The sequence below is a fragment of the Acinonyx jubatus genome, chromosome B4, assembly GCF_027475565.1.
Source record: "Acinonyx jubatus isolate Ajub_Pintada_27869175 chromosome B4, VMU_Ajub_asm_v1.0, whole genome shotgun sequence".
In the NCBI taxonomy this organism is placed as follows: domain Eukaryota; kingdom Metazoa; phylum Chordata; class Mammalia; order Carnivora; family Felidae; genus Acinonyx; species Acinonyx jubatus.
Window position 1 is genome coordinate 54,942,543 of NC_069387.1, and position 144,179 is coordinate 55,086,721.

A 144,179-nucleotide genomic window follows, 5' to 3' on the forward strand; every position below is an offset into this window, starting at 1 on the left:
TGCTCCTGATGTACATAGAATTAAGATGAAATGATTAGCACTTGTGAACATTTAGTTAATTCCATTTAAATAACAATGACTGCTAAACCCACTTTATCAAATACTATGAAAAATGTGATTTCAGTATTATTTTAAAATTTATCTGCTCTCTCCACTGATTTTAAATATTACCTTTATTGCATACTAATTATCCATGTATACTTGGTTTTCTTTCTCCCTCTCTTTCTTTCTCTTTTGATTCCTGTGTCAGCCTCACAATTTATGGCTTTATGAAATGGTTCAACATTTGGTAAGGTGCATCCCCATTTCATTAATGATTCTTTTTTAAACGATGTTTTATTTTATTTTATTTTTTAAAGTAATCTCTCTCCCCAGGTGCCTGGGTGGCTCGGTCAGTTAAGAGTCGGACTTCTGCTCAGGTCATGATCTCCTGGTTCATGAGTTCAAGCCCCACGTTGCACTCTGTGCTGACAGCTCAGAGCCTGAAGCCTGCTTTGGATTCTGTGTCTCCCTCTCTCTCTCTCTCTCTGCCCTTCCCCCACACCCACTCTGTCTCTCTCTCTTTCAAAAATAAATAAACATTAAAAAAAACTCTATTTAAATGTAATCTCTCTGCCCAATATGGGGGGCTCAAAATGACAACTCCAAGATCAAGAGTCACATGCTCTACCAACTGAGCCAGTCAGAAGCCCCATTCCTATACAAATTTTTCTTTAAAGTTAATTTATTTTGAGAGAGAGAGAGAGAGAGAGACAGAGAGAGAGAGAGAGAGAATGTGAGTGGGGCAGGGGCAGAGAGAGAGGGAAAGAGAATCCCAAGCAAGCTCCGCACTGTCAGGGGCTCAAACTCACGAACTATAAGATCATCACCTGAGCCACAATCAAGAGCCAGACACTTCACTGACTGAACCACCCAGGCATCCCTGTACCGGATTTTTTATTAACTTTTTCCCCTTACATATTTCAGATGGTTAAATTAAAATTTCTATGTTCAATTCAATCCATATTTGTAATTTACACTATGCAAGACACTGCCTTGAGACCAAGGAATATGTAAAGAGGAAAAGAATTCTTGTTCTCAAGGAGTTCTCTATTGTATGAAATAACTGAGTAATACTCTGATTCTAGGAATATGAAAAAGAGGCAAGCTAGAACCAGCATGAATAGACATGTTTTATAGAGTTAAAAATTAGCTCTTATAACTGAGCATGCATATAAGTAGCACAGTAGCACAGCCTTTCTTAGATGTTTAATGTGGCTGTTGTGGTAGTTTTACAGGCAGCCAGACCCCTAGGCTATCTTAAAGTTGTGAAGTGCATGACAGGTGCTGCCTCATTTTTATGTAGCATCTCTTAAAATCTAAATATTTAGAGACTCTTCCTTTTTCTTTTTTTCTTTTGGTGGGGAAACAGAAGAGCAGAATATTCATGTCCTTTACATTTTTAAAGTTTATTTATTTGTTTTTTTATTTATTTTATTATTTATTATTATAAGTTTGCTTATTTATTTGTTTGTTTGTTTGTTTATTTATTTATGTAAGTAATCTCTACAACCCAATTCAGGACTCAAACTCATGACCCCGAGATCAAGAGTCACATGCTCTTCTGACTGAACTAGCCAGGCGTTCCCAGAGTGCATTCAAAAAATTTTTTATGGGGGCGCCTGGGTGGCTCAGTCGGTTGAGCATCCGACTTTGGCTCAGATCATGATCTTGCAGTCTGTGGGTTTGAGCCCTGTGTCGGGCTCTGTGCTGACAGCTCAGAGCCTGGGGCTTGCTTCAGATTCTGTGTCTCCCTCTCTCTCTGCCCCTTCCCTGCTCATGATCTGTCTGTCTCTCTCAAAAAATAAATAAAAACTTAAAAAAAAATTTTTATGTTTATTTTTATTTTTTGAGAGACAGAGAGAGAGAGAGAAGGTTGGGAAGGGACAGAGAGAGAGGGAGAGAGAAATCCCAAGCAGGCTCCACACTGTCAGTGCAGAGCCTGAGGCTGGGCTTGAACCCACAAACTGTGAGATCATGACCTGAACTCAGACCAAGAGTTGGACACTTAATCAACTGAGCCACCCAGGAGCCCCAGAGTTATTCATTTTATTTTATTTTATTTTTTTAAACGTTTATTTATTTTTGAGACAGAGAGAGACAGAGCATGAACGGGGGAGGGTCAGAGAGAGAGAGGGAGACACAATCGGAAACAGGCTCCAGGCTCTGAGATGTCAGCACAGAGCCCGACGCAGGGCTTGAACTCACGAACCGCAAGATCATGAGCTGAGCCGAAGTCGGATGCTTAACCGACTGAGCCACCCAGGCGGCCCCAGAGTTATTTATTTTAAACATGTTTTCAATTTGGTGGTCAATCTAGCTATTAGACATGACCACATAACCTTGTTACACATAATATTTTCTTCTGTAAATTCTTTACAATATTACTCTGGTAACTAAAGTTAACTCCACTGTAATTAAAAAATTTATGACCAAAGCCTCTGGATTTACATTCAGTGATCCTTTCATTTCCTCATATATAATGCTCATTATGTAACAAGTTATAAACGTTTTACTAGTCTTTTATGTGTAGCACAATCTGTATGACTTAAATCTACAATGTGGGTGGCATATGGCAGAATTTGTTAGGTGTTCTAACAGATGTATAAAAGGGAGAAGTAAATTTGGACTGGGAAAATCCAAATAGGCTTTATAGAGATAGAAAATGTTTCCCTTTTTCCCTTCTATGGTTCTTTGGCTGGTCTAAATTAAATTGATATAAAACAGATTAACAGGAGAAAAACAAACAAAATTGTGTATAAGGGAGCCCCATAAAGATTGGAAGACTCAAGGAACATCCAGGTAATTGAGGCTTATGCAACATCCTGAGCTAAGGAAATGGGTAGTGGTTTGGGGATACAAAAAGGAGGAAGACCTTTCGTTGGAAGTCACAGAGGATGTTTGGAAAACAAAGCTTACCCTGCTATGCAGATAAGTTTCTTAGGGAAAAAGGTACCTCTGGAATGGCTCTCTTTCTTGTACAGGTCCCCTTTCCAATGTAAATTTAGGCAATTGAGGGGGAGGTAAAGAGCTTTCCTGAATCTGCTGGGTTTTGATCGTCTTTAGCTCAAAATAATCCTCATGCCAAAGTGACATATTTTGAAATGGTAAATTCTGCTCCCCTTCAGCTCCATGAACATGATTGCTGTACAGTTAAACTCTGAAGGATGAGTGGGGTTTCAAGAAGCAAAGATAGGAGGCAGGTACTGGTGACCCCAATGTCCCAAATACAGAAAAGGGACTAAAATACGATGGACATTTTATATTGATGTTATATCTTCATAACTATCTTCTATCTTCTAGACATGTTGCAAAGTGCTGAGCAGATTTAATGATACCCTACAGCTAAGACTTTGTTCCAAAGCCAGAGATAATTTATGGGTTGGCCTGTGGCCTAGGAAGTAATCAGTAGGGCAGCTCAACATAATCAGAGTACTCTAGGGGGATGAGCAAATACAACCTTTGACTGAAGGCTATTCTTATGTGAGACTGGCAGACTATCAGGAGCTAACTAGGTGGGCTTAAGCATTTATTTATTGGGTACCTTTTAAGTTCTAGGCACTATTCCAGGCGGTGTGGCAATAGACAAGATAGACTATGGCTTTGCTCTCCTGGAGTTAACACTGTAGTACAAAACATAGATTCTAAGAGTAAATACGTTGATTTTAAAGTAACTTACATAGGTAATAACTGATACTTAAAAAAATAAAACAGCTTGTGTAGGAAGCAGTGGAAAGGCCACCCTAGGAGCAATTTTTGGGTAAGACCTGAACGATAGAGACATACATGGAGAGAAACCAGTAGGCAGAAATCACAAGGAAGCAAAAACAGATAATTAGGAACACAATAGAGATAAAAACAGGTGGAGAGAGAAAAGACAGAGAAGCCAATTGTTTTCAATTAACCAGAGGTGCTGTTGGATTCCCAGAGCAACTGCTACAGCTTGATTTCTGACTTCTAGTGCCATTATTGTCTCCTGAATATATGCATAAATACATGCATATTTTCCACCTGTCATCCTTATTCTGTTGTAGGATATTCCTATCTATCATCTATCTATCTATCTATCTATCTATCTATCTATCTATCTATCTATCTATCATCTATCTACCTACTTATACCTACCTATCTACTCATCTATCTTCATCCAGTCATTTTCCTAATGAGAGACAGGCTGTTGACACTTAGCTATCATGAACAAGACTGCAGTATATATTCTTGCACACTTTCTCATGTATATGTGGGGGATTTTTGTGTATACCTGGAATTGAAATTTGTGGGTGGTAATGAATACTTATCTTCAGCTTTATTAAATAGTGTAATATTGCACTCCAAAGTTTTTTTTTTTCCAAATAAATTTACCTTCCCATCAATAATATCCAATTGGCGTTACAGGAATTCAATTGTTTTTCAATTTAGTGGATATAAAATGGTATCTCATTGTTGCTTTAATTTGCATTGCCTTGATTATTTTCATAAGCCTAATGGCTATTCAGATTTCATCTCTGAGAATTGATATTCTTTGCCTATTTTTCTGAGCAGTTTGGCTTTCTTATTAGTGGTATTCTGAACAGTAGTTCCCTTTTGATCATATACATATGCAGTTATATTATAAAAAACTTATCAGTCCTTTTCTTTCATTGTGTAGCTGGGGCACAGGGTGCAGGGGCACAGGGGTGCAAGAGTACCTGGCTCCAGGGGTCCCAATTTGGGACCAGTCCAGATCTGGCCACTTGTCCTGACAAAATCCAAAGGCAGAGAAATGAGTGGTGGTGAAATAAGAAAGGAATTTAGTTCAGTGAGGCCAACACTAGGAAGACTGAAGACTAGTGTCTCAAAGATTGTCTCCAAAGTGCCAGACTACTTCTGGATTTATATAAGGCAAATGGGGGACAAAGACCCATGGGTACATGCAGGTGGGCAATAAAGATCAGGTCATCAATTGTCACGAGTGAAGTATTGCTGGCTCAGAGCAGTCCTTATTGCTTGATGGGGTAGTTTTGGTTCCCATCAGGGGATGCTTTGCCCCCATGGTCTTTTGCCTAAGTTAAGAGACAAATTGGAAAGAAGAACTTAATCAGTGAGAATGTTTGAGGTCAAAATGGAGGTATTTGAAGTCCTCTTAAAATTTTGAGTGCTGTACGAGTCTTGCTTAGGACATCCTTCCTTCACTTATAATTGTAGAGATCTGATCCCACATTTTCTTATACATTTTTTATTCATTCATTTACATTTTTTGCATAACTACTATAGTAAGGCAGGATGCTGATTACTAAAGATATAAATATAATTAAAGTCCATAGTTTACATTTATGTTCATTTTTTTGTGCTGTACAGTTCTATGGGTTTGACAACCCATAATGTCATGTTTCTAGCATTACAGTATCATACAGAATAGTTTCACTGCTTTAAAAATCTCCTGTGCCCCATCTATTTATCCCTACTTCCCTCTATCTAAACACCTGGTAACCACTATTCTGTTTACTGTCTCTACTGTTTTGCCTTTTCTAGAATGTCATATAGTTGAAATCATACAGTATATAGCCTTTTCAGATTGGTTGCCTTCACTTAATACTATGCATTTAAGATTTTTTCATTTGTTTTTCATTTTTTCACGGATTGATCGCACATTTCATTTTATTGCTGTATAAAATTCCATTATGTAGATATAACACATTTTCGTTGTTGTTTTTGTTTTTTAAATCTAAACTGTTGAAGGATATCTTGGTAGCTTCCAAGTTTTGGCAGTTATGAATAAAGGTGCTATAAACATTTGAGTACAGGTTTTTGTGTGGCTGTAAGTTTTGAATTCATTTGGATAATCAAAGAGCATGATTTCTGGATAGCATGGTAAGACTAATGTTTAGCTTTATGAGAATCTGCTAGACTGTCTTCCAAAGTGACTATACCATTTTGTATCCCACTAGTGATGAATGAGAGTTCCTGTTTCCCAACATCTTCACCAAAGTTTGGTGTAGTCAACAGTTTGGATTTTAGCCATTCTAATAGGTGTGTAGTGGTATCATTGTTGTTTTAAGTTTCAGTTCCCTAATGACACATGGTGTGAACATGTTTTTGTGATTATTTGCTATCTGTATGTGTTCTTGGTGAGATTCTGATCCTGTGCCCATTAAAAATTTTTTTTCCTTTATTGTTTTAAGAGTTCTTTTGTATATTTTGGATACAAGTCTTTTATCAGATATGTGTGTGTCTTGCAAATATTTTCTCCTAGTCATGTGGTTTGGCTTTGCATTCTCTTAACTGTGTTTTTCCCAGAGCAGAAGTTTTTAATTTTACTGAAGTCTGACTCACCAATTTTTCTTTCATGGATTGTGCTTTTGGTGTTGTATCTAAAAAGTCATTGCCAAACCCAAGGTCACCTAGATTTTCTCCTATGTTTTCACTTAAGAATTTCATAGTTTTGTTTTACATTTAGGTCAATAACCCATTTTGAGTTAATTTTGTGAAAGAGATAAAGTCTGTGTCTAGATTCATGTTTTCTTATATGTGGATGTCCAGTCGTTCCAGCACCATTTATTGAAAAAAATAGCCTTTCTCCATTGAATTGCCTTATGTTCCTTTTTCAACAGTTAACTACATTCATGTGAATCTATTTCTGCACTATCTATTGTGTTCCATTGATTTGTCAATTCTTTACTAATACTTCACTGTCTTGATCACTGTAGCTTTATAGTAAGTGTTGAAGTTGGGTAGTGTCTGTCTTTGTTGTTGTTCTTCAGTATTTAATTGGTTATTCTGAGTCCTTTTCCTCTCCGTATAAACTTTAGAATCAGTTTGTCAAAAGCCACAAAAATAACTTGTTGGGATTTGCATTGGAACTGCACTGTATAGATCAAGTTGATAAGAACTGACATTTCTTATATATTTTTAGGGTTTTGGTTTTAATATTAAGGTTTTTAATCTCCCAGAATTAATTTTTATACATAATGAGGAGAGATCAAAAATTTTCCCCATATGAATGGCAATTGTTCCAGTACCATTTATTAACTAGCCCATCCTTTTTTCACTAATTAAAAAAAAAAAAATTAATGTTTTTATTTACTTTTGAGAAGAGAGAGACAGAGCATGAGCAGGGGAGGGGTAGAGAGAGAGACACAGAATCCGAAGCAGGATCCAGGCTTTGAGTGATTAGCACAGAGCCTGATGTGGGGCTCGAACTCACAAGCTGTGAGATCATGACCTGAGCTGAAGTCAGACACTCAATCGACTGAGCCACCCAGGCACCCCTTTTTTCACTAATTTTTAAAGCCACCTTTGTCACATTCAAAGTTATCATATATGTTTAGGTCTTTTTCTGGAATCAGTATTAGGTTCTACTGGTCTATTTGCCCATTCCTAAACTGTTATATAATAAATCCTACTAGGAGGGGTTCTCTCAACTTATTCTGCAGCCCTCCCTTCCCCACAAAAAAATTATAGCTGCTTTTCTTGGACAAAGTTTGGCATACATTTTAACATCATTTAAACAAGTTCTGTGAAAAACCCTGTTGAGATTTTAATTATAATTGCATTATATTGATTAGTTCAGTCAAAACAAAGATCTTTATAAGTATCTTTTCTTTTTTATGAAAAGATTTCTCCATTGATATAATTTCATCCATAAAGGACTTGCACATCTTTTGTTAATTTTATTCTTAGGTACATAATATTTTTTTTTTCTTGTGAAAGGATGCTTTTTTAAAATTGCAAACTTATGGGGCCCCTGGGTGGCTCAGTCAGTTAAGCGTTGGACTTTGGCTCAGGTCATGATCTCAGGGCTTGTGGGTTTGAGCCCTGCATGCGTCTCCCTGCTGACAGCTCAGAGCCTGGAGCCTGCTTCAGATTCTGTATCTCCCTCTTTCTCTTTGTCCCTCCTCTGCTCACGTCTCTTTCTCTCTCTCTCAAAAATAAGTAAACATTAAAAAAAATTACAAACTTGTGCAGTTCTCAAAATTTTTTTTCTTTGGATTTTATTTTTAAGTAATTTCTACACTCAATGTAGTGAAGAAATTACATTTCTTCACAACCTTCAAACTCACAACCCTGAGATCAAGAGTTGCATGCTCCACCAACTGAGCCAGCCAGGTGCCCCTCAAAATGATTTTTTTATAATTTGCTAGTAAATTATTTTACAATTCAAAGTATAGTTTAAAACATTTTAAAATTTCATCTATATAGTATATATTATATGTACTATATATGCTATATCAGTATAAAATAATACAAATTATACAAAAATAAAAGAGATACTATCTAAAATGTGAAAGTATTGTTACAGCAAATACTTGGCGTCCAGGAAGACACAAGCAACAAGCACTAGGGGAATCAGAAAACTGTTTATTTCACACTGGTGCTGGCCCAGTGGAGTCACCTCCAAAGGCTGAGCATCTGGCTCAGGTTTTACTGATCTTTTATACATATGTGTTTTAGTATTAGTATATTATTTCTCCCCAATTTGGAACGTATAATCTATTGTTTATTGTAGTACATGATTTAAAAAAATATCTGGAAAATGTGGATTCAACTCCCTTGCTGTATTATAATACTGTATTTTCTTTTTTCAGTTTATTTTTATTTTTAAAATTTTAAAAATTTTATTTTTGAGAGAGACAGAGACGTGAGTGAGGAAGGGGCAGAGAGAGAGGGAAGGAGAGAGAATCCCAAGCAGGTTCCATGCAGCCAGCACAGAACCTGATGCAGGGCTCCAACTCATCAACTCATAAAACCATGAGATCATGTTGAGGCGAAATCAAGAGTCAGATGCCTAACCAACTGAGCCACCCAGGCGCCCCTCTTGTTTTTATTAAATTCAAGTTAGTTAACATATAGCATAGTGTTTCAGGAGCAGAACCCATTGATTCATCACTTCTATATAACACCCAGTGCTATTTTCTTTTTCTTCTTTTTATGAATTTACCCTTATTGACAGTGAGCTATTTATTTTGTGATTTACAAAGCTAAATAGGTTCGTTCGTTCTGAACAATCATTGTAAACTCATGTTAAGGAGGTAAACATTTGAATGTTAATTAAGCTGAATCCAGTTACTGATTTACCACTAATAAACATATTCACCATGTACTAAATGTTTCAGGGAAGACATAGATTAACAGATCATCTCAGATCATTTTTCTCAATCATAATGAAGATTTGGAGGTCCCAATAAATTGTGGATTATACAGTTTCCAATATTATCTTAACAGAGGAAATAGCTGCTATAAAACTTGAAGCTAAAAGTTTTAAGGTAGTTATTGTAAGGTCCATGCAGGAATACCCTGAAACAGGCGTGGAGCCACTGTAAGTGCTGAGTCTCAAAACCATTTTTCTTCCCTTCCCTTTCATCTTCATCCTAGACTATAACCTGTTTTTCCTGGCTCTGAATAATTCTCAGTATGGTTAAACATCTGGCATCAAAAATAAATCTTTAAGTGTTGTCGTCTTTACACAAATAAATTTGTCCCAAATACCATGACTTCTGTATACTGTTTGCCCACCCAACTGTGTGGTCGCCAGTATAGAGCGGCTTCGAGTTCAAGGCGAGCCAGTTAATCTCCCATGCCCATATTCCGGCCAAATTCAAAGGCTGATCTGGGGGTTACTTCAGGGCACGTTCCTCGCTTCCGAGAAAAACTCAGTCATAACTCAAATTCAGACCCCAAACGCCCCCGATCATGTGATCTAAAGCTTCACAGCCTTTCGAGTCTTCGCAGAGCTCAGGCTCATTCCGGAAGAGGAGCCTGCGTTTTCAGATTAAAAGCAAGCGGGACGAGCTTCAGACGACCTAGGAACCGAGCTAGCTGCAGTCGCCCATTGTGCTTGGGGCTAGAAAGTCGTCTTCAGCCAACTGACGCAGGCGGAGGCCCCGCCCTGCGCGTGACGCTAGCGTCAGGCCAGTCCCGGCATGCTTCGCGGTCGCCGGCGGTGGAGTGCAGACGAGCGGAATTTTTCCTGTGAACATCTCCGGCTCAGTTCAGCTGCTGTTCAGACCTGGGTCGGTGAGCGTGTCGTGTCCAGACGTTTTCCTACCGCTCGCCCGTCAGTCTGAGCGCCCCTAGCCCTCCCGCGAGGGCGCCCCGGGACGGAAGGATCCACCAGCCTGTCGGCGCCCGCCGTTCTCGTGGTCGCCGTCGCCGTCGTCGTGGTGGTAGTCTCTGCCGTCGCCTGGGCCATGGCCAATTACATCCACGTTCCGCCCGGCTCCCCGGAGGTGCCCAAGTTGGACGTCACGGTTCAGGATCAGGAGGAGCAGCGTTGCCGGGAGGGGGCCCTCAGCCTCCTGCAACACCTGCGGCCGCATTGGGACCCTCAAGAGGTGACCCTGCAGGTAACGCCCACATCTCAATACGGGGTCTCTCACAGCCCAGACTCGGCCCCGGGGGGTTCTCACAATCCGTTTAGTTCTCTGTCGACCCGAGGGAACCAACGGGAACGTCTTTTTCCTCAGTCCTCTGGGAAGTGACCCTGTGTTTCCTCCATCAAACCTAGGAAGGTCACTCCCCCTTCCTTCACAATTGCTTAGCGAGGTTGTCCTTAGGGCAGATTTTCTTTCTGGAAGCAGCTACGTAAGTGACGCACCCATTCACACCGGGAAAATCCCTGTTGATAGTTGCCCCTCCTCCCACTCCCCTGGCCTTTCTAACTGCAAAAGGAACCTTTTCCATTCCCCTTGCTAGGGGGTCCTCTTCAGTCGTCTCTAGTTACCTTCTCTCCTTACTCGGATAATGCTTTAATTAATTCATCTGGTCTTTTCCTTCCCCTTCCCACCCCTACCCCCGCCCGTACCCCCACCCCCTTCCCCCCGCCCGTACCCCCACCCCCTTCCCCCCGCCCGTACCCCCACCCCCTTCCCCCCGCCCGTACCCCCACCCCCTTCCCCCCGCCCGTACCCCCACCCCTTCCCCCTACCCCCTTCCCCTTCCCCCACCCCCTTCCCCCTTCCCCCACCCCCTTCCCCCTTCCCCTTCCCCCACCCCCTTCCCCTTTCCCCTTCCCCCACCCCCTTCCCCTCCCTCCCCCCACTTTGCCTGCCACCCCTCCTGGCGGGAACTCCCCTGGAGGTCTCACCCTGCATTATCGTCTCGAACCTTCGGAATGGCGAGAGTATTCGATTTCAAAGTAATAACCATGGTCAGGCATTACTCGATTGAGTTTTTAGGTAGCTCTACACATATTTTATTTGAATCGGTGTTTCTGAATTTTTTTATTCGTCTTAGTAAAACTAGCAATGTCTGATGTTAGGTCGATCAGTGTGTCATATTGATAGACAAAAATTGGGAGAAAAATCTTTAGAGATCTAGGCGTTTTCTAATAACTTATTTCTAATAAGGTATGATTTAGTATACGTGACATTTTGAATATTAATTTAACTTTTAGAGTTTCGAGATCTGTGACAACGAACCTCCATTTTCCTTGCATACACACATGAAAGTCAATAATTTTGAAGGCTGAGGTGTTTGGAATTTGTTTCAGATCTGTTTAAGAGGTAGCCAAATCATCTGGTTTGTTTTGTTGACTAATTTATTCATTAGTGTTATTGACTTCACAGTATTTCAGATTCTTTGCTAAAGTAGTCACCTATACAAAGATGAATAAAACATGAACAGTGCTCTAGGGCCCCGGAACAGTTCCTGACACTTGGGCTTTTAGGAGTGTTAGTTTCAGTTCTTGTTGACTAGAAGAGTTTTGAGCAGATTAAAAGGACTCATGTGTTTTAGGAAAAAAAATTGTTCGGAATTTTGAAATTTTAAGGGAGCGTTAGCCAGCTAAACAGGACGTAGTGACTCCAAAATGATTTTCATGTGTAATTAAAAAAAATTAGTATGCTATATTTCCTTTAATTAAAAAAGTTAAATTAGTTCAGACTTCCAAAATTGAACCTTCCAATTGAAACTCAGAACTCCTTATTTTATTAACTTATTTGTAGTTTATTACAGAAAATTTTTATATTTATTAAAATGATTTATACTCTGAAAGTCAATTATAAACTAAGCATACTAATTAAAGACACTGCTGCTTCCTGGGAAACTTTGGTGCTGGCAAACTATGCTACTTTTTAAGTAGAGAGTTTAAAGTTTTAAGCTTGAGACTTGTGTTTCCGTTGGTGTATTTGTCTGTAGAACAGTAAAAATAGCTATCCTGTGGTACCAGTGTTCCAGATTGTGAATTAGGTGATCTATATATTTTATCACTTAATCCTACAAACAACACTATTAGGTACTTTTTTTTTCTTTTTTTTTAGGTGGAATTAGTGAGATAAAGCCAGGGTATAGGTAAAAAAGGGACAAAATGGGAACTTTTTGGTTATTGGAAAGTACTTGGGATTGACTCTTGCCTTTTATCTACATAGCAACTTTTGACTTTAAGACCTTTGCACTCATAATCCAAATTTCTAATATACTTGTCAGTGAAGATAAATACTACCAGGGGTGCCTGGGTAGCTCAGTCGGTTAAGTGAACCACTTCGGCTCAGGTCATGATCTCTTGGTTTGTGAGTTTGAGCCCCGCATTGGGCTCTGTGCTGACAGCTCGTAGCCTGGAGCCTGCTTCAGATTCTGTGTCTCCCTCTCTCTCTTCTCCTCCCCTGTTCATACTCTGTTTCTGTCTCTCAAAACTGAATAAATGTTAAAAAAATTAAAAAAAAAAGGTAAATAGTACCACTTACTTTGCTGTAAGGATGATTATTAGAAATAAAATCATTCCATGAGCAAACAACTCTTTTGATTAGAAAGTCTGACTTGGTGGTTATTTATTGGTGGTTTCTGAACCTGGGAAAATCTGACTCCCAAATTCCGTCATTCTAAACTCTTCTTTACTTTTTTAAAATTTTTTTTAAGATTTTATTTTAAAGTAATTTCTACACCCATTGTGGGGCGAACTCAGAACCCTGAGATCAAGAGTGTCATGCTCTACCAACTGAGCTAGCTAGATGCCCCTCTAAACTCTTCTTTATGATGCTTTAGGATTTCTTTAGTAAATCTCAATGGGAATATTTCTTTTGAGATTTGCTTTTATTTCCTTTGAAGTATAAAGATAATCATTCACATTTCAGAAGGGAAGTATGTATCATATGGTCAACAGATTAATACTAGTATGTAGCCCATTTTTTTCTAAAATTTTTATGTAATGAAAATATGCTTTAAACATACCTTACAGGCTAAGTCTACTAACACTTACTTTACTTGATGATTACTCATGTCAGCTGAACTGTTCAGAATATATTGGAAAATCCAGAAGCCAGCAAAAAAGACTTTGATGCAGTCAAAATGATATAGGGCCCAGTCTTTGCTCAGAACTTAAGAGACACATGGAATGCTGTATCTCATTTTAGATGGGATTTTAACAAGTTTTTGGTTTTCCTATTCATACAAAATTGAAAGAACAAAGTATAAAAGGGGTGGTGAGCTTTTTGGAGTGTACTGTACTGCCCTAGAGTAGATAGAGTACATTTGAAACAATAATACCAGGCAGTGCTTTTTATTTCATAATATTTTACTGAAATTCCTAGTCAGATGGGGAAGATAAATAAAGTCATAATGTAGTGTTTTTAGAATGAACATTCATATTAATATGCGAAGATTACAGAAGAACATTTAAAAAGCATACGGTTTTTTCCCTTTTGTACAAGTTTTTCCAGTTATTGGATGCATAGTTTTGAAATCCCCCCTTTTTTTTAAGCATACATAGACTGTCTTGGAAACCAGTGCTGTGTTTGGTTTGTAGCTACATAGCAGTTTCCATATCCCCTTTCTTCTCTTTATCTAGCCATGTTGGAAATGGTTACTAAAATAGTCTATTAAAAATCTATAAGCCTTCTTATTTTAATATCAGTATTTGATATTTAATCTTTTAAATGAAGAATCAAAACATATATATATAGAGAGAGAGAGAGTTCTAGTAAGCTGTGTCTTTACTGTTCTAACTTAATTCTCCCCCACCCCTTTTTTTAAGGTATAGTTGACACACAATGTTACGTTAGTTTCAGGTATTTCTTTTTTTTTTTTTTTTTTAAGTTTATTTATTTTGAGAATGTACCCCCAAGAGCTTGCATGTGCAAGCAGGGGAGGGGCAGAGAGAGAATCCCAAGCAGGCCCTACACTATCAGCACAAGAGTCCCATAGTAGGCTGGAACGGAAGTGTGAGATCATGACCCAAGCCGAAATTACGAGTTCAGCGAAATTAAGAGTTCAGCGCTCAACCGACTGAGCCACCTGGGCTTTTTATTTTTTTATTTTTTATTGTATGCATTTATTTTGAGAGGAGAGATAGTTTGTATTGAGAGCAAGTGTGAGCCAGGATGGGGTAGAGAAAGAATCCCAAGCAGGCTCTGTGCTGCCAATGCAGAGCCTGACGACCCATGGCTCAAACCCACGAGTCTTGAGATCATGACCTGATCTAAAATCGAGAGTCAGATGTCTAACCAACTAAGCCACCCAGGTGCTCTCTTTTCTGTTTTTAGAAAGATGAGTTTTTTCCTTACTTTGAGAAGTTTCTGAAAAGTCTTAGGTAGATTCAAGTAATGTATTAAGTATGCCAGGAGGATATGATATTTATAGGAACTTTAAGTCGTGTAGATAAATAATAAGGGTTCACAGTTTTTTCAACATAAGTTTTTTTTAATAAAAAATTTTTTTTTTACATTTATCTTATTTTTGAGAGGCAGAGAGAGTCAGAGCACAAGTGGGGGAGGGGCAGAGATAGGAGACACAGAATCCGAAGCAGGCTCCAGGCTCTGAGCTGTCAGCACAGATCCCGATATGAGGCTCGAACTCACAAACCGTGAGATCAGGACCTGAGGCGAAGTTGGACGCTCAACCGACTGAGCCACCCAGGCGCCCCTCGACGTAACTTAAAAAAAAATTTTTTTTAAACTTTTTTTGACAGAAAGAGTGTATGTGCATGTGGGTTGAGGGAGAGGGGCAGAGAAAGAGGGAGAGAGAGAATTCCAAGCGAGCTCCCCACTGTCAGTGCAGAACATGATCCCCTGAATCCACCGAAGGTGAGGTCATGACCTGAGCCAAAATCAAGAGTCCAAGCTTAACCAACTGGGCCACCCATGTGCCCCTCAGCATAACTTTTAATATAAATGGTTGGGTCCAATTTTCCATTTTCTATTCCCCCTCTTTCTGTTTTCAGTGTTTTATAATAAAGTATTTGATGGGTGGTAGGCCCTAAGACTGTTGACTGTGGCTAAGAGAGATGTATGATGTTTGATAGGCTCCTATCAAAGATGTGTAATTTTAAAAAAATTTTGTTTTAATGTTTATTTTTGAGAGAGATACAGAGTGTGAATGGGGGAGGGGCAGAGAGAGGGAGACACAGAATGTGAAGCAGGTTCTAGGCTCTGAGGTTTCAGTACAGAGCCCGACGCAGAGCTCCATCCCATGACCCGTGAGATTATGACCTGAGCCAAAGTTGGATGCCTACCTGACTGAGCCGCCCAGGAGCCCTTAATTTTTTTTTTTTTTTTTTTTTAAAGTAATCTCCACCCAACGTGGGGCTTGAACTCATGACTCTGAGAGCAAGAGACCCTGAGCCAGCTAGGCTTTCCAAAGATGAATGTTTGATAGGCTCCCATGTCTTTTATTAAGATGGGACTAAAAAGTCAGAAGCCTAATACGCTAGTTCATTTTCAGGTATTAACAGCTGTCTGATTTGGACTAAACAAGTAACTTGACCTGTTTTGGGGGGCTTCAGCATAATGTGGTAGAAAGAGGATGGTTTTTGAATCCTGATACTAGCTATTTGTAACCTTTGGCAAGTTTTTAAATCTCTGAAACAGGATTTTTATCTACCTTGGAAAGCAGCAGACTGGTAGAAAATAGAATTTACCACTTAATACTACTTTATCGATTTTGTAATAATCAGGGCAGGCTAAACATTCGCTATATTAAGACCATGCATGTGTCCCCAGACTTAGCTCTTTCCCTAGGTCTGGTTTTATCAATGCTGGTGATAAACCAACTCTGACTTACATGATGCATCTGTGGAAAATATCTGTGACTCTAGGTATCTGATCATCCTTGAGAAATGACAGCAAAGCTAGTGTAACAACTTTTGAAGATAACCATTGCCAATGTGATGATTACCAGTTGCCATTAAACAAATTGTAAAACTGTTATGTCTTATTTTCTAGAAAAAAAAATACTACTTTATTACTAATAGTAATTTTACTACTAGCACCAGTTTTTACTACTTTACTACTAATAGAATATCCTAAGAAATGAAATGCATAAAGTTCTGCATGGTATATTTTAGTACTACGTGCTTCCAACTTTTCCCCTCCCATCTCCCCCAGCACCCTCCCCCATTTGTAAGTGGAATAATTCATCTGAATTGTAAGCTCCTAAAATTCAGTAATTCTTTTTTTTTTTTAATTTTTTAAAAATGTTTTTATTCATTTTTGAGACAGAGAGAGAGCATGAACGGGGGAGGGTCAGAGAGAGAGGGAGACACAGAATCTGAAACAGGCTGCATCCAGACTCTGAGCGGTCAGCCTGATGCGGGGCATGAACCCATGGACCATGAGATCATGACCTGAGCTGAAGTCGGACACCTAACCGACTGAGACACCCAGGTGCCCCTGAAATTCAGTAATTCTGACATATATTTTTTGTAACAGGCACGATGCTATTTTATAACCTTTTTTTTTCAATATTTTTCAAGTTTGTTTATTGTGAGAGAGAGAGGGGGAGGGGGAGAGAGAGAATCCCAAGCAGGCTCCTCACTGTCAGCACAGAGCCCAATGTGGGGTTCAAACTCATGTATTGTATGATCATGACTGGAGCTGAAATCAAGGGTCAGACGTTTAACTGATTCAGCCCCCCCCCCCCCCCCCCAGCATGATATTAACTTTAAGCAGCATCCTTTTGTACAACTAACTGTAACAAAAGGTAGGCATGGGAAAATGTAGAAGGGAACACTTCCTAGAGGAGGGGATACCTGAACTGAGCTTTGAAGAAAATATATGGTCAGATGGAATGGGGAAGCATCTCTGGGCAATGAAAAAAACTACTTTCACAAAGCTAGACTATAAGGGGGAAAGAACAAAGCTAGACTGAATATTTTGGGCCAAATGGAGTGTGAACAAGAAAAGTAGGACTGATTTTTGAGAAAGGGAATTGTTAGATATGAAGGTTTTGTGCTTCATTAAGGAGGTGATATTTTATTATCTAGGACATAATGGAAGCCATTGAATGTTTTTAAGGAGATGAGTTATAGCATGTATTTTTTAAAAGCAGTAGCAGGCTATATTGAAGGCAACTGTAGTTGAATGAGATGTTTTGAATTGGGGAATAAGTGATCCACTTAGGACATTGGTTTTGAAACTAGTGGTTACCCCACATGAATAGAATGCTAAGTCAGCAGAGTGGGTTGAAACTACTACAGTTTAAAAAGATGAGTTAAAATAGGATGCAATAGGATAGATCAGAGAGTCTTGCAAATAATAAGGTGAAGCTTCTTTCGTATGAAAGTATGGTACTGAATTAGATGATAAATATATTTTTGTCTGAGTATCACATTAAAAAATGTTGGAGAAAAACTTAACCTAGGAGGACTGTTAGTTCAGACAAGAGTTGCTGCTACTCAAATAAGGACAGTGGCCTTGGAGATGAAAATAAAGGGCAGATTGGGCATTTCGGAAAATAAATACGAAGGAGTTAATTGCTTGTTTGCAGGTGAGGGAACAGAGAAGCTTAAGGATTTTTTTTTTTGGGGGGGTGACAAAGATAGGGAGGTAATAGAAGACCTATACTTAAGGAATCAGAGGCTAGATATCTCACTTGAGAAATATTTTGTTTTCTGAGGAGTTATTTTGCTCTTTGATATAATAGATGGGCTGTAAATAAATTTTTATCCTTTTAAAAATCGTGAGATATAATAAACATACAGAAAAATCTATGAAACGTAAATTTTTTTGTAGAACAAATACTGTGTAACCCAAACCATGGTAAAGAAAATATCAGCAACCCAGAATATCTCCATTTTACTTCCTGGTCCTAATCTCTCCCTCCCTCTAGTGGTAGTCACAATAACAGGTTTTTTTTTTTTTTTTTTTTTTTTTTTTTTTTTTTAATGTTTATTTTTGAGAGAGAGAGACAGAGCATGAGTGGAGGACAGGTAGAAAGAGAGGGAGACACAGAATCTGAAGCAGGCTCAGGCTCTGAGCTGTCAGCACAGCGCTAGAGGCAGGGCTTGAACTCATAAACCACAAGATCATGACCTAAGCTGAAGTCAAGATGCTTAACCAACTGAGCCACCCAGGCGCTCCACAATAGCAGTTTCGTTTCATTTCGTTTTTTTTTTTTTTCTTTTCTTTTCTTTTCTTTTCTTTTCTTTTCTTTTCTTTTCTTTTCTTTTCTTTTCTTTTCTTTTCTTTTCTTTTCTGTTTTTCTTTAGTAATTTTTTGCAAATCAACTCTGGAAAACAGTGTGGAGGTTCCTCAAAAAATTAAAAATAGATCTACCCTATGACCCAGCAATAGCACTGCTAGGAATTTACCCAAGGGATACAGGAGTGCTGATGCATAGGGGCACTTGTACCCCAATGTTTATAGCAGCACTCTCAACAATAGGCAAATTATGGAAAGAGCCTAAATGTCCATCAACTGACGAATGGATAAAGAAATTGTGGTTTATATACACAATGGAGTACTACATGGCAATGAGAAAGAATGAAACATGGCCCTTTGTAGCAATATGGATGGAACTGGAGAGTGTGATTCTAAGTGAAATAAGCCATACAGAGAAAGACAGATACCATATGTTTTCATTCTTATGTGGATCCTGAGAAACTTAACAGAAACCCATGGGGGAGGGGAAGGAAAAAAAAAAAAAAAGAGGTTAGAGTGGGAGAGAACCAAAGCATAAGAGACTCTTAAAAACTGAGAACAAACTGAGGGTTGATGGAGGGTGGGAGGGAGGGGAGGGTGGGTGATGGGTATTGAAGAGGGCACCTTTTGGGATGAGCACTGGGTGTTGTATGGAAACCAATTTGACAATAAATTTTATATATTGAAACAAATTTTTTTTGCAAGTCAGTACTATGAGAAAATAATATACTGAGTGTATGAATTTCCTTTTATAAGGGACATGAATGTGAAATAATTTAGTTTTACTACAAAGATATATCACAGTATTGAAAGTTTGAATAGGGAGAAAAACCATTTCTGATCCATATTTTATGAAAAAAAATCAGTTGTTTTTTCATTACCTTCTTTTGCATAGTTAGGATCATACCAAGTATATAATTTTGTAGTCCTTTTTTTTATGCGGCCTTTCACTTTCCCATGTTTGTATGATATTGACTATAATTTTTGATAGCCATAAACATAATATTTGGTTATGTTGGAACATCATGTTCCTGAATTATTAAAATGAAGTTTAAAAATTTTTGAAGAGCTGTGCCTGGGTGGCTCAGTCAGTTAAGTGACTGACTTCAGCTCAGGTCATGATCTCACGGTTCCTGAGTTCGAGCCCCAGTCGGGATTGCTGCTTGTCAGTGCAGAACCTGCCTCAGATTCTCTCTCTCCCTCTCTCTCTGCCCCTCCCCTGTGCTTTCTCTCTCTCTCTCTCTCTCTCTCTCTCTCTCTCTCTCTGTCAATAAAAACCAAACAAACCAACAAAAATTGTGAGGAGTATAAACTAGAAAATTAGAAAGGTTCATATACTGTCTAAACGTGTTGGTTTTGTTTAAAAAAATACAAATAATATATGCTCTTAATAAAATATTTAAAAAATATACAAGACTATGTAAAATGAAAAGTAAAAAGTGTAACTCCCTCAACTTCCAACTTCCATTCATTCTCCCCACAGTAATTTTGTGAGCAGTGTTTTTGAACTTCTAAAAAATCAGATTATGGGTTTATCCGGGCACATATTACCTATATTAATAAATATTAGTAAGTATAACTATATCCCTTTTGTAATGCAACAGAGTTATTCTGCATCTTGGATTTTAAAATAATATATCTTAGGCATCCTCCTGTGTCAGTATATGTAATCTACCTCATATTTTTTAACCTTTTTTAAAAAATTTTTTAAAAATAATCTCTACACCCAACATGGGACTTGAGCTCATGACCCTGAGATCAAGAGTTGCATGGTCCATCCACTGAGCCAGCCAGGCACCCCCTGCCTCATATTTTTTAAACAACATTGAATCATTTCTATTTTTTGCACGTTAAAGTAGTTTTGCATGAACTGCTCCTATACATATGTTTTGGATAACTTTTCTAAGTATATCCATGGAATAAGTTCTTACTAGTGGAATTAAAAAGTTAAAAACTGTGTGCCAGTTACGGGTATAGTATGTGGGCTTTATTTCAAAGAATTGGCTCATGTACTTGTAGAGGCTGGTAAGTCTGAAATATAGGGCAGGATAGTAGGCTAGAAACTTAGGTAGGAGTTGATACTGTCATCTTAAGGTAGAATTTCTTCAGGAAAACTTAAAACTTGTTTTATTTTTATATATCTTAAACTGATTGGATGAAGCCCACCCTCATAACTGATTGTACAGGTTAAGTGTAGCTACCGTACCTTCACAGCTGCATCTAAATTAGTGTTTGAATAAGTGGGTATTACAGCCAATCCTAGTTGACTCATTAAACTGTCATGCTGTTTCTCACTTTCGTATTACCAAATTGTCACAAAAGTTGCATTAATTTATACTTCTCAATACAGTGGTGGAGAACACGATTTTCCTTATACCTTGTCCAATCCCTGATACTGAATTTAAAAATTTTTGCCAGCGGGGTACATGAAAATGGTATTATTATTTTACTTCTAACTTTATTATTTTGGAAGACGATGGAATCCAAGGGTTTCTTCCACAAAACAATTAACTGATATGTATTAATTTCCACCTTTCTAGGCTTTTTAGTTGGTTTAGCAACCATTAGCTTAATAATTGAAACTTGCCTTTACTATTTTATTGGCATGAGAGTTTATTCATTTAAATTCAGTAGTTAACTGGTCATTCTAGACCATAAATATGTGTCAAAACAGGTTCCCTGTTTGGCGTATTAAATCATTAGGACTGAAGGAGTTTCATAGTTGATGTGTAGAATTTAATATTTTTACCATCTCAGGGTTTGTAGTTGCAGGACAGTGTCAAATATTGAAAGAAGTATTGAATTATGATTTGAGGGTCTAAAGAAGACCTTCAAGTTTATTAATACCACTGTAGCTTTTAAGTGTCAATAAAGCCATAATCTTGGGGCAGCTGAGTGGCTAAGGCGGTTAAATGTTCAACTCTTGATTTCGACTCAGGTCATGATCTCACTAGGTGTGGAGCTTGCTTATGATTGTCTCTCCTTTCCCCTCTGCTTCTTCCCTGCTTGCACACTTGTGCTCTCACTCTTTCTGTCTTTCAAAAAAAAACCCCAAAAAAACCAAAAAAAAAGCCTCACAACTTCCATTGTGTTGGGGCAAATAGATTTGCCATCTGTCTTATCTTTCCACTTCCTAGTGAACCATTCTAATTTTCTTGGTATTATTCCTAAGACCCATAAAGGGAAGCTTTAGACAGCAAGTCTGATACAGCATCCTGAATGGTTTCTTGCATTGGTAACAGTAAAGTTACGTGGGGGACCCATATAGAAGGAGCCATCTTTTTTTTTTATTAAATTTACTTATTTTAATAATAAATAAATAGGGGAGGGGCAGGGAGAGAAGGGGAGAGAATCCCAAGCAGGCTCCACACCAACATCGCGAGCGCAACACGGGGCTTGAACCCATGAACCATGAGATCATGACCTGAGCCAAAACAAAGAGTTGGACGCTTAACCAGTTGACCTACCCAGGTGCCCCATAAAAGAAGCCATCTTTATCATACAGTATTCATAGTGACCTGGGGGTGAGACATACTGAATATCTTGGTCACTGGAAAGCAAATCTAGTATTGTCTGTATATATAGCATATCAGCCCTTCATCTGGATTATTCCACTTTGCATGCAAAGGAGGGACAGGACACTTCCCCTTCTCAGGATAAACAAACTTTCTAGCCACTTTCATTCATTGTACCAGGCTGGCACTCTTGTTTGGGTTAGTCACTGCCATTCAGGACTGTCACTGAGCTATGGATCCTGCATTAGCTCAAACATGGTATGGTCTTCATAGACTGCTCCTAACTTAACCATTCTTATGAGCCATGTTAATAAAGGTTCTTCAGGGAACCAGCTATATTGACCCCACTAAATAAGACAACTTTTACGCTATCTCCCCTGGTTTCAGTAGTTTCCTGACTTTGTCTCTTCATTACCTGAATCATTTTGGTAAACAGCTGTAAATCTGCTCAGTATGATTTTTCTGTTTTGTGATGGTTTTGAAGTGAGCAGTTTGATGTTGGATTGGATCAGTTGGAATCTGGCTCTATTTAACATCACAGCCCACCCTAAAACGGTCTTTAGCTTTCTGTTCTAGGTAGTATGCTAACAATAGCCAGGGAATTGTGCCTTTAGCCAGTTTCTTATTATTTTGCATTTTATTGTAGATTCAGTGATGAAACTCCTCTCAGGTTGGATCTATCTGCTAGGTTTCATTTACTTTTACCTCCTGTAACAGATGGCAGCACGCCTGCTGTTTGATACTGTGGGTGATTTGGCAAACCTGGCATCAAGGATTTAGCCTCTAACGCCTTTTATTTTCTCCCCCCAAAATGCTTTAGCAATATTACACTGAGTCTAGGATGATGCTAGCAAATTTGATATCCTTGGAACAGATTAATAGTCATAATACCAGCTTTTAACCTGTTCTTCCATTGTGTGATTTTGGATAAGTAAGGGAATTTAACTCAGCCATAATTTTCTCATTCTACAAACTGAGCATTTCTGAGGTATTTTACAATCAGTCTATACATAAACAAACATTTATTGAATATGTCTTTGTTGTAGGCCATTGTTTCTCAATCCTTTTAATAAGTATTCTCGAAACAAAAATTAAAATGAAATTAATTAAAAAGCTTTGTTGATTTCTATCTAACAGAAATTATATACCAAAGAATAGGATTTTGTCAGATAGTATTGAGCTTTGGTAAGCCACAAACCATTGTAATAGCTTTTTCTTGCTTCTTTGGTGATACCTGTTTTGAGAATGCATGTAATAGACTAAGAAATTTTATTTCATTTCATATATATGTATCCTTTGACTTCTGATGTGGTTATGTCCTGATAAACCCATTGTAAGTCAAAAATCCCCCAAATCGGAAATGCATTTAACACATGTAACCTACTGCATATCATAGCTTAGCTTAGCCTATCTTAAATGTGCCCGGAACACTGACATTTGCCTACAGTTGGGTAAAATCATCTAACAGAAAGACTATTTTATAATAAGTATTGAATATTGTATGTAATTTATTGAATACTGTACTGAAAGTGAAAAACAGAATGGTTGTTTGGGTACAGAATGGTTGGAAGTGCATTGGTTGTTTATTGTCATGATCATGTGGTTGACTGAGAGCTGCAGCTGCTGTTAACTATCATCATGAGAGGATCAAACTGCATATCGCCAGCCCAGAATTCATATTCAAAGTATGGTTTCTTCCAAATGTGTATTGCTTTTATACCTTTGTAAAATTGGAAAATCGTTGAAGGTAATGAGAAGATTAACGTGAAAATACATTCCTCCCGCTCTGAATATTGTGTTAACTCTTTTTAATAAAAGTCTATTTATTGTTGATAAGTGATACACATAATAAAAAGCACACAATTCATCGAGTGTAGAACCTGATGAATTTTCCTACAAAATGACCATACCTGTGTAATAAGTATCCAGGTCAGGAAACGGATTTGGGGAAACAGTACCCCTGAATCTTCTTATGTTCCCCTGTAGTCATTATTCATCATCTCTCTCCCCAGCCAAAGATTACTCCTATCCTGATTTCTTACATCATAATTTTGTTTATGAATTTTTTAAATGGAATCATGTGGACTATTTCTGTTTTTTTTGTTTTTGGGGCTGGATTTTGTTCAAATTTTGAGAAATTTATTCGTGTATATATAGTTCTTACAATAACTTATTCCATTGTGAGAATGCACTTCAGTTTCTTTATTTCCTACTGTTGATGGACATTTGGGATGTTTTCAGTATTTGACTATTAAAAATTATGCTGTTACAAACATAATTATGTATATTTTGGGTGAACATAAATGACCCTTTCTGTTAGGTGAATAGTTAGACTTGCTAGGTCATCTGGCTTAAGTATTTTCAGCCTCACTACATATTTTCAGTTTTCCAAAGTGGTTGTGCCCAGTTATACCCATAATGGCAGTATATGATAGTTTCAGTGTGTTTCATTTTTACCAACAGCTGGTATTATTTGTCTTTATTTTTATCATTCTTGTGGGCATTAGGGATACCTTATGGGTGTAATTTGCATTCTGCTGGTGGCTAAGGGCATCTTTTTTTGTGTGTGTTGGATATTTGGATGTCTTCTGTTTTGACGTACTTGTTCAAATCTTTTGCTGATTTTTCAGTTTTTCCTTTGTGAGGATGTTGTTTATATGTTGTAGAGTTGAGTCCTTTTTTTTTTTTTTTAACGTTTATTTATTTTTGAGACAGAGAGAGCATGAACGAGGGAGGGTCAGAGAGAGAGGGAGACACAGAATCTGAAGCAGGCTCCAGGCTCTGAGCTGTCAGCACAGAGCCCGACGCGGGGCTCGAACTCACAGACTGTGATATCATGACCTGAGCCGAAGTCGGCTGCTTAACCAACTGAGCCACCCAGGCACCCCGAGTTGAGTCCTTTTCAAATAAATAAATATTACAATTATTGTCTGCCAAAATGTAGCTTGCACTTTCACTCTTAGTAGTATATTTGATAATCTTAAAACCAGTATTTGAATTTTTTTTCCTTATAGGTTGCTTGTTTTATGTCTTGAGATCTCTTCCTGTGTCAACCTCATGAAGATGTTCATTCTTCTGTGTTTTGTACAAGCTTTACTGTTTTGATATTTTATATCGATCTAGAATTGTGTATGATGTTAGGTAGAAGGGATCATGATTAATTTTTTTCCATGTGGCTATCAGTTGACTCCTTATTGTTTATTGAAAAGGCCATCTTTTCCCCATTATAGTGTCATCATTGTCATAAATGAGGTTGCATTGTATGTGGGCCAGGTTATGTTGTTCTGTCCCTTTGGTCTGTTTTATCTGTTGCGCTGGTACTGTACTATCTTGATTACTCACTCTCAGGCTTTACTATGGTTGTTGGAAGCTGATATAATTACTGTAGTCCATGATACAGGGTTTTAACTTTGTTCTTTAAAATTTTCTTGACTATTCTTGACTTTTTAAATTGCCATATAAATTGTAGACTCAACTTTTCAATTTTCACAAAAGAAACTGGATGAGAGTTTGATACTTTGTGGACTCCATAGATTTTTGAGAAGTAAAATCATTAACAATATTGAGTCTCAAAATCCATAAACAAGGCATATCCCATTTATTTAGTCCTTTAATTTTTCTCCACATTTTTGCTTTTTGTTTTTAAACTTTAAAAAAAATGTTTACTTTTTTGAGAGAGAGAGAGCACGAGTGGGGCAAGGGCAGTGAGATAAGGAGAGAATCCTGAGCAGGCTCTGCACTGGTGGTGCAGAGCCTAATGTGGTGCTTGAACCCACAGACTGAAATCATGACCTGAGCCAAAGTCAAGAGTCAGATGTTCAACCAACTGAGCCACTCAGGCACCCCAAACTTTCTTTTTTTAAAGTTAACTCTGCCCCTAATGTGGGGTTTGTACTGATGACCCTAAGATGAAAAGTTGCATGTTCTATGGACTAAGCCAGCCAAGCATCCTAGGAAGTTTCATTTTATTCTTAGTTGCACATGTGTTTATCATACATGAGTGTTGATTTTATGGTATACTTTTTTTTTGCTTCTCATGATGATTGCATGATTTTCCTCCATTTTTCTGTTGAGCTGAATTACATTGATTTTTTAAAAAAAATTTTAATGTTGAAAACCTTTGCTTTTTAGAGTAAGCCCCATTTGGTTGTGACGTGTTCTCCTTTTTAAATATTAGTTATTGATATGTTTTTTAAAGTATTTATTTAAGTAATCTCTACACCCCATGTGGGGCTCAGACTCATGACCCCCAAGATCAAGGGTTGTATACTGTACCAACTGAGCCAGTCCAGTGACCCTAGTTACTAATATTTTGATTGGAATTTTTGCAACTATGTTCATGAGAGTGGTCTTTATAATATTCTTGTAATGTCCTTGGCATGTTTTGATATCTTATTGATAGTTTGTTTTCTTTTTTTTTTTTCCTTGATAGTTTTGCTTGGAAGTGATCAACCTTATCTTTAAATATAACAATTTTTGATGGTTGAATTTTTGTGTTTTATTGATAATTTTGCCCTTTTATTCTCTTTCTAATATATATATATTTGAAGAATTACTTATCTAGCTTCTTGAGCTGGAAGCTTAGATCATTAATTTTCTGCCTTTTTAATTTTTAATATTTTTATTTACATGACCCTGCAAGCATCCACAAGTTTTGAAATGTTTTTGTTATCATTCAGTTCAGAATGTTTTTCGCTGAGCTAGTACTATCCTAAATATTTGACAAACAGTGCAAGATATAGTTCCTGAGAAAAGGAGCTCCATGAGATTTGTATTAGTTTTGTCCTTCCTCCATTGAGGTGAAAATTTACATTTCTAGTATATATCTAGTATATGTATCTAGTATATACCTAGTATATTTTACTGTATGTTTCAGAAGGTTCAGCACCTTCTGAGTTTCCTGTAGGTTTATATATGAGGTGGGAACCATCCAAGGGCAAAAACCATTATCCATACATCTTTATTTAAAAAAATTTTTTTTATTACTTTATTTTTGAGAGACAGTGAGACAGCACGAGGGGGGGAGGGGCAGAGAGAGAAGGAGACGCAGAATCTGAAGGAGGCTCCAGGCTCTGACCAAGCATTCAGCACAGAGCCCCACGTGGGGTTGGAACCCACGAACCTTGAGATCGTGACCTGAGCTGAAGTCAGACACTTAACGGACTGAGCTACCTAGGTGCCCCTATCCATACATTTTTAAAGCCAGTGTTCTCCATTAAGAACACACTTTTAGCTAAACAAGTTGGGTTTAAGAGAGAACTTATACCACTAGGTAGGAATAGTAGGGATCTCAGTAAGTGGATGTTACAAAGGACTTAATTTGGGTCTGCTGATTTGGGAAAGTGTTCAAGTAAGCTAGGCTTTCCTCTGGATTTGGTGTTGTCAGGAAGTGGGGGCAAGTCTATGACTGGGGATATATTAATCTTATCTAAAGGACTGGAGGAATGAAGCAGGGCCAAAGCTGTGACTGAAAATGAAGAGCAGTCATTCATACGAGCCAAAATAGGGGGATATTTAGTCATTTTTGTGGTTTGAAAAAATTTTATGATTTTGTCTACATTCAGACATGATTACAGAATGGCTTTGTTTTTGTCTTGAACCATTGTGGTCAGAGTGGCCTCATCTGATGTTGGTGTTCTGTGAAATTATTTATGTTCAATAGAACCTCAAGGCTTTACTGTGTGTGCCAGGTCAGTTCCTAGTTGTTGGGCTTCTTTTCTGTTAGTAATTTAATTTTTCAAATGTAAACTAGGCTCATTGCAGGAAAATGAAAGTGAGAAAACATACATAAACCAAAAGGAAAAAGTTTAGAGAAACAAAACAAAAAACAAGATTTAACCTGTCTGCCTAATATTTTCTTGAATATCTTTGCAGACATTTCTATCCTTATTTATACCTACAATATTTTTATAGATGTGAAGTGATAGTATTCATGTATTTATTTTTTTACAAGAATTTATGGTTTATTATTTCGTTGGAAGTATGTAGTTACTGCACAGTAGAGGATGCTGGGGTTAGTTTCTCAGTCTTTGTTACAGTAAGTTGAAATATTTTATCGTACATCTGAAGTTACAGAATAATGTATATGAATTGATATGACCTTGTAGTAGACAGTATGCTTTTCAACACAGATTTTAATAAAATGATTTGCATTTAGTGTAAGTGCATATGCTTCTTGTCAATTCTACATACAATTTTGTGAAATCTAGGTGGAAAGCAATACTTGTATGTCTCTGCATACCTGAAAAAGTATTTAAAATAAGCCTCTTTACTTAACTCATGTAATTTACCTGCATTATGTGAATAAGGATAATAGTCAAGTCTTGTATATAATAAAAAAAAATATATATAAACTAGTTGGGGTGACTGGGTGGTTCAGTCAGTTGAGCATCCAACTTCAGCTCAGGTCATGATCTTGTGGTCTGTGAGTTCAAGCCCCAAGTTGGGTTCTGTGCTGATAGCCTGGAGCCTGCTTTGGATTCTGTGTCTCCTTTTTTCTCTGCCCCTACCCTGCTCATGCTCGCTCTCTCTCAAAAATAAGTAAACATAAAAAAAAACTAAAACAAAAAAACCCCCAAACCTAGTTAGCTGTGTATTATATTAATTTTAGTAAACAGTTCCAGATTTTCACCTGAAGATATAAGCCTTTTCAGATGTCGTTTATCATTACAGTAATCTTATTGAAATAGAAACGTTTACATTTTTTCCTCAGGCATTAACTAAATATGTGTACATTTAAAACTTATCCTTTGGCTCTTTTTCCTGTTTTTTTTTTTTTTTTTTGACAGTTTTCTTGGAAAAAAATGTCCTTAACTCTTGCTTACACTTTGACTTTTATCTCTTGTCCCTTTAATCCACCTGAGAGCCTCCAAAAGCTTTGAGCAAATAGAAAAATTAGTTTTAGTATGAAATAAGAGGAAAATAAAAATTGCAGTTTTTGAATAGATTTGAACTAACACTGCTAATCATCTGTTTGCCTTTTAAGTGTACCATTTGTGCTCAGATACAAGAAAGAACTTGACATACTTGACATAAGCTCTTGAAAAGTCCCAAAAGTCCCTTTTAGAAAATATTGTGGAAGTTTCTACTTAACCTCTCATTTCCTCTCATTAAGGTTGTACTTCTCTTTTTAGCCACAGTATTTAAGTTTAAAAAGTTATAACCTAAATGCTTACAACAACTTCTAATGCATGTTGTGTTAAGTAACCTTTTAAAATTGGCATTTAAAATTCATTTTTTATAAGTTGGAGATTTACCATAATTTGTAACGTATGGTAGATTTACATTTGTATATTTAAACTTGTGAACATTATTATTATTTAAACATTTTTGTATCTTAGGGAGAGAGCTCGAGTGAGCAGGGGAGAGGGGCAGAGAGAGAGCAAATCTTAAGTAGGCTCTGTACTAAGCGTGGACATGAGGTTTGATCTCACGACTGAGATTATGACCTGAGCTGAAACCAAGAGTTGGATGCTTAACCGACTGAGCCATCCAGGCACCCCCTAAACTTGTGAATATTATTAAAGACCTTTATACGTTAAATGCCATGCTGAAAGAGGGCAGTGTCTCTGTTTTCAGAGAGTTTCCGGACTATTAGACATAGGAGATTGTGTGTGTCTACACACATTTATAGTGATTGCAGTACAAGGTATACTTTGAGATACAATAGCATCAAAACATTGTATAGAAGTACTAGAGATTGAATAATTAATGCTTTTGGATCAAGAGAAAAGACATAATGCTATGGGAATTAAGGGCAACATATTAAGCGGTAGCATTCCTTTTTATTTAAATCTAGAATTAAAATTATAGACCTGTTTGGCAAAATTGTATTTAGAAGTTTTTTTTTTATGTTAAAAAGTAGATGTTTCAGTTATTTTCAAGTTATCTGCTATTTCATTTGTTAATGAAGTGTATAATTGGTTTTTCACTCATTTTTTCTTCTTTTTTTTTTTTCCTTTGGCAGCTTTTCACAGATGGAATCACAAATAAACTTATTGGCTGTTACGTGAGTAATACAATGGAGGATGTAGTCCTGGTGCGAATTTATGGCAATAAGACTGAGCTGTTAGTTGATCGAGATGAGGAAGTGAAGAGTTTCCGAGTGTTGCAGGCTCATGGCTGTGCACCACAACTCTACTGTACCTTCAATAATGGACTGTGCTATGAATTTATACAGGGAGAAGCATTGGATCCAAAGCATGTCTGCAACCCTGCCATTTTCAGGTATATTTACTTTCTCTAAATTTTTCTTTCTGATGAATAAGAGTATTAAGTGCACTAAGGAATTACATGTATATTTTAAATGTTTATTTATTTTGAGAGAGAGAGAGAGAGAGAGAGAGAGAGAGAGACACACAGAGGGAGAGAGAGAACCCCAAGCAGGGTCCGTGCTCGACGTGGAGCCCAATGTGGGGCTCGATTCCATGAACCATGAGATCATGACCTGAGCTGAAATCAAGAGTCAGATGCTTAACCAACTGAGCCACCCAGGTGCCCCAGGAAATATTTTTTAAATATTTAAAAGGCAATTGCCTTTTCTTTGAGCAATTATTTGGTTAATTTAGAAACTTCTTTAGTTTGGACTCTGTCTTTGCTGAAGAAGAAAAAAAACCCTTTCTGTCTGCCATCTCGTTATTGACTCTTTGCAAAAGAAAGGACTCTAACGTGTGGTTTTGGATTAGCCTGCTACTGAGTGTCAAGGCTTCCCCTTAATTTTTTAAAGTAGTGTGTGGATTAAAGCATCACACATTTCTTATTACTAACTTTTGTAACTCAGTTGGTCATATTTTCAGAGATTTTGCTTACTAAGATGCTTTTAATTCTGTTAACGTTATACTACTTTTTAATTCATTGTATTATGTTTTCTATAACGATAACGTCTTGCATATGCTTGATCATTTTTCTAAAATTGCTGTCTTTTAGAGTTCTCTTTTAAAAACTAGCAAATGAGCTTGATTTGAAAACTGCAAATTCATTCATAGTTTAAACCAGAAGTTCTCAGACATTTTGGTCTCAAGATCCCTTAACAGCTCTTAAAGGTTATTGAGGACCCAAAGAGGTTTTGTGAGTTACATCTATCAATATTTACCATGTTAGAAATTAAAACAACTTTTTTAAAATTCAGGAATCTCACTTGCACATTGTTAGCTATCAGTGTGATAACATTATCACACCACTTCATGTAGCTTCTTGAAAACTATACTGTATACTCACGAGAGAGTGAAAAAGGTAAATAATATCTTATCAAAGTAGTTTTAACTGTATAAACTTGAAAGGGTTTTGAGGTTCCAGGGATCCTGGGTCATATTTTAAGAGTTGCTATGTTAACACAGTGATGAAAATGGAATGGACCAGTATTTATGTATTTTATAACTTTCAAATAATATTTAAAAATATTTTGGTATAGAAATCTATTCAAACCCCAGTTTTTAACAAGATAGAGTCTCCTCCCTTACATGAGTATAATGTTTAGTATGTATTTTTTTAGGTTTTAAGTAATCTCTGCATTCAACTTGGTGCTCCAACCTACAGCCTTGAAATCAAGAGTCATACACTCCTCTGACTAAGCCATCCAGGCTCCCCTGTTTAGAATTTATTGAAGGATCCCAATTAATAGATAATGTCTTTTTTCATTTGTGTTACATTTTTTGTTGTGTTTAGGTTTGTGCATGCGTGTGTATGAAATTTATTTATAAACCCTTAAGCTTGTTCAGTGTCTGAAGTATATCAATATAACAGGATTAAAGGTGATTAGATGCATAAATTAGGCCAAAGGAAAAGCTGGAGTTAGATTCAGATACAAAAAGTATATTCCATAATGTTCTCTTCTCCATAGAGAAGGGCCATCGTACTAGTAACTAAAGCAAGGAGGAAAATAATGAGTCCTTGTACAAGAGATTTAAGAAGAAAGTTGCTTAAAGCTAATACAACTTTAACTGGTATAGCAGTCTTCTTTTTTTTTTTTTAATATTTTTTTTTATTTTTGAGAGAGAGAGAGCATGAGCAGGGAAGGGGTAAAGAGAGAGGGGGACAGAGGGTCTGAAGAAGACTCTACTGACAGCGGTGAGCACGATGCAGGGCTTGAACCCATGGACTCACAAACCGTGAGATCATGACCTGAACCAAATTGGATGCTGAACCAACTGAGCCACCCAGGCACCCCACTGGTGTAGCATTCTTTTTTTTTTTTTTTAATGTTTTAATTTATTTCTGAGAGAGAGAGACAGGCAGAGTGCAAGTGGGGGAGGGGCAGAGAGCGAGGGAGACAGAATCTGAAGCAGGCTTCAGTCTCTGAGATGCACAGAGCCCGACATTGGGGTCACACTCAAGAACTGTGAGATCATGACCTGAGCCAAAGTTGGACACTTAACCAATTGAGCCACCCAGGCGCCCCTGGTGTTGCCGTCTTAACTGCCTTAATGTTGATATTCCTAAACTATCTTTAACACACTGAATTTAAACTTTTCGTTGAACTATTGGCAGTGGGTACTATCTGTTGGTCAATAGTACATATTCAGAAGATTTCTCACTTCTCTTTATTCTATAATCTCATGATGGAAAGTAGATGCTCAGGACAGTTTTTTTCCTCTTTGAGTGATCGTGGAAAGTTACAGAATCAAAAGTCATGTGAAATTCTTTTTTTCTTTTTTAATATTTATATTTGAGAGAGAGGGAGACACAGAATCTGAAGCAGGTCCAGGCTCCAAGCTGTCAACACAGAACTTGATGCGGGGATTGAAACCATGAACTGGGAGATTATGTCCTGAGCTGAAGTCGGATGCTTACTGACTGAGCCACCCACGTGCCCCAAAAGCCATGTGAAATTCTATATATGGCATTATACCTCTGCCACTATGAATATACAGTGGAATAAGACTGCTTCAGCTTTATGAGCTATGTGAAATTGGGCATAGTACTTAAACATTTTGTGCCTCAGTTTTCCTACCTAAAAAATGCGAATAATAATAGTACCTATTTCTAGGGGGTTGTTGTAAGGATTAAAGTTGTAGTGTATGTAAAAAGTCCAGAACAATGCCTGGCATGTATTAAACACTATGTAATATGTTAGCTTTTATAATTACAATTTTTTTCCTCAAGACTTTTCACATTTTAACTTATGGAGAGCTTTTAAGAACTTAGACATTAATTGAAGTATTAAATACTAATCAATTGACTTTATTATGCTTTTAGAAACATTTTCTGAATTTTAAATTTCATAGACTTTTTTTTTTTTGCTCTTGTGTACTATTATAACATTATATATTGTTCCTTAAGGTGTGAGGTGTATGCAAACAGCATTTAGATGTAGCATAGCAAGTAATCATTGCCGCTAACCACCACCCCCCCCCCCCCTTGTTTGTGATAGACAATACTAACCAGTCTTGGAACTCTTTCCTCATGAACATGGGAGATTTCAGAATCTTTCTCAACTAAGCGATTTTAGGTACTTAATACTCATGAGTAGTCCCTTGTTTTAGTTTTTATTTTAGCTTTCTTGAAGAGACCATTTTACATTAAAAAGTTAAGATTTTATTTTACTTTATATTTTTAAAGTTTATTTATTTTGGAGGGGAAAGAGAGAGAGAGAGGGGGAGGGAGGATGAGCAGAGGAGGGGCAGAGATTGCTGGAGAGAGAATCCCAAACAGGTTCTGCACTCTCAGTGCAGAGCTCCAAGTGGGTCTTGAACTCGTGAATTGTGAGATTATGACATGAGCTGAAACCAAGAGTTGGATTCTTAACCAACTGAGCCATCCAGCCGTCCCTGAAGATTTTATTTTTAACTAATATTTTTAAAAAAGATAGAGTAATGGGTAATAGAGTAACAGGTATGTTATAATTTTTATTAATTGGAGAAATGATCTATTAAAGTGATGATGGTGGCTGATATTGATACAACACTTAATATGAACTGGACACTGTTCTGAACACCTTATGTATATGCATTTTCTTAAATATATTTTTTAATTAAGTAAACTGTATGCATGATGGGGGGCTTGAACTCATGACCCCAAGGTCAGGAGTTGCACACTCCACTGACTGAACCTGCCAGGCACCCCAAAACACCTTAAGTGTATTAATAAAGTCAACTCACAATAATCCTAGGGAATAGATAATATTAAAATCCATTTTAATAGATGAGAAAAGTAAGATTTTAAGTAATTAGTCATGTGCCTAGTACAAGTACATCCCAGAAGATAATGAGTAACTTAATCTTTTTACTTACTCACTGAGAAAAGAACATAAAATGTAAAGGAAAATAGTAAGGCCTTTATTACTCCACCTATTACAAGTAAAGTGAAAAAGATTCAAGAAGAAAATAAATGCAGCTTCCCCCATTTATTGATTTGTGATTATTCTCTATAATTAAATCATTGCTGTTAAGCTTATTATAGAATTTCTGTTTTAAAGGGAAAGCTTTTCATAATTGTATGTAATCTTAAGTAGAAAGATGGAAAATTACAGTTTTTGATCAAGAATACTGAATTTTTGTTAAGGCTCATTTTGGTATTTGATACCATGTCATAAAAATGTTTGCATTAAATCAACTACATGACATTCTGAAAAAGACCAAACAATGGAGACACTAAAAAAATCAGTGGTTGCTAAGGGTTAGTAGGGAAGAAGGAATGAATAGGTGAAACAGAATTTTTAGGGCAGTGAAAATGTCTGCATGATACTTTAATGGTGGATACCTGTCATAAATTTGCTCAAAGCCATAGAAAGTACAACACCAAGTGTGTACCCATATGTAAACTATGGACTTTGGGTGATAACAATATGCCAGCATGCGTTCTTCAGTTGTAACAAATGTACCACTTTGGTAGAGGATGTTGATACTGAAGGAGGTGATGTTTCTGTCAGTGTAGGGGGCATTTGGGAAATGTCTGAACTTTCCTCTCAGATTTGCTGTGAACCTAAAACTGCTCTAAAAAAAAAAAGTCTATATAGAAGCCTTTTCCTGTACTTTCAGTTAGATCTACTTAGAATATGTATGATACTAATGCAGGTATATATACCTTTCATTAAAAAAAGAACCCATGCTGTTAGAGACCAAAGAGCGCGCGCTCTCTCTCTCTCTCTCTCTCTCTCTCTCTCTCTGTCTCTGTCTCTGTCTCTGTCTCTATTTTTTAAATGTCTATTTTTAAGAGAGAGAGAGCACGCACTTGTGGGGGAGGTGCAGAGTGGGAGACACACAATCCAAAGCAGGCTCCAGGCTCTGAGCTGTCATCACAGAGCCTGACCTGGGACTTCAACTCATGAACTGTGAGATCATGACCTGAGCTGAAGTCAGATGTTTAACCAACTGAGCCACCCAGGTGCCCCAACAATATATTTAATTAAGTTCTATGACGCTTAGCTTGCAGTGAATGATATATTGAATTGACCTATAGTTTTTTCTTAAATGTTCATTTATTTATTGAGAAGAGAGCCCATGTGCACACCCATGTGTGCAGGGGATGGGCAGATGGAAAGAGAGAATCCCAAGCAGGCTCCATGCTCAGCGCAGAGCCTGACACAGGGCTTGATTTCACAACCATGAGATCATGACATGAGCCAAAATCAAGAGTGGGACACTCAGCCTGAGCCACCCAGGCACCCCCAATTGACTCATATTTTTGAAAAAAAGAATGGAGGTTGAAAAAGAAGGCAAAGAAGATGACAGGTAAGGATATGGCTAGTTGACACTATAAGTAGTAACACTAGCTATTTACCTTTTTTCCTATTAAATTTATTTCAAGTTACAGTGTAATTCTCTTATGGTATATATAAGTGTTCAGGTTTTTTTAATTTCTTTCTCCTTTAAACTGTTTATTTATTTTGAGAGGGAGCGTGCATGTGAGTGAGTGCAAGCAGGGGAAAGGCAGTGGGGAAAGAATCCCAAGTAAGCTCTGTGCTGTCAGTGCAGAGCCCAGCATTGGTCTTGATCTTATCATGAGCTGAGTTGAAATCAAGAGTTGGACTCTTAACCAACTGAGCTACCCAGGTACCCCCAGAAGGTTTTGTTAATTACTGTAAAACACAGAAAATATAAAAAGAAGAGCTAATTGAAAGAAGGTCATAGCTGAATTATAAATGATTTTAAAAGGGAATATGGTTTTTACTGGTTTCAAATATGTACAGTGGAATACTTTTTAAAAAAAATCGAGTAAGCAATTGAATAAATAATTCTGGAGCCCCAAGAAGAGGTTAGGGGTGTAAATTTGGGATGATTGATGTGCTTGCATTTAGCTTTTCTCCTTTAGAAAATGAATTTCATATATTTATGGTAAAAGGATTTGATTTATTAAATAAGGACTTATTACTAATTTCGGGTTAGGTGTCACATTTTGAGCTGTTGTTATTAGGTAAGCTTGATATGCAGCTAACAGTCTGGACTGATTGATTAATCAGAGCTTCAGTAAGTGCTGATTGAGCCTTAGATCAAAGTCCAAGGTGCTGTCTTGGCTTTGGCTCCTTCAGGCATAGCTACTTGCCACTTGTGTATATTATGATTGTAATAGAGTATTTACTTTGAATATAAAAATTTGATACATATTTATGTTTAGTCTAGAGAAGGAAAAAGAATTCAGACAATCCCTTTTCTCCTAGTAATTTGCAGTGTGACGGACAATAATCTTGGAAAAAAGAAAGCTAAATAGTATACACAGAAAACAGAAAAGGTTTTCAAAAAAAAAGTACAGATAATTTACTGTGTATACTTGGGTAAATTCGGCAGTGTTTCACTGAGATCTCATTTAAACTGAACCTTACAGGAAAAGGCAGAGCAGGGAAGAGGCTGTGAGAGAATGGTATGATAAAGACAAGTTGTACCAAGTTAATGCTTAACTAGTAATTCAGCTTATGGAAGTTTACCATGACATGTTTTATTTGAACTTTTCTGTAGCAAACAAGTATTGGAGAGACCTTCAGAAAATTTTTTAAAATTCACAGATGTTTGGGAATTTTCTCATCAGGTGTTTCTCTAATACTTTACTTGCCTCTTGCTAGGAATCCTGGCTATAGTTTAATTTAAAACCACTTGGGGGAGATTGGGTGATAGTTGGTTAAGCTCTAACTCCTGATTTTGGCTCAGGTCACGTCAAGGTTCATGAGTTCAAGCCCCTCATTGGGCTCTGCACTGACAATGTGGAGCCTGCTTGGGATTCTCTCCCTCTCCCTCTCTCTGCCCCTCCCCTGCTCATTCTCTCTCTCTGAAAATAAAAACTTGAAAAAAAATGTAAAAAAACCCACCCAGCAACAGACATCATGGGAAAAATGCAGTTTAAAATCAATTATTGCACATTTATCAAAATGCATAAGTAAAAAACACTTCCAATGTTGTATGTATTGTAGCGGAACTGGTACATTGTACATTGTGGGTTATACGTGATATTGGTAATGTTCTCTTGGAAATCAGTAGGGCAATATATAATCATAAAATAAAGTTATATAGTATGTTTCTATCATGACAACTCTTACAGTCAGGTATAACCAAGGCATATAAACACAAATGTACTATTATTGAAATCATAATTTTGGATATTGTCTAAAGTAATGCAGAATGGCTGATGCAGGCCTAAGAGGAAAAAATTCACTTAATAGATGAACTTTGCTACAATCACACAATAATTTGCTTATGTGAAAACCCAAAGGGAGTATGTAAAAATGAAACAAGCTCTATTGGAGTGGTAAGATTAGAGATTACTTTTCAATTAAAAAAATTCCTGTTACTGTTATAATACTCTTAATTTTTTGAAAGCTTACAAGAGTGGGAGCAATTAGTATTATTGAATATTTAAGAAGTTCTCCGAAGCCTTGAAATTTTCAAATGTTTTGTTTTACTGAGTGTGGGGTTTTAAAGTAGCATTTGCCTTGATATTAGTGCAGGGAAGCCTTACTTAACTGAGACCAGGTAGAAGAAGGACCAATCTATGACAGTGAAAATCAGAAATCTTGAGGTAATTTTTGATTACTTTGTTATATATACAAATAAAAATTCATGGTTTAGGGGTGCCTGGGTGGCCCAGTTAAGCACCCAACTCGATTTTGTCTCAGGTTCGTGGATTCAGGCACATTGGTGCTCTAGGCTGACAATGTGGAGCCTGCTTGGGATTCTCTCTCCCTCTCTCTTTCTACCCCTCCCCTGCCTGTATGCACATATGCTCTCTCAAAAAAAAAAAAAAACCAAAAAAAAAAAAACCCCAAACATCATGGTTTATTAAGTAAGTAGTGCAGAATTACATTATTGAAGAGATTTTTTTGTAGTTTTTTGTCTGTTGTATGTAAAATTTACTAAGAGAAAATAACTGAATTGCTCTAATCAAGTCTTGTTAAGAACTGTATAACCATTTAATTTATTTAATTAAAAAAATTTTTTTTGTTGGAGGTGCTGGCCAGTAAAAAGGCATATAACATTTGCCCTCTATTATTTTTAAAGTATACTGTTTTAAGTAGTATTAAGTACATTCCCATTGTTTTGCATCCAGCCTCCACAGTTATTTTCATCTTATAATACTAAAATTTTATATGCATTAAACAGCAACTTTCCAATTCTCCCCTACCCCCAGCCTTGGCAGCCATCATTCTACTTTCTATCTGTATGAATTTGACTGCCTTAGATACCTCATGTAAGTCGAATCACACTTTTGTCTTGTTGATTGGCTTATTGCACTTAGTAGGGTGTCTTCAAGGTTCACCTGTCTTGTAGTATGTGTCAGAATTTCCTTCCTTTTTAAGTCAAATACTCCATTTTATGTATGTATTGCATTTTGTTTATCCTCTCATCCATGGATGGACATTTGGGTTGCTTCTACCTTTTTTTTTCTTTCTCCCCCCAATAATTTTGTTTTTCTTATTAGGAATCTGACACTCAGAAATGAAATGATTTGCTTATTTAAGTTCAGACCGAAAGTAACAATGGCAGAGTCAGAATGAAAATCCAACTAATTCAATGTAGTGTTCTGGTGGGGGGGTGTCTATAGTGAGAAAGGCTTGGCTTTTGCATCATGCAATCTTCCAAATCCTGGCTCAGCCCGTTACCCACCTTTCTGTCAGAAAATTTGAAGGCACTCAAAATTAGTAGGTGCTTTCTCTTCTAGTAGCTCTTGATGTTTAACAAATTCCCTTAAATTCTAAGAGGCCCTTGGGTAACATTTTATTCAGTTTTGAAGTATTTACTGTAGAATTGTCATTTCAGTCACTCTCAGCTGACTAATTGATAATTGGATAACTTCTGAGACTACATCTTGTATTTTGTAAATCAGGGTTTCGTACAGACTTTGGGGTAAAACTATGAAAAATGACACTACTATTCACTTATTTTAAAAAACCACAGCAAATAAAATTTGTCTGTGTTAAATACGTGTTCTACTATGTGATCCTTCTCCTGAATCACTGGTCTCATTTGTTCAGTAAACATTTCTAGAACGTAAGGTTTGGTTGACATAGATTGCCCTTTGAGTTTATGTAACATGGATTGTACCTTTCTTCAAGCCTTTTGGTCCTGGCTTTCCTCTTTAAAGTTTTAAAATCAGCTCTTAATGGGCTTAAGTTGTATGTGTCACATATACACGTGCATGTGTAGGTATATATGTATGTATGTGTATGTGTATATATACAAAACTTTTCTTTGTTTTGGTTTTGTTATCTGACTTTTTCATTAAGTTTCTTGGTGCTTAAAGTACCATATATGCATTTGGGCCTACCTTTATATGTATGTATGTGTATGTGTGTGTGTATGTGTGTGTGTATATATATATATGTGTGTGTGTGTGTGTGTGTGTGAGATTGGCTAAAACTAGATTTTTTGTGTGTGTATATTCATATAGACATGAATACATATATATGTGTATATATATATGTATATATATATATATACATATATATATGGTCTGGGGGAAGGTCAGTCAAGCAATACTTATTTAATTTATGTAAAGCAATGTTTGCTGATTTGAGAGATATGAACCAAGGCGCACATATTTTGTGTAATGTATTAGGTAATCTAATTTGTGTAATATTTTGGTAATATATTAGGACTCTTGATAATTGGAAAATTCAAACTGACTTAAAGAAGGAGGGATTTATTGGTGCATATAGCTGAGGATACTGAGTTCAAGCATGGGTGGATCCGGGGACTGTTAACATTGTCATTAGAGCAGTATCACGTTTCTCTTTTATTCTGTGTTAGCTTTATAGTCTTACAAATTTTCTTAAGAGTGGCAGTAATAGGGGTACCTGGCTGGCTTGGTCATTGGAGCATGTGACTCTTGATCTTTGGGTTGTATGGTTGGGCTCCACGTTGGGTATAGAGATTATTTAAAAATAAAACCTTAAAAAAAAAGATGGCAATTATTATTATTAGCAATTACAGGCCTATCTAATCAGTTTAGCAGTGGTGGGAGGAGGGCAGAGAGCAGGGGAGTTCTTCTTTTTCTAATAGTTTCAACCAGTCAGAAGCATCAACGAAAATTCCCTTTGGCTTAGTTTGAATAATATGCTCAGAACCAATCATCATGGAACAAATATGGAAGAATGGAATGCTCTGGGCAATTCTGTGTCATATTCTAACTCCTAAAATTAGTGCTACAGATGTGATACAGGGTTAGAATTGAGGTCAGCTCTATATGAACCACATGAACTAAAAGTGAAGGGAATGGAGATTTCTTCAAAAGAAAATCAGAACTCTTTTATTACTAGAAACTAGGTACATAAGAATATTCACCATACTATAAAAATATAATAAAACTGTGTATTTAATCACAGTACTACAGTGCTAGAGTATTGTGTGCTTTAGTGCAGCAGTTTTCAAACACTTTTGCATATCAGAGTCCTCTGAGAAACTTAAATATCTTGATGCCCTGGCTGTACTACAATTAAATCAGAATTTTTAAGGGTAATACCTTGGCGTTTATTTATTTATGTATGTAGATGTGTATGTGTGTATGTTTCTGAAGTTTGATTTCAGTATAGAGCCAGGCTGCGGAATTGGAGCATTATATCAGTGTTTCTCAAACTCTACAGTGTATTGCGATCACCTGGAGATCTTGTTTAAAATGAGAGTGCAGGGTCCCACCCTCAGAGATTGTGATTCAGTAGATCTGAGGTGGGGCATCAGACATTCTTGATGGCGCTATGTCATAGCTCCTAAAACTTGTACTTTGAAGAGCATTACATTAGATTGTGAGCATCTTCAAAATTAGCCAGTTTTAAGTTCTTACTATTAAGTCATTACTTACTATTAAGTCATTTTTCCCACCTGCTAGTCTTTATAGGCTGTTTGGTAACTTAACTTGTTTTGCATGCTTATTCTTATGTTAGCGTTTGCTGTTCTAGGTTCTACAGATAAAAAGATAGCATGGATACATGTATACATAGCTTCAAATTATTTTGTTGAATTGAGAAGATTGATTCTGACATCAAAAGACCTTTTTTTTTTAGTTTATTTAAACAGCGCAATTTAAATGTATTGCTGATTAATGTCTAATATGAGCCTTGAAATCATTTATAATTTTTTGTTGTTCTGCTGGTCCTAACCATTGTTTATGGAATCAGAATAGACCACTTACTTCTAGACACTCAACCCCTTTTGGATATAACATTTATTCACTGTATCAATTGTAGGTGTTTTTTTCCTACTGATGCTTTAATCATTTGTTTGCCTCTCCTTCTGAGAGTTGCCTTGACAAATTAATTTTGACTCTTACATAAGATTAAAATGAAATCCTGTTCTAAAATAAATGCATACTAGTTATTTTAGTTTACCCACGAGTAGACATAAAACCCATGATACTTAACATTTTCTTTTTACGCTGTTTTGTCTTAAAACAGACTCATAGCACGTCAGCTTGCTAAAATCCATGCTATCCATGCACACAATGGCTGGATTCCCAAATCCAATCTATGGCTAAAGATGGGAAAATATTTCTCTCTCATTCCTACAGGATTTGCAGATGAAGACCTTAATAAAAGGTAAAATTACTTTTACATTTGAAATTGTTTTACCTTGTTTTGCTATACATAATAGGGTTTTAGAGGTAGCTTACAAGGTTTCTGTGTATAAAATCTGGCTTGGTTGCTCTCTTAGTATTTGATTAAATCAGCATTGCTTCATCTGACTCTCAAGATGGCACTACAGGAGTGTAACTGCCTTTCTCGCCCAGCCAACTCAAGAACAAAAAAGACAATCTACACAATCCTGGGAAGTGGGTAGTAGGTAGATGGTAGAGATGACCAGTCAAGAAACAAATATAGAAACATTTATTTGGAAGAAGGATAGAGTAATGATTGCTCTGAAGGGGTACTTTTTGCATAGAATGAGTTGGCCATGGAGCCCTTTTTTAAAGAATTCTTTTTGTTAAAAGCTGTTTTAAATAGGCGGAGAAATTTACATTTACTACTACAGTGTAGTAATACTGGAGTGTGAAAAAGTTTGCATTGTCTTAGTTTACTGAGAATTTAAGCCCCAGGTAATAAGGTTGAAAATTCAATTATTTGAGTCTTTTGAGAGGGGTAGGAGGTGGGGGGGGGGGGGGGCGGGTAGGGAGAGGCAGAGAGAATCCCAAGCAGGCTCCACGCCTCAGTGCAGAGCCTGATGTGGGGTTTGATCTCACAACTATGAGATCATGATCTGAGCTGATATCAAGAGTTGGACGCTTAACTGACTGGGCCACCCAGGTGCCCCTCAATTACTGGAGTCTTACTTGGCTTTTGTAAAACTGACTCCCTAGGTTCAAAAAGTAAGGCACTTCATTATATTTTATATAAAAACACTTATAAATTAGTATTTGGAATCTAAGTTATATGAACACATTTTTATACAGTGTGATTAATACTAGTATAAAAATTAGGAATTTTATTTTCCCCTTTATATCTATTCAGGAATTTTTCATTTTAAGGACAGTAGAGGCAGGCAGGACCTGTAGAGCTTTCCTTCTTTCTGTTTACTTTTTATAATTCATTAGAGAAAAATGACTATTGTTCTGTTGAGTTGGATTATTTCACACATTAGTTTGATTCACTCAGTGTATGTGTTTTTATTTGCAGGTAGTTTGTCAGACTTTGATAGGGACAGTATACCCTTTTACTTGGGTTAGGCAAACATCTGTAAATGTGTCCAGTATGCTAGATATTCAGGAAGTGACAGCAGAAACCCCCACAAAATCCTCTTTTGAAATAACTATTTTATTAAAAAATTTGGGGGAATGTCACTTAAAAATAACGAAGTAGATGGCAATGGTGAATGTAAGATTTTCTTGACTTTATAAGATAATGCAGAGTTCAGAGGCAGCATAGTATTGTGTGGATTAAGAGCACAAGATTCTGGAGTCCAGATTGCCTAGGGTGAAGCCTTAATTCTGCCATTTAACAGTTCTGCTGTGTAACTTTGGCCAGAACTGTTGCAGTTCTGTTACCTGGAACTGTTACCTGTTCCTCGTCTGTAAAATGGAAATAATAAGAGTAGTATATTTACCTTTTAAGGTTTTTATGGGGATTGAGATAGTATATGCAAAATACATAGATATTGTATACATAGATAATACACAACTAAAACATTAAAAACAAAGTATGAGAAGTATGTTTCATATTTTTTTGGTTCCTTTTTGTTTGTATATGATTGTAATTATCACGTTCAGTCCTTTGAGTTTTAGTTATTTCTGTTCAACACTATAGATTTTACATAGTTTCTTGAACAGTTACACCGTCTTCAAAAGAGCATGCATGTAAGGATTACTTCTGGAATCTGTGTAGAGAAGAATGGCAGTAGTGGGAAAATGCAGGAATCGCTTGAATAGATAGATTCATTAAAATTAAATTAATTGATAGAGAGTCTATTATAAAATGGAAAAGTAAGAGTAGTTTGAGAGACTGTAAAGGAAGAATGAAGAAAACTTGGCTTAAAGTGTTAAGGAAAGAGAAAGTGTAAACTAACAGCAATTTTGTAAGCCAGATGGTACCCTGGAAGAGTTAGTGGTAGCATTCTATTTTTGTTTTGTTTTATTTTTATCAAGTGAATATAAATATAGCATAATGGTACAGAAGAGTGAGTGTAGGATTCAAAAGCCATAATCTGTAGTCCTGCTTGCCACCCTAGCTACCCTACTTCCTAGTTTCACTACTCAGACCATTTCTATAATAGATAATGGGAGTATTCTACGATATGATTATCACAGATAATACCTGATGATTATCATATAATTTATTTGGTTTATCAATAGTAGATCATGTCTGTTGACTTTGATAGGTAAAGTTAGCATTCACCCTTCTAAACTTGAAATAGATGTTTTAGTTCTTCAATAAACTGTCTTTATAACTTTAAATAATGTACTTAAACCTCTTTTTATTGAACTCTTTGTGTCTTAGAGATAAATGTAAAACATTTAGAATTAGAGCTTAGTAAATGTTAGCTATTAAGTATATGTATATATGTCATGTATTCCTTTCCTCCCCCAATTTTATAGTAATTGATTTTTTTACTTTTCTCCTTTCCTTTTTATTTAGGTGTTTTTTTTTTTTTTTAATTAAAGATTTTCCTTTATTCCAACTTTTAGAATAATTGGCTTATTTTAACTCAGGAATCTGTGGTATTGAATGGAAAGAATTTATTAAAAATAGATTTTAATCTTTAATTAAACTTGAAAAAGTCATTAATGTAAACAGGATGTAATTTCTTTTTTGTTTTTAAACTTAAAGGTTTTTAAGTGATATCCCAAGCTCTCAGATTCTTCAGGAAGAAATGACTTGGATGAAGGAGATTCTTTCCAACCTGGGGTCACCTGTTGTGCTTTGCCATAATGACCTATTGTGTAAGAATATAATCTACAATGAGAAACAAGGTAGGTATCTGACTTTAGCAGTAAGTAAAGTTGATTTCTTTGATGTTCTTAATGGTCCTTTGATCTTTGTATCAGTAAATAAATTTAATTCAGATGTTAGGATTAAAAACATTCATGAAGTCTTTATTTTCTTTTAGGTTAAAAAGTCATGGTAACTCTGCTAAATTAGGAATATATTCTTTATATAGTTGTATAAAATACGTTTCTTAGAAAGCTTGTGGTTCTTGTTAAGAATTAAATGAAAAATGATAAAATGATTTTGTTTATAAATTTAACTGTAAAACCTATTTGGTAATTTATGGTTTGAAAATGTACCTGCTTGTAATGGGAGTTATTGAAAAGGCAACTGACATTGCACTGCTTTTAATAAATACATAATTTTCTCAGTGTTGGGGAGGACAGCAGTATTAGAAACAAATTTGTCTCCAGGTTCTCTATTACCTCTTTATTCTGATTTATTAGATATTTTGATGATAAGGAGAGAGCTACATATGGAGGGAATGTTATTTGTACTTGCTGAAATTTGTACCTACTCAACTAATAATCATGAAGCTTTGGTAAATAGTTTTAACATTTTTGAGGTATAGACAGTGATACTTTTTGGTGAAATGTTTTTCTGTGATTGTTTATATCTTGTTGTATTCAAATTCTCTGTTTCCATATTTAAGAAACTCTTGGTTGTATTATATTATTGGATAAAGTGGTTTGAGGTTTGGTTGCTAAAGCATAGATTTCCCTTTAGTAATAAGTTGAAATTAAAAAATATAATTTTGGCTGAAGGTTTAGTATTAATCCAGAAAGTCTGAAACTCGGACCCTTGCATTTTAAAGGAAATCAGTTTTGAGAGTAGTCATTATAGTTGGAAGATTATTTTAAGTCAAAAGTGTTTTTGTGAAGATGCTAAAGTCAAAGAATTCTGATTAAATGGTCATAATTCTATTAAATTGCTATTTATGACCATTCTTATTAGATTGTAAGTCGAGACTGTTCTAATGGAAAGGTTATTAATATTTGTAACTGCCTTTAGCTTGAAGAAAGTCAACCAAAGAGCACTGTCAAGGATGGTAGACTGAAGCACATTATTTTCAAAAACGTGTCTGAGTATCTGTTATATTTTATATTTTTATCTGGATTAGAGATTCTATTTTTAAATGCAGTGAGCTAACATCTTTAGTTTGAATGTCTTGAAGTTTTGGTGTAGAAATATTTTTTAAAAAAACTTAAGGTATACCCTAAAACATGAAGTACTTGACAGTGTCCTTCATTATATATTGTCCATTTATTACATATAATTGTCATTTGTCATGTATATACTGCATTATTACTAGTAACCAAATCTCAATGCCATTTGTGAGACATGAGTACTAGTTTTACATTAAACGATGTGTTAGCTTTTTAGTTCAGTGCAAGACCAAATAACACATTTTATAATGGAATTTCAAGTGAGGGACTTCATCTTACTTTTGAAGTGGACACTCAGCTTTATTTTTAACTGCAAGTTAATCAAAGAGAATCTGTTATTTCCTTTGGAATATAGTTTTAACTTTTCATATTTTTATTTTATAAGTTTCTTTTGCATATTCATTTCACAGAACAATCTTGTTTATGAAACTAAAATACAAGGGACCAAAAAAATCAGATTACTTTGTCTTAGGCATTAAAAAAATGCATTTTTACTTTTTTATTTAATCAGTTGCCTATCTAAACTATTGATCAGTGATATGAAAAGTTCTCATTTTTCAAACAAAATCTTTATGCTTCAGTTTGACTCCTATGTTGTCATTTGTTTATTTTACCAAGAGTTACCTAATTTTTCTTCCCTACACAGAAAGAATGAATTTCACAGTTCAACAAATGTAATTATTTTGATCTATTTTTCCTCTCTTCAGAAAGTCTATTGTGTACCATTTGTTTTTTCTTGTCTTTGTGGTTATATTTTGTGTGTTAGTTATGGATATGTTCTGTTATTTTTCCTTACCAGTGGTTTTAACAGTGTCTGTTAGGAAGGCAAGTTTGGACTTTATGGCATCCTTTAAAAAAAAAAAAAGTCAATTGCTATGTGATTAGTTGATACATAGTATTAAGCAAATAGGGTTGGAATGTTGTTCAGTAGAATGTGAAGGTCATGAAAGTGTGGCATGAGGTTTGTTCTTTGTATTCTTATCTGTTTCAAATTAGGAGCTAATGGTTTTGAAGTAATATAACTGTATGACATATTTACCTTTAGTTATACGGAGGAGATACCTACCATGCCTCGTGCTTAAAAAATTGTAAAATTCTATACATTTAGTAAATGTAATTAGCAAACAATTAAACTAGCATTAATTTTTACAGCCGCAGTCTTAAGGAGGATAATTAAAATTAGAAATAGGGACGGCAAAAGTTCTTTATCTTAACTAGTTCCCTTGTTATGGTATCTAAAAGCCCAAGTGTGAAGTCTTTTGAGATTAAAATAATTTCTACATAGAATAAGTGATTAAGCTGCATATCCTATCATAGGTGTGTTTAATTTGTTACCACTTTTTAAGTCATTCATGTGATTTGAGCTCAGGACTTAAGTGTTTTGTACCCACTTATGAGATATAAGTATGTAAACATAATAAGATGAAAGCCAAGGGACTGGCTTTGACATCATCAAGCTTAGTATCTCTAGTATGTTTCAGACCTTTAATTTCTCAGAAGTGCAGATTTTAGTTATTAAACTTCATGAATTGATACTGGATCATCTTGAAGTTTCCACATGTATTTGTTCACCATAATACTTTAGATTTTGTATATTGTCACTGGATTAAACATTTCTAAGTAATTTTTTTTTAAGTTAATTTATTTTGAGAGAGAGAGGGAAGAAGGAGCAGAGAGAGAGAATCTCAAGCAAGCTCTGCGCTGTCAGTACAGAGCCCGATTAGGGCTTGGAACTCATGAACTGTGAGATAATGACCTCAGCGCAAATCAAGAGTTGGACACTTAACCCGATGAGCCACCCAGGCGCCCCTAAGTAACTCTTAAAAGTAGATGTGTTAAAGCTTAGTTACAACTAAGAGAAGTTGAAAGGGTATAGATGTTGGAACTGCTCAGTCACATACAGAAGTAGGTGGTATTAGACACATTGTTTTATCTCTCTCTATCTTTTAAAATTTTATTGTTAAGTAATTTTTGTGTCCAAAATGGGGCTCTAATTTACAATCCCGAGATCTAGAATTGCATGCTGTACTGACTTAGCTAGCCAGGTGTCCCCATTTTATCTCTTTATGAACTGTTTATATTTGAACTTAACTATCTGCACCAGAATCACCCAGGGTACTTGGGAAAAATGGATGTTTCTGAGTCTCATCTAAGACTAATTGAACAAGAATTTCTGTAGTTGGGCTTAAGAATCTGCATGTTAAATGGGTTTCCAGGCAGTGTTATACTTCTGATAGCCTAGAAATTTAATTTGCCTTATTCCTAACTTATTTCTAACATCTACTTCATATGTTTCCTGGAAACATTTTAGATATGCATACAAGTGTATAGCATTGGAGTAGGTACCTAGCAGCTCCCAGCTATTGCTGTTATAATAGGGGTTGGCAAACTTTTTCTGTAAGGTGTAGATAGCACATTTCAGGCTTTGTGTACCAGATAGTCTCCTTTGCAGTGTAGCTCTAACAGAGCCATAGATAATACATCAATAAATGTGTGTGACTGTGTTCCAGTAAAACTATTTACAAAACCAGACAGTGGGTTGCATTTGGCCTGAGCATATGTAGTTTGCCAACCCCTTTATTATGTTTGTAGGATGCATTTTACAAAATGTATTTGATTCTGAAAAAGAGTGGTTACTGTAAGCTAGTGGTTGTGTCTTGTAAATAGGGTAATTATGGCTCATAGATGTGAGATGACAATTCACTTTGTCTTTAGGTGCAGCTTACAGATTTTGTCTTAACTGTAACTTGAGTAAAGTTTAAAAATGTATATATGTATGTGTGTATGTATACATAAGTACATATTTATACACACACAGGATGATGAGCACCCTGCAGTTCATAGGCTTTTTGTACCTGTGAATGTTAACAGGAGATAGTAGGCATCACAGGAAGAAACACTGCCTCTACCTGTTCTCACCATGTCAGTTGACAGGACTCAGGAACATGGGAGAAGAGTGAGCTTCCTTTCTGAAGTTGATGGTAACTATCAAGATTTTTGAAATGTTAGGCAGTGCCAGGAATTAGGTGGTTGGTAAACAGCGGCCCATTCCTTGCCTTCAGTGAAATGACATCTTAAAAAGGTAAGGAAAGAATACTTAATGATGATAAAATTTATTACATGATAAGAAAACCCAATAGCAGTGGTTCTTGTTCCAGAACTAAGACTTACCAGTTGTATTTTATATTAATCATTAATTAAAAAAAATTTATATGAAGTAGAACAAGTTGTAATATTGCTTATTGACTAACCAACTTTAATTCTAATATTTTAATTTCAGCTAACTCTTTAACTGCTATTTTAGAAGTAATTGCTAAAGCTTTTCAGTATGTTTTCTCATGTCTGATGCTCTGTTTATTGGTGGCTGTTTCATTTATTCTCCCCCATTTCTTCATAAAAGCTCATATAAAGATCTAATATAGAACTTTAAATTTCAGTGATGGCAATCATTGATTATTTCTCTGTGAAATACAGGAAGCTGATTTACAGCTGTTTAAAGAAATACAAATGAATGGAAGAAAAAGGAATCTTTTCCTGGGAATTATGGTGTAAACCAGGTTTTTCTTTAGAGTTTTACACAATGTAAAGAGAAAATGGATGAGGCACCATTCTCAGTCACTTGATTGACTCTAAATCTTACCCAGTGTATTATTATTTGTGAAAGATACTGTGGTTTGGTTGTTTCATTGGTATTTTAATGACATAGAGTTTTGTTGTTGTTGGTTTTATTTTAAAATTTAAGTAAATACAAATTTATTTTTGTATTTGGTAACCTGTATTTTCCAGGGTGGAGTTTTTAATGAAAGATAGTGTTAACCTTGTTTTAACTTGTATTCTGGATTACTGTTTAGCATAAAATATCCTTAAATCAGTAAAAAGCTTAAATGCACTGTAAAAGCCTGAACTATTAAGGAAGAGCTGCCTAAAATAATTACTAGATAAGTGTGTTTTTCTTTACTCATACATTCATTCCCACTGTATCTTCAATCATATACTTGGATAAGAATGTCAGAAATGCCATGCTTCGTTCGTTCTTAGTGTTTCATGCTTATTGCTTCTCCCCCATCTCCCATTTAAACGTATGTTAATCGTTGTGTCTCAGCATTCTCTGCCAAACCTTTGTTTATAAGCATTTGAATACTTACTGTGTGCTAGAGATTGCTCTGTGGATTGCGTGATGAAAGATGAAGGGACCTATTGTCCTTCCAGGAAGCCATATGCCATGTAGTGGAGGAGTCAGATCATGAAACAGATATTTACATTCAGAATGATGAGCGCCATGGTGAAGGTGTACACAGGTACTACTGGACGCCAGAGTGAGGGATGAAGGGAAAGTTTCTCAGAGCAGAATATTCCCTTTTTCTGTAAAAGAGAAGAAGCATTTTGCTAACAGTAGGAAATCATGGTTATTTTTCTCTTTGTTCTCTTTCTGCCTTACCTAACACTGAAGAGCAAGTAGAGTGAGTTGAAAAGATTTTCAGGTTCTCATATTGGTTATTTTGCTTTTCATTTTTATACCTTTCCCCTTAGCAAAATAAAGGTATCCAAACAAATGTAGCATGTGAATTATATAGCCTTAGTTAATGAACTAAATTTTTTGATTTCAAAGGACTTTAAAATTTGGCTGTTTTCAGCCATACTGAGATTTGAACAGTTAAACCCAGTAATGTATGGATTTTATTACTCTCAAGCCATACAAAAAATAAAGTCATAAAAAGAAACATAGTTTTTGAAAATCCAGGTTATAATTTTATTCATTAATCTTATGTTTTACCCATTATGTGCAGTGTGCCTTATTATATAAAGATCAATGATACATGGTCTTAGGCCTTAAAGCAGTGCTGCTTTATTTTTTTAGAGGTCAGGGATCCCTTTTAGAATCTGGAAGATTGAGATTGCCTTCAGAAAATGAACATACACATAAGATTTTATAAAAACTTTGAGGGAGTAGTCTCTTTTTTTTCCCTACCCTTGAAACTCCAATTACAAATTCGTGTCTTAAAGAATTAACAAGATAGTCATGCCCTGTGAACTATTAATTATTAATAGTGATGTGGATGTATCTCTAAATAATTGGTGATTTTAGAAATCAGAAATTTATATAAGAAAAAAGTTCAGTATATTTTCTGTTGTTAGGAAAGCATTTCCTAGTAATTTGATTTTTCTGGCACCCAAAATAAGTGAAGTAGGCCTTTTTAATTTTATTTTGTTGCAGAATATTAAATTTAAGGTTGAGTTCCACTTTGTTTGCAATAGTTTGAAAAAAGAATAGTTAATGCAGAGTTTTAAAAAAAATTTTTTTTCCTTTTAAGCTTTGTGTGTTGTAAAATGTGAGTTTGCCAAATTTTCTTCATCTGCTACAGATTAGGTATGCCATTGTTGCTGCCATGTGGCGGCGCACCCCGTGCTTCTTAAACGCACTGACTGGAGGTTTATCGCATCACTTGTTCACATGCACGGAGCCTGGTAACAGCCTCATCTGTATCTTGTTAGCTTCATTTTCTTATTTTTTAAATTTCATTATTTATAAACTCAACATTGCATTTAAAAATAAAGGCTAGTTTTAATGAATTAATGCTACTACAAACAGTCATTGCTAAAATTTTCATACTGAAACAGATTTTAACTTTTGTTAAAATGATCTATGTCTTATTTAAATTGTATTTGTAAGCAGGGATTTTTACCTGCCATTTTAACTATATTTGCCAAATTCTAAATATAATTTTGAAAATTGAAATTGAAGCTTTTGTTTATGTTGCAAAAGTAAGCTTCAGGACTGGGCTGTGTATTTTTATTGGCATGTAAGAGTTAATATGAGCTCTACAAGAATTTGTGTCTAAAGAGTTAAAGCAATCAACAGCTGCAATTAAAAAAATATGTATAAAACGGTTTGGTTGGCTCAGTTGTGCGACTTGTCGAATCTTCTTGAATCCTGATTTCTTAAAGGCTGGGTGGATAGGTATATCCAAAATCATTGGGTTTAGTCTCTTCATCTATTGACAGTTTTACTTAGAGAATTCATCTTAATCTTTTTAAACTATCGGGTTTTTTTCTCCTAAAAGTAATGTTTAATGTAAAGAATTTAAAATACAAGGGAAAAAGGTCACTTGTCTATCACCTGTAATGAAACCAGTTGAAACATACTGTTTTGGTTAATTTCCATTCATCTTTTTTCTCCTGTGCATTATGTTCTTTCCCTGTCTCTAGGCATAGTTTAATAATTTGAATCACTGTGTTTACTATTTTGTATCTTTTTTTCATGTAGCATTTCATGTAATTCTCCTGGTCATCAAATAATTTTTGAAAATTAAAATTTTTTTTCATGGCTGCAGAGTATTTTATTGTGATGGTGGAAGTCACCCTCTTATTACCAGTGTTACCCAGAACAAACTTTAAAACATGTTCTCCCTCCCCATTCTGCAATTTAGTAGTGATTTGATTAACTTTAAGACTTTCTGTGGGATAGTTTTTTGAATTCAAGATTATAATACTTGTGGTGGTTCAAAGCAGTGATTCATTGTAGTCACCAACCTTATATTCTAGAACCTTATATTTATTTCATCAGTATGCATATAGATTTTAATTAACTGGGCTTTGATATTCTGATGATGCTCACTTAATTTACTCTAGACCTAACTAGTACTTATACAAGTTTAGGATTAATATATTAAATGCTGCGACATTAGACATTTTTTTTTGCTTTTATGTAAAATATGCCATTTGCCATGATATTTTTGTGTCATGTAATTCTTTTTCTGAGTTTGAATATGATCAACATATACCCCTAAATTAAACATACATATCCATATCAAGATAGTATCATTCAAAGCTCTTTTATTTGGGAAATTCCAGAGTGTGTGGACCAGGAGTTTGTTTTGTTACTTCAGTTTGATGTTTAAAAGACAGTGTAACTAAGGCATATGCTATGCATTTTCTCAATATAAGCCTCTTAGAAACTATTCTTACAACCATCTCTGTGCGTGTATCCATTTTAACTGTATGGCTCCTTAAGCCTTTGAGTTTGTGATGCCTGGTGTCGACAGTGACCCATTTTGATTTTTTTTTTTTTAAATTTCTTTAGCTCTTTCTCTCTTTCAAAAACTTTTTGTCGTCTCTCTTTTAAAAAGACCTGTATCTTTGAAACAAACCCTCTATTATACTTAGTACTCAAAAATGAAAGTTCCTGAGCAGGAGTATTTCCCCTGGACAGACAGACTTTGCCTTTTATCTTGGGAGAAATGTAATGAAATACACATACATATTTAGCATTAATTTAGAATAGGAATTTAGCTTATATAAAAATCTCTGAAATTAAAAAAAGTTCACACGCAACTATTCCTTTGTTCTTTTTAAAAGATAAAACAACCAACTTAATGCTGCTCAGGTATTCTATTGTAAATTTTAGTTATGTAGCATTCCTAGAAACTATGAGTTTATAGCAACTAATTTCTTAAATTAGGAATATCGTTAAATTGACCAAATATTATCAGGGTTCACTGCAGGGTTCACAGAATTCAAGTCTATTAAAGTTTATATTTGATTTGTATATGTAAAGTGGCTTGTCCGTTCACTTTTGGAGTATCATGATTTGTTAAAATTGCACAGGTTATTAACAATTTCCAAAGATAGTATTTATTTTTTAATTAAATTTGAGTTTTTAAGTATCCGATGCCCCCTTGTGGTGAAAGACATATTTTGCTTTTGTTTGAATTTGGAGAATTATACTTTGACTTTCCTTTAATAAAGTGGACATTAATGTTCACAAGCTGTTGACGATATGTAATTTGAATTTTGTAAAGCTCATTGCCATAAAATTCACAGCCTTACCCTGTATTGTCTCACAAGTGCATGTAACCAAGCACATACAATGAGACAAAATTTTGGAAGCTATTTAATTACAAATAGCATAGGGATTTTCTGATCTTGTATATGATTTCTTATGTCTTTTTTTTTGTGTCTCACATAGGTGATGTACAGTTCATTGATTATGAATATTCTGGATACAACTACCTGGCATATGATATCGGAAATCATTTCAATGAATTTGCAGGTAAAATCCAGGGCTTAACTAATGGAGCAACATGTATAACTTTGCAGTGATACTTAAAAAAGTTTTTTTTTTTTTAAATGTTTATTTATTTATTTTGAGGGGGCAGAGAGAAAAGAGGGGGAGAGAGAATCCCAAGCAGACTTCATGCTCAGTGTGGAGCCCAGTGTGTGGGGCTAGATCTCAAGACTGTGAGATCATGACCTGAGTTGAAATCAAGAGTCAGAGGCTTAACTGAAATGATACTTTTAGAGTTGTTTTTGTTTGTTATCTTTAGGGAAATTCACCTGGGAGTAGGAACAACATTTTTTAACCCTTTACTGACTTTTTTCTTTATTACTAGAAGAAAGAGGAGATGACTCTTTCCTAATCCTTTAAGGAAAATAATAAATAATCATTGTGGTTAACATTAAGACCTGACATAATGCAGAGTGTTTCATAAATCTCATTTTTTCCCTCCACAACAATATAACTTAGGTTATATTCCAGTTTACACATGGAGAAAGTAACTCACCAAAGGTCACAGTAAAATACAGAGAACTTAGATTTGCATTTTTTTTTCTAATCCTTTAAAAGCGTTTGTTGTTTCCATTTTGTACTTAAGCTTTGGAATGTTGGACAACTAAGAAGCTAAATAATTTGTTTTTTATTTTGTCTTTGGCTATGAATAATGGAAAGCCTTGTCATTTTACCCCTGAAAATTAATCTTTTATCACTGTCAAGTATAAAAGTTTTAGGTTTTTTAATGTTAAAAGGAATTAATTTAAAAATACATTTTATGACTATATTTAGAAACATGAAATGCTCTAAAACTAAAGATTAGAAAATTCTCTTGGATGATTTATAGTAGGAACTTTTCATTGCTGAATTTGTATTTGTTACCATTCATGCATTCTTATATTTACATATACTTAGCAAACTGGGAAGAAGTTGGAGAGGGTTTTAATTTATGTGTTTTCAGTTATTTCCCTACACCAGACCTTTCATATACATCCTATATCCCCACACATGTGCTATACATATTAAAAGGGAAAGCAGCTGTGCATATAATGAGATATCACCGTATCCATCTTAGTATAATGGGTCATCACTGCTGTAGATATAAAAGAGGAAGCTCTGGTGATCCTAATATGATTTTGTGTAGGAAAAAATTGAGCTGAAGTTTGCAAGTTAGGTAGAATTTGAGATGTGCAGATAGAAGAGAAAGGAAAGCGCTGCAGGAAGGAGGAATAAAACTTCAAGGTGAGTGTACATGTTGGTAGGATATAAAACTCATGGAGGAGCATATAGGACTTACAAGACCAGAGAAGTGAAGTTTGGACCAACTCATGAAGAACACTGAGGGGTAGACAAAATAGTATAAACTTTATTTTCTAGGTTACTATTTTTCTTTTTTTATTAAAAAAAATTTTTTTTAATGTTTATTTATTTTTGAGAGAGAGCACAAGCAGGGGAGGGGCTGAGATAGAGGGAGACACAGAATCCGAAGCAGGCTCCAGGCTCTGAACCATCAGCACAGAGCTTGATGTGGGGTTTGAACTCACAAACCACGAGGTCATAACCTGAGCTGAAGTTGGAGGCTTAACTGACTGAGCCATCCAGGTGCCCCTAGGTTACTCTTTTTCAAATAGCACATCTTAAAACCAGATTTGGTGGGTGATTATTTTAAAACAAGCAGCAGAAAAGAAAAGACATAGAAGGTATCCGAGTTGGAAGGAGTAGTTAGGGTAAATATTGTTTTGTGGAACTTAGTACCAGGAGAATGTATAAAGTTTCAATGTAAAATGTATTTCTTACCCTGTGAGTAATGGTAAAAAATGTTTTTAGAGCTGGAGTTCTAGGAAATGCTCTAAATATTAGTGTGCTTAAGAATCTCCTGAGGTGCTTGTTAGAATGAAGATTTGGGGCTTCTGATATGGGTGGTTCAAGCTTCACACTTTGAGGAGAAATTGAAGCAATGAGAATTGATTATGATAATGAAACAGGTCATACATTAGGATTCAAGTTTCAGCACGTTAGATTTTTGGGTTTATTTTAATAAATGCTATTAACATCTAGTTATTTTAGGATTACTTTAGGAATTATTCAAGTATATACGAGATAACGTGTTTTTAAAAGTTTTAGTGTTCCTTTTTTCCATTTCAGGTGTGAGTGATGTAGACTATAGTCTCTATCCAGACAGACAACTACAGGGCCAGTGGCTGCGTTCTTACCTTGAAGCTTACAAAGAGTATAAAGGCTTTGGGACTGAAGTCACTGAGAAGGAGGTTGAAATACTCTTCATTCAGGTCAATCAGTTTGCATTGGTAAGTTTAACTATTAACAATGAAAGATTCTTAATATAATTTAAACAGCTTTTAAAAAAAAATGTTTTTTCATTTTCAAAAGAGAGGGAGCAGGGGAAGAGGGACAGAGAGGTAGCAGAGGATCTGAAGTGGGCTCTGCACTGACAGCAGTGAGCCCGATGTGGGGCTCGAACTGACAGAACCGTCAGATGACCTGAACTGAAGTGGGATGCTCAACCGACTGAACCACCCACATGCCCCTAAAAAGCTTTTTAATTTTCATCATCTTTTGTGTATTTTTGTTCAAAATTAGGACAAAACATGATTTTTTTTACAACTCCCATATTAAGGAGCTTTTGAGGACAGAGATTTTGTTTTATTCATTATTTTATTCTTAACCTCTAAAATAACAGTGCCTTACCCACATGGTAAGTGCTCAGTAATTACATGATGAATGGATTCTAGCTAGAGTTAGGATTAATTGTGAAGCAGTTTTTTTATATTCTATCTATTCTCTTTATGTTACAAAAAACATATAATCAAGGAAAGATTTATGGGAAACGAGGCTTTCCACAGTACATTTAAATTTTTTTTTAATGTTTGTTTATTTTTGAGAGACAGACGAATGAGGAAGGGGAAGAGAGAGAGGACACAGAATCCAAAGCAGGCTCCAGGTTCTGAGCTGTTAGCACAGTGCCTGACACTGGGCTTGAACTCATGAACAGTGAGATCATGACTTGAGCTGAAGTCGGACGCTTAACCGACTGAGCCATCCAGGTGTCCCTCCACAGTACATTTAATCATCACATCTTACTGTTAAGATGATAAAAGTAGATTGGAAGGAATAGAATTATGTTTTCATAACTTACCTAGTATTTTGTCTTGGTCTTCTTTTGATAAGCAGTTAGTTATTTCCAGCTTCTTTGATGTGTTAATGCTTTATTATTATTTTTAAGACCCACTTTTCTGTACTCTTGAGTGCATTTATTTTTTAAAAAAGAGTTCAATTATCTTTTGAGAGTGGTGTGATGAATTAGAATGAGCTTTCAGCTAAGGTGTTACACAATTAAATTGAATACTAGGTTGAAGTTATTTTAGCTGTTTCTTCTTAGTTTTAATACAATTTGGTACAATTCACATGGGGAATATTTGCTATGTTGTCTTTACAAATAAACCCTGTTGATGGCTCATGGGTGTACTTTTTCCATTGTTTTAAGAGCAGCATTTTCCCAGAGCCATTCAGAATACATCTGAAATAAGAGGGTGTGCTGAAACTTGACTCATCTTCTGTTCTGATATCTATTTTCAGCGAACTGTTGGCTTAATTAATGGCCTGCTCTCCAGCTGGTCCTAGGATGCCTGCTGTTCCCATTTATTTTATTTAAGCATGATCTTAAAGTAGAGAATGTAGGGTTTTCTTTCTCATGACGTTACTTAATAAACTTCAAAATTTACCTACATAGTTCTGTTTAGCCACTGTCTATATTAATATGAGGAATATTATTGTCGCTATAATTTATATTTTTTCATGCACCTATTTACGTAAATTATTCCTAAGGCATTGAGTTCATTAATTTCCACAGAAAGTCCACATAGCTTATTGATTAGTCAAACAAAAACACTTTTACTATTAGCTACCTTGGGTTCTTTTGTAAACTTTTGATGATAAAAATTTAACAGCTTTGGATACTGCGGTTATATATATATCATGGTATTGAAAAATAACTACTTCTGGTTTGATTATCAAGTTGTTTATAATACCCATTAATAAGATACCTAGTACTTACTACTCTAGGTCATGTAGATTGGAGGATTAAAAGAAGAATACAACAGTGCATTGCTTCAAAGTACTTACAATTTGGAAGGGCAAATAATATGTACAAAATACTTTTTAGATAACATTTAACATGCATCCCTGTTTAAAATTCATAGCAAATTAGAATTGGAGGGAAACTTACTTAACCTGATTAAACAAACAACCTGATTTTATTTTATTTTTTAAAGTTTATTTATTTATTTTGAGAGAGAGCGAGCACAAACGAGAAAAGGCAGGGGGGCGGGGGAGAGAATCCCAGACAGGCTTTGCACAGTCAGTATGGAGCCCGATGCCGGTCTCAAACTCAAGAACTGTGAGATCATAACCTGAGCCGACTTCAGATACTTAATGAACTGAGCCACCCAGGCACCACAATTTAACCTGAATAAGAAGAAAAAAGAATATATGAAATGTACAGCAAACATTCATGAAATGTCATGATCAGTAGAAGGTCTTACAGAAAAAGAATAAAGGATGGTTGATGAGGGACACCTGTGTGGTTCAGTTGGTTAAGCGTCTGACTCTTGATTTCAGCTCAGGTCATGATCAATCTCATGGTTTAAGCCACACATCGGGCTCTGTGCTGTTAGCACAGGTTGGGATTTTCTCTTTCCCTCTCTCTCTCTGCCCCTACCCTGCTCATGTGCATGTGCTCTCTCTCAAAATAAAAACTTCAAGAAAAAACAGAAGGATGGTTAATGAGACATAAAACTTCGATACCTTTTTAATAGTATTCCTTATTTAGCATGTCCTTAATTTACATAATCTTTAGTTTTCATATACATTACAGTTTATTCTCTGAGAGTCTGTTACCAATTTCCGATTTTTCCTCATTAAGAAACCATTGAGAACCAGGTATGAAGCCAATTTTGGTTTGAATTTCTCTTTTTATTTAAATTGTGCTGCGGTCCTCTTTTATGTGCTGTTCTTGACAACTCTCTCCAGAGGTGGGTTACTTTCTTGCATCAGGACCTCTCTTGCTATCTTTAGAATAGAAAGAATGTAGCAGAATTTAGATGAATGCTCACATTTGGCTTCACAGCCCCTCTTACTTGAGATTATTAATTTTCCTGAGATTTGATGTATATGCCTTTCTTGTCATTTTTTAAAGAATCATTTTATTATTTTCTTTTTTAATATTTATTTACTTAGCATGTATGCACATGCAGGGAAGGGGTAGAGAATCCCAAGCAGGCTCCCTGATGTCAGTGCAGAGCCTGATATGGGGGCTCAATCCCATGAACCATTAGTTCATTACCTGATCTGAAATCAAGAGTCGGACACTTAACTGATTGAGCCACCCAGGTGTCCCTGTATGCCTTTCATTTTCAAGATTTTTTTTTGCAATTTTTTTTCTTTTTTTAAGCTAGCCCAGTTTACATAATTCTTTTACCAACTCTTAATTTCACCCCACAGTAATTAAGTAAACGTCTGTCGCAATCTCAAGTGTTGGAATGAATAAATAATTGGGAAGGTAGGGGGAAACAAAAGCAAACCCTCTGTCTTTTTTCTTTATTATCTTTCATGCACTCCTCAGGCCACTGCAATCTGTCTTCTCCCCTCACTATTCTAAAAATAAAAAATAATTCATGGCAGGGTTACCAATAATGACATAATTACTAAATACAGTTTGAACTTTCAGTGTTTATCTTATTTGTTCTGCCAAAATCATTTGACAGTATTTACCATTGATTTTTAGAATTTTTTCTTTATTAATTTTTGTGATAACCATTCTTCCTTGGTTCTCTTTTGTATTTTCCTACTCAGTCTCTTTCCCTGGCTCCTCCTTTTCTTCCTCTTCTCCCAGTCCTCTTACAATACTGGTGTTTCCTATTGTCCTGATTTTGGGTTCTCCCAGCTCCTTTCGCTTTAAATATTTCCATTGGATGATTTAATCCCATTACTTTTTTTTTTTTTTAATGTTTATTTTTGAGAGAGACCGAGCACGACCAGTGGAGGGGCAAAGAGAGAGGGAGACACAGAATCCGAAGCAGGCTCCAGGCTCTGAGCTGTCAGCACAGAGCCCAGCTTGGGGCTCGAACTCATGGACCGGGAGATCATGACCTGAGCCTAAGTCAGACTCTTAACCGATTGAGCCACCCAGGTGCCCCTAGTCCTGTGACTTTATTGTACTTCCTATTATATTAATGATCCCAAGTTGATTTTTTTTTTCCTTTGTTGATCTCAAGATCAGTATTTGCCACCATCCAGGATACCATTAGTAATTGACCACAGTATGTCCAAATTTGAATTTTATTTCATGCATCCTGTCCTCTGTTCCATTATTTATTCTTTGTTCTGTCTTGATTTAATTAAATATCATCCATGTAGTTGCTGTATTCTGAAATCAGGAAAAAAGTAATTTTCTTTTATGTCATGTGTTCCTCTTCTTTATTATCAATTTTTTCTGTTTCCAAGTTCTGTTACTCTTAGTTCCTAAAATTCTCTCAATTCCAGCCATATCTCCTTAATTATGTGACATTTGATTAAGCTGTTAATTTGTCACCTATGTCAACTTCTACTGGTCTCTTTGCCTCCAAGTTTCTCCTGTCTATATTTCATCCTGTACATTTAAAAAGTTAATCTTTTTAATAACTAGATCTAATTCATGAATATAAGTATGTCTCTTCCATTTTTATGGTTCCCTGTGACCTACAGGGTGAATCCAAATGATAGCAGTCTGTAAATTCTGTCTTCTTCCCCACCTCCACTTCTGCTTTAGCAGAGTCATCTTGTTTTCTGTACATTCCATGTTTGAAGCCTATATGCTTTTGTATAAGTTATTTCTTCCTCCCTAGAGTGCCCTTTTCCCTGCATCCTCTGGCAAATTCTTTTTGTTCCTTATAGACGTGTCTTATATACTGTTTCCTCCTCTGAGAACCTTCCTTCCTTGATCACTTGTCATGAAGACAGCGTATACATACATTATAAAGCTGATTTGATAAGTGGAGAAAAGAGGTTTGAGTAAGATTAGGATATAGATGTTTTTTAATGAATGGCTGGTTAAATATTTACTGCTGAGGGCGTGAGTAGACTTGTAAATATTAAAAGACTTCATATGTTGCTGATTGTTTATTGTAATTAACTAATACTGAGATGGTAAACAAAAGTAGGCATTTGTATTATAAAATCAAATAGAGTATACATATGGGTTTTTTAATTGTTAGACACATTGTTTGCAGACTTTGGATTATTTCTAAGAAAATGTTAGTTGTAGGAAACCAGTTTTTAGGTTTTTTCAGAAACCAGTTTGAGGATTCATTTTAGTTACTTGTTTGTCTTATAAAGCCTTGAATTGTTCTTTGCCACAGAGATGGGTACCTGTTCTCAGTAATATGAATTCACACTAGATGCACTTCTGGCTTTGTGGAGGGAGACTTTATTAATTATAAGGGGAAGAGATTATAAGGAATTAAACAATTATAGTAAACACAAGGAAGGAGAGAAGTATAGAGAAGAACAAAGAAGGGTTAGTACACCAAGTCAGGTACTTATAACATCCAACCTTCTTGCTAGGGAAGCCCCGTGGTGAATAGCCCAGTTGGAGTCCTGATAGAGGGTTGTGGGCAGAGCATCCTCCCCTCAGGTGGGACTTCAAACAAGCTCTTCCCGCCAGGGCAATATATATTACCCTTGTGTGACTTATGGTTAGTCATTAAGTTTGCCTCAGTGCAGTCCCGAGCTATACTGTTTTTCTCTGTTTCTCTTATCGTATCTCACAATCTTAGGAGCCTGGGCTTCTGCATATTCCTCATCCATCCCCCCATCCTGGTCTGGCTCAAGGAGGAAGGTGAGGCTTGTTAATCCTTCTTGTTGTCAGGAACAGAAGCGTCAGCTCTGATCCTGAGGCCAGATGCAGAATAAGCCAACTGAGCCCCCCCCGCCCCGATTGTGTTTGTGCGGCTGTCAGAAATGCATGACAGGTCATACAAACAACTTCTATACAGAACAATAGCCTAGAAGTTAAAATGCCCTTTAATAGACTTACATATCTACAACTTCCAAATTTGAAAGAAATAATAAGAGTATAAGTAAATCACATAGAATATTACATTATTTTATTAGGACTTAAGTATTTTCTTTGATATTTTGGGGAAATGATGAATGGGCTGTTTTCCTGCATTTCCGTTTCATCCATTTAAGAGTCTAATGTATATAAATTTTTCATTTTTCATCCTATAAAAGGTGTTGCCTGTCAAAAAGAGGGATTTTTGTGAAGTTTGTGTGTAGTGCATCTCTAATGTAGAACTGTTTAGTTATTTTATACTAGTATATGAATGAACGTTGCTTGAAATGGCGGGAAGAGCTGGTTTGATGTTATTTTTAGGTGTAGAATTTCCTGATTGCAGTCTTTTCTACTCACAGAACTGGCCTGATCAGAGATTACAGATGATTTTTATATCACTTTAAATATGGTTAGGTGATTTAAACTAGTGGTTCTCAAACTTTTTCATCTCAGGATTTTCTTTTTACACTTCCAAGATTTTTTTTTTTTAATGTTTTTTATTTCATTTTTGAGAGAGCATGCGTGCGTAAGTGCAAGCAGGGGAGGAGCAGGGAGAGAGGGAGACTGAGAATCCAAAGCAGGCTTCAGGCTCCGAACTGTCACCACAGAGCCTGATGCAGGGCTTAAACTCACAAACCACGAAATCATGAAGTCAGACACTTAACCAACTTGAGCCATCCAGGACACCCCCCCCCGCTCCCCAATTTTTTTTTTTTAAAGAGCATGCAAGCAGAGTAGGGGCAGAGGGGCAGGGAGAGGGGGAAGACAGAGAATCCCAAGCAGACTCTGTGCTGTCAAGCACAGAGCCTGATGCAGGGATTGAACTCACAAACAATGAGGTCATGACCTAAGCTGAAATCAAGAGTCAGAACTTAACTGACTGAGCCACCCAGGCGCCCCAATATTTTTTTTTGAATGTTTATTTATTTTGAGAGAGTGCAAATAGGGGAGGGGCAGAGAGAGAGAGGGAGAAAGAGAATCCCAAGCAGGCTTCATGCTCAGCCCACAGCCAGACATGGGGCTTGATCTCATGACCCTGAGATCATGACCTGAACCCAAATCAAGAGTTGGACACTCAACCAACTGAGCCACCCAGACATCCCTCAAGATTTTTTTGAAGACATCTATGAGCTTTTGTTTATTTCAGTTAATTATCAGTATTTGTCATACTGAAAATTAAAACAAATTCAAAATATTTATTAAGTAAAAAATAATAAACTTGTTAATATAAACATCATTTTGAATGGAAAATAACTATTTTTCCAAAACAAAAAAACAATTTAGTGAGAAGAATGGCATTATTTCACACTTTTGCAAATCCTTGTAATGTCTGGCTTAATAAAAGTTAGATTCTTTTTTTTTTCTAATTTTTTTTTAATGTTTTATTTTTTTTTGAGACCGAGAGAGACAGAGCATGAGCAGGAGTGGGGCAGAGAGAGAGGGAGACACAATCTGAAGCAGGCTCCAGGCTCCAAGCTGTCAGCACAGAGCCTGACACGGGGCCGATGGCGGGGCTCAAACTCACAAACCACGAGATCATGACCTGAGCCAAAGTCGGATGCTTAACCAGCTGAGACACCCACGCGCCCCAAAAGTTAGATTCTTATATCTACTTCTGCATTTCATCTGTTGCAATATATTGGCTTGGTTAAAGTATACAAAGAAAGTTCTGTGTCACACACGTATTGGAAGAAATGAGTACATTGCCTTTTCAGATAATTGTGGATTTTCTCTTTGATACATCACCAGAACTCAACAGGTGGTTATTTCTTAAAGGTTAGTTGCAATGTGCAGTCAGAAAACATCAATTAATTTTTCGTATTCTATTATATTATAATCCATTGATTTACTTTGCACTTTGAATGGCTCTTTTGGCAGTGCATGATTTTGTAATTTTAACACCATTCAGTATTATTTGGGAAATATTGATTCATTGAGTTGTATAGATCTTACAGATGTTAATACATCTCATTATATGATATAAAAATATCACATTTGCTGATATCACAATCAGTGTCATCAGAAAAGTTTTAAATACTGTATTGAGAAGCTGGTAGGCTCACAGAATCAAATACAAATTTTCCAAAGTTCTAATTTTAGGTTGAATACTTGAAGACTATCATTGACAACAAATACTGTCAATTATTTTCATTGAAATGACAAGTGCTCTTTTTTATATCTGAGAAATATCTGCCAAATGCCCAAGTCTAATAAGTGGTTCGAATGTCAGTTGTTCTTTCAAGTAAACATGATGTTCCATTAAAAATGTGCAAGTTCAGCTCACAACTCAGTCATAAATGTTTTTCCTTGAAACAACCTTCCTCTTTTGGGTGTATAGCAGACTGCTTTATGTGTACTTTCCTACACCATCTCACAGAATATTAGAACGTGTACTCAAGGGTAGACATTTAATAAAATTAATAATTTCAATGGCTTCGTAAAGGACATTCTTCACACAGACAAGACTTGTCTTTTACTGTGTGTAGTGGTGATGTGAGTGTGTGTGTTTGGTGACACTGCCTTGACATATTGTAAGGTACTAGTAGCTTTACCCACCATTGCTTTTAAACCATCATTGCAGATGTTAACATATTCAAGAAGGCAAGTAGCATATTAATAGTATTATAAGAAATATATATTTTTTAAATCCAATGTTTTATTAAAACAAAAATAGAACCAAAGTTAAAATATACTTGATCCTTTTTTTTTTTTTAATAGCAAGAGAGTAAGGGCTTTAATACTGCTATCATCTGTATTTGAAGACACAGCACTGAAACAAAACCAAATAATTTTTTCCCTTACTGAAAAATTCAACACTCATGTAAGAAAGTTAAAGAAAAATACACCGTTGGGGTGCCTGGGTGGCTTAGTCAGTTAAGCATCCGACTTTGGCTCAGGTCATGGTCTCATGGTTCGTGAGTTCAAGCCCCATGTTGGGCTCTGTTCTGACAGCTCAGAGTTTGGAGCTTGCTTTAATTTTTTTAGTATTTATTTTTATTTAATTTTTTACATTTTATTTTTTTTAATTTACATCCAAATTAGATATCCTATAGTGCAACAGTGATTTAATGCCTCTTACCCATTTAGCCCAACCCCCCTCCCACAACCCCTCCAGTAACCCTCTGTTTGTTCTCCATATTTAAAACAAAAATTTTTTTTACATTATTTATTTTTGAGAGACAGAGTGAGACAAAGTGAGAGTGGGGGAGGGGCAGAGAGAGGGGGAGACACAGGATCGGAAGCAGGCTCCAGGCTCTGAGCTGTCAGCACAGAATTCGACGTGGGGCTCGAACCCACAGACTGTGAGATCATGACCTGAGCCGAAGTTCGACGCTCAACCAACTGAGCCACCCAGGCGCCCTCCATATTTAAGAGTATTTTATGTTTTATCCCCTCCCCCCCCATTTTTATATTTTTTTTGTTTCCCTTCCCTTTTGTTCATCTGTGTCTTAAAGGCCTCATATGAGTGAAGTCATATTTGTCTTTTTCTGACTAATTTCGCTTGGCATAATACCCTCTAGTTCCATCCACATAGTTGCAAATGGCAAGATTTCAGTCTTTTTTTTTTTTTTTTTTAACGTTTTATTTATTTTTGAGACAGGGAGAGACAGAGCATGAACGAGGGAGGGTCAGAGAGAGAGGGAGACACAGAATCTGAAGCAGGCTCCAGGCTCTGAGCTGTCAGCACAGAGCCCGGCGCGGGGCTTGAACTCACGGACCGCGAGATCGTGACCTGAGCCGAAGTCGGCTGCTTAACCGACTAAGCCACCCAGGTGCCCCAAGATTTCATTCTTTTTGATTGCCGAGTAATACTCCTTGTGTGTGTGTGTGTGTGTGTGTGTGTGTGTGTGTGTGTGTATACGTATATATACATGTATATACATATAGTATATGTACATACATATGTACATATGTACATATGTATGTATATATACATATAGTATATGTATATATACATATATACATATAGTGTATATATATATATATATGTGTATGTATGTATACACACCATTTCTTTATCCACTCATCCAATGATGGACATTTAGGCTTTTTCCATACTTTGGCTATTGTTGATAGTGCTGCTACAAACATTGGGGTGCATGTACCCCTTCGAAACAGCATACCTGTATCCCTTGGATAAATACCTAGTAGTGCAATTGCTGGGTCCTAGGGTAGTTCTATTTTTAAGTTTTTGGGGAACCTCCACACTGTTTTCCAGAGTGGCTGCACCAGCTTGCGTTGCTACCAGCAATGCAGAAGAGATCCTCTTTCTCAGCATCCTTGTCAACATCTGTTGTTGCCTGAGTTGTTAATGTTAGCCATTCTGACAGGTGTAAGATGGTATCTCATCATGGTTTTGGTATGTATTTCCCTGATGATGAGTGATGTGGAGCATTTTTTAATGTGTCAGTTGGCCATCTGGATGTCTTCTTTGGAGAAGTGTCTATTCGTGTTTTTTGCCCATTTCTTCACTGGATTATTTGTTTTTTGGGTGTTGAGTTTGATAAGTTCTTCATAGATTTTTGGATACTAACCCTTTTTCTGGTATGTCATTTGCAAACATCTTCTGTCATTCTGTTGGTTGCCTTTTAGTTTGGCTGATTGTTTCCTTCGCTGTTCAGAAGCTTTACATTTTGTTGAGGTCCCAATAGTTCATTCTTGCTTTTGTTTCCCTTGCTTCTGGAGATGTGTTGAGTAAGAAGTTGCTGCAGCCAGGGTCAAAGAGGTTTTTGCCCGCTTTATCCTTGAGGATTTTGATGGCTTCCTGTCTTACATTTAGGTCTTTCATCCATTTTGGGTTTATTTTTGTGTATGGTGTAGGAAAGTGGTTCAGGTTCATTCTTCTGCGTGTTTCTGTCTAGTTTTCCCAGCACCACTTGCCGAAGAGACTGTATTTCATTGGATATTGTTTCTTGCTTTGCCAAAGATTAGTTGGCCATATGTCTGTGGGTCCATTTCTGGGTTCTCTATTCTCCTATATTGATCTGAGTGTCTGTTTTTGTGCCATATAGGAAATAGTTTTGAGTCTCAGACACCTCCCCTGGGTTGACAACCACTGTTTTAGACTTTAAAAAGAAGGAAGCACATCTCATCTCATAATTCATTTCTCAATATGTGGGACTTCCTCAGGTAGAAAGAGGACCATTTTTGTTATGTTATTTTTATATTATTTTTTATTTTATTTTATAATATTTTATTTTATTTTTTAATGTTTATTTTTGATAGAGAGTGTGCGTGCACACACGCACAAGAGCACAAGTTGGGGAGGGGCAGAGAGCAGGGAGACACAGAATCTGAAGCAGGCTCTATGCTCTGAGCTGTCAGTCAGCACAGAGCCAGATGTAGGGCTCTAACCCACAAACTGTGAGCTCATGACCTGAGCTGAAGTCAGATGCTTAACCCACTGAGCCAACTAGGCACCTCAGAAAACCATTTTTGAAAGTTTTTATATTTTTATCATTCTAATTTTATATAATTATAGTAATTAGCATTTTATTGAATGTTTGTTATATACCAGATATATATACTCGGCTCCGATGTGTGTTTTTTCTACATCACTAAGTAGTTCTCCAATTCTCAGCAGTGTCCTGCAATTCCATAGGTGTTAGATCCCATAGGTTAAGGGTTAAGTCTCACGACACTTCACTCCACTGTTCCCTCTTTCAGGTGCCAGTTGCAAGTCTCATTTGTTACCTGTGATTCTTACCCACTGGCTATAAATCGGAGGTTTCCAAAATTCCCACTTTGGGTGCGGTTAATTTGCGAGAGTGGCACTTAGAACTCAGAGAAGCATTTACATATGTTTACCAGTTTGTTATAAAGGATACAGAAGAACAGTCAGATGAAGAGGTACATAGGGCAAGGTCTAGAAGGGTCCTGAGCATAGGAACTTCTGTTCTCGAGGAGGATAGTGTATACCACCCTCCAGCGTGTGGATATATATTCTGGTTCACCAGGCCTGGAAGCTCTCTGAACCCTCTCCTTTTGGGTTATATGGAGCCTTCATTACATAGGCAAGATTGATTAAAACATTGGGCATTGAAAACTGAACTCCGGTCTCTCTCCCCTTTCCCCTCCCTGGAAGTTGTGAGATGCCCACCCCTCTAATCATCTCATTGGTTTCCCTGGCAACCAATTCTCATCTAGAGGTGCTTTCCAAAACTCAGGTGTGGTTGAAAGGGACTTGTTTTGAATAACAAGATACTCCTTTTACGTTTATTGTTCTGGAACTATTTCAGGAACTTATAATAAAAGACCAAATATTATAACAAAAAGATGTTCCCATTGCTGTTATGCTTAGAAAATTCCAAGGATTTGGGGAACTGTGAGCCAGAGACAGTGGATAAAAACCAAATATTTATTTCTCATTATAAATCATATCACACCTGCATTTTACAGGTGAGGAGACAAAGGTACAGAGAGGTTAATTGCTCAAAGTCATATAGGTAATAATGTTTGCAATTTGACTCCAGAGCTCAGCTTTTCTTAAATTTTGTTTAACCATTAGACTTCATGTGCATGTGACTTTAGCTGTTTACTCTTTACTACAATATTTATTCTTTTCTATATCTGTATTTGATGGGAAGTTATATATCCTGCTAGTGATTTTTTGAGGAAGTTAAAAGCAAAGTGTGATAATATTTTTTAAATGGATATTATTACAACAACATACTTTAAAGAGATCTTTAGAGGTTAAAAGTTTCATAGATACCTGTGTGTGTGTGTGTGTGTGTGTGTGTATGAAGTAAGGGAGATGATTCTTTTTCAGAAATACCAAATAAAAGCTGTGCTGTCTAGTTAATAGTAGGTTTACAACCTATTGGACATATATATGAAACCCCTCTCCCCCCATAATGAGTGCCAAACCCTTGGACACTTCACTTCCCCATTCTTCCCCTTCTCCGTTTCGCAGGCTTATTTTTACAGGTTTTGTAGTGAGCATGAACCAAAGAACAACAGAGGGACTGAAAGTCTGTGCATCACCTCAGGAAATGTACATTATTCCAATTAGACTACTTTTTGCCTTAGATGGGCATAGGTGATGGGGTAAGGCTATAATCACTGTAGTACTCAGCCAGTGAGGATCCAGAGGAGGAACTTGCACACTAGGAGATAAATTGTCTGCTGTGACTGCTCCGAGTGTGCTTGTCTGTCAGACACCTGCTCTTGCAAGACTGTTGATTAAAGTCTTGCTTCACTGTGCTCTGAGTCTCCGTGTCCCTCCTTTGATTGGGTCAGTGAGATTATTTCCCACGATATATATAATTCCCTTCCTTCCTTCAAGGCCCCCGAGTAGGGGGTAGAGGGGCAGAGGGAAAGAATCTTTTTTTATTAAATGTTCATTTTTGAGAGATAAAGAGTGTGAGCACAAGCAGGGGAGGGGTAGAGAGAAAGGGAGACAGAGGATCTGAAGTAGGCTCTGTGCTGACAACAGAGAGCCCAATGCAGGGCTTGAACCATGAGATGATGACCTGAGCCAAAGTCAGACACTTAACCAACTGAGCCATGCAGGCAACTGCCAGAATGAATCTTAAGCAGGTTCCACACTCAGTGTGGATCCCATGACCCTAGGATCATGACCTGAGCCTAAATCAAGAATTGGACACTCAACATACTGAACCACCTACACACTAGATGCCCCCTCCATTAATCTTTAAAACAATCCTGTGTGGAATACAGAATGGCTAATAGTTTCTTATCTTTTAAGTGATAATTCTGACACTAAAAATTTGTGACTTACTGAAGGTTGTTGCAAAAAGAGTTAGTGACAGAACCTGGACTTGAAACCCCCCAATTCACAATTCAAATTAAGAATCCTTCCTCATTCATTGTGTTGCTTTACCTACCCAATTGGTTTGTTTGATTATTTTAATACCAAGATCACAGCTGTTGAGGAATTTTTTTTTCTGAGACACCTTTTGTTGTTACTATAAGGAATTTATTTGAAATAAAACCCTTCAAGACTTTTTTTCTAGCTATATTTTTAGTTAGACTATTTCTTGGGAAGTGAGGTTTTATTAGCTAATATTCGAATCTTAAGATATTTTCTTGTTTAACTGGAAATAGATTGTAAAGCACACACATAGCAGTTATTTTATAGCTCGTACAGTCATCTGTTTTTCTCTTGAAGTCTTAAGACCCATTTTTGTCTGGCGTAGGTAAAATCATGTTACAGTATGTCATGGTTGGTTATAGAAAATTGTTGGGCCAATAAAAATTGTTTTGAGATGTTTGGCATGTCTAGAACATTTTTCATATTTAAATATATTTTTCATTTTTGAGATTTGGATTTTCCCTTTTGTTTATATTTTTATGTCAAAAAGCCAAAGTCCTTTGATAATCCTGTATTTTATAGGAAAAGCCTGTTGGCAGTTTTAATCATTAAAAATAATTAACCAACATCTATTAGTACTGATGCTGAACTCAGTCTCCACAAAGCAGTTACAGGAATTGGGCTTTATTTTCTTAAGAGGTTATAAACATATTATAATGTCTTTTGGTGTGGACATAGATAGTCATCCAGATAACTGTATGCTCAGTATTTGCTGTTTTTTAGACAGAGCATCAAGATTGTATTCAGCATGGAGTTGAAGAAAAAGAACATTATTTGACAGTTGTTTTATTAAGAAATGTATTACCATAATTCTTGATTTTTCTTTCCTCCTTTTTAGGCTTCTCATTTCTTTTGGGGATTGTGGGCTTTGATTCAAGCCAAATACTCCACTATTGACTTTGATTTCCTTGGGTAAGTTTAATTATACTCTGTGTATTACATTTGTCTCTACTTTTTTTGTTTGTTTTTTTTTGGTGTACGTGTAGAACTCATGGGGTACACTGTAGTTATTATTATTTTCAGTCAAATCTTCTAAAGGTTTCATACATTTAATGGTTTGCAAGGAAATCTGGTATACCAATCTGTTAAATACTCTATTAGAAAAGTGTCCAGTAGGTGGTGCAGTAAACCAAAAATATGTCCTTTGAAAATCTTAAAACTTAAAAAAAAAATCAGCTTAGAAAGGTGAATGGAAAATGAAGGAAGGATTAAGATTTTCACCTTTGATTAATTGTTGTTATTCATTTCTCACTAGGTATGCAATTGTTCGTTTTAACCAATACTTTAAAATGAAGCCTGAAGTTACCGCATTAAAAGTGCCTGAGTAAAGAAGAGATTTGATTATTCTCAAGTAGCTGAACAATGCTTGTGAAATCTTTTCTTAAGAAATTTTGAAGAGCCAATATTTGTTAAAATTCTGTTGTTTAATTTGGTTATCTTGCTTTACAAATTATGCCTCTAAACCAATCTATTTTTTAAATAGACTGAACGATGTCAAGAAGTACACCTACTGCTATCAGTGTGTGGTGGATTAGAAGTTTGTTAAATCTGCAAAAAGGTATAAAGATGTCAGTTTAATCCTTTCTTTGATAATTTAATCTCTGTTTATGTGAATTATTTATTATAAACTTAACATAATTCTGTGACTGCTTTCATCTGTTGGTTGAGTGTAAGCAATGAAAATGTTCCAGAGAAACTTTTTTTTTAAGTTTTACTTTAATATTAATTTTAGTAAACATTCTAAGTGTTCAGTGTAACTTTTTTATCTCGATACACTGTAAGAAATGAATCATTCAGTCTTGAAATGCCAGATACTGGTATAGATAACTTAGGGTGTTCATAGAAAAATTTCTGTGTATGAGGGTAAACTGCATTTACTGTCTATGCTTAGTGGTACATCTTTTTGAATTGAATATTGGATAGTGTTTTTGGGGGGGGGGTGGAATCTATCTTTAAATTCTCCTTTCCTTACATAGTCTGGCAGTATAAATATTAACCATATAATCCTGGAATAGATACGATTTTGTATTACCAAAATCTGCATTAAGTAATGTTTTCACATACTAAATATGGTCATTTAAGTTGCTAGTTTATTTTTAAAACTTGGTTGTATCATTGTTTTTTACCAAAAATTTTGTTTTACTTAATGAAATATTCTGTGTTTTTTGTCTGTTTAGCTAGTAGAACAAATGCTAATTTTTGAAACAAAGATAGAGTGGTTATCATACTTGGGAACAAGAAAATATCATTTAGATATTCTTTTTTACCTTTGCATATTCATTCCTTACAATTTCATTTCATGTTTTAGTGTTGCTCCATGTCTTTAGAATGACATGATTACATGATATATGCAGGTTCAGAGAACTAAATTGAAGCAGTGAAAAGAAAGAAATAAGGAACATTTAGGACTTTGATCTACTACACTTAGAATCTGATACAACAAATGTGAATTAAGCAGATATACTTGTGGTAGGAGGGCATCTTGTTTTAGTTTCTCTTGATTTTGTTTGTGTATTTTTTTAATTTTGTTTGGGAATGAGAGGGTGGTAATTATTATATGGAAGGAAGTTAGATCTTTGTGATAAGTAGGCTTCAAGTTTTGAAGACTGCCCCTGTGTGGGGATGAGCAGTCATGGTTAACTTAGAAAATTAGTCTGACAAGCTTTGCACTTTGGTCACATAAGTGCCCATGTACAAAGTTGGCTTAATGAATCTGCATATTCAGAATATGCAACTACAAATATATCCTCTAAGAAATCTTCTGGGGAGTTTGATGTATTATTCCAAATGACTTATATTCTCAGATAAGTGCTTTAAAATACTTGGATTATCTCAAGATGTTTAAAGCTAATAAAGTAAGTAGAAACACTTAAGGCCATTTTAAATGGTAAATTCTAGTTACATAAATAGAATCTTAAAATCTGCTTGTGTCTGTAACAGTGTTAGACTAAGATTTGTTTTCTACCTCCCCAGTGTTATAAATGTTCACTTCTGTTTTTTTAAACCATATTAGTAAAGGATCAATAGAATTTTACCTAACTGACTAAATGAATGGAACCAATTAAACAGTAGCTTTTTACATAATGTTAGAGTGAACTTGAAAAATTGTTTTTGGTGGAATTTTTATTTGTGGTTGGAACATTTTCTTAGGACAATGAATAATATGTAATACCCTTGATTTTTTGCTTTCTGACTTCTTAAAGTGAGAACTGTGTGTATGAGAGGAGACAAGATCAGTTTTCTACTTTATTCCATATTCTTCAAACTATTTTGAATAGGGATTCACTGAGCCTTTTCTGGTAGACTGTGCATAGCTGCTAGCTGTGGTACTCTTCGAGAGATTCATATTAGAAGTGAATGTAAAGGGGAATAAAGGCTCTCACTTTAGCCCTAGGAGTATGCAGTGGGAGTTGGAAACAAAATAAGATATTTAAGATATTTTCCCCACTCTATGGCTAATTTTTGGGAGTTGTGATGCTCCCACTTCCTTTGTGATGCTCCAAAACCTTCCCAGGTTTTTGGTATCATGCTGCAGCCTAATAATAGGGTTCAAAATTGCTTCCCTTTTTATTGACCATTTAAGGGAACCTAAAGGAAAAATTTCCTCTAAAATTTGTCCTGTGGCTTGCTGAGATGTCTGTTGCCTTTTTATGTTAAGCTAAGGAACTTGAATGCCTTACCTAATAACTCAGCTGGTAGTAAGTTCATTTTGTAAATATGAAAATGGTTGTTAGAGAAGTGGCATTCATGTGTACTCATTGTTAGTCAATAGACCATAGTGGCCTGGATGCTTTAACAAGCAAAATTCCACATTTTTTCCTTTTGTTCCTTACATACTTGTATGATCTTACCTGACCAGTAATATTTGATTTTTTTTCCCTCCTGACCCCATGCTACCACTTGATTTTCCAGAAATCAAAGAGATGTGGTAGTAAATCATACTGTTCACATGGTCGTTTGAGATCAACATGAGCACAAAAACTCAACTAGGTCTGCCTGGAATGTATATAAAACAGTGTAAATAAACATTTGTAAATTAGTGTGAATTGTATCTTGCATATGAGATTGTGTATTGTTTTGCATTCTCTTCCCTTTTGTAGTTTTATTTTTTTTTAGGGGGGGGGGTAAGGAAATGATTCAGCTCTTTGGTTTTAGACTCAAAATAGCCAAAAGTTCTGGCTGCACAGTGGGATAGCAAGAGGAACTGGAAATAGGGTTTATCAGGTTTTGTCAATGTCATTACTTATTTATTTAGCCTCTCAGTGCCTAATACGACTTTTCTTCATTCTTTAGCTGGCCATTAGTTTTTGTGAGGTTAGATTGCTATAAGCAGTAAATTAATACACTCTAGAGCTCCTTTCTTTGAGTCATGATTCTAAGCTAAAGCAAATTAAAAATATAATGTGATGATTGCAGACTGAAGTATTACCCTTTCCTGTTTTCAAGGTTGTTAGCTTTTTTTCTACCAAAAAACCCCCAAACAAACCTTGACATTTTACGTATCTGTGTGAATCTAAATCCCGTATGTATGAGATCTTGATAAATAATAGCTCTTAGCTCAACTTAAACATATCTCAGTTGGCTTCTATAAGTATAAAGTTGTTCATTACGGGATTGTAAAAGAAAAGACCTAAGTAATGAGTAATCTTTTAATGACATAGTGCTATTTTCATTTTTGCTGGACTGAAAATATTTACTTCAACTTCATAAAGGAAGTTAAAGGAAAAAAGTTCCCCCAAGCACTCTCAGTGAAAAGTTAAAAAGTTCCACTTTCAATATATAGGTTTTTCTTTTTTATATTACACAAAGCTTTCTGTACCATTTTTAAATTCCTTCATAGTACATATGAAAATACTATCAGTTTGATATTCTGCTTCAAATTGCTTTTAATAAGCATTTTATATGCATTCCAAAGTGATACAGACTTAAACTTCTAATATTAATCAGTCATTCAGTTGATATAGACAGAGTTACCAGTGCTTTATGCTAGGACGAGAGTTCTGTTATTGGGAGCAATTTGCACTAATTTCCTCAAAAAGCAAATGTGAGTAATATGCACAAAGGAAATGAATTATAAGTATGTGGTAAAACAGCCCTTTCCTTATTTCAGAATTGATATGCTCTGATTTTGCTTCCTTAGTTCATTTGATTTTAGAATGTCCTTTGATTGGAAACTAACATATTAAGGTAATCTGTTTTGCTTCTTTTCCTTTTTTTTTTTTTTTTTTTTTTTTTTTTTTTTTTTTTACAGACATTAGTTATTGAACCACCTTTTTTTCCCAGTTATATATATCACGTGTGTGATTATAGTGTTATGTCTTGGGTTAGAGGTCTTTGGACAGAAAAGCATATCAGTTATTTTAAATGATTTTTCCCCTATCTTTGAAGCTTAGTCTGTAAATGTGTTCTTGTAAAACAAAATGCTTGGATTTGCATTACTTGAATACTTGAAAACTGAAATTAATAAGGTATCTTACATAATGAATTAGATATTTCCAATTTTTACATTAACAACTTTCATTTTTGGATAATTTGAAATGGACAGAGGATTCAATTATTTGAATGGATAAAAATGACAGTGTTTATAGAAAAATTCCCTTTTGTGTTTCAGTCATCCCAAATTCAACTTCTTAGGTTTCTGTCCTAAGATCTGCTTTTTTTTTTTTTTTCTCCTGTACTTAATGCACTTACTATGCTATAGATAATATCAGATAGCAGGTTAAAATAAAATCTTTGTTCATTATGAATCATTCACCTTTTCTGGTTATGAAAAATTGCTCTGTAAAGTACTCCTAATCCCTAAATATAGGCATATTTTTGTTTACATCTTACCCATTAATGGTATAAATACCATTAATTATTGTAACAAAACACAAGATGTTTATAAAAATTGAAAACATTACATATTGTATTTGAACTAGTTAGTGAAGGGTAAGAAAACGCTGCTGATTTGAATTGTTTTCATTAAATTTCAAAACTCTTAATAAAGGAATGTTCAGAGATAGGTTGAGACCCATTGATCTCCATGTAAACCAGCGTCCATGACCTGGAGAAAACCCCAGAAACACAGTGGAGGAGGCAAGAATATTTACTTGCCATGGTTGTGGTGTGCTGCTACTTTTTAGGTAGTGACACACTGAGATCTTATTGTCCAATAATCTGAAGAAGTTTCCTGTTAGTTATGTGTACTAAGTACTAAGTAACTCAGTTGGTAGAATCTGCTAAGAGGAAAGTTAAACTGTACTGTATTTAGGAACCTTTTTACAGCTGGGTGAAGTTTCCATGATATGAAGTATTTGAATTTTAAAATATACTGCTATCATAAGAAATAAGACATGGCATTATTCCATGTTCTTAAGTGATAATTTCCTTATTGAGTTTCAGAAGAAAAAACAAAATGAGTAATTGTCACTGCGTTAGCTGTATGTTGAATTGGGAAATTGTGGCATAAACCTTAAATTTGTGTTTATCAAATGTGAACCATAGTAGTATAATGCTGCTTTGTATATACTGTAAGTGCTACAGATAGTCTCAGCACTGAAAATGTATTGATACCTCTCAGATGAATGCAAATTTTGATGTAGGTGTTTTGATATGCCTCAGAAAGTATCTGAGTGAGTGAGAACTTGTCAATCTGTTTGATAATGGAGATACTTCCTGTTTTTGGTTGCATATTTTCATGTTTAAAATTTAATTTTTACATTTTTACTACTGTTAATTTAAGCGTAAAATTTATTCTGTGGATAAAAATGGGGTTGCCAGTGAAGACAATAAAAAAACAGCCTCATTCATGTAACTGCTTACGTAAAAAATACATTTTTGCTGTATGTTCATAAACTTAATGAAGGTGTTTGTATTTCTGTTTGAATATAAGTGATGTTTAGGCTTTATTTCTGCTTAGTAAGGCCTTTTACCATTGATTAAATGAAGGAATGTATCTTTTTGAAGAGATTTATATTCTGTAAATAAAAATTGGTTGTAACAATAAAGTTGGGTTCTAACTGCAGTGTACCATAAATCTTGTTGTTCTTTCAACTTATTTTGGTGGATTTTCTTTTTTGGGGGGTTAGAAAGTTGTTGTATAACTATATATTTGAAGTGATTCTTTAAATTTCTAATTCTCTGGTTTGTAGTATTAAAAAGGTTCTTTAAGGGGCGCCTGGGTGGCGCAGTCGGTTAAGCGTCCGACTTCAGCCAGGTCACGATCTCGCGGTCCGTGAGTTCGAGCCCTGCGTCAGGCTCTGGGCTGATGGCTCAGAGCCTGGAGCCTGTTTCCGATTCTGTGTCTCCCTCTCTGTCTGCCCCTCCCCCGTTCATGCTCTGTCTCTCTCTGTCCAAAAAATAAATAAACGTTGGAAAAAAAAATTAAAAAAAAAAAAATAGGTTCTTTAAAAAAATTTTTTTTAATGTTTATTTTTCAGAGAGGGAGACTGCTGGGTAGGGGCAGAGAGAGAGGAAGACACAGAATCTGAAGCAGGCTCTATGCTCTGAGCTATCACCACAGAGACTGACCTAGGGCTCAAACTCTCAAACCACCAGATCATGACCTGAGCTGAAGTCAGATGCTTAACTGAGTGAGCCACCTAGGCGCCCCAGTGTTAAAAAGTTTTTTTTAATGTTTGTTTATTTTTGAGAGAGTCAGAACACGAGCAGGGGAGGGGCACAGAGAGAGGGAGACACAGAATCCAAAGCAGGCTCTAGGCTCTGAGCTGTCAGTACAGAGCCTGACCTGGGGCTCGAACCCATGGACTGCAAGATCATGACCTGAGCTGAAGATGTATGCTTAACTGAGCCTGGAACCACCCAGGGGCCCCTAAAAAGTTTTGAAAGAAGTTTGCTTTCGGAAATTTGGTTGAGATGAGAGTGTGGGATATTATGTAACTCAATGAACAGATTCTATTTACTTAGTTTAAAATTTAATTATTCTAACCACTGTGATTTGTATCTTCACTCTGATGAGGGCTGGAAACAGATAAACTGTCTGGATAACTTAGCATCTTACAGTAGAGGCAGTGAATATCCATCCATTCAACCATTGTTTATTAAGCTTTAATTATCAGGTAATGTGATAGTGGAGATACAAAGATATCTCTACCATCAGATAATCATGAAGATCGGTTCTCTATAGCAAAAATAGCTGTGTGTCAGTGTGTGTCTTATAAAATGTTTTCCAATTTGGGTTTATCTAATGGGTTATCTTTTGGGTTTTTCTAATGATTAGAATGAGGTTATCACCAGCCAAAATACTACAAAAGTGATGTATCCTTATTAGAGTATCACATCAACTCATTGTTGATGTTGTATTTTGATCATCTGAGGAACTCATTGTTGATGTTGGTGTTGATTTTGAATGTTCTGTATCTTCACTGTGTAGTATTTATTATTCCCCTTGTGGGGAAATAATCTATGGAGAGAAACACTAAAAAGATTATGTAAGTATTTTGCTTGTCAAACCTCTCATTTCCATAACACTTGATAATTGTCTAAACCAATCTTTATTATCATGGCTGCAAAATAGTCATTTTTAGTTCTGCTGTGTGGTACACATATATCAACATTTTATTGCAAGGAATCATCCGTGTGTATAACTGTGTGTGTGTGTATGTATCATCTAGCATTCATGTGACTGTATTTTAAGTACAGACTCTTAGGTTGCTATTTTTAAAAAAATTTTTTTTAACGTTTATTCATTTTTTGAGAGAGACAGAGCATGAACAGGAGAGGGGCAAGTAGAAAGGGAGACACAGAATCCAAAGAAGGCTCCAGATTCTGAGCTGTCAGTACAGAGCCCAATGTGGGCCTTGAACTCACGAACTGTGAGATCATGAACCGACTGAGTCACCCAGGCACCCCCTTAGGGTTTTTTTTTTTTTTTCCTTAGTGGATTATAATCTGTTACTGTACTTTCTTACATTGATGTTAAAATGAGATTTTGCTTAGGGGAGCCCAATTAGTTCTGGCTTATTTTGGTGTACCAAAACATTTTTTTGAGCACTTCCTTTATAGTAAAATAAGATGTTCTAGACTAATTTTGGAACCTTTGAGAGTCTTGGAATCAGCCATTTTTGTTGTTTTTTAGGGAGAATGGTACTTAGAAACTTAAATCTGAGAACTAGGTATGCTCATTAATTCTAGGTTATGACATTCTTGGCCTTTTTTAGCTGGCAGAGCAAGGAAACACACACACACACACACACACACATAAATATATATTTTAGAAATTGTGAGTGCATACTGACACTTCCAATTTTTGTCAAAGGTTTTATTTATTTTGAGAGAGAGAGAGTGCAAGTTGGGGAGGGGCAGAGAGAATCCCAGACTCCTCACTGTCAGCCCAGAGCCCAATGTGGGGCTTAAACTCAGAAACCACGAGATCATGTCCTGAGCCGAAGTCGGACTCTTAACCAACTGAGCCATCCAGGTGTCCCTGACACTTCCAATTTTTAATTTACCTTCACAGTTTTCCCTTGCCTCTACTATTTTATATTTGTTTCTCCCTTTTCCTTACTGTGATAATATAGGTATTTTTGTTAGGAATACCATAGAATTAATGTGCCCTTTTCATCGTATTACACGAGGTATAAAATGTTGATATATGTATTACTAGTGAGTTTAACCTTGGTCATTTCATTAAAGTTGTGGCTGCCAAGTTTCTCCCCATTTTCTACTTACAATTACTAAGTATCTAGTGGGAGGAGATACTTTGAAACTATGTGTTTTTTGTGCTATTTTAGCATCCATTAGCAGTTTTCGCCTGCAGCAGTTATTGTGATGTTTGCCTAATGTTGATTTTCTCTTTCTCTTTCCTTCTTTCTCTCTTTCAGTTTTAATTCTAAAATTGGAGTTTTACTCTAAGGGAGAGCTATAGTTTCCTTAAGTTTACTTATTTATTTAACTATATCTCAACAGAAGGATCTTTAATTCTATAGGCTGTAATCCATTACAATCATTTTGTTGTTCAGTTTGTTCATTTGGTGATTGAGAGCTCCGTTAAGTTGGTTGCTACATCCTTTCAGTATGCTCCTATTACTCCTTGAGCACTTCTGTTCTGGCAACATAAGGCTTTCCAGGTGAGGCTTGGACTTTCCCTACCCCAGCCCTCAATTCAGTAATTCCCTCAAGGAGCCCTGACTTTTTTTTTTTTTTTTTTAAATAGAGAATGAGATTTAGAAACTAAGCTCTGGGTGCCAGGTGTGCTCATTGTTACTGGAGAGTGTTACTGCTTCTATATTCTTTCCGTTGACAGAATCAGGAAATTTTATATGGAGATATATATATATGTCATATATGTATATATTTCTAAAATAACATCTGTATTTCCTTATCCATTTGTTCTTATGACTTTAAATTTATTTTTTTTAATTTACATCCAAATTAGCATATAGTGCAAAAATGATTTCAGGAGTAGATTCCTTAATGCCCCTTACCTGTTTAGCCCATCCCCCGCTCCCACAACCCCTCCAGTAATCCTCTGTTCTCTATATTTAAGAGTCTCTTATGTTTTGTCCCCTCCCTGTTTTTATATTATTTTTGCTTCCCTTCCCTTATGTTCATCTGTTTTTTATCTTAGGTCCTCATATGAGTGAGGTCATATGATATTTGTCTTTCTCTGACTAATTTTACTTAGCATAATGCCCTCTAGTTCCATCCACGTAGTTGCAAAAGGCAAGATTTCATTCTTTTTGATTGCTGAGTTATACTCCATTTCATATATATATATATATGTATATATATATGTATATGTATATATATGTATATGTATATATGTATATGTATATATGTATATGTGTATATATATATGTATGTGTGTGTATATATATATATATATATATATATATATATACACACACACATACATATATATATACACACACCACATCTTCTTTATCCATTTATCCATCATGGACATTTGGGCTCTTACCATACTTTGGCTATTGTAGGTAGGGCTGCTATAAACTGGGATGCATGTGTCCCTTCAAAACAGCATACCTGTATCCCTTGGATAAATACCATTTTTAATTTTTTGAGGAACCTCTATAGTGTTTAACAGAGTGGCTGCACCAGTTTGCATTCCCAACAGCAGTGCAAAAGAGATCCTCTTTCTCTGCATCCTCGCCAATATCTGTTGTTGCCTGAGTTGTTAATGTTAGCCATTCTGACAGGTGTGAGGTGGTATTAATTTTTATTTCCCTGATGATGAATGATATTAAGCATTTTTTCATGTGTCTTTTAGCCATCTGGATGTCTTCTTTGGAGGAGTGTCTATTCATGTTTTCTGCCATTTCTTCTTCACTGGATTATTTGTTTTTTTGGGTGTTGAGTTTGATAAATTCTTTATAGATTTTGGATACTAACACTTAATCTGATTTTCCATTTGCAAGTACCTTCTCCCATTCCGTCGGTTGCCTTTAGTTTTGCTGATTGTTTCCTTCACTGTGCAGAAGCTTTTTATTTTGATGAGGTCCCAGTAGTTCATTTTTGCTTTTATTTCCCTTGCCTCCAGAGACGTGTTGAGTAAGAAGTTGCTGTGGCCAAGGTTAAAGAGGTTTTTGCCAGCTTTCTCCTTGAGGATTTTGATGGCTTCCTGTCTTATATTGAGGTCTTTCATCCATTTTGAGTTTATTTTTGTGTATGGTGTAAGAAAGTGGTCCAGGTTCATTCTTCTGCATGTCTCTGTCCAGTTTTCCCAGCACCACTTGCTGAAGAGACTGTCTTTTTTCCATTGGATATTCTTTCCTGCTTTGTCAAAGATTAGTTGGCCATACATTTGTGGGTCCATTTCTGGGTTCTTTATTCTGTTCCATTGATCTGAGTGCCTGTTTTTGTGCCAGTACCATACTGTCTTGATGACTATAGCTTTGTAGCAGAGCTTAAAGTCTGGGATTGTGATGCTTCCTGCTTTGGTTTTCTTTTTCAAGATTACTTTGGCTTTTCGGCGTATTTTCTGATTCCATACAAATTTTAGGATTGTTTGTTCTAGTTCTGTGAAGAATGCTGGTGTTATTTGGTAGGGATTGCATTGAATATGTAGATTGCTTTGGGTAGTATCGACATTTTAACAATATTTGTTCTTCCTATCCAGGAGCATGGAATGTTTTTCAATTTTTTTGTGTCTTCTTCAAGGGCTTTCATCAGCTTTCTGTAGTTTTCAGTGTATAGATTTTTTACCTCTCTGGTTATGTTTCTCCTAGGTATTTTATGGGTTTTGGTGCAATTGTAAATGGGATCGATTCCTTGATTTCTCTTTCTGTTGCTTCATTATTGGTGTATAGGAATGCAACCGATTTCTGTGCATTGATTTTATATCCTGCAACTTTGCTGAATTCATGGATCAGTTCTAGCAGGAGTTTTTTTGTGGAATCTTTTGGGTTTTCCATATAGAGTATCATGTCATCTGCAAAGAGTGAACGAACATTTTACCTCCTGGCTGATTTTGATGCCTCTTATGTCTTTGTGTTGTCTGATTGCAGAGGCTAAGATTTCCAATACTGTGTTGAATAACAGTGGCGAGAGTGGACATCCCTGTCTTGTTCCTGACCTTAGGGGGGAAGCTCTCAGTTTTTCCCCATTAAGGATGATATTAGCCTTCGGTCTTTCATATATGGCTTTTATGATCTTGAGGTATGATCCTTCTATCCTCACTTTCTTGAGGGTTTATATCAAGAAAGGATGCTGTATTTTGTCAAACGCTTTCTCTGTGTCTATTAGGAAGATCATGTAGTTCTTGTCCTTTCTTTTCTTGATGTGATGAATCACATCAGTTATTTTGCAGATATTGAACCAACCCTGCATCCCAGGTATAAATCCTGCTTGATCGTGGTGAATAATGTATTGTTGGATCCGGTTGTCTAATATCTTGTTGAGGAATTTTGCACCCATGTTCATCAGGGAAATTGGACTACAGTTCTCCTTTTTAGTGGGGTCTTTGTCTGGTTTTGGAATCAAGGTAATGCTGACTTCATAGAAAGAGTTTGGAAGTTTCCCTTCCATTTGTATTTTTTTGGAACAGCTTCAAGAGAAGGGGTGTTAACTCTTCCTTAAATGTTTGGTAGAATTCCCCTGGAAAGCCATCTGGCCCTGGACTCTTCTTTTTTGGGGAGATTTTTGATTACTAATTCAATTTCTTTACTGGTTATGGTTCTGTTCAAATTTTCTCTTTTTTCCTGTTTCAGTTTTGATAGTTTATATGTTTCTAGGAAGTTGTGCATTTCTTCCGGACTGCCCATTTTATTGGCATATAATTGTTGGTAATACTCTCGTGTTGTTTTTATTTCTGCTGTGATGGTTGTGATCTCTCCTGTTTCATTCTTGATTTTATTTTTTTGATAAAAACTGGCTAGGGGTTTATCAATTCCCTTAATTCTTTTAAAGAACCAGCTTCTGGTTCATTGATCTGTTCTACCTTTTTTGTTTGTTTTGATATTATTGATTTCTGTTCTAATCTTTATTATTTCCTGTCTTTTGCTGGTTTTGGTTTTTATTTGCTGTTCTTTTTCCAGCTCTTTAAGGTGTAAAGTTAGGTTATGTATCTGAGACCTTTCTTCCTTCTTTAGGAAGGCCTGGATTGCTATATACTTCCCTCTTATGCCTGCCTTTGCTGCATCCCAGAGGGTTTGGGCTGTGGTGTTACCATTTTCATTGGCTTCCAGGTACTTTTTAATTTCCTCTTAAACTTCTTGGTTAGCCCATTCATTCTTTAGTAGGATGTTCTTTAGTCTCCAAGTATTTCTTATCTTTCCAAATTTTTTCTTGTAGTTGATTTCGAATTTCACATTATTGTCTGAAAATACGCACGGTATGATCTCGGTCTTTTTGTACTTGCTGAGGGCTGATTTGTGTCTCAGTATGTGATCTATTTTGGAAAATGTTCCATGTGCATTGAAGAATGTGTATTCCACTGCTTTAGGATGAAATGTTCTGGATATAGACCCCTTAATTATGATATAATGCCCTTCTTTATACCGTTAGTATTTTAATGTCTATAGATTGTCTGATGTAAGTATGGCTACTCCAGCTTTCTTTTGTTGACCAGTAGCATGAGAAGTGGTTCTCTATCCACTTACTTTCAATCTGAAGGTGTCTTTAGGTCTAAAGTGGGTCTCTTGTAAACAGAATATAGATGAATCTTGTTTTCTTATACATTCTGTTACCCTATGTCTTTTGATTGGAGCAGTTAGTCCATTGACGTTTAGGGTGAGTACTGAAAAATACATATTTATTGCCATTATGTTTCTTGTAGAGTTGGAGTTTCTGGTAGTATTCTCTGGTCTTTCTAATCTATTGCTGTTGGTCTTTTTTTTTTTTTTTTTTTTTTTCGTTTTTTCTCCCTTCAGAGATTTCCCCTTAAAATTTCTTTCAGGGATGGTTTAGTGGTCACAAACTCCTTTAATTTTTGTTTGTCAGGGAAATTTTTAATCTCTTCTTCTATTTTGAATGACAGCCTTGCTGGATAAAGAATTCTCGGCTGCATATTTTTCTGATTCCACACACTGAATATATCCTGCCACTCCTCTCTGGCCTGCCAAGTTTCTGTGGATAGGTCTGCTGCAAACCTGATCCATCTTCCCTTGTAGGTTAGGGACTTTTTATCCCTTGCTGCTTTCATGATTCTCTCCTTGCCTGAGTATTTTGTGAATTTGACTATGATAGGCCTTGTTGATGGTCAGTTTTTGTTGAATCTAATGGGAGACCTCTGTGCTTCCTAGATTTTGATGTCTGTGTCTTTCCCCAGGTTGGGAGAGTTTTCCGCTATGATTTGCTCACATAACCCTTCTACCCCTTTTTCTGTCTTTTCATCTTCTGGGACTCATGTGATTCTGATGTTCCTTTTTAATGAGTCACTCACTGATTTCTCTAATTCCTAAATCGTGCTTTTGCCTTTGTCCCCCTTTCTTTTTCTGCTTCATCATTCTCCGTAAGTTTGTCTTTATTCTGTGCCTCATCCATCCTTGGTGCCGTGGCATCCATTCATGATTGCACCTCAGTTATAGCATTTTTTATTTCATCCTGACTAGCTTTTACTTCTTTTATCTCTGCAAAGAGGGATTCTAATCTATTTTCGACCCCTGCTAGTATTCTTACTATCATGATTCTGAATTCTGGTTTAGACATCTTGCTTGTATCTGTATTCAGTCCCTGGCTATTGTTTCTTCCTGCTCTTTCTTTTGGGGTGAATTCCTTCATTTTGTCATTTTGAAGGAAGAAAAGGAATTAAGGGAAAAAAATTAAAATTAAAAAATTAAAAACAGCACACACACACAAAAGAATCAAATAAATGATGCTAGATCCTAGGTGTGTTTTGGTCTGGTTTTTGAAAGGAGCTTGATAGATTAGAGGAAAAAAGAGGAAAAAAAAAGAAAGATGTTTGAAAATTTGAAAAAATGGATACAATGAAATAGAATAAAGTGAAATGATGGTAGTAAAATAAAATTTGAAAAATTTACAAATAAGTAAAAAATCTAGTAGAAAAAATTAATATTTTTAATAAAAATTGAAAATATTTTTCCTCTTTCTGTACTCAAGAAAAATGAAAAAGAAAAAAGAAAATTGAACAGATGGACCAGTGAACAGACTGAAATATGATTGAAATTACATTGTTTTTCCCTAGAAGTCAAACTATGAAGCATTTATAGTCCATAAACTAAGCAGGCGGAGAGACTTGTGTTCCTGAAGAGCAAAAGTTGTCCAGTTGGGCGGGGCTTAGTGTAACGGCTCCGTTCTCCACTAGATGGTGCTCCCTAGCTTACCAAGGTGGATTGTTGTGGCGCTTGTAGGTGTGTTCACGAACATGCGCGGGGGCTGTGAAGATGGCGTCCCCGAGCTCTAGTGTGTAGTGTCGGAACTCTCTTCTCCTGGGTCAGCAATCGCGCACCCGGCCTTTGTCTCTGGCCTCCTTCCATTTCCTGCTTGTATACTGTTGGTGACCAAGCCGTCAGGTTGCCAGGCGGCACCTCCCTTCTGAATTTTAACTCAGATGCGGCTGTGTTTCCAAACCCCTCATTTCTGAAGGACTGTGGCTTTGACCTGCTCAGACCTTCTGGGGGAGGGTCTCTCACCGAGCAATGTGCTGGCCGCACCCAGGAACATTTGCTTGACCGAGCTGCTGCCGATGCCCAGAGACTGCGGCTGGGTGCCAGCCCACCCCAGAAAATGTTCCCGCGGTCGCGTAGCAGCAGCGTTTCAGGGATTATGGGAAATCACAAACACATCTGGCACCAGGCTTCACGCTTAATGATCTTGTTCCAGCACCAGCGAGTGTGGTTGTTATCCGGGGTCTGCTGGCACCTTTGCCTGTAGGGGGCCACACAGCCTCTACCAGATGTCCTTCCAGCAGGGGAACCACCTGTCCCTGAGTGGCCCGAGGACCCCTGACTTCACTCTGTACCTGCGGATTCGCCCTTCTCACCAGAGCACCGCCAGGTATTGAACTGCAGAGTTTCAGACTCTGCACTCCCTGTTTATAGAGTCTTAATGGAATTCACACCCTCTCCTTTCTCCTTTCTCCTTTTTTAGTTCACTTTCTCTCCAGCTGCTTTTGGTGGGGGGTGGGGGGGGGGCTTTTCCTGTATCTCCCCCCACTCCCCGCCCAGCCCTGTCTCCATCCTCTCTCCGCAAGCAAATACAGCTCTCTGCCCTCTGTGGCTTCTCTCTCCCCAAGTTCACCACTCCACGCTGTGTACCTGCTGAATTCTGTGGTTCAGGTTGTGTCTATTGTTGTTAATCCTCAAATCAGTTTTCCAGGTGTGCAGGATGTTTTAGTGTTGATCTGGCTGTATTTCATGGATGCAAGACACAAAAAAACTTCCATGCTGTTCTGCCATCTTGGCTCCTCCCCCATGACTTTATTTTAAAATCCTTTAAGACTTAGGAAAAGTTACAATAATAGTTCAGTGCACTGCTATATATCTTTTTCAAAGTCCCTCAATATTTCACTTCCTTTTCTTTATCATTTTCTCTTTTATATTATTTTTTTGTGAATTGTTTGAGAGCAGTTCGTGCTCATAAATATCATTTACCCCTCAATACTTGTATGTCCTAAGAACACTGCCTTCTCACCTCCATTTTTTTGTGTGTGTGTATGTAGTGTTATTTTTTTTCTGGTTTCAAGAGTTTTTCATTTTAGTTGGTTTTCAGCAATTTGATTATGATGTATATAAATGTGCATCCTTTGTATTAACCTGCTTCAGTTTTGACTTTTTTGAATCTGTAAATTTATCTTTTACCAAATTTGAGGTAAGTTTCTGCCATTTCTTTACATACATATTCTGCCTCATTCTCTTTTTGCTGTGAGTCTCCAAAGACTGTATGATACTGTTTGACACATCACTGATTTTCTATTCATTTTTTCCCCAATATCTATTTTCTTTTTTTTTTGGATTGGAATATTTGTACTGGTCAGTCTTCATATTTCATGGACATTTTCCCCCATCTCATTTCCAGTGACTTTTTTTTCATTTTGGATATTATTTTCAGTTCTGGAATCTCCATTTGATTATTTGTTGATAAGGTTTCTTTTGAGTATGGTTTATATTTTCTTTGTATGTCTAGTAGTTTTGATTTGTATACCAGACATTATGATTGATATGTTATAGTGACTCTTGATTCTGTTACGATCATCTGAAAAGTATTGATTTTGTTTGTTTTAGTAGGCAGTATAACTTGGTTGTACTCAAACCTCAAACTCTGGTACCTCTTTGGTAAGCGGCAGCTAAAATTTTCAATTCTTTTCGCTTTAGCTTGGCTGCTTGGAGTATTTTCCCCCCCCCTCCCCCCCGCCCCACACATGCATAGATCAGAGGTCTGTCAGACATTTGGGCAAAGTGGATATACACAGATTTTAAGGCCATTTCTCTCTGGTTCTTCTTGGAATTCCTTTTCATACTTTCCAGCTGCTGAGGTTGCATTGAATTCTGTCTTTTCATTCTTCAAGTAAAAGTGCAGGTTTTCTCAGTTTTAGCAACACCACAAACCTCTGACTCATGGCTTGTCCTCAGGCATAGTGTTAGTAAAAATTTTTTTGGTGTCATTCCCTTTTTCTAAGTGTAAATTCTGTTCTAGGTTTTTTGGTTTTTTGGTTTTTTTTTTGTTTTTTTTGCTACAAGTTGCTATTTGCTAGCACTTTTAGGTAGTTTTATATAGTATATCCCAAGTTTATGGTTATTCTTGGGAATCCTGGTCCAGTAGGAGTCATTCCTCCATCATTCAGTGTGCAACTTTAAAAAAAAAAATTATTCTTGAGAGAGAGAGAGCATATGCAAGGGAGGGGCAGAGAGAGATGGAGACAGAGGATCCCAAGCAGGCTCTGCACTGACAGTAGAGAGGCCAACGTGGGGCTCGAGCTGACAAACGAGGAGATCATGACCTGAGCCAAAGTTGGATGCTAAACTGACTGAGCCACCTGGGCACCCCTCAATGGAGAACTTTTTATCTTCGTTTTTTTGGTTGGGAATATAATTGATCCTTTAAATTGGTATGGGTGTGAAATGTTCTAAAATTTTCTCTATATACTATCTTCAACCGAATACTGTATATTCTAACTTGCAGTGTTTTAGTTACTATTTTTCAGGAATTTTGTAATTTGTTCCTTTGCACCCAAGAGTTTAATAAAAAGTTATTTCATTTCTAGGTGGAAGGACATTTTTAATATCTGGTTTTGTTCTTAATCTCTTGATTTATTCCAGGTGTTTGTAATATTTCTACTTTATGGAAATTATTGATGTTTTGACTTAACATATGATCCACTTTTGGGAATGTTCCATGCAGTCTTGGGAAGAAGGAATATTCTCTATTGTCAGGGTGTGGTGTTACACATACAGACACACACAGTCTATCCTCAATATTCATGGATTCCATATTTACATATTTGCTTATTTTATGAAATTTATTTGTAGCCCCAAGTCATTTCTTGGGGCTCTTTTGTGGTCGTTTGCAGATATGCACATATGCAGAGTGGTGAAAAATTTGAGTGCCTGATATATACATTCCCAGCTGAGGTGGAACAAGCTGACACTGCCTTCTTATTTGACTGTCATAAACCGTTGACATAAACAAGTGTCCCTTTCACCATATATTTAATGCCACATATCTTACTTTTTGTGCTTTTTGTTGGCATCTTCAGTGTTTAAAATGCCCCTCACACATAGTGCTGAAGACTTGCTTGGCTTACTGTCGCTTCCCTTCAGCTTCAGATCGTCTCACCTCCCCGTCCCTCTCCACCTCCCGCTGCCTTATACTTTGAGTAGAGCAACACCTGTCTATTTGCTTATGGTTCTGGCACACATTGCCAATCTTGTTCACATATCTGTGTTTTTTTCATGCTTCTCATCCTCTTGACCAGGTTAATGTTTACCTTGCCAAAACTTTTAAAAACAATTCGAACTCCTTTGGAAGTGTCCCTTCCAGAAAGCCATCTCTCTGTTTGGCTAATTGTCCATTCTGGTCCTCTGGTCCTCTTCCTCCACCTCACTGAGTGCCCAAGAACACCGCTTATCAGTGAACTTACCTCATCATATTACTGTTTATGAGTTTGCCTCCCTGAGTAGATTTTATGTTCCTTAACAACATGAGCTTTCTTTATTACATGGTGCTAGGTACATAATAGGACCTCACTTAGTTCATTAAATGAATGAATCAAAGTAATAGGAAGTATTTCCAATCAAGCAAAAAATCAGTAAAGACAGTATTTGATCTTGGAGAGAGAGAAACCCTGGAAAGGACGATTTAGAATAACTTTTCCTGAGTTTATAGGATACACGAAAAGCTACTTCATTGGGGAAGCTGTACTTAACTACTTTGGAAGTTAGAGATTCATTTTTTTTACCATGTACTTCTGCGTGATTTGGTTTTAATTTATTTACTTGAGCCAAAACTTACCGAAGTATGTAGATATTTTGTTAACTCTCACTGATTGTCTAGGGGAGACCAGAATACAATGTTCTTAGAGTCTAGCATGCCAGCAGCTTTTCAAGCCCCACCCAAAGTATATTTTTTTAAATGGAGTGGTTCAATCAGTTGAGTGTCCGACTCTTGGTTTTGTCTCAGGTCATGATTTCATGGTTCGTAGGTTCAAGCCCCACATTGGGCTCTGCATTGACAGTGTAAAGCCTGCTTGGGATTCTCTCTCTCTCTGCTCCTCTCCTACTTGGGCTCTCTCTCACTCTCAAAAACAAATAAAAAATATATATGTCTATAACACTGAAACAAGCAAGATTTTTTTCTTTACATGAGTTTCAGTCAAAATCTGTAATTGTTATTGTCATAATATTGTGTAAATGTCAATAAAACCCAAGGTAAGCATCACCAACTTGTACTTGAACTTTATTATTTAAAGTGGCCATCATTAATAATTCATTATGCAAGCAACAGTTTACTTTTTTCTAAAGATTTGGCAGCTGCATTGGATTATGTCCTCTGTTCCTTAGCCAGGATATCACAAAAGAGGAATATGTGTAAAGCTATTTTTTGACATATTTTTTTTTTACTGTATTATTTTAATTAATTAATTGCAATGCAAGATCATGAACCAAATGTCCTACTTTGTACTGCAATTTCTCTAGTTGGTTTTCTCAACTATTTATATTGTGAATCTGAATAGTTGAAAATTTATTTCGTCTCTTACAAAGACGTATTAGTAATTGGTTGATAAAGGATTGCCATTTTAGTCTTCTCACCACATTTTAAGAGTCTAACTCAAACTGTTCTCTTTTTTCCCAGTTTTGTAACACTTGGAAAGAATTTAAAATTTTATTGTGCTTCTTGCAGTTTTTTTTTTTTTTTTCACATGGAAGCAGAAGGCTGTGTAGGTGCCTTGTAAAAGGCTGTCTTAGTGACATCCCTAACAAGAACCCAAAGCAATCCTGCTAAAAAAGATTTTGAGTTCCAGCTTTGAAATATTCTAAAAAGAAAAATAAACAAGAAAGAAAATGTAACCACTTGACCACATTTCCCATTGCTAGTGAGTTTCCTTCCTCAGTTTGAGGAGCAGTTTTTTGTTGTTGTTGTTGTTGTTGTTTTTTGTTTGTTTTTTCCTTTCCTCTTATGTTAGCTGATATTGTGTTGACAACATCAGCTTAAATTATCTTTTGCAATAAAAAAATGAAAGCTAAGGGGGTTTGCTAATAGACACTATAATAGTTGAATGGAATTTAGTTTCTGCTTTTCTTTTTCCTTGTCAACTCAGAGTATCTCTTTGGGGACATCCGGAAACTAGAGTTAAGTGTTGGGTAATGGAAAGACCCTGGTCAGGTGGCAGGAACTCCCAACAAGGATGATGGGTTTTATGGGCTTCATTTTCTCATTACAATAACCAAAATACCTTTGAAAAGATGTCACATAAAAATTGGGACTCTTTCATATAACTTTGTCACTTTGGCATATCATTTTTCTTCCTTTGTTGCATTCCCTGCTTAAAATCCCTGTTCTTTCAGAAGGTACATGAGCTGATGATCCCACTGTATCAGAACACTGGCTACCACAGGAAGGCATCTTGTCTTTGGAGAGCTGTCTTTGAGCTTTACTTTTTCAAGTCTTTGATCTATGAAATATTATGTAGGTTCTTTTTGAATGGGGCCATTTCCACCTACTTTTTGGATTATTCTGAACTGAATGTTTGTGTTGCCTTCAAATTCATGTGCTGTAGTCTGCTAACCCCCAGTGTGGCTATATTTAGAGATGGAGTTTATCTAAGGAAGTAATTAAGAGTAAATGAACTAACTCATAAGGGTGGAATAGGATTAGTGTCCTTATAAGAGGAGACTAGAGAGCTTGCTCCCTCCCTCTCCAAGTACACGCTCACTGAGGAAAGGCCACGTGAGCACATAGCCTTTACAATCCAGGAAGAGAGTTCTTAGAAACCAAATCAAATGGCACCTTGATTAGGGACTTCAGCCTATAGACAGAAAGTAAATGTCTGCTGATTAAGTCACAACATCTACGATATTTTGTTACGGCAGCCTGAACCAATTAATACAGATCATAGGAACATGGCTTGTCTTAGAACTTTTCTGTTGTAAGTACGTAAGGGAAGGGGTGTGAGTGAGTGAGTGTGTGTGTATATGTGTATGTTGGAGGTGGGGTTTAAGGGATGAGAATATATAAATATTAGCTGTTTTACAGGGTACGTAGTTTCTTGCCTTAAGTGAGAATAGCCTTTCTCCTGAGGGTACCATTTAGTCACAGTCCCCAAAGCAAAGGCTGTGCATTCTTTCATTAACCCTGTGTCCAGGGCTCAGCATGGAGGATGTTTTCTTAGGCCCTCACTGCTATTTCTCTCCAACAAACACTAGCCCTATGTGAAATTCATGAAACATGGCTAGATCATACTCAACTTGTCCTTACTATTCTTTCTTACTCTTCTGGTTATACCTCCTTACTCATGAAGAGCTTCAGTATCTGAGTCACAGTCCTCTCTTTTTCTTACTGCTGGCATCACCACAGAAAACCTAACTGTACCTGTGAATATCCCTTCCAGTAACTCAAGCTGAAAGTTCTTTGGTGTCTTCAAACTTCTGTATTCTTCATTTCCGTTTCATATGAACAGCCTAACTTCATGGATATAGTCCATGCCTAATTCATCATCTGAAATGTGCCGCAGAAATGTAAAACCTTTATTATACCTATTTTTGTCTACATTTTCCTGTTTATCCAGATTTCATTTTTTCTTTTTCCTTTCCTTTCCTTTCCTTTCCTTTCCTTTCCTTTCCTTTCCTTTCCTTTCCTTTCCTTTCCTTTCCTTTCCTTTCCTTTCCTTTCCTTTCCTTTCCTTTCCTTTCCTTTCCTTTCCTTTCCTTTCCTTTCCTTTCCTTTCCTTTCCTTTCCTTTCCTTTCCTTTCCTTTCCTTTCCTTTCCTTTCCTTTCCTTTCCTTTCCTTTCCTTTCCCTTACCTTTCCTTTCCTTTCCCCTTTCCTTTCCCTTACCTTTCCTTTCCTTTCCCCTTACCTTTCCTTTCCTTTCCTTTCCTTTCCCCTTACCTTTCCTTTCCTTTCCCCTTTCCTTTCCCTTACCTTTCCTTTCCTTTCCCCTTACCTTTCCTTTCCTTTCCCCTTACCTTTCCTTTCCTTTCCCCTTACCTTTCCTTTCCTTTCCCCTTACCTTTCCTTTCCTTTCCCCTTACCTTTTCATTTAGCCCATTAAAACTTCCAGAACTTGGACCTCTTCCTTTTCTGTGCAGACATCCTTCTTCTGGTCTATCAGTTACCCTAGACTAGATACTGGTATGTCACCTCAGAACCTCCTGCCAAGCATCCTCAACTATTGACCACCTCTGTTTTTCTCCCACCAATGTCCAGCCAATTTTTAGGCTTGGCTGTGTCCAACCATGTGCCTCATCCACTCCTCTGGGTAACGCAGTTCTGCTAGTTGATGCCTCTACAGTTAGTTCCAAAATCTCTAATGTAGCATGGACCTTTAAGAGGGCTGAGTTTATTGTACTCATCTGCTAAATCTGTGTTATCACTATTGGTCCTAACAAAGCCCTTCTAGTTAGTTTGCTGTTTAATTTTTTGATTCCTTTTTTTCAGGTATGTCCTCTATGCCTATTTCCCTACTTCTCATAAATAACCATTTTATTATATACCTTTTTATTTGAATGTACTTTGACAGTATGTGTATAGTTTTAAATTCACACAACTGATGTTCTTGATTTCATTCTTGTTCTCACTTTTTCACCAAGTACTACATTGTAAAGATGAATTTGTGTAGCTGTGTGAATATGCATCTCTAAGGTACTGTGTCCATCAGCTACATAATACTTCATGGTGCTCCTCCAACACACTATGCTCATCCTTTCTCTCAGTGATGGACACCCAGGTTGCTTCCAACTCTGCCACCACCAACAGCGATACAATAATGAACTTCCTTATTACGTATCTACTAGTGGACACGAGTAACAATTTCCTGGGGTTATATCCAAGGAGAAGAATTGCTGGGTTGTAGAGTATGCACATATTTATTCTGATCAAGAAGTGCCAGGTAGCTCTTTGGACTGTTCTAATGTTCCTTTTATCAGTGAATAACATTTCTATTGCATCTATATCGTTCTATCATCTATCTCAAAAGAATATATATTCTTGTCAGATATTAAACCTGCTACTATAGATTACCTAGCTTTATTTTGTTCATATTTGCCTGGTATACCTTTTTCCCTTATTTATGTTCAACCTTTCTGTGTCTTTTTGCTCTGAATGGCTCTTAAAAGCAACAATTTGTGTATCACCAAATTCATTCTGAGGGTCTTTTTTAATTGGTGAGTTAAAACATTTACTTTTAGTGCAATTATTAAAACTTCGTTCTCAGTATCTCATATTATGTTTTATTGTACTTTCTGTTTTGTTTTACTCCCTACTTTCTCTTGTATATATAAATTTACGATGACTGGGTTAAAGGTGATACATTCTATTTATTTTTTTATTTTTTTAAAAGCTTATTTATTTACTTTGAAAGAGAGAGAGAGAGAGAGAGAGAGAGGAGGGGAGGGGTAGAGAGAAGGAAAGAGAATCCCAAACAGGCTCCTCACTGCCAGCACAGAGCCAGATACAGGGCTTGAACCCACAAACCGTGAGGTCACAACCTGAGCCGAAATCTGGAGCTGGACACTTAACATAAATAGCCACCCAGGCGCCCCTATGCATTCTATTTTTATTCTTAAGATGGTTAACCTTAATTTATAAACACATTCATATATATTTACCCTAACAAGGTAAGTATTTGAACTTATCAATATTTGTATATTTATGGAAGATTTGGAAATGTGGTGCTCAGATCTCTAAGAAAAAACTTTGTATGGAGTGTGATTAGCTGATAGCCTCCAGCTGTTAGCTCCTTCAGGCTCTGCCTCATTCAAACTGACATCACATTCCTTTTAGGGCAGCCCCCAGTCAGTGGTACAAAGACCTAATGATTTCTTCCCAGTGTGGAACTCTTCCAGTGGGGAGTCTTTGCCCTGGAGCTCCCCATTGATCTGGCAGAGACTGTCAGGCATGCCTCATCATCTGGAATTTTCCCCTGACAAATCCTGCTTCGCCCTCTTTCACAGGTGCTATTCCCTAATAATTAGTCTTTTACATGTCAAACTTTTGTCTTGGCATTTGTTTCCAAGAAAACCGAGTCTGTAGCAATTGGTGATGAGTGGTCCAAGAAAGCAGTAGTAAGATAGGAGTTTGGAGCTGGTTCACTCACTATCCTAGTAGGTGGTACACAGACAGGCCCTGGCACTAAGTGGCAAACTACCTGATTAAACTTTTATTGATGATGAAATAGGGTACTGTGCTGGTAGATGGAAATGCATTGGCCAGTGTGATCATTCAGGAGTTTGAAATAATAGGAAGAATGATAAATCTGAAGATAATAGAATTGGATTATTGTTAGTAAATTACATCGACACCCTGCAGTTGGATAATGAAAAGCTAGATCACTTAACAGAGGAATTACAAGTCAAGTAATAGAGCTCGTCTCTTTGGTAGCTTACAATGAGTTGACTGATTTGCGGGCATTCTCTTGGGGTGTACAGTTTAACATCCGAGTCAGAGCTCCAGAGGGTGATGCAGACTTGCTGCTAGGGTGGTTCCTAGAAGTAGGCAAAAAGCAGAGGGTGAGATTGAAATGTCTGAATTGCCAGGATAGATAGACATTAGAAAAAGGTACTAAAGGGGCAGGAAAGTGTATACATGCTGAAACTGGATGTATGAGGCCACAAGACTCAACGGAGGATTATGTTTCACAGGGAGGTTTGGAGGATACACCCTTCACAAAGGACATCTGTAATGGGCAGCTGAAAGGGTTACCAGCATCACCAAAAAGATCAGTAATGGCCTTTCTCTGGAAGCCAGGGTTGATAGTAGGAGAAGCTATCACAGAACTTTTCTCAGTGATAGCAAGGATAATGGTGCTCCTTAATGTATAGGCCAGACGGTGATGGTTAATGAGGTGGTCATGATTACCGAGGCAAACAACAAGCATGAGGTAGCGGCCAAGGGAGCCTGATGAGTTGAGAGTTAACAGAGATTATTAAATGTGAGCAAGCAGAGCCCCTACTATGGGCTCTGTGTTTTGGAGAACCTTAAGTCTTCCTCTGGTGCCTAGTCCCAGGTGGGGCTGGGACTGTCATCCAGGCAGAATACTGCAATACTAGACCAGGTGCCCCTGGGCTCCAGTTCTTATGTTTCCATTTAAGAGCCTTTTGGCCCCCTTCCCTCATCTGGGGTTAACCAGATGTCCCAACGAGCTCAGGAACTCATGCTTATGAGGTTGTCCTGCAGCCCTGTGGCCAGGCCTGAGTTATAGGAGGCCAGCCGGTGAGTGGATCACAACTACTCATCATGGTATTTTTTTCATGGGATCGTGTCAGCTGTGTGCTGATAAATGTTTAACAACCAGCTCTCTCACAAAAAGGCCCTGAAGAGTTTGCTGATTCCCAAGGTGTAGATAACTCTCATGATGGCCAGTTTCAAGCTACTAACATGATGTCACTGAATGCAGAGTTTGGAAGAGATGTTAACAGTTGGCTTTCATGAGCTAGTACCAGCCACCTATAGCACATCACAGATCATTTAAGACCACTACCTAAATAATTCTGACATGCTGGTTTTGGAATGACTGACTCATGTAGGACCAGAATGAGTTTAGGGTTCTGGCCTACCAATGGTCTACTGCTGACTCTTGGGACTAAACCGCATGTATGTAGGCCCATGCATTGACTCAAATACGTATGTTTTGAACATGGTACTAGCTTTGTTCTATTGCACAAGGGCAACTGGTATGCCTTTAGACATCCTTTACTCTGCTAGCTCTCCTCCCACTAGTACTGAGAGTGGTCGCTCCACTCTTTCCTTAAGCATAGGCAATTTTCCCGGGGTGATCGCAGCTAACACTTCTGAGGGTTTTCAAGACTATGGCTCTGTGATAACAAAGGGTCTTTTGCCTCTGATTAACGTGGATCACAGTTGAGCCATGCCAGATGAAAGATAGACATTCTTTCTGCAAATAAGACCCTTGTTCTTACTCCACTAAAGCATCCCTCATCTATTCTCCCTGCTGGCGGTAGTATATGGAAGACAGTAATGTCAAGTAAAAAGGGACTATATTCTTGGAATGCAGTGATACGGCCTAAAGAGTTCAAGAGAAGACGTGGTTGGAAGATACATTATTCCATATTTTTGCTATACAACCCAAAATGGTAAATTTAACACATTATTGTTCACATTTTCTTGCATTCTGGGTAAGACTCACATTTGCAGTTATCATCAATAAAGCACAGGAATAACTTTGAGAGAGTCAGTGGAAGCCAATATTCATGGAAACTACAAAGGATGATGCAGGATCATAAGTAATGATGTAACAAGCATTAAATAAATGGTATAAAGGAACTGCAGGCAGATGCAAAAAGATCTTTATTGTTTCAAAGCAAACATTCTGAAGAGCCATAACATTGTGATTAATAATAGTGTTGCTACTTTTTTTTTTTTTTTTTTTTTTACAGTAGAGGATTGGAAATTAGCCAGTCATGGTGCATTTGAGAATAAAGAACATTAAGAGATGGTTCCTAGACCTAAACACAAAGAGATGGTTTCTGGACACTACAAAGAATCCTTATATGCACTGACTGGGCAGAAAAACAATATGTAAAATTACCTCTTCTCTATTATTCTAGAACTTCATTGATAAGTCACCATACTTCACATGGGCCTATAAGTTTGGTATTACACTTTATTTTTTTATTTTTATTTTTTAGAGAGAGAGCAAGCAGGAGAGGGGCAGAGGGGCAGAAGGGCAGAGAGAGTTTTAAGCAGGCTCCATGCTCAGTGCAGAGCTTGGTGTGGGGCTCGATCCCACCACCCTGGGATCATGACCTGATCCGAAATCAAGGGTTGGACGCTCAACCAACTGAAGCACCAGGTGCCCCTTGTATTACACTTTAAATCTAATTAAAATATGGACCAAACCCCACAGTAAAACATTTGCTCAGAGCCCTGTGCACCTAAGGATTGGTTCTGGTGGAGAAGGTTAATAGAAAATAGCATTCCCTGGGGCAAAAGAGATGAGCATACTATATGTAAATAAGAGCAAAACTGGATGAGCAAAAGCCTGAGGGCAGTTTTGCTAATACAAGTCTCCTGCCCAATCATTAGGAACAATTTTCAGGGCTCCTGGGTGGCTGGCTCAGTCGGTTAAGCGTCTGACTTCGGCTCAGGTCATGATCTCGCAGTTCATGGGTTCGAGCCCAATGTCGGGCTCTGTGCTGACAGCTCAGAGCCTGGAGCCTGCTTCGGATTCTGTGTCTCCTTCTCTCTCTGTTCCTCCCCTGCTCATGCTCTGTCTCTCTCAGAAATAAATAAAGATTTAAAAAAATTAAAAAAAAAAAAAGACAGGAACAATTTTCACATCTGAAATCCATTTACAAAGGAGTTGGCTAGATTCTCAGGGGGATGGTAACTGTAACACCATAGTTAAATAAAATTGTAATGATTCTCCAGTCCTTATCTGAAGGGACTTATAGCCATTGAGACTGTACACTGGAAAAAGAAGACTTACCTGGAAAATCTGAGGTCTGTTGAACATAGAGTAGTAATAACTGGAGACAGAAGTATCATGATGGTTCCCCCCCCCCCCCCCCATTAGAGTTGGGGCATGTGGAGATCAGTTTCTAAGTGGAGTCCTTATCAAAGTCTGGCTGTATTGGATCTATTAGGTTCATAAAACTTCTTGGTGGTCATTTTCCCAGTACCATTGAAAAACTGGAGTTTATATATTTGGACGTTGGAGTAAATTCCATATTGGATCCTTGGCCTATGAGGTGATATCAGTGGGATATCAGTGGCCTTTCATGGTGGGAAAGGCCATATGGAAGCCTTTGACACTGTCCTCACCCAAGCCAATAAAATAATAAAAAAATATTATTGCATCCTGAGGAATATGATGGAGATTAGTCCCACTCTTAAAGATCTAAAAGATGCAGAAATGGTAGATCCTGTCATATCTAATTTGCCAGTTTGGCCCTTGGACAAGGTAGATGACTTTACATAAGGCTTTCAGTTTTTGAAGGCTGTAGCCTGCTGCAGCCTCCTTTGCCTGGCAAAGCAATAACACTATTGTCCCTCTTTAGCCCCAACTCTGTCTTCACATTATATTTTGGCTCTGAAAGACGGAGGTTGGTTTTTGATGACAATAGAATGTCTGGGACAAAATACGAATAGTACCAAAAGATTTAAGTAGACTGAGCAGATAACCTGTTCCCTATGTCATCATATTTGCACATTGTCCCTTCTCCAACTTATACCTATGGTCATATGGGAGGTCCTGTATGACCAGCTGAAGGAAGGAGAAAGAGCCTCAGCTTGGTTTATAGACAAGTTGGCTTGGTATGTAGATATAAACTGGATGTGGACAGCAGCTGAATTACCACTCCACTCAGGGTGTTCTTGAAAAATAGTGGTAAAAGAAAACATTCCCAGTGGAGGGAGTACTGTATGGTATCATAGGCTATTCACTTTGTGTGGAAGTTTACACTATATAAGGACTAGTAAGCAGGGACAAGCTGGTCAGAGATGAAAGGAAAGAAGACTGAGAAATCAGTGACAAGATCTGAAATAGAGACATATAGATGGATATATGGGAGTGGGCAAAAATGTTAAGATCTTTCTATCATACATTAACATGCCCCAGATAGCAATCCATCATCGAAGAGGCACTAACCAACCAGGTAGACAAAATGGCTTGGCCATTGACATTAGCCAGTTTTTATTAGTGGCCACCCTGGAGTTAGCATGATAGGTACACGAAGTGGCCACATTAGCAGTGATGGAGGCTATGTGTAGGTTTAATGGCATGAATTCCTACCTACGAAGTTGTATCTGCTGCCTTTGAATATCCAACCAACAAAAGAGAACAACACTGAGCTTCTGGAATGGCATAAGTCCTCTTTTATAGGTGTTACTTTCCAGTGATCCTTTGTACTCCCAACTGTCTCTGTGTCTGCTTTCCAGAGAATACCTCCTGTGACATGTCTTTTCCAAGAAGGCATTATTTGTGGTGGTTCTTCCAAAAATATATCATGCTCCTAAAAACCACTATTTCACCCCTGTACCTCCCTCTCTCTCTAGCAGTTGATCTTGCCTCCAGTTTAACAAAGAATCAAAAAGTCCCACTGCATCACATCTTCAAAACCACAAGTATTATGTATCCTCATCATCTGCTTTTCTGCAGCTTTAGAAGTAGAGATGCTTTAATGCCCTTTATCTTGTTCAATACCAGTGCCTCCCTCTGTGTCCTCTCCTTTATGTTCAATATTTCCCCTTTAATAGCTTTCCTCATAGGACATGAAAATACTGAAGTTTCATACCTTAAAACAGAGAAACAAAATAACAATAAGTAAATACCTCCTTTTACCTACAGACTTCTATATTTAACTTCATAACCAAAGTTCTTGGAATATTAATTTACTCTTGCTATCTCCACTTCTTCACCTTTTTTATTAGGGTTCTCTGGAGAAACAGAACCAGTAAGAAACAAATATAAAATAATGTATTGGCTCACATGATTATGGGAGCTGAGAAGTTCCATGATCTGCCGTCTGCAAGCTGGAGACCCAAGAGGGCTGGTGGTGTAGTTCAAAGGCCTCAGAGCCCAAGAACCAATAGGGTTGATTCCACTCTGGATCTGAACTCCGGGGAATCAAGAGCATCCAGGGCAGGAAAAGATGGATGGCCCAGCTCAAACAGTGAGATAGAGAGCATTTCTTCCCTTCTGCCTTTTTGTTCTATTCAGGCCCTCAACAGATTGAATGATGCCCACCCACACTGGGGAGGGCCATTTGCTTTACTCAGTCTACCAATTCAAATGCTAATCTCTCCTGGAAACACTCTCACAGACACACCCAGAAATAATGTTTAACCAGCTATCTGGGCATCCCTTGGCGTAGTCAAGTTAACACCTGAAATGATAACCTTATAACCTTCAACTTCCTCTTTCATCTATTATGGTTTTAGTTTATTTATTCATTTTTTTGTCAGAACAAAAGGGTTTTAAAAATGAATATATGATATCCATTGTAGTGAGAGCAGAGAGTTTCTTTATTGGTTTTCTTTGTAAATAAACCAGTGCAAAATTTTGGGTGAAACCTGAACTTAAATAAGTTTCCAAGCATTTGGAAAGAATCAGTCTGTCCACTAACCTCTGGTTAGGAGAGGGAAGCCCAAGTCTAGTGAAGTAGATCCAGATATACTGGACAGGTGTATGGCCTAGATATTCTTTCACTAATTCCACAGGTAACCTTCCTGTTCTCCATGAATAAAGGTAAGTTTCTAGTATTCTCCAAATCCCTATAGTAAGGAGGAAGCCATAGTGGGGGATAGGGGGGTAGGGCTGGGGCAACCAAGGAAAGAAGGGTTATGTGAATAGTCTGACCCAATATATTGACACATATCACCTTTTCTTCCTAGCTCCCTCCTCTCCAGATCATTTCCATTCACTGACACTGACCTCAAGAACATATTGATCTGAGTATTTGACACTACAGCACATATGACCAATTGGCTTAACCTTCTGTAAAATTCCATAGGTCTTTCTGTTATTAAGATTTAGATGCTCTTTTAAATTCAGGCCAGCTTTCTATATTCTTCTTTCTTGATGGCCTTGGGGACTTAGACTCCTTTCTTCTTCCTCGTCTTTTGAAAAAACTCACCACTTAATTTTTTTTTTCCCTTATCATTATAAAGACAATACCTGTTCACTGGAGAAAAATCAGAATTAGAGAATTCAACAAATTATTTATAAACTGATTTGCATTTTGGTATATATATTTTTAAAACTTCCATTGTGCATGGTTATCTTGTGTTTGTTATTAGGTGTATGTATGCACATAAATCTATTGCATTAGTCCGTGATAGAAACACACACACACACACACACACACACACACACACACACACACACACAATTGACCACAGTTGTTTTATAACTAGTGTTTGTTTTTTGCTTTCTAGGAGAATAATTTTCAGTTTCATACTATATCATTTTTAATGGCTGCCTAGAATTCCATTCTATGGTTATAACACAATTTACTTTACTAAGCTCTGATTCTGGACATTTTGGGTTTCTTGATTTTTAAAAAAAAAAAACTGTATTAATACTAAATCTGTGTACACTGCCAATTTCCATCCCTGTGAGTAGAGTTCTGGGTCTAATGCACATATTTTTGATATATTTTGTTGTATTTACTTCCAGATGACTTAAACAAATACTCCTATTTGGAGTTTGAGAATGCTTGCAACACTGGCTAATTGTAATTAAAAAAATATGCAATCCGGGGCCCTTGGGTGGCTCAGTCAGTTACACGTCCAACTTCACTCTGGTCATGATCCTTGAGTTTGAGCCCTGCATTGGGCTCTGTGCTGACAGCCTCGAGCTAGAGCCTGCTTCAGATTCTGTGTCTCCCTCTCTCTCTGTGCCACCCCTCCCCCCCACTCACACTCTGTCTGTCTCTGTCTCTCTCTCAAAGATTAACATTTTAAAAAAAGTGTTCACATTTAAACAAAACAAAACAAAACAAAACAAAACAAAACAAAACAAAACACAACTCAATCCAGTAAGTCCCAAATGGTATCTTCTTTTCTTCATTAAAGCTTTGGTCACCTGCTCTATTTTTTTATTTTTTAATCTTTTTTTTAACATTTATTTGTTTTTGAGAGACAGAGCAAGACAGAGCACGAGCGAGGAAGGGGCAGAGAGAGAAGGAGACACAGAATCCAAAGCAGGCTGCAGGCTCTGAGTTGTCAGCACAGAGCCCCACGCAGGACTCAAACTCACAGACTGAGATTGTGACCTGAACCGAAGTCGGATGCTTAACCGACTGGGCCACCCAGGCGCCCCATCATTTCACTCACTCTATTTTTATCCTCCTATATTTTGGAGATTAGATTCCAGCAGATAGCTGTAGTAGAAGGCAGCCAATCTTTACTGCATACCCCTGCCTTTCCGGGCACTGTGCTAAGTTCTGGGAATACTTAAGTAAATATAGTAATCCCCTCTTATCCACAGTTTTGCTTTCCGTGTGTCAGTTACCCTGGTCAACCACACTCCAGAAACAGATGATCCTCCTGACAAATCGGCACAAAGTCAATAGTTCCTAACGCTATGTCATAATGCCTGCGTCATTCACTTCATCTCATCACCTAGGCATTTTATCGTCTTATATCACCACAAGAAGACGGGTGAGTGAGTCCGATAAGACATTTTGAGAGACAGAGACCACATTCACATAACTTTTATTACAGTATATTGTTATAATTGCTGTTTTATTATTAGCTATTGTTAACTTCTTACTGCACCTAATTTATAAGTTAAACTTCAGCACAGGTATATAGGCATGGGGGAAAAAATAGTGTATATAGGATTTACTACCATCTGTAGTTTTAGGCATCTACTGGGATCTTGGAACGTGTCCTGTGTGGGTAAGGAAGGACTACTACATAGCACTTGTTAGGTTGCCTTACATTTGAGTTTAAGGAGACTAAAGGAAGGGATTTAGAGAGACCAGTATACATATTCCTACAATACTATGAGTTAAGAGTAATAGTGTTAATGAGCTATGGGAACATTCAGTTGGGAAGTGAGGCTTGCCATGAATGTTAGGTCTGAGTGTTCACTCAGCATGAGAGTTAAAACAAACCAAAAATGGATTTTTGGAAAGGGATAACAATGTGTGCCAAGGCAAGGAAGTGGGAAGCACTGGGCGGCTTGTTGGGAACAGCAAGCAGCCTGGTATGGCTGGAGCAGAGTGTATAAGTTGGGGGAAGGGCAGAAAGAATGAGAGTAGAAAGCAGCACAAACTGGGTTATGAAAACATTGGCTGTCAACATTTAGGATTCTTTTCTTGTGGGTGTTGAGGAGTGCTGGAAGGTATTAAACAGAGTCACATGGTTAGACCTGCATTTTGGAGAAGTAACTGGAGGCAGTGAGGAGGTCAATTGAAGAGGCTGCCAACTGGAAGCAGGGAGACCAGCTAGGACTCTAGTGCATTAGTCCACGCACTCAGGAGAGCATGTGCTCACACAGAAAGAAAGTGGACAGAGAAGAGGGTGAGTTTAGAAGGTAACACAGGTGATATAGCATTTGGGCTATTTGGGCTGTTATTTGTGAGAGAGGTGGAGTGTTATGGCATGGGTCATCTGGTTGAGTTGAGGTGCCATTTTAGCTTGAGAATCTCTTTGTTTTGGGACACCGGGGTGGCTCAGTTGGTTGAGTGTCCGACTCTTGATTTCAGCTCGGGTCATGATCTCGAGGTTTGGGAATTCAAACCCACTTCAGGCTCTGTGTTAATTGCTCAGATCCTGCTTAGGATTCTCTCTCTTTCTGTCTCTCTCTGCCCCTCCCCTGCTCACACACACACTCTCTCAAAATATAAAAATAAACATTAAGAAAAAAGAATCCCTTTGATTCCACATTTGGTTTCCTTTGTCTTATGGTGCCACCCCATATACATGAATACATTATGCTGCTTTGTCATATACTGCAAGAAAAATAACTTCTGTGGAGTTGGAAAACATTAGAGAAAGGTGAGTAGAAAGCTCAAAGAAGAGTTATAAATTAAGATTAGTCAGGCTGGAGACAAAATGATGAAAAGATGACATAAATGGAGGCGATGAATATGTTTATTACCTTGATTGTGGTGATGGTTTTACATGTGTGTGTGTATCTTCAAGCTCATCAAATGGTATACATTAAGTATGTCCAGTTTTTTGTATATCAGTTGTAACTCAGTAAAGCTTTTTTTTTTTTTCCTTTGTTTTAAAATTAAACCATTAGGAGTTTGGATAAAGTGAACAAGGATTTGTTCATAAAGTCCTGAAAAACCAAATTAGGAACTAATCATGAATATATAAAAAGGGACATTTTGGACAATAAAGCTTAGTAAATGTAGTGACCTTGTGACAATGAGTGGAGGTACAATCAGAAAATATTAGGCGAGTCAAGAAAGTTTAAGTCACAAGTAAGAAACCTCCAGACTAAAGCTTAGGGATGGCCTTTAACTCAGTTACACCTGGTGTAGTTATAGGCACAATAACCCCACAGATGCCTATAGGTGTGAAAAAACATCATGGTGTACATATTTGGGGGCAATATCCTAAAAGACCACAAGGTGGTAATGTCATTTCACAAGTCTGTCCTTCACTCTCCTTGCTTCCTCTTTTTCTGTTTATATTTATGCCTTTTTTTCTCTGAGTTTCAGTCCTTTTAATTTTTCTGCCTCTTTCTGCTTTATATATCCTCCCTTATCTGTATCCTCCTTAACTGGCCATCATTAGCAGTGATGCAATTTTTCCATTATTCACTGAATAGAACTTTGTCATGAAATTAAACAAAGGATATTGTAGAACAATGGAAACCTGTATGAAGGGCACAGAATGGTATAATGAATCCCTATGTACCTATTTTCCTTATGCAAAGTTAACTCATGGCTAATCTTATTTTACCCATATCTTCACCCACTTCACTGCTTTGCAAATTATTTTGAAGCAAGCTCCAGTTCGGTAATGAGTTCATCTGTAAACATACATGTATATATCTTTCATACATGGGGACTCTTTAAACAAAACATCAATGCCAATACTGTTGGCACTGTTGCTTCAAAAATGTTAACAATTCCTTAATATTACAAAATCCAATTAATGTTCAAATTTCCAATGCCTCCCCCACTGCAGATTTTTAAATATTATTTAAAAATTTGTCTGTTGGAATCAGTATTCAAATAAAGTACATACATTGTAATTGGTTGATTTCTTTTCATATATATATATATATATATATATATGTCTTTTCATATATATATACATATATACACATATATGTGTATGTGTATATACACACATATGTGTATATATGTATGTACACACATGTGCATATATGTATATATGTATGTATATATACATATATGTGTGTATATATGTATATATATGTGTTTTACTATATACATTCCTTGCTTTCTTTTGCTTTCTTTTTCAACTTTCAGTTTATTTGTTGAGGGAACTAAGTTCTTTTTCCTGTAGTTTCTACAGTCTAGATTTTTATGATTGATGTCAATTTTTAAAATGAGTAGTGAAGCATTTTGTAATTTTCTCAAACATTTTAAGATGAAGCTAACCACTTGTTTTCTTTGTTTCTGTTGCTGAACTTCTGAACACTAATGGAAAATACACAACTGCACAATTTGTGGCATGAGTATCAATACAGACCAAATCGTCATTTTTCTTGCCCCTAATACATTTTATTTTCCTATATCAAACCTTTACTGTGCTCCTTAAATTCTAAGGCATATTCTTTCTGCATCCTGCCTGTACCCTGTGGTGGGTGATCTTTTCTCCTTCATCTTAGATTGACTCTTCCACTGGTCCTTGTGTTCTGGTTTCAGTATCCTAAAACAATTGATGGTGTTGGGCACATGGGAGCGGGTGCTCTGCCTGCTAGTCTATGTGTCCTCTGCAAGGAATGGTGCTTTCCTCTAATGTGCACAAAGGGGTCTGTGAGCTAGTGGTATCCCTGCTCCTACCTCTTCTATGAATGTCAACAATTTGCATTCAGTTCTCACCTCTGTTCCACAAACTATTCTCTCTAGAGATTCTAACAGTCAAAAACAAATGACCCATCTTCCATGTTCTTTTTTTAACTAATGGCACAACTGATCATCCCCAAAAGTGCTGGTGTCTGCTTTTCTGGACTCTGTCTTCTGGTGTTTCCAGGAATAACTCTTCTTCCGGTTCTCCTCTTGTTTTTTTCACTGTTGCTTCTTTGTTTCTTTGGCTGGCTTCTCCTATCTCTTAAATTTTGTGGTTGCTCATGGTTTCCCTACTCCCCTCTTCCCACCCCTCATAGTCTCTGCCTGGTTTTATCCATTTCCATAGCTTCAACACCATTTCTAATTCTATACTGATGCCTCCAGACTCTCTAAAATAGTTTCAATTTTTCTCTTGTGCTCCAGTCTCCAACTTTAAATGGCCTGCACATCTATCAATCTCGAATTCTGCAGCCGCTTCAGAACTATTCTGTCTTGTGAATTCTTGATCTCTGTCACCATCCATTCAGTTTTCTAAGCTTGAAATTTTAGTCATCTAACATTCTCATCTATTAAATCCAATCAATTCTTAAAGTCTTTTAAATTTACTTCATTTATTCTAAATATGCCCATGGAGGTTCTGTGGTAAAGTGTCTTAGGCAACAGGGATCAGCAAAAATCCCTGCTCTTATGGAATTTACAACTCAGTAGGAGACAGAAAATACACAAATCATTAAGTAAATACATGGTGTAAAAGATGATGGCAAATAATGTGGAGAAATTTTTAAATGTATCTTGTTCTGGCCTTTCCACTCGTGCTGCCACTGGTCTGGCTCAGGCCTTCTCTACATTCTCCTTTTTACTGTTATCCTGCCTTTGTTTCTAGTCTTTCCACTGCCTCCTCCATTATCCGTATTTCCACTTGGCTAATATTCCTTAAAATAAAAGTCAGCATTAATAATGCTTTTTTTTTCCTTAAAAACAATGGGCTCCCCTACCTGAAAAATAATATCCAAACTTTTTAGCATGGCAACTAAGGCCCAACTTAACCTTTTTAGTCTCCTGTCACTGCCCACTCTACTGATGTCACGTCCAGCTTCTTGACTTTGCTAGTATGTGCCCTCTTCTAACACTGTACTTTAGATCATTGCCTATTCCTCTGCCTTGAATATTGTTCATCACGTTTACAGCTTGAATCTCATCCATCTCAGGAAGCTTTCTTCAATCTTTCAGGTTGAGTTATCTATTCCATCCTCCATGCTGGACCACCACATTGTTCTTAGTTCTGTAATAGCTTCTAGCATGTTTTCCTTGGAATTAAAACCCCAGGTGGAGGTGTGGCAGAAATATTGTTTTCTGCTTCCGTGTGTCTCACCCATCCATGTGATTCTAGGACCTACTGTGGAGCTTCACCCAGGTGGTGAATCAGAGGGCCAGAGCTCTGGGCCAGGCAGGCCAAGGTCTGACTACTGGTCTGGCCACTCACTAGCTATGTGACTTTGGGCAAGTTACATACACTTCCAGTGCCTCAGTCCCCTCATGTTTAAATGGATATTGGTAATTGAATATATCTCACAGAATTGTAAAGTTTGGTGGAAATAATGCATACAAATCGCTTCACACAGTGCATGGTAACCTTACTTGCTCAGTAATGCTAGCTTTCACAGATGCTTGTAAAATGAATGGAGTTAGCATAACCTGTATGATCTGCACCCAAGTGATTATACTGTAAAATATACTGTACCCCCAAGGAGAAAAAAAAAAAGATCACTCACAACTGGTTTGGAAGATTCAAAGGGAATAATTCCATGAAGTGTAATTAAGGGAATCTGGGAATACTTTGATAGGGCACATGCCGTTTTATATCTCCAACTGGGTCTAACCTGTACCTTTTAGTGGGAAGCAAAGTATTGGTGGCACTTTATTTAGGATATCATCAGACCTGTTGTGAACTGAGGCAAAGAGTTTGTTTAGAGGAATAAAGGAGGTAGAGGATCTGAGGGAACCATTAACGAGCCCAGCTGCCATTTCACATGCAAGAAGAAGCAGGCTCACAGCATGCGCCTCTCAGGGAGGGAAGAGAAAATGTCAAGGATTGTACTGGGAAGGTGTTGGAACATTTTGTGTGAATGTGGATATTCGGATGAAATGCCTCTAAGGCCCCAAGATAGCACCGCAGGCTGTAAATAGACAAGGGAGAAAGAAGCCAGAAGAGGAGTGTGCTTCTCTACGATGAATACATAGACTACACAACTCAAATGGTTCAGGGTCAGTGGGATACAAAAATGTTAGCCAGTGTCCTTTTTTCAGAATGGCATCACAGAGACGCTATGACTAATTCATTCTGGATTTGATGTTTCATTCTGCTGCTGCTACTGATTCTTCTAGAATAATTAAAAGAAGAGTGAGCTAATGAATTGTTTTACAGCATCAAGGAGGTCTGATATACTTCTAAAAACCTCTGGTATTAGTACAAAATAGAATGCCTATGGATATTCTGATATGAATTGGAGATGTTACATTAGTGTGGAGAGTATCGGAGTGTGTGTTTTCTTAGGTTGATTATGAGATGACTTATGCTGTCACCATGGGGAATGTCTGTCAGCATCTCCCCCAGACCTTAGATAGTGCCTATTAATCACTTGCATTGATGTCACCCACTGGTGTTCAGTCTGGAAGGATCTGCAAAAGGTTAATCTTTCACAGTTTCTTGGGATTTGGAGGGCAGCATACCGAAAACCTAGTTTTAATTTTGATAAATGAATTTAGCAGGTAGTTAATCCCTGAAAAGGACCAAGATTTACAAATCAGTCAGAGATGAAGTTAGCAATTTATTATACACATGGGATGCTCCAATCACAAAATAAGCACTTTGACAAATTGAATAAGAAGCAGTCAAATGCTGCTTATGGATATAAATTTATTAGTAGGATTTACCTCTTCTCTCTCTAGGGACATAGTCTCTTTCCTTCATCAGGAGACCTTTTTTGGCAAACCCAGCTGTGCACTGGTCACTCTTCTATTTTTACCTCTTTCAATGCTTCGTGTATTACTTAAAATAACAGAGGATCCTTGGGAAAAGTTTTGCTCAAGCTTGCCATCAGGCATGTTTATTCTTCTCCTGAGCAGTTTATCCTGTGGATACAATGACATTTGTAACTGACCATGTTTCCTGCATACCTTGACTTCAAGGACATTTAAGAATGAAATTTTACTCTACCTGGCAACAATAGATGAAGATGTGGTGTGAATTGGAATGTGCTAATCTTCGCCCCTAAATTTTATTCTCTTTTGCACTTTGCCTTTTGCTCTCTCTCAACTATTTTATCAAAAGTCATGTGTGCATATCTGTAGTAAACTAGAGGAGAAGGGGCATAATTTTTTTCTTTTCTTTTCTTTTCTTTTTTTTTTTTTTTTTGGTTACATGCTTTGTTCATGGGCATGGAATAAATGCTACATAATTTTTTCAAACTAAAGAATTTCTGAGAGCATGCCATAGTGTTTTGGAATAGCTTCTAGACTTATTTTTTGCCACATGTTCTCTATTCATCCCACAAATACTTGCTCAAGTCAATTGCCCTTTTCCTCCTTCTTACTCCTCCCTAGAGCCATCCTTTTAAAATGCAGATCTGACCCTTCCATTCTAACATTTTTGTTCTTAAAAACCTTCACTCCTTCAGTGATTTCTAACTGTTGCTAGGACAACGGCCACATTCCATATATGGCTTACAAAGTCCTGTGTGACTTAGCCTCTATATCTTTAGCTTTCTCCCACTTGCCACCTGTCACTCTGTTTCAGAGATCTTAAATAATTTGTGGTTTCCAGCTGTAATTAAAGTCTCTAGTCAGCTGAATTTCTGTTAATCAAAACAGAGATTATCCTAGGAGGGCCTGACATAATCAGGCAAACCCTTAAAAGAAGTCAAGAGAGATTTGAAGCATGAGAGAGATTCTCCCACTGACTTTGAAGAAGTAAGCTGCTTGTTGAAGGAGCACCATGTAGTTAGAACCTGAGGGCAGCCTTTACAAGCTGACAGTGACCCCTCAACCCATACTCGGCAAGAATGCTGGGACCTCAGTCCTACAACCACAAGGAACTGAATTTGGCCAACAACCTGAATGAGCTTGGAAGAGAATCCAGCCCTGGCCACACCTTGTTTTCAGCTTGGTTAGACCCTGAGCATACAGTTAATCTGCCACCAAACTCCTGACCCACAGAAACCTTGAACTAATTAATTTGTTTTGTTTTATTTTAAACTGCTAATTTTTTTTGTTTTTTGTTTTTTTGTAATTTGTTCTGCAATAATGGAAAATGAATACAGAAGGAGACAGAAAGGATGGAAGGAAGGAGGGAGAGAAGGAGAAGGAAGGAAGAGAAGGAAGGAGGGAGGGACAAAAAGAGGGAGAAGGAAAGGAAGGAAAAAAAGAGATATTTGCTCATAGTTTCCATCCTTTGCTCTCTTTCCTAGGACAGAGATATACTTAACCACAATTCATAAATTTTGATGACAGTAATAAATAAGACTTCATCAATTCCTATGTGGTTTTTAAGCTTCTAGATTATATTTTATAGAATGTTTAGGAAAGTTACTAAAGTATATTATAAACCAGTGGCACCTTTGTTTTGCCTTATTTCTGTTGAAGTCGAAGGGTACTGAAATGTTTAAGATTTCCAATGGAGTTTGCTTATCTCTTTCCGTCTTGATGAGATTTTTAGATTTTTACTTCCGTATTAGGCTTTCAACATTCTTTTCCACTTTAAATTTTTGTTTAAGACATATATGTTTAATATATTTGTTTAAGAGACAGGTATCATAAAATCATATAGCAAATTGTATATATGTGTACAGTTTAAAAACATTAACAAAATAAACATTCACATACATATTGCCCAATTAAAACATTTCATTGTGGTTTTAATTTGTATTCCCTCTATAACTAATGGTTTGAACGTGTTTTAATATACGTATGGTCTATTTGTACTTTGTTTCTTGTGAGATGCCTGTTTGTGTCTTTTGTCCATTTTTTCCATAAGGTTGTTTGTCATTTTCCTCAAAGACTTACACAATTTCCTTATAGAATATGGATATTACTGAGGTATAGGAGTTGAAAAGTAACTGTTTTCAGATTGTGGAATTACCTTTTATTCTCTCTTTTTTTAAAGTTTATTTATTTAAGTAATCTCTACACTCACACAGGCTCAAACTCATGGCCCTGAAATCAAGAGTTGCATACTCTTCTAATTAAGCCAGCCAGGTACCTCAATATTTTACTCCCTTAATGCCATGTTTTGTTGAACAGTACTTTTTAATTTTCTTTTTCTTTCTTTCTTTCCTTCTTTCTTTCTTTCTTTCTTTCTTTCTTTCTTTCTTTCTTTCTTTCTTTCTTTCTCTTTTTTTTATTAAAAAAAATTTTTAATGTTTATTCACTTTTGAGAGACAGAGAGAGACAGATCATGAGCGGGGAAGGGGCAGAGAGAGAGGGAGACACAGAATTGAAGCAGGCTCCAGGCTCCGAGCTGACAGCACAGAGCCCGACGCGGGGCTTGAACCCACAAACCGTGAGATCATGACCTGAGCTGAAGTCGGAAGCTCAACCGACTGAGCCACCCAGCTGCCCCAGGTACTTTTTAATTTTAAAGTAATAAAATTTATCTTATGATACATTACATTTCTCTTTTCCTTTATGGGTTATGCTTTTTGGTCATTAAAAACTTTCCCATTTACAAAGATATTTAGAAGATGTATTTACTTTTTTGAAATAAGTTTTAAAGTTTTGTCCCTAATATTCTTACAATTTTTAATATGCATAGCCAATTTTCCTAGCACCGTTTATTGAATGGCCCATCCTTTCCCTAAGATCAATAATGTCAGATCTGGCATAAATGTCTGCATTCTACTATATTCCATTTTGCACTTTTCTATTCTCAAACTGCCACCCTTTCGTAATTATTTTAACTTCCTTTTTTTAATGTTTATTTATTTTTGAGAGAGAGCACGCACGAGAATGTAAGGACAGAGAGAGGGAGACAGAGGATCTGAGGCAGATCTGACAGTGCAGAACTCGATGCAGGGATCGAACCCACAAACCATAAGATCATGACCTGAGCAGAAACCAACAGTAGGACACTTAACTGACTGAGCCACGCAGGCTTCCCAATTATAACTTCTATTCGAACTTTTCTTATATGGTAAAGCACCTGGTTCTTCCTTTTCAGGAATGTCTGACCTATTCTAGCCCTTGATCTTTCCATATGATTTCTCCTCAATATTTCATTATGAAAAGCTTCAAAAATGAAAAGAAGTTGAAAGAATTGTATAGTCAGCTAACGTTGGTGAACCCACTACTTAGATGCTACAATGAACATTTTACTATATTGTTCTGTCACATAACTATCCGTTCACTAATCTACATATGATTTTTAAAATAGCTTTTAATGTCTCATAAAACCTTATTGGATGGTGAATGGAACTAAATTGAATATATAGAACATATTAGTGATAGTCAACATGGTTGCAATATATACATATGTTTATATAACCCATGAAAGTGGTACCTCTCTCATTTATTTATGGTTTATGCCTTTCAGTAAAATATTATGACTTTCAGTAAAGATGTATATCTAATTTATTGTTTAACTTACATCCAACTTAGGTAGCATATGGTGCAACAATGATTTCAGGAGTAGATTCTGTAATGCCCCGTACCCATTTAGCCCATCCCCCCTTCCACAACCCATCCAGTAACCCTCTGTTTGTTCTCTATATTGAAGAGTCCTTTATGTTTTGTCCCCATCCCTGTTTTTATATTATTTTTGCTTCCCTTCTCTTATGTTCATCTGTTTTGTATCTTAAATTCTTCATATGAGTGAAGTCATATGATACTTGTCTTTCTCTGACTAATATAATATATTATATACATATACCACATCTTCTTTATCCATTCATCCATTGGTGGCCATTTGGGGTCTTCCCATACTTTGGCTATTGTTTGTTGTGTTTTTTTTTTAATTTTTTTAAATGTTTATTTATTTTTGAGAGAGAGAAAGAGACAGAGTGTGAGCAGGAGAGGGGCAGAGAGAGAGGGAGACATAGAATCTGAAGCAGGCTCCAGGCTCCTAGCTGTCAGCACAGAGCCCGATGTGGGGCTCGAACTCATGGACTGCGAGATCATGACCTGAGCCGAAGTCGGATGCTTAACTGACTGAGCCACCCAGGCGCCCCAATACTTTGGCTATTGTTAATAGTGCTGCTATAAACATTGGGGTGCATGTGCCCCTTTGAAACAGCACACCTGTGTCCCTTGGATAAATAATACCTAGTAGTGCAATTCCTAGGTTGTAAGGTAGTTCTGTCTTTAATTTTTTGAGGAACCTCCATACCATTTGCCAGAGTGGCTGCACCAGTTTTCATTCCTACCAGCAGTGCAAAAGAGATCCTCTTTCTCCACATCCTTGCCAACATCTATTGTTGCCTGAGTTGGTAATGTTAGCCATTCTGACAGGTGTGAGGTGGTATCTCATTGTGGTTTTGATTTGTATTTCACTGATGATGAGTGATGTGGAGCATTTTTTCATGTGTCAGTTGGCCATCTGAATGTCTTCTTTGGAGAAGCATCTATTCATGTCTTTTTCCCATTTCTTCACCGGATTATTTGTTTTTTTGGGTATTGGGTTTGATAAGTTCTTTATAGGTTTTGGATACTAACCCTTTATTTGATATGTCATTTACAAATATCTTCTCCCATTCTGTTGGTTGCCTGTTAGTTTTGCTGATTGTTTCCTTCGCTGTGCAGAAGCTTTTTATTTTCATAAGGTCCCAATAGTTCATTTTTTCTTTTATTTCCCTTGCCTCCAGAGATGTGTTGAGTAAGAAGTTGCTGTGGCCAAGGTTAAAGAGGTTTTTGCCTGCTTTCTCCTCGAGGATTTTGATGGCTTCCTGTCTTATATTGAGGTCTTTCATCCATTTTGAGTTTATTTTTGTGAATGGTGTAAGAAAGTGGTCCAGGTTCATTCTTCTGCATGTCTCTGTCCAGTTTTCCCAGCACCGTTTGCTGAAGAGACTGTCTTTATTCCATTGGCTATTCTTTCCTGCTTTGTCAAAGATTAGTTGGCCATATGTTTGTGGGTCCATTTCTAGGTTCTATGTTCTGTTCCATTGATCTGAGTGTCTGTTTTTTTTTTTTTTAACGTTTTAATGTTTATTCATTTTTGGGAGACAGAGAGAGACAGAGCACAAGCAGGGGAGGGGCAGAGAGAGAGGGAGAAACAGAATCTGAAGCAGGCTCCAGGCTCTGAGCTGTCAGCACAGAGCCCGATGTGGGGTTCGAACTCACGAACTGTGAGATCATGACTTGAGCCAAAGTTGGAAGCTTAACTGACTGAACCACCCAGACGCCTCCTGGGTGTCTGTTTTTGTGCCAGTGCCATACTGTCTTGATGATTACAGCTTTGTACTACAGCTTGAAGTCCGGGAGTGTGATGCCTCCAGCTTCGGTTTTCTTTTTCAAGATTGCTTTGGCTATTTGGGTCTTTCTGGTTCCATACAAATTTTAGGATGGTTTGTTCTAGCTCTGTGAAGAATGCTGGTGTCATTTTGATAGGTATTGCATTGAATATGTAGATTGCTTTGGGTAGTATCAACATTTTAACAATGTTTCTCCTTCCTATCCAAGAGTATGGAATATCTTTGACATTTTTTTGTGTCTTCTTCAATGTCTTTCATAAGCTTTCTATAGTTTTCAGTGTTTAGATTTTTCACCTCTTTGCTTATGTTTATTCCTAGGTACTTTATGGTTTCTGGTGCAATTGTAAATGGGATCGATTCCTTGATTTCTCTTCCTGTTGCTTCATTATTGGTATATAGGAATGCAACCAATTTCTGTGCATTGATTTTATATCCTGCAACTTTGCTGAATTCATGAATCAGTTCTAGCAGCAGTTTTTTGGTGGAATCTTTCGGGGTTCCAGAGGATCATGTCATCTGAGAAGAGTGAAAGTTTGCCTTCTTCCTAGCCAATTTGGATGCCTTTATTCCTTTGTGTTGTGTGATTGCTGAGGCTAACACTTCCAATACTATGTTCAATAACACTGGTGAGAGTGGAAATCCCTATTGTGTTTCTGACCTTAGGGGGAAGGCTCTCAGTTTTTCCCCACTGAGGATGATATTAGCAGTGGGTGTTTCATATATGGAGTTTATGATCTTGAGGTATAATCCTTCTATCCCTTCTTCCTTGAGGGTTTTTTTCAAGAAAGGATGCTGTATTTTGTCAAATGCTTTCTCTGCAACTATTGAGAGGATCATGTGGTTTTTGTCCTTTCTTTTATGAATGTGATGAATCACATTGATTGTTTTGCAGATACTGAACCAGCCTGCATTCCAGGTATAAATCCCACTTGCTCGTGATGAATAATTCTTTTAATGTATTGTTGGATCCTGTTGGCTAATATCTTGTTGAGGATTTTTGCGTCCATGTTCATCAGCGAAATTGGTCTATAGTTCTCCCTTTTAGTGGGGTCTTTGGTTTTGGAATCAAGGTAATGCTGGCTTCATAGAAAGAGTTTGGAAGTTTTCCTTCCACTTTTATGTTTTTTAATTCTCCCTGTACCAGCAATGATATCAAGAATACAAGAGTCAAATCATACAAACACACATAATTCCTCTACTTGTGTTACCTGTGCTAATAACAAATTAGTCAAAGCAAGTCACGTGGCCAAGCCTGGTATCAATGTGGGGATGAGGGGGAAAATTATACTTTCCCCGTACAGTGCATTATAAGGTTCCATAGCAGGGAGAGGGAGAGAGTGAAGACCCAAGATCATCAAGGGACACATGGGTGACTCAGTTGGTTAAGCCTCCAACTCTTGGTTTCAGCTCAAGTCATGATCCTGTGGTTCGTGGGGTTGAGCACTGCATCAGGCTCATGCGCTGACAGTGTGGAACCCTCTTGGGATTCTCTCTCTTACTCTCTTTCTGCTCCTCTCCCCCCTCCCCCATAAAGAATAAATAAATTAACTTTAAAAAAAGAACAATAATCAAATCTACCACAGCCTTTCATATGATTAAGTGAAATAACATATATAAAGTACTTGAAACACAATAAATGCTCATTAGGGCTGCCTATTACTATTGTTACTGTTTTATGTAAAATAAGAATTAAACTAGTTGATCTTTAGAATACTTGGTTTATCTAAATTTTTATAATTTCGCTTTTCATTTAGGATTTTTTCTTTTCTCCTCCTTTTTCCCTCTGTTCCTTTTCTATTATAATATAAGTAATAGCTTCAGTGTATGGTCCAGATTTTGGCTTTAATTAATAAATGTCTTTGGTATCCTTATGATTATAGTCTTATAATGTTTAATACTCTCAGAATCTTTTTCTGCTATGAAATTCAGTGCTGTGCCTGGTTGAAGAAACATTGGTTGTTTATTTACTTTCTGTGTCTGCACTGGTTGAATGTTATCTTGTGCAGATAACTGCTTTTGATTCAAAGAGGAAACATCATTTCAGACCTAATTACTACAGAAGTAATTGCTCCTTGGCAAATGGGACCTGCCAGTCTGCCCAGACTTTAAATGTCAAAGAGCCAACTGAATGCAGGGCATGTTCAGATCCTCTAATGGAAATCCATTGCCCTTCTCAGTTTGGCAGTCTAAAGGACTAGGATTTTAGCTACCCAGTTGCAAAATGGGACTCTTTAAACCCTTTTTCATCTAAGGCCTGAAGACAATAGAAACACTGCATGCCAAGGGTGAGTGCAAGATCACTTAAACACATTTTGAGAAGATGGTAGCTATGAACTGATTTTACAGAGCGTCCACCTCCAATCTCCCAAGGAAGTTGGAGGGATCAAGAGGAGGTGGTTGGAGATATGAGAGGATTTTTTTAGAGAGAGTTTTTAGTATGCTGCTCATTCTCTTACATCATTCAGATGGACTGAATGAAAGGCTTCTTCTAAGCCTCAAGTCAAGCAAAATGGGCTTCAAAGGGGTAAAGTGGATATCCTGATACTGTTCTCTACTGTTTGGGAGACACAGTTGACTGGTGTCTGAGACAAGCTTGAAGAACCTAAAAATAAGATGCTCTGGCTAGAGTTTCCTGTCTTGATGGCGGGACGGGGACTGACACATGAGTCTTTTCCATGCATTAAAGGTGGGCCACATGTGAGAAAGAAAGCTGGCCTCAAAATGCCTTAGGTACTGCCCAGGTACTTTGGGGTTGAGAAGGCAGGGGAAGCTCGTCCAAGAAAGGCTACAGGCATGTGGTGGAAGTCAGGAGCTGGAGGGAGGAATTGTGAGTCATGAACCTGAGTAAATGAATCCTTCTAGTTCTTCAGGTAAGCAGTCTCAGTGAGAGCAGGGGCCTCCAAGGAAACTTCCCTTACATCTCAGGGGTGAGAGTCAGTTTTATGAATCAGCAACCGTGTCAGATTGAAATCAGTTTTGGTCAAGCAAGGCATTTCTCTCTGTATCCTTAGTTTTTTTCCCTTCCCTCTCCTGACCCCAGTCCCACCTTCAGTCTTTCATGGAGAAAGGGAAGCCCACAGAGTGGGGGAAGAGTGGGGGGAAGCAAGAAAGGAAATTGAGAAAAAGTTGAATGTGCAGGCCCAAACTGGGAGTGCAGGTTGAAATGGGGAAGGAAGAAAATTTTCACATTAAGCACTGTAGTTTTGAATTGATTCTTAATTATAAAATGAGACTTTTCCAGACAAAATGACTTTGTTATCTGAGAATTCCTGGAAAACCCAGTTCCATCTTCCCAGAATTTCTTACAGGCAGAAGGGAAGAATCAGCTCCATGGAATGAACCAAAACCAAGGGCAGTAGTGAAGAAGACAGTGGTTTTATGATTGAATTCTACTAGTTCTACATGTCCACACTTTCAGAAAGGAATGTTTGTTGCTGTTGTTGTTGTTGTTGTTGTTGTTGTTTCTTCAGGCAGTTCCCTGACTTGTCATTCCAAAGAGCATTGGTTTTCAACTTGGGGACCACAGTCACCCTGGGTACTATACTTCTCTTCACTGGGGGACACAGAAGAAATTGGGAGGTAGGAGCAGAGGATGTATGTAAACTGACATGCTACCCAACTGATGACTTCCCTGTTCAGCACCCTCACTTGAAAATTTTTCCTTTAGGTAGACCTGAGACTCTTCTAAATCATTCGCCACTGTGACCATCAGAATCACCTGGAAAGATTTTTAAAACTTTCCTGTGCTTCACTGTGGACCCACTGTGGGGACTTAGGAGGCATCTTACAAATCTTTCAGGTCATTGTGGTTCTCTGAGCTATAAGGTCTGACATTTGGGAGGATGGGTGTGATATTCTGAGAGTGCTGGAATATGTAATGAATTTATTGCTCTAAAAGGCAAGATATGATGGTGAAAGCACTGCCTGTTACAGAGTTTTTGCTTTTTTCTTTTCTTTTCTTTCTTTTTTTTTTTTCTCTTCACCTTTCAACATTTAAATTGCTATTTCAAACCACTGGATAGATGTTAGAGTGTTTATGGGGTTGGTCTTTTTCCACTATATTGGAACATTACTTCTATTCTAGTGGCTTCTTGGCCATCTGGTAATTCTGTTGATGGGAGCAAAAATGGAAAACAGAGGGCACTATTAGCCCACAACTCCAAAACATAACAGTTGTCTGATTTTCCACCAATCCTGCCAAAACTAGGCGAATGACAATATTGTTTCTAACCCACATGCCTCCTTAAGGCCAATTTGGAAACCCAACTCTTATGGCAGAACAAGTCTGTCACTGATGGAAAAGGATCAATAGGTTAAAGAATAAAGATTGGGTACAGGAGTTTTGCCAGCAGCAAGAAATGTGTTTCATCATTAGGGCTGGTTACAGGATAATGATAATTCTAATTTTCTTTGTCTTTTGTGCCGTTGTTAAATAAGGACCAAATGAAATGAAATGCACTACTTTATTAGTGTTCCTTTAGCCAGTATACTAATTCTTTTTCCTGACAAATATCTGTGAGGAGGGGTGTTATAGTAGCCTGATTTATGGCTACCTTATTTTGCAAGTCATATGCTCATGTTAGGATAGCACAAATAGAAGAATATTTTAAGTGCCAAAAATATGAAATGTTAAACTTTATTTCTGAGTGATTTTATTTTTGTTCTTGATTTAGAGGCATTAATATATTTTCTTGACAACTGAACAGTGAGAGAGATGTTTTGGCTCGTGTAAATACCTATAGGCTGAAGAGAAGTGAATTTATCAACTTACTAAGTTTTGAGTGTATTATTGAGTTGAAGAAATTTTACATAAGGCACCCTCTTTACCTAATTAGACACTGGAGGGTGGTAAGACTGGGGAATGGCATTTTATTGTTCTTAGGTTGAAGAGATGAGGATTAGTTTATTTGAGTAGTGAGTGAGGAAAAGAATGGGAAGAGAGATCCTAGGGAAGAGTTTTGTGATGCTCCAAGGGGAATAAGGGGAATAAGAGCCCTCTCCCTCAATCCCAGTACTGACTTAGTTGCTAAGTCCTGATGATGATCTTATTTCCTTCTCTCTCAAATATGTTGGTTCATCTGTACCCTTACTTCTGCAACCTTGGTTTAGACATATTTCCTATTTCTGAAGGAAGGAACAGGGAGAGGGTAGGAGAAAGAAACAGGAAGAAACTTATAAACATTTTATAGTTCTCTTCTCTATGCTTATATTTTCCCCTTTTTCTGAGTCATTATCTACACTTCAGTCAGAGTAATTGTTCTTTTTTAAAAAAATCTTAAAGTTTATTTATTTATTTATTGAGAGACAGACAGAGGCTGGGAGAGGCAGAGGGAGAGAACCCCAAACAGGCTCCATGCTGTCAGTGTAGAGCCCAATGCAGGGCTCTATCTCATGAACTGTGAGATCACACTGTGAGCAGAAGTCAAGAGTCAGACACCGAACTGACTGAGCCACCCAAGTGCCCCAGTCAGACTAATTGTTCTAATCAGAGCTGAACATTCTTTTCTGATTCCCCAGTGCCTGGAGAATAAAGAACCAAGCCCCTTATCATGATATACAAGTCTCTTCCTAATTTGTCTCTTGCAGATTTGTGCCAGTCTTATCTTTTATCCCACGACCTATTATTCTGGACATACTGAGCTATTTGAAGTTTCCTAAAAATGTCATACTCTCTTATGCCTCCATGCTGCCCCATACTCTTCCTTATACCCACAATGTTCTTTCTCTTTTGATTCCTACTCATTATTTATTTTTTTTATTAAAAAAATGTTTTTAACGTTTATTTATTTTTGAGACAGAGAGAGACAGAGCACGAACGGGGGGAGGGTCAGAGAGAGGGAGACACAGAATCTGAAACAAGCTCCAGGCTCTGAGCTGTCAGCACAGAGCCCGACGTGGGGCTTGAACTCACAGACTGCGAGATCATGACCTGAGCCAAAGTCGGCCGCTTAACCGACTGAGCCACCCAGGCGCCTCCCTACTCATTTTTTAGAACTCTCTCTAATACTTTGTTCTCTCTGGAGCCTTCTCTGAACACTCCTTTAGCAGAGTTAGTGGCTTCTTCCTCCATTTTGTCAAAACACTTTGTGCATCTGTGCATTGGCATTTATTAATTTCATTATCAGATTAATTCCATTGTTGGGAGGAGGAGGAAAATGTGGCAGAGGGGAGAGTCCCAAGAGCACAGAGGTACCAAGTTCATAAATGAGGAAGTCATCTTGGAATGACTTGTCCCTACCCCCATGACACTAGAAGCTCCCCGAAGGCAGTTGTATCTATAACCCCAGTTCTAAGCACAGTGTGTTTCTGCAGTGGAGTTGTCTTGAAGCTATTTACAAGGAGGTTGTTAATCTCCGTATGAGTTAGAACTTTTAAACAATTAAAGTTGTTCAAAAATTGAAGAGGCTGCCTGATACAGAGTAGGTACTTAACAAATAAGTAGAGTATTGAATGGGCTGTGAAGACTTGAATCTTGTGCCACCAGGAAATATTTAAGTTGTTTGACAGGCTCACTCAAGCATCATAAGAAGTGCTTCATGATGAACCACTGAAAAGTTTCCACCAAGAGTTACTGGATTGTACTTCCACTATATTTGAAGCATTTCTATAAATATAAAGATGCTTCAAATATAGTGAAAGTATATATATATATTTATATACATCTATCATGATATATAAAAAGATAAATATCTAACTAATTAAAACAATACATTTTTTTCCAGGTCATAATTCTTTCTCTTTTTTTTTTTTCTGATTGAAGATTTGATTAGAACAATCAAGTGTGAATATTATTTAAAGCATTACTTCCATTACTTTTAGGAACTAGGGCTATTCATACCTTTTTTAATTCCTTTGAAAGAGTCTTCTGGGCCATTCTTGCTGCTATTGACAACTAAAGTACCTACATGAGGTGAAGGAGTTGGAAAGAGTAAACACTTTGTAGGGGAAGAAAAAATCTTGTGGTTCCTTTTCAAAGTTAGAGAAAAAGAAAGGGAATTATGCAAAAAGGGAAAGTGGCAGAAAATATGTTTCTTATTTTAATTTTTATGACTAACTTATATATGACAATTTATAAATTATATCTATTTGAATTTTTTTTTAATGTTTTTTATTTATTTTTGAGAAAGGGAGAGACAGAGCATGAATAGGGGAGGGTCAGAGAGAGGGAGACACAGAATCTGAAACAGGCTCCAGGCTCTGAGCTGTCAGCACAGAGCCCGACGCAGGGCTAGAACTCATGGACTGCGAGATCATGACCTGAGCCGAAGTCGGCCGCTTAACTGACTGAGCCACCCAGGCACCCCAAATTATATCTATTTGAATGTAGCATACTAATGTAACTTTATTATCCTTTTTTATTAGAAAAAATTTTAGGTTTATTTATTTATTTTGAGAGAGAGAGAGAGAGAGAGAGTACACATGAGCAGGGGAGGGGCAGAGAGAGAGCAAGAGAGAGAATCCTAAGCAGGCTCTGTGCTGTCAGGTCAGAGCCTGATGTGGGGCTTGAACTCCTGAACCATGAGATCATGACCTGAGCTGGAAGCAAGAGTCTGTTGCCTAACTGACTGAGTCAGCCAGGCACCCCTATCCAACTTTTCAGAACGTAAAAATTTATATGGGAAAGGTACTACTTGCTACTGTGGTCTACCCATCAGTGTGCAATCCTTGCAAACACAGTCCTTGCCATGAAGTGATTCCTTTGATACCAGCATTGAGGTAAACAGTATATCTGAAAAGAGCATCTTCCCTGACACAAGGGTAAGATACTATCACATAGAGGTAAGATGGAGTTATAGTTAGGGATGGGGTAAATTGGTATAACAGAGAGACAGTTATGACAAAAGTCTCAAGCAAGAGAAGTTTATTTCTCTGTCATGTGTGAGGATAGAGATGGGCTGGTAATCCTGGAAGAGTGGACAACTCTGCTCTGTGGGGATATTCAGCCAACCAGGTTCTAACTGATGTTTTGCAGTTCTGAGGGTGGATCTTCTCAAACATTAGCACACGTCAGAATCCTTTGAAACACTTTTAAAAACAGAGTACTGGGCTCCAACCCCAGAGTTTCTGATTCAATAGCTCTGGGGTGGGGACCACGAATTTGCATTTTTAACAAGTTCCCAGGTGATGCTGTTGCTGCTGGTCAGGAAACCACACTGAAGAGGCTTGACCTGGAGTGCTGACCTCATGCTCACCAGCCCACGGGAAGGAAAAAACAGAAAGTGAAAAAGATATGACCCAGAGATTATACATATCTCTTCTGCTTAGATACTTTTAGTGAAATGGAAACACCTACTTCCAAGAGAAGCTACAAGGTGATGACTTTTCTTTTATTAAAAGGAAGAAGAAATCCTTCCACTACTGAGTATTAGACCTATGAACAGAGCATATCACTCCAGTTTTGTAGATCTTCTGTAATTAGTTCACCTGTTCAGTGAACAGGTCTTTCATATCTTTTATCAGACCTATTTTTAAATATTTCATATTTTTGATGCTATTGTAAGTGGCATTATTTTTAATTTTTGAGTGTTGCACATATATAAAAATACAATTGTCAATTCTCTCCAGAATGGTTTGTAGATTCAATACAGACCTGATTAAAATCCTAGCAGGCTGTGTGTGTGTGTGTTTGTGATGTTGACAAGCTGATCCTAAAATTCACATGGAAATGCAAAGGACCTGGAGTAGCTAAAATGACTTTGAAAATTAAGAATAAAACTGGAAGGCTAATATCACCTGATTTAAAGACTTATCATAAGGTTACAGTAATCAAGCTATGGTAATGATGTAAGGATAGACAGATCAATGAAACTGAAACAGAATAGACTATAGAAACAGGCACACCTGGCTAACTGATTTTTGACAAACGTGCAGAGATAATTCAATGGAAAAAGGATAGTGTTTTCAACAAATGGTGCTAGAATAATTGTATATCTATATGTACAAAAAAACAAACTTCAATCCAAACCTTCTACCATATGCAAAAATTAAGTCAAAATCTCAAAATGGATCATAGACCTAAATGTGAAACCTAGAACTATAAAGTGTCTAGAAAATGACAGTATAAATCTTTGTGACCCTAGGTTAGACAAAGATTTTTTAGATATGACACCCAAAGTCTATAAAATAAAATATTGGTAAACTAAAGCTCATAAAAATTAGAAACCTCTCCTCTCCAAAGGGTGCTGTTAAGAGACTGAAAAGACAACCACAGACTGGGAGAAAATATGCACAAAGCATATATCTGTGAAGGGACTGTATGAACAATATATAAAGAACTCTTAAAACTCAATAATAAGAAAACAGCCCAATTAAAAATGGGCAACAGATTTAAACAGTCTTCACGAAAGAAGTTATATGGATGGCAAATAAACACATGAACAGATGCTCAATATAATTATTCATTAAGGAAATGCAAATTAAAACCACAATGAGATACCACACAATGAGATACATACCTATTGGAATGGTTAAAATGAAAAAGATTGACCTACCAAGTTTTGACCAGGATACGGAGGAACTGGAGTTCTCAGATGGTGCTGTTGGGAATATAAAATTATGCAGCCACTTTTGGAAAAGTTGGACAGTTTTTAAAAAGTTAAGCATACGCTTACATATGAGCCAGCCATTCCACTGGAGGGTATTATTGTAAGAGAAAAGAAATCATATGTCTACAAATACTTTCATATGAATGCTCATAGCAGCTTTATTTGTAATAGCTCCAAACTGGAAAATAACTAAATGTCCTTCAATAGGTGAATGGACAAACAAATTGTAGTATATCCATACGATGGAATGCACTCAGTAATAAAATGGAAGGAACTATATGGAACACAACATATATGTACAACAACATGAATATATCTCAAAATGGTTATGCTGAATGAAAGAGGACGCATACAGACTATATATTGTATGAGTCTATTTTTATAAAACTTTGAAAATGAAAACTTATCTGTATTGACAGAAAACTGATCAGGTGTTGCCTGGTGTGTGGGATGGGTAGGTGAGTGATTACAAAAGGCACAAGGAAATTTTGGGAGTGATGAATATTCATTATCTTGAATGTGGTAATGGTTTCATGGGTTTATATATATATATCGAAGCTCATCACATTGTACACTTACTGTGTTTATCATATGCTTTTTATAGCTCAATAAAACTTTTTTAAAAAAGAAGAAAAAAGATATAAGGAGTAGATAGCATATGGAGTTATTTGTAGTTTATATTGATTTTTTTTTAAACATGCTAGAATTCAATTGAAGTAAATGGATATTTGACTCTTCAGCTATTTAAAAACTGGTTCCTGTGCATAAAAGCCTAAGCACATTTGTGGTTGGAGGGATATTTAGTTACATTATCTTCTTGTTACTAAGTGGGAAACATGTACCTAGGGTCAGAATGATTGAGAGAAAGATATCAGAAGACCCAGATTTTAGTTCTGTTTTCTCCAGATGTTCTGGAATGGCTTATTTATCTGACCATTCTAACTTTGCCACTTGTAAAATGGCCAAAATAACACTTAACTCAGAGGACATGTGAGAAAGGAGACAGAACAGCTAGTCAAAGTGAGGTCATATTGTTCGAAGAAAGAATCATTGCTATTATTACGTATTCCCTTTCCCTGCCTTCTTCTTAGTTTTACCACTGCCTGGAAATCTCCTTTACCATTCAACTTCAGTTGGCATCTTTCCTATTTAAAGCAAAATGTGTTGAGTGGGCAGATTTGACTGACTTCTGAAGCCTCTAGTGACTCGGAGCTGACAAAACTCTTAACTCTTTTTGGCCCAGAGGCTGAAGTTCAGGGATTTGTCAGTTTCAAGTTGCATTGAGGCTATTGTGGCTTTTCCCCAAGCTTGATCTTGCAGGGGCAGCAGAGTGAGGGACAACTGAGCGTGTCTGTTTTTATGCCCAAGGGGGAGGTTTGAGTAAAACTTAGCTGCTGTACGAGGATTAAGGGAGGACTGGAATTCACTCCTTGACAGGTAGAAGTGCTAGGATTTCCCAGAAGTGTCTATTTAGGGTGAGTCATTTTAGTTGCCTATATATATATCTGTGGCTGGCACAGAGGCTGCTCATCCATGAAACACTTGCATGGGTGCTTCAGAGCAACAGCATTGTGAAGTCCACCACTAACAAGATTTAAGGTTATAATGAGCAGGCTGTGAGGCCAGACAGGATGTAGAGGATGATGGGCTTTTGTAAAATGCCTTCTCAGTGACGATCTTTCCCTTTCCTATAGGATAAAAGAAAACTTCAACCAGTGAGGTACCAGTAATGTTTAACCACTGTGTCTGGGTATTAGGGAGAGCCCTGATTTGTAGTGTTTGCCAATTTCTGCAGTTTAAATGCTACAATCATGGCCAATTTCAGGCTGCCAGTGTATTGTCAACCATCTCGAAGAATTCTAGAAAATTTAGGTTGGTTCTCAAAAGCCAGTGGGAGATTCCTCCAATAGACTCTTGGATTCAACAAGCCAGTGGGCAGGGGCAGCCATAAAGTAAAGATATGGTCATTCTCCGTATCTAACCCCACTCTACCCCTGGACTAGCAGGGTCTGTAAAGTTCCTGCATTGTCTAAGGTCACACAAACACTCAGAGAAAGATAGGGGAGGCTTTTTCTAAAAACTAAAGAATAGATATGATACTGTCTTTTCCCTTCTCATACTTTCTGATTGGCCATTACAGTTTGAGTCAAAACTAAGATGATCTCAATTAGTAGGATCAATGTTCCTTTTAAGGAAGGTGATTTTTTATTTCGGGGCTGAAACAGTCCTCCCAGATGCCGAGGAAAAGGATACTGTGATGTTTTCTCTGGAACATTTCCTAAGCGTACTCATTCTTAAGGGCTCAGAGTGATACCATTCCCTGGAGAATGTTTTGTAAATTTGTTGGGAAGATTTTTTAAAAAAAATTTTTTTAACGTTTATTTATTTTTGAGACAGAGAAAGAGCATGAATGGCGGAAGGTCAGAGAGAGAGAGGGAGACACAGAATCTGAAACAGGCTCCAGGCTCTGAGCTGTCAGCACAGAGCCCGACGCGGGGCTCGAACTCACAGACCGCGAGATCATGACCTGAGCCGAAGTCGGATGCTTAACCGACTGAGCCACCCATGCGCCCCAAATTTGTTGGGAAGATTTTTAATTGTCTCAATGATTTAGGTGCCACAGTGACTTGGCATATGAGGAAGCAGGGATTCTCAAGGTTTTGTTATTACCCGGAACAGTCCACCCAAAGAATTATCCTGTATTCTGTACAACTTCAGATATTCCCAGTAGCCATTCATGTAGGTGAAAAAAGCTGTTTACAATTTCCTAAGCCTAGAATGTATTCCATTTTACCTAAGAACATGAATAAGTTTGTACTTATGTAAGTTTAAACATATGCAGAATTTTCTAAGGCAACTACAACGTAAATGGAAGGGGAATTATACCATGTTCTGTTGAGAACATTATTGAGCATGATATAACTTTACTAAGAATTGTGTCCCAGTTTTGAAATGCATATCATTGCCCATAAGATGGCCTAGCATCTGCTACACATTCAAGGTGATTTTAAGTTTACAGGAATACAGTTATTCAGGCTTTATTTCAAAATGTCAGATACTGAAAAACAGTGTCTCTTAAATCCAGACATTTATCATAAATAAGTGTAAACATGAGATTGCTTCATTTTGTCTTCTGGTGTAATTGTGTTTTAGCACAAGTTCATTTTATTATGAAATCTAGCTCATTGTGTTATGTGTAATCTGTCCTCTATCCACTTAGTCACACTAACCAGGAAACTAGGAATAATCCTCAACTTTTGTATTCTCACTCCCTATCTTCATTCACTAATTTCTGTTGATTCTATCTCTTAGTTGCCCCCTTCTCCCACTTACCCCCATATGGCCTTAGCTCAGGATCACACTATTTCTTGTCTAGACTGTTCTAAAGTCTGCTACTTAATCTCTCATTGTGCAATATTTTCCAACCTCTTCTCCATATAAACATTAAAGCAATCTTTCTAAAACACAAATCTGGGAGTGTTGCTTCCTTGCTGAAAACTTTACTGGGTCATGGCTGAAGAGAGGATAAAACTTAGACTTTCCAAGATGGTACCATGATGATGCAATCACTGTTGATCTCCTTCTCCCAAACAATGCTTCAGTGATATGAAAAGAACCATTCATACTGTTTCACTTCTCTGAGATTTGAACGTGCTATTGTCTTTGTCAGGGAATCTTTCTACTCAATCCTGCCACCTTGACAAATTTCATTCATCCTTTAAGACCCAGCCCAAGTTGTCCCAAATCTCCTAGACATGATGGTTTCGAGTTCTCCTAATACTCATCTTTCTTATGATGTTTAGTGATCTCTATTAGAACAGTCCTATTACTACCAGGCATGACTTGAGTCCATTCCCCTCATTCCCTGTCTATATAAAGAGACTGGCATGGAGGGGAGAAGGACACCATGATTGTTGGAGTTGCTCATTGAAAGGATGTGGCTACTGGTTGATCTGCTAGCTAGATGCAGATAATTGGAGGCTCCTCACCCCTTCCCCTGTCCTTAGAATTCATGTTTCACCCCACTATTCCCACACGAGGAACTATTTCCTGGATATAACCTTGCGAGAATAAAGTGTTATTAAGATCATCTGGATAGCATGTGTGACTAAACCCAGTTAAAGCCTGTGTGTAAACGTCTAAGATTCTCAGGGGCATGTGTGGAGATTTTCTCATTTTGTGATTGCTCAAGATAAGCCTAGTCTGCAAATTCCCTTGCTTATTAAAACTGCCACCTACCAGTCTGGAGCGGCCTGCCTCCTTCTTTCATGTCTCCTTGTCCTCTCTGTATGGGGGCCAATTTCAAATTTCACCCAGGTTACAAAACAAACTCCTGAGGTTGCAAACCAACAGTGACCCTTGACCTTGAAGGGAGGGTTGTCCTTCCCAGCTGTCGCTTCACCATGATGCCAAAGCCAAATGAGGAGGGCTCCAAGAGGACCGCCTGAAGGATGGGAAGGCCTGTGTCTTGATTCCTGACAGGATTCTGGCTCAACTGTAGAATCAGTAAGTCTTTCCCTGTTGCTGTCAGAGCAAAATGTGGTAAGAGAGTTTCTTCCCTGAACAACAGTGATGAATACCATTGACCAAGAGCTTAGTACATATCAGGCCCTGAATATACACTATTTATGACCCACAAAAGAACCTGTGCAAGAGGAATTATGTTCTCTTTTGAAGAGATGAGGAATCTGGTGCTTTGAGAAGCTAAGTACTCTTGATGACCAACTCATAAGTGGTGAAGTGGCTATTCTGTCTTAGGGTGTAAAGCCCATTCACTTTCTGTATTCATGGCTGCAGAGTAGAGAGGATCGGAGGAAAAAGACGTGGTCACTTCTAAAGATATGTCAGTTATAGTGAAAGTGTAAGAACAAAAATGAGACCAAATGGGGAATCCAGAATTATTAACTTTTACAATTTTTAATGTCATGCTATGGCAGGCATGGCAATATTTCTGTTTCTATTTTTATAAAGGACACTAACTTTAAATATTGTATTGCTAATGTTGATATTTTAGCCTGTTTTGAAAATTTTATTTCTTTCTAATGTGTTATAAGAATTTTACATTTCTCTACTACTTGTAGGAAACACAATATTTGTTTTTCAGCTAAGAGTAGTATTACTTTCCATTTTGTAGAGATTTCATTGCACTTTCACAAATATTTGCTAATTTGATTCTCATAATCGCACTGTGATAGAAGTGGCTGTGAGTATCTTATTTTGTACATGATGAGATAGTAGCTATGAATCAGAGATACACAGTGACTCCCTCAAGGTCACACAGCTAATCTAAAATAAGGTTGAGACTCACTCTTGCATCTTCTTTTTCAAAACCTTCCTTGTGATGCCTAACCATTCACATACCTTTTTTATTTACTGAAGAAAAGTATTTTATATAGCTATTTATCTTAAAAGCTGGAAACTGCGGGTATGTACAAGTTATTTCTGAAATTCCACTTATAAAAAATGATTCTTAATATAAATTATAGTTGCGTTACATGGTTGCCATAGCTAAGAGCTATGAGGCTTTCTTATGTTTAAATTTTTGAATAATTAAATGAACAGCAGCACGTACCATGTAAATTTCTTAAATTTAATTAAATGATACCCCTATCTAAAGCACTATTGTGAAATGTGTGTGTAATGATTAAAAGGTTTAGTACATATAATTTTCCCTAGTGCTTAAAAGGTCACTAGGAAAAAAAAGTGACAAATATGCTGTTTTAAGCTGTTTTTTTTTTGCCACTTTAAAAATGTCACAGTGAGTGAAAGGAAAAAGCTGCCCGATAGCAGATGAATGGGTATTGACAGCTGCACCAGTGTTAAATGCTGCGTGGCAGAAAAATCTAGTGAAGAAAAACAAACTGTATTCACGTTTCCATATTGCTTTTTATTAAATTTAAGTAAAGAGACTTTAACTTTGATCTATATCTGAATTTGATAATGAAAGCAGTTTGTTAGATAAATCCATGTATACACAGAAAAACTAGGTATATAAGACATTTTAATCGTGCACTAAATGTAAAATTATCCTGACAACACATGTGATATTTTATGGTGTCCATATGGTATTGCATATGCAGCTTATAATATACAACTGGTATCTGGATAACATATGATATAGATATAAAGCACACCCTACAAGCTTAGAATTCTGTGGTTATACACGCACACACAGAGGCACAATTTTCATGGTTTCTCTGTATGAATATACACTTAACCCCTGTGCCCATGTAGTCCTATCATGGAGAGTTCGGGTTACTTTCTAGGTGTGTATTAGATTTCTTTGGCTTGAACAACTTTTTCCCCAGAAGCCTGGAAAATTCATCATGTTCGATAAGCAGGTGTTCTTCATTTGCAAATATTATTACCTTGTAGGATTAAAGAAAGTTTAATTATGAGAAAGGAAAAATAAACAATGCAGTAAGCAGAAAGTCCCAACAGGTCCCGTTGTCAGGGAAAGCCCTCGATGGGACACATTGTCCATGGGCACTCAGAATGTAAGGGGGACCTTTTAAGCGGGAGACCCCAGGGTCCCTGCTGGCAGACTCTGATGCTCAGAGGAGCCCTGAGGCCGGTACCTTTTGTTCTTTGTTGTTCTTTATCAAGATGATCTTCCTGCAGAGTAGACCTGACTGATATTTCTCCTGAATAACCGTCCTTCCCAGGAGAATCTCATCTTCCACACTCAAACTTAATCACTACAGGCAAATCACCTCGTGCATCTGTCTCCCCCATCAGAGTGGAGCAGAGACCCATGCTTTTTATTTCTGGATGCTCATCACCTAGCACATTACCTATCATCCAGTAGGTATTCAATAAATATCAAGTGGATAAATAATTACAACTCTATTTCTATCTAAAGTGGAATACCTTTCTGGAGTTCTTTAGTACTGGGGGTAATTTGTTGTACTTTTGTTGCCTGGAATCACAACTAGGTGAATTTGAATTGTCTAGAATTTTCCTGCGTTTCCTCACTTTTAGGACCCTCCTTCTGAAGGAGTTCTTTCATACTCTGCTGTCACAGTTTGCTTTGGTAAGAATAAGCTTGTAGTTATATCAAAGATGCTCTTTCCTCCCATCCTTGGGATTCTGGTTATGCATATTAAGAAAAGGGATTTGAGAAAGAATTGCCAGACATCACCCTGGGTTATATATAGCTGTAATCCATTGTAATCCATAAGGAAATAGTGAATACCATTAATGGAAAATACCTACACTTTGGAATTAAAAATTTTTTTTCTTTAACTTTGCAAACATCTTTAGGCGGTGTAAACTGATACCAAAAAATTACATTAACAAAATTACCTTGTTGTATAATTAGAGTATTTTACCAGCTTACATAAGTTTTGGAAGTGAATGCTGTCAGTTTTTATTTTTAAAAATATATCTTGTGATGGGTGAATAATAATCACACCTGGAAACAGTTTTATAAATAAAAAAATTATATTGCATGAAATTATATTCAAAGGTGCTAATGAGTGTCAGTATTGCTTAAAAAAAGAAAAGATGATTTTTTAGATGCTCAATATGTGCTTATGTGTTAACTAGATGTATTTATGTTTCACAGCCAACTATGCTGTAGTTTAAATGCATAGAGATGGCATTAATGCTTTCTGAGCTATGGTCATTTTTATTATTTTCCATGATAACAATGCCTCTTACCTTTTTTACCAAAGAAATATCTTACTTGTAGGTAGCTCGAACTTTGCAAACATGATACAAAACATGCATGTGGAAACTAAAACCCTGTCAACCTGTGAATGCCCATGTGATGCCTATTAATGCCTATGGGATGTCAAACCAGAGTAATTCATTTTTTCCTCACTGAATTAACTGATTTTTAAAATGAAACCACACAAACAAATACCCAACTATTTAGTTTTCTGTTGACAAAATTGTAAGACTGGTGATGATTTAAAAAATCTAGTTTGTGATATCTCACCCCAAGTTATCCTGCAGACTGGTGGCCCACCATGCACGCTTACCCTATCAGACCTGCCATTTTGCTCCATGTTAGTTCATGCTCACTTATAGATAATCTCTACTAGGTGTGTGTGTGTGTGTTTAAATGTTTATTTTTGAGAGAGAGAGAGAGAGAGAGAGAGATTGAGAGCAGGGGAGCGGCAGAGAGAGAGGGAGGCACAGAATCTAAAGCAGGTTCTAGGCTCTGAGCTGTCAGCACAGGGCCTGACACAGGGTTCGAACCCATGAATCATGAGATCATGACCTGAGCTGAAGTTGACGCTTCACTGACTGAACCACCCAAGTGCCCCTCCTAGGTGTGTGTTTTTTTTAAATAATTTATTTATTAAAAAAAATTTACATCCAAGTTAGTTAGCATATACTGCACAGTGATTTCGGGAGTAGAGTCCTTAATGCTGCTTACCAATTTAGCCCATCCCTTCTTCCACAAACCCTCCAGCAACCCTCAGTTTGTTCTCTATATTTAAGAGTCTCTTATGTTTTGTTCCCCTCCCTGTTTTTACATTATTTTTCCTTCCCTTCCCTTCCCTTATGTCCATCTGTCTTGTATCTTAAATTCCTCATATGAGTGAAGTCATACGATATTTGTCTTACTCTGACTAATTTCGCTTGGCATAATACCCTCTAGTTCCATCCACGTAGTTGCAAATGGCAAGATTTCATTCTTTTCGATTGTTGTGTTATACTCCGTTGTATGTATATACCACATCTTCTTTATCCATTTATCCGTCAATTGACATTTGGGCCCTTACCATACTTGGGCTATTGTTGATAGTGCTGCTATAAATGTTGGGGTGCATGTGCCCCTTTGAAACAGCACACCTGTATCCTGTGAATAAATGCCTAGTAGTGCAATTGCTGGGTCATAGAGTAGTTCTATTTTTAATTTTTTGAAGAACCTCAATACTATTTTCCAGAGTGGCTGTACCAGTTTTCATTCTCACTAGCAGTGCAAAAGTGACCCTCTTTCTCCACATCCTTGCCAACATCTATTGTTGCCTGAGTTGGTAATGTTAGCCATTCTGACAGGTGTGAGGTGGTATCTCATTGTGGTTTTGATTTGTATTTCGCTGATGATGAGTGATGTGGAGCATTTTTTCATGTGTCGGTTGGCCATCTGAATGTCTTCTTTGGAGAAGCGTCTATTCATGTCTTTTGCCCATTGTCACTGGATTATTTGTTTTTTTGGGTATTGGGTTTGATAAGTTCTTTATAGATTTTCGATACTAACCCTTTTTCTGGTATGTCGTTTGAAAATATCTTCTGCCATTCTGTTGGCTGCCTTTTAGTTTTGCTGATTGTTTCCTTCACTGTGCAGAAGCTTTTTATTTTCATGAGGTCCCAATAGTTCATTTTTTGCTTTTATTTCCCTTGCCTCCGGAGATGTGTTGAGTAAGAAGTTGCTGCAGCCAAGATCAAAGAGGTTTTTGCCTGCTTTCTCCTCGAGGATTTTGATGGCTTCCTGTCTTATATTGAGGTCTTTCATCCATTTTGAGTTTATTTTTGTGAATGGTGTAAGAAAGTGGTCCAGGTTCATTCTTCTGCATGTCACTTTCCAGTTTTCCCAGCACTGTTTGCTGAAGAGACTGTCTTTATTCCATTGGCTATTCTTTCCTGCTTTGTCAAAGATTAGTTGGCCATATGTTTGTGGGTCCATTTCTAGGTTCTATGTTCTGTTCCATTGATCTGAGTGTCTGTTTTTTTTTTTAACGTTTTAATGTTTATTCATTTTTGGGAGACAGAGAGAGAGACAGAGCACAAGCAGGGGAGGGGCAGAGAGAGAGGGAGAAACAGAATCTGAAGCAGGCTCCAGGCTCTGAGCTGTCAGCACAGAGCCCGATGTGGGGTTCGAACTCACGAACTGTGAGATCATGACTTGAGCCAAAGTTGGAAGCTTAACTGACTGAACCACCCAGACGCCTCCTGGGTGTCTGTTTTTGTGCCAGTGCCATACTGTCTTGATGATTACAGCTTTGTACTACAGCTTGAAGTCCGGGAGTGTGATGCCTCCAGCTTCGGTTTTCTTTTTCAAGATTGCTTTGGCTATTTGGGTCTTTCTGGTTCCATACAAAATTTAAGATTGTTTGTTCTAGCTCTGTGAAGAATGCTGGTGTAATTTTGATAGGGATTGCCCTCCCCTAAGTGTTTTAATGAAAAAAGTAATGATCATATTTCTGGTTGGCTACCACAATGGGATGGTTTGGTGTTTTCCAGCCTCTATTTATGAGCCAGTAAGGCTAATGTTTATTTCCAAGAGGAATAGCAATAAAGCTAATTATTTTCTCTTCTTCTAGGAAGAGTTGAAGCTCACAACTTTGCTCCTCACACTTTTACCTTCTCTTTATCACTCCTGGGATGATATGTAGAGAAATCAGTAGTAAATAAATACTTGTCCATGACCTGTTCAGTTGAGATCAACTGTGTAATGATAAAAAACACATCTCTTGTTAAAAAAAGGATTAGAATATGTACACTTTATTGTGAAGTGGGTGATGAGAAAAGAGGCTTCTGTGAACCCATCAAGGGATCTGTGCTATAGAGTTGGGCCAGAGAGAAGTTTTGGTTTTCCCAAGAGAGGCTTGAGGTTGGGAGAAGCACCTTAGAAGTAGGGGTGGTTGTCCTCTCAGAACATATCACTTAATCTGAAGGAATTTGGAGGAGAGTAGACTATAATTCTTTAAATTAGAATTTGGCTGGAATACGGGATCAATATGTCTCTCTTTGATAAAATTACCAAGAGACTGTTAATGATCCCAGGAAGTCTGACTAAGAGCCAGACTTATGGAGCATTTATAACTTACTAAAGCTCTGACTACATAAAACCAATAAGTGAACTATTCTTTATTTAATTGGCTTTGCTTGCCAATCATAATGTCCATTTGGATTGGCTGTATAGTCAATAGATTCTGTCTTTAATAGGTTTGCATACATCAGATTGACCTTTCCCACTCTGTTGTCTTTAAGCATATGGACACAATGGCATCAGACTGAATTTCACTTGTTTAGTTGGATTTTCTAGGTGGCCTAAATTACTTCTGTGAATAAATTGAGCACTTTTGGGAGTCACATGAACTCTTAAGTAATCAGAAAGCTATAGGGTTTATGGAGGCCATAACTGGGATTACCAAGGGAATAGCTGATGTTGTGAGAATAATTTAGGTGCTAAGAAAATTGAATACATCAGATAATAACTTACTAAACAGTACCCTGGAGGTTTGAAGAATTAATGTAATTTCTGATGCTGTGTAAGTTACTCCTGGAGAGTAGTTTAGCATGCATGGAAGAGAGTTCAATGAGTAACTGTAATCTTTTTTTTAGTACCTGGGTTCACCTTTGAAATCTGTTTTGGACTCGTCTCATTTATAATTTCAAATTTATAAAATGAGAGCTTCTTGGTAGCAATTTGATCATGTTACCGCCTTTGAAATCCTTTCCCATTCTCAGTATCTTCTTAGAGCTTGTAAAATAGCTTCCAAATTCACTATAACAAAGCCCTTGTTCTAAATTTTGTTTCTATTCTTATTTTTTTTTCCAAGAAGAAATGACCACTGTTTTTTAGCCATGCCAACTAGCTCTGAAATTCATTCTCTAAAATTTCCCAGATTAAAGGCAATTTTAATAATGTGTATATATATATATTTAAAAGATATATACATGAGTCACATGAGCTATACAAGTTTGTTGTTTTTCCAATTAATATTTTAATACTGCATGTACTTCATATGTATATTATGTATGTATTGTGTTATCTGTTTTCATACATATATAGTCAGTGTAGTTGATGTATAGTTGATGTAGTACCTATCAAAACTCAATAATGTTTGCTTCTGGGAGAAAGGGAGGAATATTGCACTGGGAAGGGAAATATAGAAATAGTCAAACATATATATCCCTCAAAAGTGATTTGAGGCAAGTATGGCAAAATAATAACATTTTAAAACTGGGTAGTGGATACATAGCTTTTATTATATTTTTATTTGCAATGCCTTGTGTTTTAAAGGAATTTTTAATGAAGAGAAAGCATCTAAAGTGACTTTCCTTGATGTTGTATTCATGGTTTAACTCCTTCTCATCAACTGCTTTTTATTTAACTTCTTAAATTTGTGTCTTCTTTTCTTCCTTAAAATCAGAAAATTACTTTGGCCTTGTTTAAAGAATGGTGAAAAATCTCATTTAGATCTGGGTTGCAGAATCCTTGCTAATTCATCAAAGATTTATTTTTTAAACATTAGTTTAAGTCTGTCCCTCAGGCTGTCACATCTTTCTTCAGGGGTTTCTCTTAGTCTTTAGACGACTCCATCTGCTCTTCTAAAAGGAGAACATCAAACCAGTTTGTTAGACGTGACACAATTAGATCTCAGATGCTCAGTTGCCTGACCATTTGTAAAAGCATTTTCTGGAAATTAGGAAGAGACCAAAGAACTCTGACTTTCTCTGAGGCTTCTATTTAGCCTTGATTTTGTGTGACTTTGGATTATCTTTCTATTCAACTTCTATTGGGAACATGATTAATTTTTGTTCAGTCTTTCTTGCCAATAATGCTTCTGCTGTCTTTATTTATTAATTTCATTATTTCATTTCCTCACTCTATCACACTACTCACCTTATTTAAGCATGGTATATGAGGAAAACCAAGTCTGTCATTTATTCTTAATTGAAGTATAGTTGATTGGATGGAAGTAGCCAGATCTGTTGTACAGAAGCCTTGTTTACGGGGCACCTGGGTGGCTCGGTTGGTTGAGCATCCAGCTTTGGCTCTGGTCATTATCTCTGTGTCAGCTGTGCTGACAGCTCAGAGCCTGGAAGCTGCTTCAGATTCTGTGTCTTCCTCTCTCTCTGCCCTTTCCCTGCTCACGTTCTGTCTCTCTCTCTCTTCAAAAATAAATAAGCATTAAAAAAAAAAAAAAAGAAGCCTTGTTTAGTAAAATGAGAAGTCATTAACAAAAATTACTCTTCCAGGAAAGTAAATCTCTGACTTTTCCCTCACACCCCCATCCTCATTCTGACATCTATATCTATATTTATATACATATCTATCATCTATCTATCTATCTATCTATCTATCTATCTATCTATCTTTATTTATTTATTTTTGAGAGAGACAGAATGTAAGTGGGGAGGGAAAGAGAGAGAGAGGGAGACACAGAATCCAAAGCAGGCTCCAGGCTCTGAGCTGTCAGCACAGAGCCCAATGCGAGGCTCGAATCCACGAACTGTAAGATCATGACCTGAGTCCTGAGTGGAAGTCAAATGCTTAACCTACTGATCCACCCAGGCACCCCTGTCATATATTTTTAATTGGGATATAATTGACCTATGACATTATATTAGTTTCAGATGTATGACATGATTTGATTTTGTATATATTGTGAAATGATCACCAGAATAAGTCTAGTTAGCATGCATTGCCCCACATATTACAAATTTTTTTATTTGTGATGAGACCTTTTAAAACCTACTCTCTTAGTAACTTTCAAATATATAATAGAGTATTATTAACTATACTGTATATTACATCCCATGATGTATTTATTTTATAACTGGAAGTTCTGTACCTTTTGACCACTTTTCATTTCACCCACTCCCGCCTCCCACCTCTGACAATTGCCAACCTATTCTCTGTATCAATGAGTTCATTATTCTTTTTTCTTTTTTTTTAGATTCCATACCACTGGCTATTAATCAGTAGTTATTTCTCCTTCTCTTTTATTTCCTCCTTTTAAAAAAATTGTATACTTTAGAATTTATGTCAACAAATCCATAGTCAAGAAATAAGTTTCCCCTGGTTTTAAAAACTGCATGGGCTTGAAGAAACATGCATGAAAAAAATAAGGACATATACATTTAGTTAGACACAAAATAGGTATATTATCTTGAAAGGCCAGGAGGTCAGCTGCTTTAGCAACAAAGTCTCAGTACTTTGGTGTGGTCACCATGTAAATGACACAAAAGCAAACAAACAGTCTTGATTTATCCCAACTCACGAAATGCTGATGTATAACTCAGAATACCAATTTATTAGTTTACTCTGAGAAAGCTGTGAAGTGGTGCCAATTGTTTCTCCACTCTCTCCTTACAGAGGAAAAGAAAACCTAAAAGATGAAATTATTGCAACCATGAGAGGTGGTAGATATTAACTAAACTTACTGCGGTAATCATTCTGCAATATAACATATCTCAAATTATTATGTTGTGTACTTTAATACATTGTTATACGTCAATTATATCTCAATAAAACTGAAAAAAATAGCTAAAAAAATAAAAATGAATTATAACCAGAAGGTTGGTAATTATGGTATGGGGTCAAGAGCAATTGGTTAGATGACCTTGATCTGAAACATCCTTCTTTATGGTCAAGTTATTTTGACTGCTCACACCATTTGGCCAGAGTGCTGCCTCTCCTGGATTATCCTGGATAAATTTAAAAAAAAAAATTTTTTTAACGTTTATTTATTTTTGAGACAGAGAGAGACAGAGCATGAATGGCGGAGGGTCAGAGAGAGAGGGAGACACAGAATCTGAAATAGGCTCCAGGCTCTGAGCCATCAGCACAGAGCCCGATGCGGGGCTGGAACTCACGGACCATGAGATCATGACCTGAGCCGAAGTCGGACGCTTAACCAACTGAGCCACCCAGGCGCCCCTATCCTGGATAAATTTTAAGAAATTCTTCTTCTTTAGGCTTACATTTTCTGGGCTTCTGGATGTTGTTTCTTTTTTCAGACTAGCCTAAGTAGAACTAAATATGGCCATGTTAATAATTCATATAATGTTTGTGAAACATTACATAGGTAGAGAGGAACAAATGTTTGTTGCTTGTAATAGGGAGTATTTACATCTTAGTGACAAAAGCTTGGGCTCTGCTGCCAGCCTGCCTGGGCTTGAATTCCAGTTCTGTCCCTTACCAGTTCTACAGCCTTGGGTGAGTTACTGATCCTCTTTGTGCTTTACTTTGCTCAGGGATAAAATGGGGACCATAAGTGTACCAATTTAATAGGATTTTTGCTAGGATGAAATTAGATTAAGCAAAATGATACTAAGTATGCATTTAACATAGCTTATTTTTTATAAGATTGCACATATGAGTCATGATTGGTTTTTTGTTTTTGCTGAAATTCAACTACTCAGTTTTTCTCTTTATGTTATAGGTGGCCCATCCATCTTGTCATGTATTTCTTGCTGATCATTTTACTAATTCTTTTCCTTTGCACTTATTGAATTTAGGTTCAGGAACATATAGTCCATAAAATCTATAGGTTGTTGTTATGATAAAGTAAGACTCCCAACAATATAAACTACCCCATTCAGTATTATGCATACTTCTTCTTGTAAAGCATGATAATTAGGGATAAATGCTCAATAGTCTACACAGGAGATAATAATTTGTGTTTCTTTTACAAAGCCAGGGAGATAACTGCATTAGTTCTCTGGCAAATAACGAATGGCCACTGATAGTTTCCTGAGGCAATATATGCATTTTAATAATCATGATTACAGTACATATATCCATATAGAGTCAAGGAGAAACTTTTTGGAGAAGAGTTCCTGAGTGCTGGAATTCCTTTCCCTTCCTTGGCCCTTGTGCACTCCCCTTCCACAGTCCTCTCCTGTGGGTCATCTTTTCTCCAGAGTCCCTTCTAGTGCTACAGGATCCTGCAGCTCCAGGGGGTGCCTTTCACATTGTGTTCTGTGTTAATTATACCCCTGGAACTGTGTGAAGTGGCTGCCCCAACAGTGGCATCCCAGTAGCATTTAGCTTCCTCCTTCCCATCTTCATACCTGCCTCTTAGTTGGTGCTGTGAGGCTTGTGGCACCATTGTAATAATAAACGCTATTGTAATAATAGGGGAGGCAGGAAACTACTTACTACACATCACATCTCTGGTAAAGAGTGAGAAATAGGAAATAACCGTATATATATATATATTTTTTCATACTTTGGGTTCTATCATCTTTAAGTATTTTGTGCTTCTATAAAACTTGAGCTCAAAAGATAACTTCAGGAGTTTCAAATGAGAGATCTACATAACTTCTGAGCCAATAACCTAGGTGAATAGATTCAGTCTCTCAGACCCTTCAATAACGTTTTCAGAAAAGGGACAATCTCCTTGAGTGCATGTGGCCGCCATTGGTAGGACAGCCATGATGGAGAATGATGGCTGAGCAGACACAGGGGAGAGAGTGGGCAGAGTGTGAATCATCTTGGTATCTTTGGAGTTTGTGAGTCTTGGAACACAATGGGTGGGATTAGAGTGGGTAGAATGAGGGAGAGAGGGAAAGGGTAGCTAATTGGTGAAATCTGTTTGAGAGGCCAGAGGTGCCAGAACACTCTCCTTTAAACTCAGAGTTCTTGGGAATAGGCCTCCTGTGGTTGTAACCACAATTTCTCCTCCAGGAAATGAAAGTCCTTGAGAAAGTGCCATAATGGGAGGAGACTTCACAAGCCTTCTTATTACTCCATTCCTAAAGCCATATGGATGGACATAATATGATTTCAAGGTTACAAGATAGTTTCTTCCATTTGCTTACTGATTCTTGAAACTTTTTCTTTTCTTTTCTTTTCTTTTCTTTTTTCTTTTTTTTTTTTCAGATAAAACATAACAGTTTTCATTTTACAGAGGAAAAGGGAACAGGACAATGGAATACTCCTTGGGTAGTCATCTACCCTCCTACTATTGCCTTGCCTGTTTAGCCCAAGACTTCTTCCCTTGATAGTCATCTGCCCCAACACTGGTGCTCACTGATACCCTGCTCTGAAGCCTCCTTATTGACACGAAGCATTAGATTGCCCAGAATGGTGATTCTCAAAATGTGGTCCACAAACCAGCAATATCAGCATCATCTAGGAGCATGTTAGAAATACATACTCTTCAGCTCCGCCCTAGACTATGGAGTCAGAATCTGCATTTTAATATCCAGGTAATTTGTGTGAACATTGAAGTTTGAGAAGCTCTGGCCCAGAACACTTCTTCATATCTAGTCCTAACTAAAATTTGATTTGTAAATAATGTTAACCATTATAGGCACTTGTTAACAGCTCAATAATTGGTTAATTTTGTCATGTCTTTAGTAAGTATTTGAGTGCCTACTGTACTCTTTGTTTTTTAAGATTTTTTATTTTTAAGTAATTTCCACACCTAATGTGGGGCTTGAACTCATAACCCTTAGATCAAGAGTTGCATGCTCTACCAGCTGAGCCAGCCAGGTGCTCCTTGATGCCTAGAAATTCTTGGTACTACATGTGCTAGGAGTTGGGGGTATAAGCATAGTCCCTGCATCACAGAGCTCATAGTATAACAGGCTTATAAAAATAAAACAAACAAACAAACAAAAAACCCAAAACACTCAACAAAAAACATATTTTTTCCCAAGTTTCTTCAAAACTATGTCCTCTAATTAATGCTATATTTTTCTCCTCATGTCTTTTACTTTTCTTCCATAATCCATGGACTTTATGAGAAAAAAAATCAAACTTGAAATGTTACCCTCTTTCTATTTCTTTCCCACTTCATAACTGTTATTGCATTGCCAGGATAAGCTTCTGGATGTAGTAATCTCAGGCCCAAATAGAAAAGCAAATACATAACATTTTTCAAAAATATCAGATTTTGAGTATTTTTTTCTCCACTTTCTCAAACTATTATCCACGTATGCATGGAATTGTTAATCTTCAATTAACAATGTCTCTCTCATTATTACATGGCATATTCTGGAATTTTACTTATTTCAGGTTGTGTGTGTGTGTGTGGTGGGGGGAGAGGTTGGGGGAGAGGAAAGGAAATGATTGTACATATTTATTGAGCTCAACTAAGACTCTGTAAGCTTTGAAGACATTGGAAGGATACTTTTAATAAATATCATCTACAATAACATCATAGGGTGAGGGCCCCAAGAACCATTACAGCAGGACCTTAGTATGTTTATGGGAGCTTAGAATGTCTGATTCTGGTGACTTTAGGAGAAGACTTGTGACAGCGGCTTAAAGAGACCTAATCTGTGGGAAAACAGCTGCTACTTCTGTTGCAGAGTATGCTGCTGACCTTTGGAGTCCAAACATCAAATTGATTTGAGTTTAGGTCTGTTGGTCAATAACAGATGATATGAAAAAAACTGATTATTTTATCTTATGGGAATTGATGGCATTTCTCTTATTTTTGAGGTAGCTTTCTAGCATATTTCACATCAGTTTCTAGTATATTTCAAAAACTGTTTTTTTTTTTTTTTTTGGTGTATGATTTTATGTCACATTCTGACTTAACCCTTTTCCTAGAAACTTATACTAAAATAGTTACTAACCACAGAGTAAATGAAATTTCCAATATTCTGGCTTTCATTTGGTAGGTTTTGCTGTTTTTGACTTTTACTGCCATTGTCCACTGGTGTTAGCTGTCACAGTGCTGACCCAGCAGGTTGCTTCAGTTTGGAGAAGAGTGAGTAGCATTTGCGTTGCTTACTCAGCATGTTATTTCTCTTTGGAGCAAAGTGCAGTGGCTTCTGGTCAATTTTTGAATTGATTTTAGGATGCTTTTTAATGATTTATAAAGCAGCATTTAATCCTATACATCAGGTTTTGTTTGCCTCATGAAATCAGTGACTACACGAAATTGTCTAAGGCTACATCAATCATCCACTAAAAACAAACACACAAAATAGCTCTTTGGAGAAGATTCTGTATCAGTCTCTGCCTACAACCAAAGTTTCACGGGTGGTCATTTGACTTTTCAAAAATTGTATTTCAGTGATTTCATCCTGCCAAATATTTCAAAAAATTGAAAATAGCACTTCTTCAAATATAAAGTGAACATGTATCCAAGAAGTCATTTGTATCTCTGCTGGATAAAAATCTGTAAATTAGAGTGTGTAACTTCAGAGTCTGGATTATAATCAATGGTAAATAGTAACTCAAAAGTATATTCTTAAATAGACTTGGGACAGACCTATTAAAGAGTGTGTAACATTCAGTGTCACATTGAAAAGATAAGCTGTTATCCTTTTGCTTTATTTTCAGGTTTTGGAAAAAAAGTTTTTTTGTTTTTTTTTTAACAAATCACTTCTCCTTCGCAATTGTAAAGAATCTCCAAAGATTATTCTTTATTATTATTTTTTTAATTTTAGGGAGAGAGATAGAGAACATGCAAGTGGGAGAGGGGGTGTGGGGGAGAGAGAGAGAGAAAGAGGGAGAGAGAGAGAGAGAGAGAGAGAGAGAGAGAGAGAGAGAGAGAAAGAGAGAGAGAATGTTAAACAGATTGCATGCTCTGTGCAGAGCCTGATGTGGGGCTCTATTCCATGACCCTGAGATTATGACCTGAACTTTCATAAAAGCATTGTATTTTGAATGAATTCATCAAACTAAACATACTCTGCTGATCCTCTTTTTACGTATTTCATTTCCTCATTTCGGGTTCATTGTTTGCAGGTATGCAAAACCAAAGCAAATAGAGCTTATTTTCTCTAACCTTCTGCAACTTTCTATATCCATTTAAATGTTGTTTCTTTATTCCCTTCCATATTCAGAAACAATAAGATATTTTACTTTAAAACAAAACCACTCTTTTTTTCCTTTGGAAGAGAAACACACCCATCTCATTTTTATGCATATACATTTGTACTTCTCTGCTCTAATAGTTTTAGCATAGCTTCAACAACTCAGCATTTAACCAAAATAACTAATTTCTATTAATCAGAGGAAATCTGGAGGTAGCTCATTGTGAACTGTCTATTTTAGTGACCACAAAACTCATGAGCACACACATCCTCGATAGTCACATACAGCTTTTTATATC

The 144,179-nt window shown here is 37.0% G+C and overlaps 1 protein-coding gene and 1 non-coding gene across 2 annotated transcripts; both read left to right on the forward strand.

The window, feature by feature from the left end:
* The first annotated feature begins 9,758 nt into the window (after nucleotides 1-9,758).
* ETNK1 (ethanolamine kinase 1) lies at nucleotides 9,759-76,871 on the forward strand. Its single transcript, XM_015064283.3, has 8 exons — nucleotides 9,759-10,361; nucleotides 29,847-30,106; nucleotides 41,691-41,831; nucleotides 44,553-44,695; nucleotides 53,844-53,927; nucleotides 56,070-56,230; nucleotides 70,704-70,777; nucleotides 71,121-76,871. Exons 1-8 carry the CDS (start codon nucleotides 10,206-10,208, stop codon nucleotides 71,191-71,193), a joined length of 1,092 nt encoding a protein of 363 aa, XP_014919769.2. The 5' UTR covers nucleotides 9,759-10,205; the 3' UTR covers nucleotides 71,194-76,871.
* On the forward strand, nucleotides 15,863-15,994 carry LOC113593120 (small nucleolar RNA SNORA72). Its single transcript, XR_003413179.1, has one exon. It is a non-coding gene; the product is annotated as a small nucleolar RNA SNORA72 (small nucleolar RNA).
* Nucleotides 76,872-144,179: the final 67,308 nt, after the last annotated feature.

Coding starts and splice junctions, on each gene's coding strand:
- ETNK1 (XM_015064283.3), top strand. CDS start 10,206: ATGGCCAATTACATCCACGTTCCGCCCGGCTCCCCGGAGGTGCCCAAG. Junction 44,696..53,843: donor AATCTACAATGAGAAACAAG/GTAGGTATCTGA, acceptor TGTCTCACATAG/GTGATGTACAGTTCATTGAT. Junction 56,231..70,703: donor AGGTCAATCAGTTTGCATTG/GTAAGTTTAACT, acceptor CCTCCTTTTTAG/GCTTCTCATTTCTTTTGGGG.